This window comes from Emydura macquarii, unplaced genomic scaffold, assembly GCF_026122565.2.
Source record: "Emydura macquarii macquarii isolate MOO-44397 ecotype Brisbane River unplaced genomic scaffold, CSIRO-AGI_Emac_v2 contig_1551, whole genome shotgun sequence".
Taxonomy (NCBI): Eukaryota; Metazoa; Chordata; order Testudines; family Chelidae; genus Emydura; species Emydura macquarii.
Window position 1 is genome coordinate 20751159 of NW_027131688.1, and position 144179 is coordinate 20895337.

The 144179-nt window shown below is 40.8% G+C and overlaps 1 protein-coding gene across 1 annotated transcript; it reads right to left on the bottom strand.

Moving 5' to 3' along the window:
* Nucleotides 1–7630: 7630 nt before the first annotated feature.
* On the bottom strand, nucleotides 7631–108919 carry TRAF3 (TNF receptor associated factor 3). The gene is made up of 16 exons (XM_067555024.1): nucleotides 108284–108919; nucleotides 107718–107783; nucleotides 90544–90652; nucleotides 88453–88596; nucleotides 84811–84852; nucleotides 66102–66216; nucleotides 59679–59937; nucleotides 50588–50639; nucleotides 46937–47041; nucleotides 45680–45847; nucleotides 39565–39645; nucleotides 35873–35947; nucleotides 33706–33798; nucleotides 29079–29219; nucleotides 17390–17564; nucleotides 7631–15399 (listed from the first exon to the last, which is right to left on the bottom strand). Exons 7-16 carry the CDS (start codon nucleotides 59918–59920, stop codon nucleotides 14828–14830), a joined length of 1704 nt encoding a protein of 567 aa, XP_067411125.1. The 5' UTR covers nucleotides 59921–59937; nucleotides 66102–66216; nucleotides 84811–84852; nucleotides 88453–88596; nucleotides 90544–90652; nucleotides 107718–107783; nucleotides 108284–108919; the 3' UTR covers nucleotides 7631–14827.
* Between the last annotated feature and the right edge of the window lie 35260 nt (nucleotides 108920–144179).

The window sequence follows — 144179 nt, forward strand, 5'->3', positions numbered from 1 at the left end:
TCATGTCATCTCCAAATTTGGCCCTTGGTCAGCTCCTACGAAAAAAAATGTATGTTGAGCTATAACAGCACATATGGTTTGGGCCAGACACACCCAGACTACAGAGATTAGCTGAGGCAGTGGAGTTAACTGGCCCAAGACTCTGCTGGCCGCCTTGAAGGAAAAAAATACCAAACTGGCTAGTTTCACTCAGTCCCTCTTCAGGGCTGTGCCAGAACACACTGCAGCCTCAGCAAGTCCCAAGACCACCAAACAAGCATTTAAGCGTCCGCCTCATATTTTTGCAGTGGCTTGCGAGCATTTCTCAAACATCTCAAAGCAGGCAATAGACACTGCAGCTGGAGAGGGCGATGGAGTAGTAGACGCTGGTTATTGTTAGGGACACTCTTCAGATACAGCAGCTCTTACGATCTTTGCTGTTTCACATCGCTCCAGTAGAACCAATAGGCTTTGGGGGCACTAGCAGGGCGACGTTTACAGTGGGGCTAGCCTTCTTGAGAAAGGGGATTTGTAAACCTGCCAAACTGCTCTGGTTCTTGTTTTAAAAAGTAACTGGCAGGATATCATTCAAAACAGCAAATTGTATTGAACGTGTCTCCAAAATATTCTGGATTGTGCAATCAAAGCAAGCTTTTCAAAGACCAGAAAAGGGAAAAAGTGGGATTTCCCCCATATGCCAGTTGTCCCCAGACTTTTTACCTCCCACCCTCTTATTCCTGTCTGCGCCCCCTGCAACCCCCCAGCAGCTGGGTTTGGGAGTGGGGCCACAGTCAGGGCTGGGGGTTTCCTGCTTTCACCCCTTCAGCGGGGGCATCCCTGCCCTCAGCTCCAGGGTGGCAGGGGCTCCTATGTCCACCACAACATTCCTCTGTGAGCCCCCCCCCCCCCGCCCAGGGGGGGCACGCCCCACACTTTGAAGATCTCTGTTGTAGGCTGTCTTATCTTATTCAGTCCAATAGACAAAGTTTCACTAATGTGCAAGAATGGACTGGACGCTGCTGTGGTCAGTGCAGCCATCAGAGCACCACCCAGTGGGGTAGAACTGAAATGCACAATGAACTCAAGTTGAAAACAAACATTGTTTGAAAAACCAGTGGTGTATTGCGTCTCTTTCTCTTGTGACCACCAGATATAAACCCTGGCTCAGGGGTTATAAATGCTCTGAGCCTTCATCATAGGTAAAGGGGACTGATGGTGCGGTGAGGTGATTTTTGAATTTTTAAAAACCATTTGAAATGCCCTGGGAACTAACGGTACGTCTACACGAAGGGGTTGAGCTGAAGCTTTTTGAAGCATGTCAGGTATTCTCCCATTACGTGTCTCACTCCAATAGTGTGCACATGGCCCATCTGCTTCATGTGCATTGTGTGACCACATGGCACCGGTTAGCTGTGAACTGATGGAGGAGCATGCTCGGGGGGCGGAGGGGTATCCTACGGTCTTTTGTTTTGCTGTTGAACAGGTGCATCCTGGGTTTATTTTTGCTGTGATTGTGAGAAGCCAGGTTGCTTCAATTTTTTTTTTTTTTAAATCCTAGGCTTCCACTGTCTCCGCTCCATACATCTGTCTGAGGGGGGGCTCACGCCATTTTCAACTTGTTGTCAGCTGGCATGAACCCAGCAATGCCCTACACAGGTATGGCGATGAGCACAAATACACGCATGCGGCTTGGGCTGTACTACAGCAATCAAAGCTGGCCGCATTTGGCATTGGCCTTTGCCCATTGCACTACCGAGCAGATGATGTGGGAGCAGGAGAATAGGCTACAGCTGCAGCCGCTCCAGCAGCAGGCGAACATGTGGTGGCAGCAGGATGATGATGAGCTGGTGGAATTAGAGGACCAGATCCTGTCTCAGCTGTGTAGCATTCAGGGCTATTTCTGGGCCTGGGAAACCAGTGTGAATTGGTGGTAGAGGATTGTTCTGCAGCTGTGGGACAACTGTGGTAGCACGAGGATTTCAGGATGGGGAGGGCTACTGTTCTTGAGATCTGTGCAGAAGCGGCCCCAGCGCTTCAGCAACAACATACCAATCCATGGAGAAATGCGTCACCGTTACCATCTGGAAGCTGGCCACCCCAGCACATTACTGGGCTGTAGCCAAACAATTTGGCATGGTGAGATCAGCTGTTAGGGCCATTCTCATTCAGATCGGCAAGGGCATTGAAGAGGTACTCTCTAACCAGGTCCTGGAGCTGTGTAATGCTCAGGAGATAATTGATGGCTTTGCCCGCAAAGGGTTTCCAAACTGAATTGAGGCAACTGGTGGAACCCATGTGCCTATATTCTGTGCTCCCTCAGCAGGATGAAGAATTTATAAAACAGAAAACGGGTATTTCTTGCTGATGCTTCAAGGACTGATTGACCACTGCAGCAGGTTTACAGACATAAATGCAGGGTGGTCTGGAAGTGTCTATGATGCTAGGATCGTTCAGAACGTAGCTCTGTTTAAATTAATGGAGGCAGGACTTTTTGTCCCAGGTCCACGGTGAACATTAATGATGTGGCGGTTGGCCCAGTTATTCTGGGTGACTCAGCTTCTCCTCTGATAACCTGGTTAATGAAGCCAGACACAGGCTGCTTGGGTAGAAAGAACATTTGAACTGGTGCCTGAGTAGCTGCAGAGTGGGAGCTGAACGTGTGTTTGGTTGTTTGAAAGGCAGATGGCACTGCTTACAGACGAGGTTGGTTGGAAGTAGCAGGGGGAGAACCATTTAGAGCATTATAACTGCACATTGTGTTCCACACGATGTTTGTGAGAACAAGGGAAAAGCCTAAACAATGGGTAGGAAGCTGAGATACAGAGACGTCTGTGGTTCAAGCAGCCAGCAAGGCAATCCATAGAAAATGCTAACACCTGGGGAAATATTGTCAGGGGTGCCTATAGCGAGTCTCATGTCTGAACACGTGCAGCAATTAGCCTATGGAATAGGGGTTGGGACAGACACATTTGCAAGCACTAGGGTTCGTGCCTGGATGGTGGCATGGTCCCGCTGTAATTTTGTAAATTATTTCAGATTTAGGTAAAGGAGTTTCGGAGTTAAATGCAATGGTGACGCATAATGGAGGGCTTTTAAATGGTTTTTATTATGAATGAACAATAAGAAAAATGAAAATAATTGTAAATGGAAAAATACTATTTTTGTACTTGAAAGTACATTGCACTAAGCAATCTAGCCTGATCGACTATAAACACACCTCTCTTTAAAACTGTGCAAACGCAATTGAAAGTGCAACAATACTAACAGTGCAAACAGAACAATTTTTTTTTTGGGTGGTGGGGGGGTGCGGCAAGGGGAATTTACAGTGATAGGCAAGTATGCATCTTCCCTCCACCTTCTCTTGTGCACACCGGCTCTGGGCTTGAGTGGCACAGCTCAAAATTGTCAGAGGTGCTGCAGGACTCGAAACTGCTGGGTTCTCAGGATCCTGTGTTCTTGGTGCTGAGGGTGGTTCTGAGAGGGGAATGGATGCTCACAGCACTGCTGCAGGGGTATGGCAGAGAGGAGCAGCTGCTGGTCCAGTAGCCAGGGTTTGTCCAGGGACAGAAGAACATGGCTGAGTCCTAAATTATGGGCCTGCTGGACCTGCCGGCCTAGCAGTAGTGTGTTTTGGAGAAGAGCATTCTGGCTCAGGATAGCATCCACGAGTTGCCTCCACAACTTTTTTCATGCTCTCCTTGGCCATGGGAACACTGTCCTTGGCCACTGTCACAAGCTCCTGGGAGAGCTGCATTTCTTTCTCCCTTGTGGTTGTTAGGTTCTGCCTCCACCTCTCAACCACTCTGGTTTTCCTCAGCAAATATCTCACCCCTGAATCTTTTTTTTTTAACCCCTCAGGTTAACTGGCCTTTCAGCAGTAGATAGAAACCATCCTTAATGCTCTGGCCATTACAGGTGCTATGGCAGTATGGGAAAAAATAGTCACTTATTGTTCATATTCCAGACAGGCCACCATAGCATTTTTTATGATGTATATGTGACTTTACCTGCTTGAGACTCTTCCCACGTTGGTGGCACCTCATCGCTAGTAAGTAGTCTGCGTGTGAGAAGCATGCTGGAGGCTTTTTCTTATATAGGTGCCTATTACCCTCCCACCCTGTCCCAATTTTTCACACTTGCTATCTGGGCACCCTGGGGGGAGGGGTTGGAATTATGTTCCAAGTTTGTTTTGTATGTGTGCTGGAGGCGTTTCTGTGGTGTCAGGGAGGTGAGGCGAGTTGCGGGGGGCCAAGGGGAGAGGAGAGGAGAGGCTGGATAATAATCCCCTTTAGGATGTTCTGACTCTTGCTGACACGACGTTGAGGTTGAGTGACTAGGAGGCAGAGAACGGTCTTATTAAAAAAAGTCGAAGGACAGCTCCCCGAGATAAGTTATTCACCAGGATGGTTTTCCAGAAATGCTGCAGAAGTGGAAGGGGTTTGCAAGCGAGAGCCGGGGGGTGTGGAAGGGCCCGTTGTTATTCTTTGTAATGTCAGAAACAAAATCAAGAGATTTCTCAGCCTTAAATTCTGCTGTATCTCCCCCGCAGACATACAGAAAGTGCAGAGAAAAATATATAGGGTCCTGTAGTGACTGTGAACTACAACGTGTGTTACAGGGCACCTGTACCTCAGCAGAGACCACTACTGTCTATGCCTTCATGGGACATGCAGCGTACTTTTATACCTCATATAAACTGTGAACACTAACCACACTTTTTTGCCTGCAAGCCTTGTGCAAAATTCAACAGTTTATTGCACCAAGTGAATGCTTTTGTTATTGGGAGCTGCTGCGGGGGGCAGCAGGGGGGAGACCAGGTTGGGCAGCAGAGAGACTGAAGCTGCACCACGGGGGTGGTTGCCCTTCTGAGAGAGCAAAAGGAGTGGGTGGGTGGGTCTGCCAGTCAGGAGAGATGAGAGAAGGGGAAAGGAAAACAAGCAGATAGACAACGACCCTCCAGGCCATGGTCCTGAAAGCAGTCAGGTGTTGTGGCTTTAGCAGGTCGCAGAGGTAGATTGCCTGGTAGAGCTGCCACTGTTTTGGAAACTCGTTTGAGGGGACAAAATGGACAGTGTAGGCTGAGGTGGGGGCTGGACACTTAGAAGGGCTCCTCACTCACATCCACCTACAAGGGCTGAGGCCCTGGGGCACCTAGCACTGACGCTAGGGCCGCGCAGTGCAGCACTATAGTCGTCATCCTAAATTGTAAGTCTAGGTACATACTGAAGTCTCCAGGGGATCTGCACATCAGTCCCAGCCTGTGTTTCTGTCCAGGATTCAGGATCAGCTGATGCAGAGCAGGACTGCAGCTGGCTTTCCAGATGGCCGGTGTCAGGATCCTCAATCCCAAAACGATCCTGGCTCTCAGGGGACAGTTCCTCTGAGGCATCTTCCTGCTTATCTTCCAACAGATCTTACCAATCATCCTCAGTGGGTTGGAGGGGAGAGTGGGCAGCAGGATCCCAATGGCGTCTGGGGCAGGCAGTACCGTAACTGGGTAGGAGCTGATCTGGTTCATCAAAATATGGGCGGGGCCCATGTCCCCTGCCAGACTGTCTCCTTTTCATCCCTCATTTCAATGTACTTTCTTTTGAGTTGCTTGCTCTTTATCTGGCCCTGCTCTGTGTTCCTCACAAACATCTGCTTTGTGATGTCCACAAGGACTTTATTCTGGAGGCTGGCCAAAAGAGCTTCTTGCACGGACACTTCGCCCCAGATGGTGACGAGATCCAGGGTCTCAGCACAACTCCCAGAGGCTGCACAATGTATGTTGTGTAGCTTCTAGAGTGCTATTGTGCTCTTATCATGCAAAAATGCTGCACAGTGATCCAAGCGCAAATGGGCAAAATCTGGCTCTGTGCCAGCTTTTAAAGAGGGAGGGTCATCTTGGGAACTTGACACCAGAACATGGGAGGGCAAACATATAAATGGAGAGGTCATTAATAGTCAACCTCCAAAACACTATAGGCTAGCCCTTGAAAGCATGCAAAAAGTGGTGTGCATCAACTGCATCCACACCAATAGATCAGACTCATTCAATTGGAAGCAAACGTAGTCCACTTTGCAAGAGGACTCGAGTTCATGATAAATGTGGAATTAATGCGCAGTAATGGATTTGTGCTGTGTACACGTTTTCAAACTGGATTAACTCAATTTGATAAGGTTTAAAACCCCACATAGTCAAGTCCCACTGAAAGTCAATGAGACGTAGGGAGTTAAGTGCTTTTGAAAATGTTGCCCAAGATCTTTTGGATAAAATCATTGACCAGCCATCTATTAAAAATTCCCCTGCAACTCTTACAAGAGAAAGGCATGGGATCCTGCCCCATTCCAAGTGGAGTAACTACAAAGTGCATGCTGTGCACAAAAATGGGTAAGGTTATCTTCATTTCCTGTTCTCAACTGTAGTGTTTAACATTTAACAGTTGCTATGTTCTCTCTGAGGGAGGACTGTATTTCTGTCAGGTGAAACCATCTATACTGTTCTGGGGGGAAGAAACCATATATAAATGTAAGTTACCTCCAGTGACCTGTCTTGCAGAAAGTACCTTGTATAAAAACTCATTCTCACCTGGAATAGCATAATGCATCGTTCCCAATTGGATTCACTGTGGGTAGGTGGATGTGGGGGGTAGGGAATTCAATGTTAAGGGGTCATGTTTAAAGTGATTTTTCTTTTCTCCACCCACACCAACAATATTTGGAAAGTGTCTTCTAAGCTGTACTAAAGAGAAAACATGGAGAAAGGGTCAGTTCTAGATAGAGCACAGAGGGTTTGAGAACAACCCTTAATTGATGAGGACTCAACTGCAGAGGGATCTGCTCCATCAGTGGACAAGAAACAAAAGATAAGCCTTCATTTGCTTCACACTTGCTAGAAGGGCTTGATCCCGTGCAGCACACGCACAGAGCCCTGGGAGTATAAGTTCAAGGGGAAAATATGATGTGCAGGACAAGGATTGTCAGAGTACCCAAAGAGGCTTTATCAAGTGCACATGCCACATGAGGCTTTACCAACAGTGTGTGAGGTATAATCACCATCATTCCCTTTATCACTAAACTGAAACCCAAATGTGAATAAGCAACAATGTAACTTACATGATTTTGAGAGAGCATGCAACTTTGTGCGGACTATCTCAATGTGTTGCAGTACTTACGACATGCCTGTAGGGTATCACTCAGTTTTTCTTTTGGTTTCAAGTTAGAACACAAAAATGCAGTAAATTTGTTGGAGGGAAAAATAATTTACATTTTTTGGAAATTCAATCCACACTCTCTCCCTTCAGTATCCTCCTGGGGAGGCAGTTTCATGTGAATGCATGACAACCCTTCTTAATTACTTCTACTCTATCTGCCTGGGGACTATGCTATTGTTTTGATGTCAGACTGAACACTAATTTTCTACTTTATTCTACTTGTGACTCATCACGTGGAAGTTGGGATTTGATTAAAATCCAAAGCAACCATCTTGTGTGAGAGGAAGGTAAATGTTGTAACAATAATGGGATACAGGTCTATCAGCTGCATGTCTGCATACAGCCCTATGTAGTCCTCATAAAAATGAATACAAAAGGAGGTGAAAGGTTACATTTTTACTCTATAAGTAAACTCCAACCATTCAAATTCCAATACACCATCACTTTTTAAAAAATATGATTTCCTACTTAGATTTATTTTTCCTTTAATAACAGACACTTTAGCATTTCAAAGTTTTGCATTCTACACTCTTACACACATTGTCCTTGTATTAGCATTAAAACACAAAAGACATAGCAAGACCTCCAAACACAAATAAATACCAAAAAACACAGTATACAATAAACTGAAGTACAACATATAATATAATGCTATTGGAAAATTAAGACATGTTGCTTTTTTATTATTAACAACAACATGGTTATTGCTGAGCAATAAATTACACATTTTTAAAGTCTGTCCCCCCCCCCTTAAAAAAAACAAAACAAAACAAAAACTACGAATACCACTGGTTACCAGATCACTTGCACTGTATCCTTACAGCTATTGATAATTAAGACAGGCAGAATATACACAATCAAATGAGGTTGGCCTTCTTTGGTCTTTGTTTTGGATCATAAAACTGAACATAACAGGTGTACCATTCATTGAAGAGTATGAGATAAAATGTAAGTTATACAAGTTTTATAAACATTAATTTGTACACTATTCTTGATTATTCATGTATTTTCTACAGATATTTCTTAAGAGAATTTCTTGGAAATGTCAGCTTTTAGCTTTTCCAATTTGTATGTTGTTTCGTGTGTTTTAAAGGTTATCCTACTTGTCTGAGAGGAATGGACCTACCTATAGCCCATCGCTTCTGAATGGGATATTAACATCCCTTAGTCACCACTAAATTACTGGAGTTTTATATCTCATAAGAAATCCTGAATTTTCCCCTTTATTCCCCTACAAAACTCAAAAGTTATATAACCCATACACAACAACTACAAGGAAAATAAACGTGTGGATCATATGGTGCATCAGCAATGATGGAAGCCTGAACTTTCCCATTCCACAAGTGCAGATTATACAACTCTCTGCCAGTGAGACAGGTCATAGTTGGAAAATGTGTCCTTTCAAAAATGAGCTACAACTGAATTTAAAGCTCAGAACACTCTATGCAGGAGAATGACCTTTACGTATGGTAATGCTGGTTTATCTCAGTAACCCTTAGACAGGGTCAAATTTTCTCACTACACATCCCACTGCTAGCAATGGTGCGAGTGGACACTGGCATTGCTAAGAAGTTAAAAAGTCCTCGTGGAACTGGCAACCAAATTAACTGTTTAGTTCCAAAGGACCAAAAGGTAAAAAAATACCACGAACAACAAACCGTTGCTTAAGTGGTTGATGAACCAAAACCACAGAGTTGGGATCCAGAACTGAATTTACATAAATCCTGGGATGTTTTGATCTGGGATTTTGGATCAGGTGCATCTCTGTAAAACTTAGATGTTATCTGAACCCTAAGGAACTAATCCTAACTTGGAGGAAATGTGGCCTAATATAGACACTAAGATCATGAAATGGAAGACAAAAGCTACAGTCTGGCCAATAAATTAGACGAGAAATAGGATTAAACAGATCCCTTGTGTGCTGTATCTCTCAACTCTTCCAGATTTTAAAGGATGCCTCTGAATTTGCACCCAAAATTTCTCTTTGACCCCCCTCCATTTGGCACTGTCTTGCAGACTCTGATTAAAAGGCAGGAAGCAACAGCTAAGTCCTTGATGTTGTTATTCAGCTAAACTGATTAAGAAAGGGTCACAGTAAAGGTTGATGGAACCAAAATTAATCCACAAACTGTTTTTGGTCCCCCTGCCTGCTTGAGCCCTTAAAATATATTCCCCAAAATGAGGGCACCATAAAAAGAACAATTTAAAAGTATGTTGTTTGGTGACATGTGGTGTCACATGCATGCCCCCAAATCATAACAGCTCATATGTTTAACTCTAGCCCTTACAGTCTTAACTGTGGGTCTTTCAAATATATCACCTCGTTTGTATTTCAGTTCCTGTACGGGATAAGCATGTGAAAAGGTTGAGGTCTAGTGGTCTGAACATAGTACTAGGAGACAGGAACCTCTTCTCTAACCTGGTCCAACACAGGTTTGTTTCGTGGCTGTGGGCGAAGCCATTTAACCTCTCTACCTCAGTTTTCCTGTCTATAAAATGAATACTTATTTGTGAGGATTAGTTTGTAAAATGCTTTATAAATGAAAAGCATTATGTACTATACAGTAAGAATCACTATCAAATAGCCTGAAGTCCAGGGTAGATTGGGTTTTTTTGTTTTGTTCTTGAAGTTACCATGATTTCTAGGTCAACAGAAGTTGAGAGGTATTTGATTGAAGTAAACTATATGAATCCCAGAAAGAGGTGGGCAGAGGTGTTTTTCCATTTTCTTACCTTTTCCAAATTAAAAAAAACAACCAAAAAAACCCCCAAAAAACAATCTCTTGCCTCACCTCTTCATTCTGAGCTGCCCAGCACCAACTTTAAAAAAAAAAAAAAAAAAAAAACCCTGAATCTCCTTATTAGCTGAGTGAAAGGAAGGACGTGTGAACTAGACGCCACTCCATGGAACATCCATATAAAGTTTTCAAAAGGATCCAGCAAGCTACCCACTTCCCATGAGACAAAGCAGTTTGTGTGTGCAGTGTGCTGAGTCTTCATACCTGGAGTGTGGGAATCAGCACTTGCTATTATCCCATAAGTCTCCCTTAAAAGCAGCAAAAAACGTTTGCACCAGTCGACCAAGACTAATTTGGGGGCTAGGGTTATTTTAACAACTTCTACATGATCACACAATTCTTTGCCTGATGACAAACCCAGAAAATATATATATTATTGTAACAGTGAAAACTAAGATACTAGGTTTGTAACTAAAATTCATTAGCTAAGATTATTTTTCTTCCTCCACCTATTAATATATTTGCATAGTTAAACATCAAGGCATCAAGACTGCAGTAACTTTTGATATAGTCAGAAGGTGCAGAATACTTCTCTTACTATTGCCTACAGGCTTTTCTGTCTTGCACCACAGAGCACCAATGTTTTTAGAAACTGCACTGTTGGTGAAATGCCTATTCAGCATGATGGACTATAGATACAAATAGGTGGTTTTTAAACTCAGTCGGAACATGCCGTAATCAGGGCAAGTTGGTAGCAACTTGAGCAGTACAATCATAACATTCATGGGTTCAGTAATTTAAAACTACAGCTAACACAGATTTCCATTACCTTACATTTGAGAGCTTCATCAGGCACATTTCGTATCTTAAACTTTCCTTTCCAAGTAGGAAAACCAATTTGGAATAGGAATTAAACTACATTTTATTTTATTTTTAAGATAACTAGCATGTTACCCCTTAAATTTCTTCATCACTGAAGTTGAGCTACCCTTTTCTGTTTTCCTATTGCACATTCTCTTTGAGAAGAACAACAAATGTACAGTAAAAGGCTGAAATCAACATTGCATATAAAAAAGTCAGCATTTGACTTAAGTTGTGAAGGCGTACATGTAGACAATAGCTGAACAAGATCGCTTTCAGATTAACGGAGAAGTAATGCAGACGCGGTCATGCATAAGGATCACAGATTGGTCTTTAAACGCTAAAATAGTTTCATCCTGTTTGGAATTTGAGACTTTTTCAAAACAACAAATGCATATGTACTGTCTGTGTAGTGTACATCAGACAACATCCAACTTCTGGTAGATTGGAATCTTTTTGCTAGATGTACAAAAGGAAGTGGGAGATGCATATACATAAGTTAGAGCATCACTACCATGAAACAAACAGCAAGAACATCTGACTGTGCACTGCTAATGAGTACCAAACAGCAGACAAGAGTCCATTTTGAAGAAATTCTGTTTATGGTAATAATTAGCAGTGTAACTCAACTACCATGGGCCCTCCACTGCATTTATGCAACTCCACTGAGGTTCATGGGGTTTCCTGGGTGGGATCGGAGGGCAGAATATAGCCCTATGAGTCATTTTTATAGCTAGTCCCCAGAAAAGTTCAGAAATACCTGGGAGGAAAAAAAAATAAAGAGAATGTTAGGTAAAATTATTAAACATATTTCCAGACTCTCAGGACAGGAAAGCATAAGGCATCTTTCCCCTAAATTTGGATGATATTTCATGGCCTTATTCCTCTAAATGGTACACACTTTCATTGCTGGGAAGATGAGGGAACCTATGTCCAGGGATATTTGGAGAATTCTGCAGACACGGGTATATTATAATGGAGGCCTCATGTACGCCACAGCAGGATTATAGTTAATGTTTGCATAAGATTCCTGGATTCTGCAGAATTCAGGGGAGCAAACTGGAAATTCTGTGGCAGCTTCACATTATTTTTTAATTTAAACTACAGTCAGAATCAGCTCCTATGTTGGTTATTTTGATATTAAAATCCATGTATATGCCAAAAGATTTTTGTATTGACAACACATTACTGCTTTACAGAAGCTGTCAGAACGAAGCTGGAGGTTTTGGCAGCTGGGACTTCTGGCATCTGAGGTAGCATGGAGTGCAGTTTGGGGAACTGTGGATTAAATACATTAGCTGATGTTTCTAGTAAAATAACCAGCAAACAATTATTGTTGACATTTACATTTTCATCAAGAAGTTTCAGAGTTAACACCAACTGAGATGAATTGGGGATGCAGACATCCCACAGTTATTAAGTAGTAGGCAGACTGAAGAATACTACACTATAAATTTATACTTGTTCTTGTTTCAATTTTTGTTTAAGAGATTGGATTCAGGAGTATGCCACTATAAAACTGCAGAACACTCAGGGCCCTCATTATAATACAACTTTCACCTAAACCAGTCCCAGATTCAAACAGGATAGAAACTGTTCTTATATGACCAGACATTTTCATTTAAATTTCGCAATACATACATTAGCAATGGGAGTAGAGCCCTTTGGACATTTCCACTTGGGAATCCTGTTTTCAGTAAAATTCTGTGATGCACGTACACAAAAGCTCAGCTGCCTACATTCATGACTATTAGAATGGTATGCAAGTTGAGTGAACCTTTGCTCTAAAGCTTAAGTGATGGGTTTATGTGGCTGCCTGCATAAAACTGCAAGTGCCGAATATATCTTCTGCAGGAAATCTTCCTTCTGTGCCAGAAGTGAAACATTAGCACATGCCTCCTTACAATAGCTTGCACCTGTTGTCACCTATGTACCATAAAAGAGAATAGTACCTAGACAGTGGAAGGCAAGAACAGGAAGACTGATTGCTATGGAATGTTTTGGCTGCCAACAGCAGGCAGTATTCTAGCAGGTGCCTGAAAAACCCATGAAGACCACTTAGCATGCACTGTATATTTGTAACAGGAAAGTACTTTTTGCAGGCACAGTATGTGAAGGCACAGCCATAAAAGACAACGGCAACAGAGACATACTGAACTACAAAGGCATGAATTCAACTGAGCCCTAGGTAAAAATTGTGGCTATGCCCCCAAAAGAGGAAAAAACTGAATGGGTACTACCTGACAGTCAAGAACAGAGGCACAATTCCCTCTCAGGTGCACAAAGGTGTACTGATTAGCTTCTCCCATTAGCTCTGTCTAGCCACCACTCGGATTTTAAGTAGCACCCAGATGGCTGGTGTATAGTTGGACTCACTACTTCTAGACTACCAAGCAGAAGCAGATAAACACAGTAAGTTGCAATCAGCATGATTCAGTGCTGGGAAATGCTTTCCGCTAAAGCTCAGGCAGTTACACGAAGAAACCTGTGCATTTCCGTGTTAGAACGCTAGTCACTTTGCCATGAAAAGACACCAATGAACATACACATTGCTATCCTCTCAGCTTAGTCAATTTAAAATGCTGCCACCTTCCATACACAGGATTGGGAGGAAGCATGATTTCTTCCTTCAGGTTAGCCTAGGGGCACTATCGAAGTTCACGCTCCATAGGAGCGGTGTGTATACAATTTGGGCATCTGAACACGATAGATTCCATGATAACCAAGCCATAGACACTCCAGGAGCCAAAACTGGACTTTGGCTTCTATTCTACATGTTGCAAATTATCAAAGGGCTCTGAAGAAAAGGCTACACATTATGCCTGAAGTCAGTTAAACTACCATTTCGGGTACTATAATTAATCTGAATACAAAGCTATGGTTTATAAGCAGCACGTCACATTTAAGGCACATGTATGCATGCAGGCCACCATCATCTTTCCATTGCTTTCTGATCAGTAAGATGTAATGATCACTAGTACAGAATGAACTTACAGGATCATGAATGGCTGTTTTTCAGCACTAATCCTCCTCCCCCCACGCTGAAAATATTAGGTGTTGCACATTTATGCTGTCAGCAATATATATATATAGCTTGATTGGAAAGCATGAGGCAGAACTTTAAAAGTGTACAGGATTCCGTTTAGAACTCCAAAGTTCAACAAATGCCCTATTTTAGGGTGAAAACAATTATAAATCTGATAATGATGCACAGCATCCATGAGTGATTTTTCCTTAATTTTGAAATAGTGTCATTAACTACGACATATATTGTAGGTTTACATTTCTAAAGAGAAATAACATCAATAGTTGAATAATTTCTTTTTTTATCACAAGTGATAACCAGTGTTTGATATCTTCTATTTTTCTTCCAAGAAATATCAGTCTATCAACGATTTTAAAATAAAATGTTTTCTGTAACAATTATTAATAGAACTTTAAATAAAAATATGATTCTGATTTAGATACTTTCAAGAAGACCTCGATATTTTTCAAGATCTTCTGACAAAGTAATTATTAAAACAGAGACCAGATGAGGCCTTAAAAAGACAATATACTGTATTTCAGACACGATTGCACTTAGTTTTTCAAAGTAATTATATCATAGTTGCAACATTACTTTATCATTTCTTCTTTTACTTAACATGCTGACAGTTTCCAGCTAACCCACATGTGAACTTTTTTGTATTCTAGTTTAAATGAAGAAAAGTCAGGTAATTATGTAGCACATACTTTACACATCTTTTCACCTCCGACTGACTAGATCATTAATAAGTTAAAAAAAGCCTCTCTGACTGTAATCATTATCCTCATGAGGGATAAATAATTCTTCAGAGTTTAAGTGTTACTAGTTCTGTTAGAAAATATACCATGGTATGATTTCTTAATGTGTTGCTACTTTCGCCATTGGACCCTATGAAGTTATGCCTTCAAACTCTTCCTTCTGTTCCACAAGATGGTCCTTTGTGCTTTAGGACCTCTGATTGAAGACAAACTAATATAAAAACCCCAAATGGAGTTGTCTTCTCTTTAATCTGCCTTCCCATTTATATGTCAGGGGTCTGGTAGATCCGATGTATCCACTATGACTTTAATAAAAATAGTATCATCTTTAATATACGTTCCATTTTCTAGAACAGTTTGAGCCACAAAGACTGGGCAGCCAGATGCAATGTTCATTTCTCCAGTAGGCTTCTTGAAACTACTGCTGTTTGGGTCTGGCTTGAAAGCATCTCCTAAGTGACGTCGAGAAGATCCCTGATCCATTAGCATGAGAGTCACTTTCTGTTTAAATGGCCAAGGGAGTAAGGCATCATATTCTCCACGCATTATGACGAAAAACAATGACAAGTGCGTCCCTTTTCCCATTCCATCTCCATTAAGGTAAACTCTGGCACACATCTTATAGCCAAAGTATCCAGTATAAAAGGGCTGGCTGTACAAGGACAGAGTTTTCCCCATGACGGCCTCTTGTTTCCGACGTTTATAATCTCGAATTTTCCAAATTAATACTCCATTGTAACTGGCAGTTTCTAATACCTGGAATCGGAGGTCCATGTCAGCCAGCCGAATATCATGAACACTCAGCATTTGATCGTGTCTACTTAGCTGTGTCTCTAGTATGGCTAATAAAAATGGAGAGGGGATTTGTGAGAAAACAGAATAATTTAACTTTTTAAAAATATACAGAGTTAATAATCAACAGCACAAAATAAATACATATCACAATTCTCTATACTGTTATAGTAAAATTCTGTGTGAAGAACCAACTCACATTTAGCCACATTCAACAATTTCCACTGCCAGCCAGTAGTGATATTAATTGGGTCTTTTATAAAGCTGGTATTTTACTGTATTATAGACGAAGTTGGGAATCATACAGCACTTGATAGAAATATCAAGCACCCAAAAATCCAACATAAGTATTGTTTAAATCACAATGCGATACAGCAATAGTTAAAAAACAAACAAAATCTGATGTTTTTGCCTAATCGGCTGTTTGCCAAGGATCTAATAGTATTAACTATAGATTTATCATTGTGGAAGCCCTTAAAAAGTGATGACTGAACCCATGTGATCCCATTTAAATATAGAAGCACCTTGAGTTAGCCATCAGGAAGGTTAGACTTGAAATTAGACTAAGGTTTCTAACTATCAGAGGAGTGAAGTTCTGGAACAGACTTCCAAGGGGAGCAGTGGGGGCAAAAAACCTAGCTGGCTTTAAGAGTGAGCTTGATAAATTTATGGAGGGGATGGTATGATGGGACAGCCTAATTTGGCAATTAGCTGATCTTTGACTGCTAGCAGGAAATATGCCCAATGGCCTGAGATGGTATGTTAGATGTGGTGGGTTCTAAGTTACTACCAAGAATTCTTTCTGGTTGTCTGGCTGGTGAGTCTTGCCCATGTGCTCAGGGTTTAGCTGATCACCATATTTGGGGTTGGGAAGGAATTTTCCCCCAGGGCAGATTGGCAGAGATCCTGGAGGTTTTTTGCCTTCCTCTGCAGCATGGGGCACTAGTCACTTGCTGGTGGATTCTCTGTACCTTTAAGTCTTTAAACTATTATTTGAGGACTTCAGTAACTCAGTCATAGGTTAGGGTCTATTACAGGAGTAGGTGGGTGACGTTTGTGGCCTGCGTTGTGCAGGAAGTTAGACTAGATTATAATGGTCCCTTCTGACCTTAAAATCTAGGAGAACTTTCATCTTTTGCTGCTGATCCCTGATGAAGAATCAGGCAATGAATGTATTATGAGTAAAAGTTGAAAATTCAGTTATGTCCTATTACGGACCAACAGTCTTCTGAACTATTTAGTACTAAGTACTACCCCCACCCTCCAATGTTTTGTTATTTGTTTTTAATGATTCCCTTTTTCCCCTCTCATGGAAGGTAACAGTCATCACTTTATTCCTTTACATTTTCTGAATTTTGTATTTTCCACTCTGGCAATGATGAAAAAAAGTAGGCAGTGTGGAGTAGTAGAGGTACTTACATGAGGCAGTTTTCTGCTAAAATTATATTTACATAGTAATTTGCCTTTGAACCAAACAATATTTCCTGAACCCTTAAGAATGATTTACACTGTACTGCTAACTTGTGATTTTCATCACATTGTTCAATGTGCAAGGCAATGACCTTATTACTCAAATGGATCTCATTGTGTTCTTCACCTCACACATTCCTCTGTACTAGACATAAAAGACTATAACCAACATCTGGAAACACATTTTCAAGTGAATAAAAATAATTGATCTGTTCACTGGCACATTATTTCCCAAAAAAGACTTGTCAATACACTGAAAATATTTTATAAAGAAGCTACTGGAATTTATTAGCTTTCTGAGACCAGTTGAGAAAATATTTGCAATTAACTTTCATTGTAATCAATATTATGTTCAAGAGAAGTAAGATACGAATCAAGTCTAAGGGAGGTGATGTGTCATGGCATTAACAAAAAGATCACACACCTAATTTCCTTTTCAAGAAACTGAAGGGTCAGTGTTACTGATATTTTCAAAGGAAAATCGCAATGGGAGTTATACTCAAAATAGCTAATTTGACTTTTCTGCGGAAGTTGCTGGGCAGTACTTTACTCCACTGTGCTTACACTCACCTGTAGTTCGACCTCCTTGCCCTGCAGTTTTATCAATGCTTTCCAGCTCAGTCACTCTATTCTGGAGGGACTCCACACTGCTCTTCACGATGTCTGCCTCCTCCCAATTCTGTCGGAAGGGGCGGATCTCTTTGTCCAGTTCTTTCAATTTCTCTGCTTGATTGTCTATTACTCGCTTTATGAAACAGCAAAATATAGTTAAAAGAAAAAAGACAACCACCAGAAAAAGCTGGAAATAATGAAGGTTATACAAGGATTAGTGTGTCCCTGACAAAAGCCATTTAAAATAAACTCACATCACTTAGGTCAAGCATTTTAAAATCCTAAATGACCCTTAGTGGGTAGCATAATCTAGAAGAATGAGGATGGAAATAAACCAGGAACTCTTCAGTTTTACTACTGGTTCTGCCCCATTGACCTCCTGGGTGGCTTTGGGCATAATACTTAATCTCTCAGTTTCCCCTAAGCGTGAAACAGAGAACTATTTCACAAGGGTGTTGTGACAAATGAATGTTTGAACAGCACCCTGAAATGAGACAGTTGCCTGTATATACTAGGTATTATTATTAGAGCACTGTCAGGATTTCCAGTAAAAATAAGATTTAAGAAAAAATTGTATTTTGGCCTCTGGTTACTTGCTTCAATATGAGTACAAAATGCATCAATCTTAATACAAAGTCTTATAATGAAGACTTTATTCATTTGTTGAGTTTAATTTGGGTGGGATTTTCTAAAGCATCCAAGTGATTTTAGAGCCAAAAGTCAGTAGAACTCATGCTTCTGGGAACTCAAGCACCCTTTGCTCCTGAATTTAAGCAGGCCATGCATCCTGAAGGTGCTCCCTGGTTCAGCTTTATTTTTTACAGTTATTCATCATTTTAAAAAGCTATGAGGTCTCGTATTCAAGAGAAGTATAGAAAATCTATTCTCTGAAGCAGGCACAATCATGCCATTTCTCACTTCTCTATTTTAATAAAAAAGTTAAGTTAGAAAAGAAGAGCACACCCACCAGATTGCTTCAAACCTAATACAAAAAATATGGAACGTTTTATACTGTCACAGCTAATTTAGAACAGCAGGAATTTTAGCCAGAACCATGTATTCAAATGATAGCGAAAGCATTAGAGACAAGAAACTACTTTGGCTACCAGCTACAGTTAAATTCCAGATTTGACTTTACAGTTTCATATAATCTATCAGAGTTTATTAAACAACCCAGCAAATTTCAAAAGTTTCATTTCTAAAAAAAATTTGCATTTTAATACAAAAAGACAAGCTCAATTTATTTTCTGTTTTCCTTCTGGGCAAATGAACCAAGCGTTCAATGTTCTTTGTAGGGATCATCCAAATGACCCACACTGCATTCACTTCCCCTTTTAGATGTTTATTTTAATCGTTCAGTTTCAGTACATACTGGAAATCTGTAATGATTAAATGAAGGCTTCAAATTTGTCTGCTGGTAGAATCATCATATATTATAGGTGTGTTTTATCCTGCTCTATCTAAGAAATACTAAGTACCAGTCTGCTGGTAGAATCATCATATATTATAGGTGTGTTTTATCCTGCTCTATCTAAGAAATACTAAGTAATGTGGTAAGTTTCAAGAATAACGGTTTTTTTTTTTTTTTTTTAAACATTGATGCTTCAAAATAAGTATGTATGATTACTTGAAATAATGACTATGTGACGCAAAGCTCTGTACTAAATCAAATGTGTGGATTTGTGCTCCCGTCAAATAGATTAATGTCATTATGCACTGTGATGCTAATCACCAACTACCAATACAAAAAACTTTATTTCACCCTCTATTCTGGGGAAAAGACCAAAGACAGGAATAAAACAGAACAGTCCTGAGCTGTATGTATAAAAGGAAGCACACCATGAGATGACCTAAACCAACTGTGTAAGAGTATATCAACACATTTAGACCAAGAGTTCATAGATACAGATGTACATAAATTTAAAGTATACCCATAAGCTGACTCTTAACTTGTATTCATGGCACTATAGACAGACAGCAAGTTCACTGGGGCAGCGACCATCTTTTTGTTATAGGTTGTATAGTGCCTCACAATGAAGCAGTGATCTCTGATTGATGCCAATAGAAACAACATAAAGAAAAATAATTTTCAGATGAACCAGGAACTGCCAACATGGGAAAAATACAGAAGTAAAGGCAAGGTTTTTCCTGGGAACAACGGTGCCAATATGGGAGAAAATTATTTGACTTGTCGTTTTAACAACAACTTTTTCTCCACCAACCCATATTTAATATGCTACCTTTGACCACAATACATACAAATTTTACAAAGAGAGTTTTGTTTGTTACCAGAGAGTGGTATCCCTCAAAATTGTTCATGATAATTCCAGATACACAGAAATAGGTCTTTAATCTATTGAAAAGGAGGCACTGGTATCTTAAACCTCTTCCCCTACAGGCAATCAGAGGACTTTCTCACTGGGAATACTGACGAACTAAATCTGAATTTAATGCAGCAGTAGAGAATTATATTTTCTCTAATTATGCCATTAGATAGAATACAGATGTCTCATGTTGTACTCAAATTTTCAAGAATATACAAATTTTCTATATATGACTTTGTATTTCAGCCACGGACTTCTCCAGATTATTAGCACACACAGCTGTGCATGCATTAAGCTATACATGCCTTTTCTGAATGCTGAATTTGATGGTTTTTAATTTTGCTGTAGGTAGACACTCATTTGTTACAGATATTTTATCCATTTATAATCATCTCATACATTATTTCTGGACCAGTCCCGGCTACTAAAACTAAGCATTCTCCGGGACTTGGACACTAGGATTCCAAAAGGATCTTAACAGATTACATGAAGGAGGAAAGACACACGTTTTCAGTCAGACAAGATGGGTGAGGTAATATATTTTATTAGACTAACTTCTGTTGGCAAGAGAGACAAGCTTTTGAGCTACACAGAGCTCTCTCCAGGTCTGGGAAACGTACTGAGAGTGTCAGAGATAAATAGAAGGTGGAACAGATAATTTAGCATAAGTAGTTAGCATGTATTTTAAGGGACCATTCAAGGTGAAGTGGCCTGTTAACACCCCAGTAATAATAGGACAAAAAGGAGGGTTAGTGGGTTACAGATTATTGTAATAAGCCATAAACCCAGTGTCTTTAATTAAAAGCATGATTTTTAGCATCTAGCAAAGTTATGAATTTAAGCTCCCAGTCAATCATACCAAGAAGTGACAACTGGCTCCTTCATGATAATTGTTCTTTTCCTTCTCAGCTCTACCATACCTCATGCTAAAAGATACAACAGCAATTTCCTTGTAGAAGGAAGGTGTAAATCAGTAAAGTGGTGTGGTCTGTGTACTGACCGAGTAGGATTGAATGGTTCCTAAAAATATTTCAGGAGGCCAGTGAAATTGTCCAACATCTCTCATGAAGATTTTTCTTGTTCTCTGGCTATTGCAATCTAGACATATTTATATGGGATGCCTCTCCAATATGCCTGGAGTTATAAATTTCAGATTCTTTTCCTTTAAAGAAAGGTGTTGTCTGCTAAAGGACTCAACATATGAACAAGTGCATTTAAAAAAAACCCATTTGTACCAGTAATATTGTGAAATGCAACTAAGAGGAAGTTACTCACCTTGTGCAATAACACTGGTTCTTTGAGATGTGTCCCCCTTTGGGTGCTCCACTATAGGTGTGTCTGCATCCCTGTGCCTCTGATTGGAGACTTTAGATAGCAGTGTCCATTCGGACTGCACATGCACTCTCCTTCTCTCATGCTCTGCACCAAGGCTAATTAGCACTGCGCATGAAAATCACCCTCACTTCCTTCTCTACCACGGAGTCCCTATTGAGAATTCAGAAGTAGAGGGGAGAAGGACAGGTTGTGGAGCACCCACGGGAACACACAGCTCAAAAAATCATCATTATTACACAAGGTGAGTAACTTCCTCTTCTTTGAGTAGTGTCCCTATAGGTCCGCCACTGAGACTCCTGAGCAGTATCCCCGATGGAGGGTTAGGGCTTCAGAGTCAAGTCTGCTATGGAAGACAATGTGAATCTGAAGATGGCATAGGAAGCTGAGTCTCTAGTAATTGCATAGTGTTCTGCGAAAATACGACCAGATGCCCAAGTTGCTGCCCTGCAGATTTGTGAGATGGGAACATTCTTAAGGAAGGCCACAGAGGCGGAAAGAGATCTCGCAGAATGTTTATGGATTCTAGATGAAGGTATCAAATTATGAACATGATAGCAATAGCTAATATAGTTCAAGACTCATCTGGAAAGTCTCTGAGCTGATATCACTGTGCCTTTTGACCTGTCTGCAATTGAGAGGAAGAGCTTAGGAGATTTCCTAAAGGCCTTCATCTTGTCCAAATAAAAGGCCCAGGCTCTCTTAACATTAAGCATATGTAGTGTAGTCTCCCTGTGGTCACGGTGAGGCTTTGGGTAAAAGATGGAAAGGTGAATGAACTGGCTTATATAGGAAGATGGTCACCTTTGGGAGGAACTTTGGGTGTGGCCTCAGAGGGACACAAGGGGTGTGTGCCATTAATGCTACTATTTCCCCTATTCTCCATGCTAAGGTGATGGCTACTAGGAATGCTGTTTTCATTGATAGATGTGTAAGAGAACAAATGGTCATATGTGCGAAGGGCAGTCTACTTGGGCTCTTCAGAACTAGATTTAGGTCCCATGTTGCAGTGTGGTGCCTGGTTTATGGGAAGAGGTTTCCTATGCCCCTGAGAAATTTGTCACTGGATGGGTGAAAATACAGTACCCATCTATCTGCTGGTGGAAGGAGTTATGGCCACCAGATATACCTTGAGGAAGCTAAGAGATAGCCCTGTCCTCTTTAGGACTAGGATGGAGAGTTTGTCTGTTGCTATGGGAGAGAAAGTGAGGAATGGGCTGAAGAGGGATTGGTGGACACATCATTAGCTGTGCCAGCTATGAGTACAACATCTGTCTCAGCCAGGTAGGAGCAATCAGTAGAACTTGCTTTCTCTCTCTGGGTTCTTATCAAGACTTTCACAGCATCAAAGGGAACAGAGGAAAGGCATATAGAAGGCCTCTGTCTCATGGGAGAAAGACCATTTCTTAATGAGTGTTTTCCGAGACCAGATTTGGAGCAACAGAGCGGGCATTTCCTGTTCAGGTAAGTGGCAAACAAGTCTATTGTTAGGGTTCTACAGTGAAAAAATATGCGGTGGAGTACAGTTGGGTTCATTTCCCACTCATGGTCATATGAGAACTTGTGGCTGAGATGGTCTGCTATTATATTCTGTACTCCAGGCAGGTAAGTGGCTGATATGAGAACATTCTGGTGAATGCATCAATTCTATAGCCTTAGTGCTTCCATGCACAAGAAGAACAATCTGGCACCCTCTTGTCAATTTATATAAAAGATGCATGCTATGCTGTGTCACAGTTTTCGTGTGAGTGTCCTTTATTAGCGGAAGAAAGTGTGCACAAGCATTTCGGACTGCTCTTAGTTCTAAGAGGTTGATTTGAAGAGTCTATTCCATGGTGGACCATTTGCCCTGAACCTTGTGGTTTGTTCAGATGGGTTCCCCAGCCTATTAACAATGCATCTGTTGTCAGAAGCAATGTTGGCGGTTGGGGGAGGGCTGCGTGAGTGGGACCCCTGCATGGAAGTTCATTGGGTCTTTTCACCATTCCAGTGAGTTTGACCCTGGAGGGCATCGACAGTGGTTTGTCTAGTCCGTCTGTTTGGTGTGTAGATGGACCTGAGCCGGGCCTGTAGGCATCTCATGTGTAGTCTGGCTGAGATATCACGAATGTGCATACCACCATGTGCCCAAGAAGATGGATGAAATGTCTGGCTAGTGTCTGTGGGCTGGTTTGAATTGTCTATTACAATGATCAGGGTGTGAAATCTGTGTCACAGAGGAATGCTCTCATTTGTATGACTTTGAGATTGGCCCCTATAAACTCCAAGCACTGTACTAGAATCGAGGTCAATTTTGGGGAGTTGATTTGCAAACCCAATTCTATGAATATGTCCATAGTCTATTGGGTGGCCTGTTGGGCATCGTCGAAGGAACAGGCTCTGAGGAGACAGTTGTCCAAGTAAGAGTAAATCATGATCTCCCAGGTGTGTAGATAAGTTGCTACTCTAGAGAGGATCTTGGACGATACTCTGGGTGTGGATGAGAGGCCGAAGGGAAGTACTCTGTACTGGAAATGGTCTTGACTGAAGATAAACCTGAAGAATCGGCTGTGGGATGGCCGGATCGATATATGGAAGCAGGCGTCCTAGAGGTCAGGACTAATAATCAATGTCCCTGCTCTAGAGATGGAATAATTGCTGCTACTGTGACCATCTTGAATGTTTGTGTCTTCACATAATTTTTTTATTGCTCTTAGATCTAATATGGGTCTCCAACTTCCTTTTTTCTTGGGGATCAGGAAATATTGGGAATAAAAGTCTTTGCTGCTTGAGGTGTACAGGAACGGGTTCAATGGCTCCTAGGCACAGGAGGTGATCTACTTACACTTAACAGTTGTTTCTGAGAAAAGTCCCTGAAGAGGGATGGGGAGGGATAGTGATGAAGTGGATGGAATAACCTTTGGAAATGATCTCTTAGACCCATCTGTTGGAAGTTAAGTATTCCCTGTTTCAGAGGAAAAGAATGAGGGGACATCCAAAGGGATGTGAACGGTCTGCAGGTTGCAGCTGGTGTTGAGGGGATTGGTCTCTTGGTGCTTCGACCATGGTGTCAAAACTGGTGTTTTGAGGATTGAGTGGCAGATGGTTTATGTCTTTGAATTCTAGGCCTCTTTTGCTGTGGCTCATAGTAATGCTGTGGTGGTGGGTATTGGGGTGCTCGGGATCTGTGGGAAGGCTGAGAACTGAATTTCCATTTTTGTCCTTGTGTCCTTCTGTCCTAGCAAGTGCAGTGTGACAGAATATGGAATGATGTGTTGGTCTTTTCTGCAAAATGTTTGGAACCCTCGAAAGGGAGGTCCTGAACCATTGTTTGGACCTCCTGAGAGGTGTAACCATGACACCTGTCACATGAGCACCACCATTGACACTGAGCGGGCTGCTGTATCTGCACCATCTAGTGTGGTCTGGAATGCTGTTTTCACGGTTAATTGACTTTTGTGTATGATTGCTTGAAACTATTCCCATTGTGCTTCTGGCAAATGGTCAATAAATGTATTAAATTTAGCATAGTTCCTGTGATTATACTTCCCCCATTAAGGCTTGATAATTTGCAATCCTGAATTGCAAAGTTGCTGAGGAGTATGCCTTCCTACCAAATAAATCAAGTATTTTTCAGTCGCTATCATAAGGGGTGGATTTAGCATGATGCTGTCAGCCACGGGAATTCGCAGCATCCACAACGATGGAGTTGGTGAAGGGTGAAAAAAAAGGAATTCAGCGACCTTGGAGGATACATAGTATTTTTTATTGGCTCTTTGTAATGTTGATGCAATAGAGGCTGATGTTTGCCAAATGACCTTAGCAGGATCTAGAAGCACCCTCATTGACCGGGAGGGCAAATCCTGAGAAGGATTGTAGTATATCCAGTAACTTGTGGTGGGTATATTTCACCTCCCTCAAGGGGAATTTGTATGCGTCTGCCACACTTTTTGTGAAATCCTGAAATAGTTTAAAATCATCCACAATGGATGGCGGAGGGGCCATCACCACCTCGTCTGGGGAGGAGGAGTAGATATTGGTTGGTAGTGTAACATCCTCCTCTCGTCTGGCCTCCAGTTCCTCAAAAGTTTCCTCTTGGGGTTCTGGGGCTCTAGATACATAGACTGAAGGAGACCGTTTTATGGATTCTCGGTAGGAGACACTAAGTGCTCAAGAAGTATGATACCTGTAGGCTGCCCCTGGGTCCCAGTATGGCCACTGCAGTGGGGGAAATGGCACGGGTGCCAGTACTCACAGGTGGTCATACCTGGAGGGCTGAGACTCAGACCGAGGATGTAACTGGGAGGGCCCTGGTTGATGTAGAGACAGGCCATGGTGTGAGGGCAGTGACAGGATATCATCCTGGTCACAATCTGAGTCCTCGCTGGATAGCAGCGGAACCAACAAGGGGACTGGAGACGAATGCCCTGGTGCCAGTGATGATTCTGGGGATCAAGCTGTGCTCGGTAATGGGGCCCCGTACCGAGCAGTGGGGATTCTGGAGTCTCAGCCACCATGAGATCTCTAGAAAAACGAAAGTCTTGTGACACCGTGGTGCTCAGTACTGACAGGGCTTGTTGGTGCTGACTCACTGGTACAGATGAAATCAGCAAAGATCTTGCACGAGATGATCTGTCTGATGGGGGTTGTGTGGAAGTAGTCGGTACCATATGTTTCCACATCAGTACCATCTTCGCAATAAGGGTATGGTCTTTGTTCTTGCCTTTGGCAAGTGGTACCGCTACTTCAGTAAGCCTGCGCCCTTCAGGTCTTTAGGCTTATAGGTGTGTGGTGTCTACACTAGAGGACCCATGTATTCTATGGGAACCATGTTTCGGAGCTGTCGGTGCCACTGGGGATTTCCTCTGACTGGTCAGGAGCTCAGTTTGAGGGGTTGGAGCCCTCTTTTTGGAGACTCTGCTACGGGAGTCCTAAGATTTCCTTCTCAGCTCTCCCTCCTTAGAAGTTGAAGGCTCCAGGGACAATCTTCACCACAGAGAAAATTCAAGACTGGGGTCAGATGTCAGTTTAACTTTAATTCCAAGACGAGTTTCAACTTTAATTCCCAGTTCTTTCAGGATATAGCCTTCAACTGCCGGTGGAAAGTGCATTTCTGTGGAATGTGAGCCTCTCCAAAGCACCAGACATAGCGGGAACGTCCGTTCGTAACTGGTATTGCCTCCCTGCAGGAGAGGCACCCTTTAAACCCAGGGGAGCCACATATGCCCCTTAGTGGAGTGATCCCCAGACAGGGGAAAAAATCAGGGGGTAAGGAATTTTTTTTTTTTAAATGGGAGAGGGGGGGGGTGAAGGAGGAGGTGGTGGTGAAGGAGGAATTAACAGAAACCCTAAAAGCTTAAAAAAATCCACCCCAAAATGGAAATTCTAGTAGGAGCTAAGAAAGTGAACTCAAACTCTGAAGTAGAGAGAAAGCAGATTGCTTTGTGTTCTGTCTCAGGCCGGGGTGGCTGAGAAGGACTGAGGGTGGTTTGCCTCAGCGCTAGTTAGCCTCGAGGCACAGCATGAGGGAGGAAGAGCGCATGTGTGGGCCGCCGGACAGTGCTATCTAAAATCTCCAATCAGAGGCGCAGGGATGTCTCTAAAGTGGAGCACTCATAGAGACAACACTCAAAGAAGACAATTGAAGTTCTAGAAAGACTGCTTTTCTACAGCATTACCACCCATTGATAACGTAGATTTAACACCACATGCACAGGCTGCTTCCATGAGATGGTGGCTGAGAAAATACTCGGACGTCCTTTTCAAGCTGATGAAACTGAACCAAAGAAAGTATTAAAATTTACCTTGGAGACCAGTACAGAGAACATTAGTTTGAACCCAAAGATCTTAAGTGCTGAGATTCCTGCCAGTGCCTTGATGCCTTTTGATGCTTTTATGTTCAGCAGCACTGTTAAGATTGCTGTTGCCAAAATGTCTCACAGAGCAGACGACGATACTAATTGTAATAAATGAAACAGCTGTTGCCAACACTAAGGAAGGTTGTATGGCAACTAATATTGAAATCATACTGGAAGTTATCACTACACATAGAACTCACATGCTGAACAATTAATGCCTGTCCAGATGAGATTGTCTAGCACTATACTAGAAGTATTTGTGGCTTTGGTACTTCAATGGCTGCTTAACACGGTCTGGAAAAAGAACAGCTTACAGCTCACAGTTTATAGCTCCTGTTGGATGACAAAGGCTGGCTGAAGAGTTCATAGGAGACTGAACTAGGATAAATTCAAGGACTGCCCTTGCCGATCTGATGGAGATAGGGATTTCAGCAAGTGGGAGAAATCAGACTGACGTGGCGTTAAGGTACTATTTGGCTTGGAATAATGTATGTATGAGGTGGACAAGTAAAGAGGGAAAGAAACTCTTCAATCCTCATCTACCTCCAAAGGGCCACTTATCTGATTCAGATTAAAATGGATCTCTTTAAAACACAAACTCCTTCTAAATAGAACCAGACTAGTGCCATGGTTTAAGCAAGTTTGAAAAATTACAAGAAGTTGCCAAGACCTCATTAAACATTGCATACCTTTTCCTATAGATCCTTTCCCATCATTACCCATTAAAAGAAAGAACTGCATGTAAAAAGACGACTTTCAAGTTAACTTACCTCATGCTAAATTCATTCAGCAATGAATACAGAGGCACACACAAATTTAAAGCATACCAATAAAATGACTCTTCACTTTTATGCAGAGATTAGAATTAGATTGCAAGATTGTTGGGAGCAAGCATCATCTTTTTGTTATATGTTTGCACACCATTTCACACACCGCGGCCCTGATCTCTGACAGGGCTCCATATACAATACAAAGCAAAATAATAATTTTCAGATGAATAAGAAAGTGCCAAGATAGGAAAAATACAGAAAAATTATGCCAGTCCCCTGAATTGCTTCCACGATATTGGAATGCCATATTGCAAGCATGCAGCCATATCTTAGACCACCGCCTACGCAGGGTTAGGTGGCATCATTACTTCAACAGGAAAGGTCAAGACACCGGTGCTGTGGGAGGTGATGCTGATGTTTCAAATAGATGGGACATCTAGATGGTGCTGAAGCAATGGCCCCAGCATGGTGGTTTGGGGACATTGTCCTGTTGGACACACCTACTTTTGGAAGAGATATAAAACTGAACCCCAATCATATTCTAGTATTTACATTCTACCTATAATACCTACTTCTCTCCTGCAACATCAGCTGGATATGATACTTTTACCTACATCCTTTTTAGAACTGGTATATACTACTGCAGTGTGCTGTTAAAGCTGCTATGTTCCACTCTAGAGGTGGATGTGTCTGAATGATGTTTGCAATGGTGCCTTTAGCAAAATGGATTCTCGGGGGTGAAAAGTGCTATTTAAGCATAACACACTATTTTCTCTGAAAGGATCAGGGACGAAGTTACTAGATATATGGAAGAAAAAATATCTGTTCAAATGCAGTGCAGAGACTTGTGCTGTCTCTCTGTACAGATGGTGAATTTCTCCCGTGATAAATACTTTCTTAAGTACCGATAAGGAGAAAGGAAATACAGAGAGTGCGTATTGGACTGTTTAAATGGGATTTAACTGGCCTTTGCTTTCAGTTTGGCAGATTTTTTATTTACATAGTAGCAAAAAGTAATTACATTCTTCGAATAACAAGTGCTTCTCTGGCCAAGTGTAATTTTTCTTTAAACTCTTTTTTAAAATATTAGACTTTTCAGGCAATGCAGGGTTTTTTTTTTTTTTTTTTTTTTTTTTTTTTTTTTTTTAAATGTGGGGTAGTTTTAGTGATAACTTTTTAAAACCATCAAGAGATTTTCATATGAAGAACCAGCTATTGAGGAGGAAAAAAGGCATATTTCAAAACTTTATTTTATTGTAAACTCCTCCATTTGAGTGAAATAGATTTTTTTTTTTAAATTAGAACACCTCACTTTGCAAGGTAAAGGCACAGAACAGAATCTACTATAATTTTTCTTTTAACGGGGAGAGTCTAAAATTCTTACCTGTAAATGAAGTATTTTAGATTCATTATTCCGCAGCATTTCCTTCTGTCTTTCAATTTCTATTTCAAAGCTACAAATCTGATTATGTAAAGTTTGTATACTCTTGTTCTTTTCCAAGCTTTCATTCTGGAGCATGGCCACCTGGAAAAAATTCTACAATTACTCCTGCCAAAATTTATGAAAGATACCTGCAACTTCATTTTTTAAAAGCTGTCCTAGATATTTCCCATAAGCATAAAAGAGAAATCCTAGCAAAATCTCTCTCCATGTCAAGAATATACCAGAAAAATCTGAAATTTCTAATAGTTTTTTCCACTCTCACAGTGCTGTATTGATACAAATTGGCCTAATAATTACTGCATCTGAAGAGAGCTAAGTCTCTCGAAAGCTTATGTCTACAAATATTAAATTTGTTAGTCTTTAAAGTGCCACAGAACTCTCGTTGTCTTTAATAAATGAGAAAATGGGATATACAAAAGCAGCAATAAATCTTAATTCTAAACACAGCTGTTTATTTGAGAAGCTATTTAACAGGTCAGTATCCAGGCTTTAGACTCACTCCCTGACATGGAGGTGGTTAGATGTTCAGAGGAAGCAGCCTATTTAGTTCCAGATTGGGGTTAGCGGTGCTAGTATTACTTAAAGAGAAATGCCAGAGAAAAGTAGCAATGAAAAGGCCTATGCAGGAAACAGGAAGATTAGTAAATACTACTCCCCCAATCTAAGCCCTATTTTAAATGAGCTCACCAAGTATGGTATTTGTGTGGGATTGGGACAGCTGTACACTAAAGAAAGGTGGTCAAAGCAGCTCAACTAATATTACTGTAGATGAAATCTGTACAATACAGAGTGAATCCAGAAGAGTCTACTAGCACCCAAGAGACAGAGGATGCACTGAGTATTAGTGATGATATTCTTTGTCTGTATGGGCACACCTTTTTATAAATATTATTCCTCTGTGACTGGTTTTGATTTTAAACCACCAGCCATGTTATTGGAATACCATGTGGAACATTTATCAGGAGTCACAAGGAGCGTATAAAAGAGTGCAAGCCATCTATTCATCACTAGTTTTCTTCCTTGCATGTGTCACATTCTACACTATTTCGGTCTGGCAAGAAGCGTGCATTATCTATATGAGAGAAGGTGGGTGAGGGTAATTAGGTGAGGTAATCCTGGGACTGAAACGGCTACAACTACACTGCGTACATTATCTATATGTCATTCAACAATAACACTGAAAGCATCTTACATCTCGACAGTGTTTTTGACTCATTACATCTCAGCATTGCTTCTGATAGACATTACAAAACACCATTTTTGATCCAATTAAACAAATGTGACAGTTCCTCATCAGACAAATGATTTTACATCACATTCAAACAATAAAACTAAACAACCCCAAGACAACCGTTAGTGCTTATTAAGTTAAGCTTGATTTATATCATAAGGTGGGCACTCCCCTCGGTGCACCACCACGTCTGCTGTTTTATAACCTTGTTTCGGTATTTTCTGCTTTTGTCACATCACTGCCTGGCCCAGAGTCAAGAACAAGATCTTCACAAGGCAAGAGAAGAAAAACTATTTCCATAAAAGTGCCAGTCACTGAAGGAAAGCTTGCCTAGTGTATTAGAGGTATTTTTCCAAGAACAGGTTAACCATATGAAAGTTTCATACCTGCCTTGCCTCCCACATAAATCAGACTTTCTGGGTAGTTACTCTTAATTTGTGCATCCAGTTTTTCCTTAATGAATCAGAGTTCTTTACTTAATTGTGACATTTACATTCCCTTTCTCTCATTATTTCCTCTCCATACCTCCTGATCGCAAACCAGTTGCACTGTGTGTTGTTGGTATTATATTTCCATTTTTATGTAAGCTACAGTATATGATCTGTCTTGTATTGAGATTTTTCCATGCAGTTTACAGGGCCATATCCTAAAGTCCTTAGCCAAACCTCTCATTGTTCTCACACCAAATGTAATCTGAAAGCAATTCATGCAGGAATAGAGCTAAATAAATATACAGGATTCAAATTTAATTTGGTTTGTGCCTTTTGAATGAATACATCCACTTTAAAATGAGGGAGGACAAAAAGAAATAAAACTATTATCAGTATTTTACATACTGCACCTGGATCAAGAATCATACATTTCTTCACTTACTAGTCATATTTCAATGTTACAGCGCATGCTATTTTGCTGTCTTCCAAAAGCATTTAATCAATTAAAGTATTATTTTACTATTTCAGAATTCTATTATATGAAACCAATTCACACTCCAAAATAAGGAATGAAAACCTCTCGTATCACCTATAAGATCTATTAAATAGTCATCTCCACATTTAAATCACATGACATGACTTGGGTTTTTTTATCATCAAACATAGCAGGATTTATTACAGATGTCACTCAGCTACGAAATGTTGATTGAGTCACGATTTCCAGCATCCCAAAAATCCCAGGGTATTCTGATTCAGTCTTCTAGTTTGACCCATTATAGAGAGTGACTCAAATCATGAAAGTCACATTCCCCACCATCCAAAGTTTTGATTTGATTTAAATGTATTTAATCTTTCTACTTTTTGTCAACAACATCATTTAGCAAATGCTTTGGAAAGGACAATATACAGCAAGCCTGAAGATTTTCAGTTTGTACACCCTTTATGTGTTCTGTGTCATCAAAGATTCATCCTGATTGGGAGCAGTTAACTTCTTTTATTTCCTTCCAAGAAAATCAATTTTAGTACATAGGAGGAAAGTCTGGCCTCACTGAAGTCAATGGCTAAACTCCTACTGGCTTCAGTTAGGCCAAGATTTCACCTCTATTCCTCAGCAGAAGTTATTTCTCTACCCTAACCCATTCAGTGCCATGAGTTACTTTAACTGAAAGAAGAGGGCACTAAGTCACAATCCATTTTATTGCACCTCTCTAGAATAAAATCACTGACATGTGATATGTGGTTAGCTATTCTGGTAACTTGGGATTTCCAGTGATTCAACTCAATTATAATAAATAGGAAGAAGTTTACAAAGCAGGAAGTGCAAAAAGACAACAGTGATAAGCAATTACATCCTAAGACTGAAAAAAAATTGCACTGAGGTGTTTATTTTCTTACCATTAAAAAAGAGAAAGATTTAGAATTGCTCAATAGTTTTACAACGATACAGCACATATTAGGGCAATTACAATTCTTCTTAAGTGCAGTATGGAAAATAAGAAAATAAAAATGTAATGGAAGTCACAGGGAAGAGGCTCTCTTTCATTATGTAAAATAGATTTTATAGTTTGACTCAAATTAGCAAAAAAGGAAATAAGAATTTGAACTTGTATTTGCATAAGCTGAAACATGTACATCACCTATACTAACACTAAATTACGGGAATTTCTTCTTAGATTTGAAGGTGAGGGTAAACTATGATGCTGTTCTCCTCTACGGTGAAACTAAAATTTACATAAAGAAATACATCTGAATAAAAACATACTAGAATTCTCCCGCACTAAAGGAATTGTTTTCTTGTAGGCCTCTGAAGAAAAATGCTAGTGGAACAGGGAACTTGCTCTCCACATAGTTCAGGGAACTCTGGCAAATAAGCTCTTGTAGGATGACAAATTATAGGCTTACTTCTCCATTTGCCAGTGACTTCACAACTGGATTGCTTTACCTTGCTCCTACTTTAATATATGCCTTCACTTGTTCCCCCCCACCTCCCCCTCCACTCCAAGACAGGCTAAAGAGGCTCCTGACTTTTCTACTTTTTGATTTCGGAGAATTTGTTCAGAAACACTGGATTAAAAGTAATTCAGTATTTGGTTAAGCTATCAAAATAATGCTTTTATTTAAAAACACTGAATCTCTTAAGACTGTTATTTTAAAATATGTTAACTTATTTCTCTACTGATTGGTGCAGCATTGATGCATATTTTAAAGTCAAAGCTTATGAAAGGTCTGCTTTCTAAACAAAACCTAAGCGCTCTAAATTAAATCATTATTCAAAGGATTTGAAGCTGTTAGTGAGGTGATCTGCAGCATCTGGCCTTGGAATAAATTCCACAAAGGTTACTTTTCAAAGACAAGAGCTTCGAGGGAGCACTGTATAATGTGAACTTCAGTTAGATCCAGCATCAGAACAAAAACCAGCCTGCCTGAGAGTAACAGCATGTCAATTAATAAAAGTCTCTTCAGGCCAAGAAGCTTGGAGAGCTCTTGATAAATTTAAAATAAAAATGAAGCCGGTTCAGTATGTGGAGCTTTCCAGGATCTGATCTCCAAAAAAATGCACAAGTAGATGCAGCTCCTAACATTGCAGTACTTTTCCTAATGATTTCTTTCATAAGAAAAAGGGATTGAAGGAGAAATTTACTGTTAGCTGGTTTGGTAACAAATATTAAAATACTAAATTCACAGCAACAAGTGAATAAAAATTACGTATTTACTTGTGAAGCCAATTTTCTTATTTTATTTTATTGTAATAAAAGTGAGATTACACTGATGGGTTTAACAGCTTTTTGAGCCTTATGGTGCTTTAGCTGTAATTCTAAACAGCTTCTGAACAAAAGTGTTTTCCTCTATTTTTTTTATAGAATTTCAGGAAATTAATGAAAATTAAAGTGAGTAGAAGATATACCTTATTTTCTAGAGAATTACTCCACTCTTTCAATAAGTTAACATGCTGCACTGCTGAGCTGGCTTCATGTGCTTTTATTTGCTGATTTGTTCCCTGTGACAACAAAGAATTTATACATTTTAGCGCCAATTTCACTTTTTTTAAAAACCAAGAATATAACACAAAAATATAAAACCAGCACTACATATATTTTGGCACATGGACGTAGGTTACAAAAATATAGATAGAGGGGAAATCTGCTTGGGAACTTACAAAGAAGTCAGAAATACATTTAAAATCAAGTGTTTTATCCAATTGTTGTATATTTCCAATGTACTTATTTATCAGACGAAACAAAAATGGAGAAAAGATTTACAAAATGAATTGTGTTTTAGAACCAGCTCTATAACCTTTATAATAAAGAAAGCAAAATAAAACTCATGTAACTCAAACATCTGATTCCATAAAAAACAGTTTAACCATTTTATAAGTTACTGTAAAGTTTCCATTGATGTGCATATGAAAGAAAATAGTCAAGGTACATTTATCACTGGAAACTGCCAACTTTGTAGAATCTGTTAACTAAAATACCAGAGGGGTAGCCGTGTTAGTCTGTATACAGCAAAATCAATGAAAGTCCTGTAGCACCTTAAAGACTAACCAATTTCTGCAGGCATAAGCTTTCGTCGGTTGCAGCCCACGAAAGCTTATGCCTGCAGAAACTGGTTAGTCTTTAAGGTGCTATAGGACTCTCATTGTTTTAACTAAAATAGTTTACAGTGGCTAATTTGCCATTATAGAAAATTAGCAAGACACATCCACGGTTGCTTTATGATGTTCAGATTTCCTGCCCCTGCACAATCTGAAAATGTTGGTACAAATAACCACTGTAAGTTTACAAAACACACATAGATACTATACAGAGTACATAAGATGCAGACCATGTTACCTTCTACTTTACACTATATTTCAGCAAATGTTTTGCAAGCAGTTTGTATTTGTTTTGATGCTAGATATGTTGCAAAAGATCTGGAAAAGTTTCAATGGTCTTCAATGTATATACTCTATATAGAATATTCAAAAATATATATGTGGATATATGTACATATATACACACATATACATACATAAAAAAATGAACAGTGATACATAAGACATAACAGTGGGCAGAGTTACATTATTAATTATTTCAACAGTTGAGAGAGCAATTGTACTTTTTGTGTTTAAATTGTTGAATGCTTTCTTTTTGTCACTGGCGGAATATTAAGGACTTGATCCAAAGTCCTTTGACATTAAAGGGAATACTGTCATTGACTTCAAGGGGACTTAGAACAGGCCTTAAGGTATCAAAGGAAAAAAGTTTATTTAGGAATGTTGCTACACATAGACCTAGCTTCCGAGGTCACCGTACACTTCAATATTATGGCATTTAATTTGATAAAAACTTTTTTCCTGTCAGCATCTTTTGAATTTTTCTGAGGTGTCCCTTTACTGTAAAACTGTCAGAATTCACTGACACTCTCAGATGCAGTGTATAAAAAGTAAGATATTGCAAATATAGAAATAGTGTTGAAACTACACTCAAGTGTTTTCTTACTTTGTGGTGACTTCTAGGATTTAATCTGCAATTTTTATTAATTCTATGCTGTGGTTTGACTATGCACCTATATGCGCACGCGCACACACACACACACGCGCACACACACACGAATGTACATAAAATATACATTCTAAGTGGGCCAACCTATTTTTAATCATATTGTATATATTCACACACACAAACAGAAGGAATTAAACAAATTTAATTCAGGAAAATAAATAAATACTTTCATACAACAGCTGAAATTACTAGACAGCTTTGTGGAGAACAAAAATAACTATTTTTCTCTTATTTCAAAGAAGAGAACAGTTAAAGTCTTAATATAATAATATCCTCTGATCTCAGACATCTGTATTTGGCTAACTGAAATTCCAAGACATCGCCAGTGTGTGTATGTGCTTTTTATAATTTTGCATATTTTTATATATATAAAAACAAACACCCCTGCTGCACAGTCTTAATCACTCATGCAACTGGATGAATGTTTCTTAACCAAGAGTAGAGAAGTCCAGAACTTTCATGTCAAAATGTTAAATTTTCTTATTGCAGACTTTCATCAATTGGGAAGTATAATGGTTATATACTGACCTGAAAAGTGCAGCCATAACGCTTAAAACTACAGGTACTTGGGGCATTAATACATTCTGACAAATGTGCATTCAACTGCAATAGGAAAAAAATGTGAGTTTTGGCAGAAAACTTTTGCATGATAATGCTCAGAACATATAAAGGGCACAGATTATCAGATTTGTATAGTGTGTCATTTGTAAAACATACAGTACATGTGTGTATATTATCACCACTCTGACTCAGAGTGCATATACTGTATATACACATGTAACCACACACACGCCAATACAATATACAGAGAGACATTTAATATACAGTGAAACCTCCACTGAAGGCTATTCCCAGAGGCAACCCCATTTAAAAAAGCCACTTTAAAGAAACCCAAGGCTTTCCATTCATGTTTGTTTGACTTTTAATTAAAGGTCAATCTTTTCTTGGCAAATGATTTTTGCTGGTCTGTTGCTGTTTCACTGTAACAACATACACCTTTTCTAACTCTAGTTTCATTAAGAACAGATTTGTCTAAAAGGTGACATGCAATTTCTAGAATTTAAAATAAAACAAACTAAACAATGAAGACTGTAAACAAATACTTCATGAAACAGACAAATAGTTTATACCAGGGTGCAGTTAAGTCACATTTATAATGCAGTACACAGGATTTAATGTTTTTAAGTAGGAAAAGGCCTGTATTTTGTACAGATCCAATATTCTGAATTATGATAATCACAGAAAATAATTTGTCCTTTAAAATAAAATCTCAGAAGTACGTACATAGAGCCCTACTGAAAGGCAGCCGTTTTTAGGGGACAGGGCAGAAGATAGATGCAAACTGCCTAAGAGCTGGAATGAAGGGCTATTTTGGAAAGGACACCATGACAAACCTCACTTCTTCTGACAAGTGCCTTTAGTGACTTTATTTCCATATAGAGCAGAGAGGACATAGGGGCCAGATCCTCACCTGGTGTAAGCTGTCATATCTCCACTGAGTTCAAGATATTTAAGGTCTCATCTGAAAGACCCACACACAGTAAGCCCCATTGTACTCAATTCATCTACCTCCAAAAATAGGCCTGAACTGATCTTGCCTGCATATGAAATTGTGGCTCTAAAGCAGTGGTTCTCAACCTGTGGCCCATGGCCCGCTTGCGGCCCAATCACCACACAACTGCAGCCCATGTGACATCCTAAGGGCCACACAGGTAGTATTGGATGTGGCCCACAATGGTAAATAGGTTGAGAACCGTTGCCCTAAAGAAACAAGGTATTTCAAATCTAATCTTGAGACGCTTAAGTCATCATCCTCTGGCATATACAATATCTACTTTGTTTTAAACACTTACCGTAGAAATTCACAATGCAAGTTCAAAAGAAACATTTTATTCCGAAAAAAATTAAAATTAAATAAGAAAAAGTACATGTGCTATACAATACTTCAACGGGGCACCGCCTTTTCCACTTTCTGAAAACTAAGGACTGTGCCAACCAGTAACCATTTACACATAGTCAGAGCTGCTATTATACTACAATAAAATATCATGTTCTCTTTTGTAGATCATCAAGGATGGCACACTACACAATTTTCTCAAACTGTTATGCATGCATTTTCCTATATCACATTAGAAATACTGTCCCTAACTATCCAGCTGTGCTTCAGATTCATTTTCCCAACATCAGAAAAAAAATTAAACATCAACAAAGTAATGCAGGACAAGGTGGCAGTTGGTTAAAGTCCAACCCTACCAACAATTTTAGAATCCACTTCAGCTAATCCTTATCATCAAGCCTAGTGCTTATTAATGTGAGTTGACCTATTGTCATTAATGGGACAATTCACAGTAGTAAGAAATAAGCACTTTATTCTTAAATCCATCACTACTCAGAAAAGCATTTAAGCATTTCTTATTGACGTCAGTGAGATTTAAGAACATGCATAGGTGTTGTTCTGAAAAGGAGTGCACTGGAAGAATTGAGTAAGCACTGGCAGAATTGAGCCCCAAATGTGGCCCTTCACTTATGTTAATAGACAGATGCCTAGATCATCGTCTTAAAAACATGTCTACTAATATGTACAAGGTCTATTATGAACGTTAGATTGCACATTCCTTGGGGCAGAGACCATTGGAAAGTGCCTGGTACACTTCAGGCATTAAACGTGATTATTAATTTATTCCTATATCAAGAGAACACAACCCAAAAAATCTAATCATCAGTGAAAACGGATACCTCAAAATAATTAATTTTAAAAAAATGACAATATTTTAAGGAGTGCTGGAGACAAATATTTGCTCCCCGTCTTAGATAATACAAAAGGATTTATTTTTAGGAAAATATACACATCAGCCTTTACAGATACTAACATTGGCATAAATAAGGGAATACATTCAAACACTACAAGATACAAAAGAAGCTTATCAACTCAAAATACTAACTGAATTTCCTACATACCGTATTTCCCCATGTATAAGATGCTCCCATGTATAAGATGCACCTTAATTTTGGGGCCTGAAATTTGAAAATAAATGTATTACGGTACATCACCGGAAAGTACCACTGTATAAGACGCACCCAGTTTTTAGACCCCAAATTTTTCGAAAAAAGGTGCGTCTTATACATTGGGGAAATACGGTATGTTAGAAGCTTTAGTAGCTTTTTGCATTTGATCACAGCAAATGCCATACTGGAACAGACCAATGATCCAGCTACACCAGTATCCATTCTCTGACAATGACCTATGCTGGATGCTTCAGGGGAAGGTTCCAACATCCCATGATGCAACTAGCAAACATCAAGAGGAAATTCCTTCTTTATCTCAGTTGCAGATAAGTTTTACCATAAAGCAGTCATTTAAATCTAAAAGTGTGTAATACTGGCGCTAAACGTTAAATCCTTTCTTAAATAAGATTAAGCTATTTACTTAACATTTATCCTGTGGCAGTGAGTTTCACAGTGTTTCTTTTTAGCCAGTTTAAACTTGCTGCCTATTAACTTCATTAGAAGTGCCCTCTTGCCCTTGTATTTCTAAAGCATCTACACCACCGCAATATCAAGTGCCAGGCCTTTTATTCTCTCTCTTTCCAAATTGAATAGGCACAATAATATTTTTAATTTCTTGCATGGACATCCACAGAGCAGCTATTCATTTAGATACTTCTCTGAACATTTTCAGTGTCTGCTATGATCTTTTCTGAGATGAGGAGACCAAAATCAAAACAGAATTTAAGGTCAGGATGTACCATTGATTTATATACCATATGAGATAGCTCTAATGTCAGTATATGCTACTAATATTTTAGATTTCTCATTCTATTTGAATACTGAGACTTCAAGAATACATGCTGCCTAATGCTATCCAAAGATTCCACTCTACTGGCCTCGATAAGTACTTCTAACTCAGTTTTCATGAGAGAGAAAGCAGGGAAGATATAAGCTAATCTTTTTTTGACACACCATGTGTAAGAAATACAGAAAATTAAGAAAGTAATTTCTGAAAGATAATTTCCTAAGAAATCACTAAAAAAATTATTAAAAAATTATCACACTTAACTGTAGTGGTAGATAAGCCTTTTCTTTAGATCTCACATGGTAATAAGGAAATGGCTTCTGGCAAAATTCTTGCGAGATCTTTCTAATAACAAAGTTCTAAGCTGAACGCCATTTAATAGAAATTTACTTAATTTTTCAGCACACCTCTGGGCCTGACTTCTTACCTCCCTCCTCAAGAGTGATGTAACACTGCATTTATGAGGACATGAAACCGTGACAGAGGGGCAGTCTGTGTCTTCATGTTTCTAAAGGGGAAAAAGAAAAGCAAAATTAGAATTTATACTTTATCGACATTTTAAAATTGCAAACCTTTTTATAACAGGACTTGACTGAAAAAAATAATAACCTATCATGCTATAATTAAATAGACATATTGACATGGTGCTATACAATGAGCAGTGCAGTTAACATCGCAACTTTGTGTTTGTACAATGTCTGGAAGGAACAAACTCAGATGTTACACTTTCAGTGGATATGTATTTTTCAAATTTTTTAATCCAGAAAAATAAAAGATTTATCATATTTTCCTGGGCAAAGATCAGCTTACATCACTCTTTATTAATAAAACCTCAATAAAATCAAAGTTCTTTACCCCATCAATCATTTGGAAGAGAGGATAATTACCAAGACAATATTCCTTCCAGTGCTGCCATACAGTGCATTGGAAAGCTCTTCAGATATCTGTGCTTCTGAATGCCAAACCCTGCAAATCCATATGCTGGTATTCACTCTTTTGAATATCCTTTAATTTTGAATTTCTTTACCATTTGAAACTGAATTCTTGCACTATACATCAGAACACTTCAAAAGGAGCTTTAAATAAGTTTATCAAATCACAGTGCATTTTTTGTGTGTTCATCTCCTAATTTGCATTAATTTCTCACTATATCAGATAGAAAGACTAGGGGATAGGTTGAAAGTTCACTCTTAGCCCACAGTAAAGGGCATCATGTAAATCACTGACAATTCTTTCTTTGGTTCCCTTCTTACTCCAGAAGGTGAGTAATCTGCTATTGGTATATGGCCAAATCTATGCTTCTTAAAATCAATGGGAGTCTTTCCAATGACTTCAATACACATCGGATTTTGGTCCCTATTCCAGTAGCAGAATACTATTTCCATTTTGACCAGAAGAACTCATTCCTCACACCCCTGGACACCCACTCTCCATGGAGAGTGCGCTCAACCCGTCCATATGAGCTGAGATGCAGGTTGCACATAATTTTGTCTTAAATTAGGCTAGGATAACAAGGTGTTCATAATAGCAAAAGCAGCATGCAGACCCATTTTATGGCAATTTTAACAATTTTTTTTCTGTATGATACTTTGATTCTTTAATAATAAAATAAAATTTTCACTTCTATTTTTGCTTTGAAGAATGCAGCAATTTTGTCTGCCAGAAAGACACAGTGGATAATGGAATGTGTTGTACTGTACCAAAAGCTTTATGTTTGCTTCAAATAAAATGAAATAAAATTGTGTTTAGAAATGAACTGACCTAGTGAGACAAAGCTTTGCACAGTACAAACGAGACAAATACTTGTGCTTTTAAAAAAATGTTAATTGCAAGTCCACATCACTATCTAAATAGTCTGCCAGCCACAAAGGGGATTTCCTATATTGCAGGGCAGGCAGATACTATGAAGACCTGAACTGTACATGAAACAAGAACAATTATTTTTGTTTCTATTTGCATACCTTTGGTTTTTTCTTTGTACAGTCTAGAAAAACGTTTGTACTGCTTTTCATTTTCTGTTCAAGTCCCTGAAATGCCTGCCTGAATTATTAATGTGCTAAAAAACCTCATGGTCTGCACAGGCCAACAGAAATGAACTTGAGCTCAGGGTGAGCAGATGGATTGCACAAAGCAAATCTCTCTGTCATCTGACTGAGTGGTCTGGTTACAACCAGACTAAATCTTGGTACTCAAGTATAGTCAGGTAATATTTACCAAAACAAACCCAAACTTATTAGCATTTGTATAATCTCACAAACTACATTCTTCCCAGCTTTTAAAACAATGTAGGCACAAAGGCATTTACTGCTTGATCAGTGCCTGTTCTCTGCTCCTTCAGGATTTTAACTCTGTGGATATTGTTGTGCCCCTGAAATACCAAAACTATCATGATTGGGAGCTGGTCCTACAGGGCAAGCTACAAGTTTCATTAATATTTTGAATATAGGAACACTCTTGATTTGCTTAACTCCTACAACAAGCAGGCATGGCTCTATCTGTAAAGAGGTTCCTGCTCTCCCCTTTTTATGCTTTAGTGCTTCATTTTAATCACACTTTTCAACAGAACTGAGAACATTTTTCATTCCCCTCCACTAGTCACAGGCATTTGCTTGCCATCTATAACACCACTTGGTACTTCGAAACACTCTTGTCACTCTTCTTTAACCTTACAGAGTCTTTTAACTCTGCAGAATAAGCTATTACAGTTTTCGTCTGGGATCTATATGTTGTTAAAATAAATGTTGGATGAAAGGCCAGGGAAGGCTTTTCCTATCTGTACAATCAACCTGCCTCTACCATCTGTGATCAGACCAAACTGGAAACTAATCCTTAGTGACCATAAGGGCAGACGGGTACAAGATATTCTGTGATACCCCAATGTCCAGGTCAGAAGCATCTGATATAGGTACAGGAAGGACTGGACTTACAAACTTGCTCTTGTTTAGAAGTTTATAAAGAAGCAAAATATGGAAAGACTGGTTAATATCTCAGATTTTTACTACATGTGAAATTACTGACATGTCAGTATACAACTCAGTTTAGTATGAAGTCCCATCTCTTTGTGGATCGAGAGTATATTCTGTTGTGTCTGATGAAGTTATGCTTTTTAGAATGCTCCCATTTTATCAAGTTTTGAAGAAAATATATTCTCAAGCTTTCTTTTTTTACTACAGAAAATGGTAAGTGTAAATAAAAAATAACTGTTAGTCTTGTTAAATATATGAATTAAGGATTAAGATGTAAAATTTAACTCTTCAAAGATTAAAGTCTAATAACAGACAAAAACATAACTAAGCTGTTTCAGGAAATGAAGCAAGAGAAGCTGAGAAACTTCTGCTTCTGTTATTCAAATCTCACTTTCATAAGACTAGACCTTTTAATTTTTCTGCTCCTTGAATAAAAACAGATATTCAGGAACCTCGTCTGAATTCAATATGAACATGTAAAGAATTACTAAGATTTCTCTACTGACACTATATTTAACCCCTAAAATCAGACAACAGACTTTCAAGTTTTCCTTTAACAGACAGTGTAGAAATTCTGAGTGAACAGAAGGAATGATCAGCTGTATAAAAAATAAATATAACCAAAACTATAGCACTGTCCTAACCTCTCTTCCTAGTTACAATGATGTACTTATCTTTTCCTTTTATTAAAAAAAAGTTAACAATCCAATCAGTATAAAATGAATAAAAGGAGAGATGTTCTAAAATAGAACTCAACGAGTAGTGATCAATGGCTCCATGTCTAGCTGGCAACCGGTCACAAGCAGAGTGCCCCAGGAGTCGGTCCTGGGGCCAGTTTTGTTCAACATCTTTATTAATGATCTGGAGGATGGGGTAGATTGCACCCTCAGCAAGTTTGCGGACGACACTAAGCTGGGGGGAGTGGTAGATACCCTGCAAGGTAGGGATAGGATACAGAGTGACCTAAACAAACTGGAGGATTGGGCCAAAAGAAATCTAATGAGGTTCAACAAAGAAAAGTACAGAGTCCTCCTCTTAGGATAGAAGAATCCCATGCACAGCTATAGACTGGGGACCGACGAGCTGGGCAGCAGCTCTGCAGAAAAGGACCTAGGGGTAACAGTGGATAAAAAGCTGGATATGAGTCAGCAGTGTGCCCTGGTTGTCAAGAAGGCTAATAGCATATTGGGCTGCATTAGTAGGAGCATTGCCAGCAGGTCACAGGAAGTGATTATTCCCCTCTATTCGGCATTGGTGAGGCCGCATTTAGAATATTGTGTCCAGTTTTAGGCCCCCCACTACAAAAAGGATGTGGACAAGTTGGAGAGAGTCCAGCGGAGGGCAACAAAAATGATAAGGGGGCTGGAGCACAGGACTTATGAGGAGAGGCTGAGGGAACTGGGCTTGTTTAGTCTGCAAAAAAGAAGAATGAGGGGGGATTTGATAGCGGCCTTTAACTACCTAAAAGGGGGTTCCAGGGAGGATGGGGCTAGGCTGTTCTCGGTGGTGGCAGATGACAGAACAAGGAGAAACAGTCTGAAGTTGCAGGGCGGGAGGTCTAGGTTGGACATTAGGAAAAAGTTTTTCACTAGGAGGGTGGTGAAGCACTGGAATGGGTTACCTAGGGAGGTGGTGGAATCTCCATCTTTAGAGGTTTTTAAGCTGAGGCTTGACAAAGCCCTGGCTGGGATGATATAGCTGAGGTTAGTCCTGCTTTGAGCAGGGGGTTGGACTAGATGACCTCCTGAGGTCCCTTCCAACTCTAATATTCTATGATTCTAAGATGAAACACTGTGTACTCAAAAAGTAAGAGTTTATCCCCTTCCAGATTTGCAATTCAATCACAGCACTGCCACAGCTTACAGGAACCCCTTAACTGTATGGGGCAGATATGGAAATATAGCTGCACCAAAGATGTACCTAGCGCTCAGTCACCATGAGGTAGGCCCCTGTGTATTTTAGAAAGTCATCCACTGGCTCATATCACTTACTAAATCTGGACTAAAATATGGGAGAAGGGCAGATATTTTACACACACACACACACACACACACACCCACCCACACCCACACCCACACCCACACCCACACCCACACACACCAGAGAGACATTCTGATTCCTTTCTCCCATATTTTATTTACAGTAGAACCTCAAAGTTATGAACATCAGAGTTATGAACTGATCAGTCAACCAGGCACCTTATTTGGAACCAGAAGTATGAATCAGGCAGCAGCAGAGACCCACCAAAAAGGAAAAATACAGTACTGTGTTAAACTTCTAAAAAAAATAAAGGGAAAGCAGCATTTTTCTTCTGCATAGCAAAGTTTCAAAACTGTATTAAGTCCATGTTCAGCTGTAAACTTTTGAAAGAACAACCACAACGTTTTGTTCAGAGTTACGAACATTTCAGAGTTATAAACAACCTCCATTCCCAAGGTATTCGCAACTTTAAGGTTCTACTGCATATATTTGCCTCTGTATAGTTATGCCTACAAGGTTAGAGGTTAATATGCCTATATACAAATCATATTTAAAAAATCACCAATGCCTCCTGTTAAACATATTTGCCTTGTATTTTCACAAATACACCTTTGTGATTTTTATCATCATCTAATAATAATAATAGCTCAGAACATAATTACTAGAAAGTTCTAGCCATTCTTAGGGTTAACAAGCAACTTCAAGAGGTCCAGGAAGTTATAAACATAGAAACACTACACAAATATATTAAAAATAAATATAGTGAATGTATATCAGAATGGGTTCAATATCTTAAGACGCAGAGTGGGATAATCAACAAACCAAAGCCACAGAACCTCCACAAATTCTGGCACAAATGACTAGAATGGCAGCTCCAATCTCTATCCTATCCCAATTATAACACGCTATTTACCAAATACCCTACTCTTGGGCTAAAAATAACAATGCTTTCTAAATATGATCACATATGGTACATGACATGCAGAGGTAGTTGGTATTACTAAATATCATGTTATATTCATTTTCCTCCTTCTTCCTTGCCAGCTTGTACAAGAGAATCTAATTCCATGTCACAACTACAGAAATGATGTAAAGATGTTTTGGATGACACAGACAACCAAAAAAAGAAAAATGGTAATATGCTATTCCTCGGAAACACATACGCCTGCTTGATGTTATACTGTTAGGATGGTAGATTTGCACAATATACCAATTTAAATAGGATGGAATAGAAAAATGTACACCAAAAATTACTTTAGTATTACAGTAATTTCCTGCATCATGTGAAAATTGTACTTAAAAAAAAAAAAAAAAAAATCCAAAAAACAGTTCTTTGTATTTTTGGCATTCAAATGTTTCCTGTTCAACAGAATTTACACTTGGGTGGTGACAGCTTCCTTGACAGCAAGTATGTCTTGACAGTTAACATATTTTCCTTTTGAATTTAAAAGTGCTGAAGCAAATTTTGCCTTCCATAAGACTGGAAGCCCAATACCTCTGATACTTTTGATAGCTGCTGAAACAGAAGCATGTGAAAAGCTATCATTCTACGTTACATGTAAGATCTGATTTTATTGATAGAAGAAAACACTGCACCTGTAATGTAATCATTGGGACTTGGTTTTTACAGTATTTACATGTAGTCTCCCGATATTTACAGGTCTTTTCTACATGGTCTGGCAAGTCTTTCCGCAGTATTTTTTCTTTGCAATCAGCACGGGGGCATGAAAGTTCTTCAAACTGACAGTCATTTTTCAAATGTATCTGTAACATAAACAACCAAGTTAACTACGTTTTATGTTTCTTCTCATCATACCGATGAAAGATAATTCTCAAAAGTAAATTCAGGACCAGAGTCTAATCTTAGATGTGCACTGTGTTGTATCTCAGAACATCTGCTAATGCTGTTGTGCATGACTATACAGTAATGCATTTACTGAGGCTTGGTCTACACTTCCCTCCGCGATTCGGCAGCAGTCGACGGGAGTTACGCAAAGTATGCTGTGCTGCTCTTCTGCGCGCCGTCTTCTCTGCCCTGCGCCAACGGAAACCATGTTCCCATTGACGCAGCGTTACGCCACTTGCGGGGGTGGATTAACATCGACTTCTAGATTGACTGAGCCGGTCTTCACTGACCGCTCAGTTGATCCAGATAAGTCGATCTGACGGTGGCGACTTTGCTGCCGTCAGTATAGACATAGCCTGAGATATGTATTTCTGAAATTATAATCAGACCCCTAGATGACATCAAAATGTCTTGAATGCTTGAAGAGCCAAGATTTCAGATTTTCTTAGATATTCAGAGGTCCCAGAAACGTCACATTTTCAAGTATAAGTGGAATAACCTTTATATTAGAAGTCCAAAACCGGTAAAAACGAAATACCAAAAAATAAGTCAAAGAAAATATGTGAAATAGCAAAAAACAGCACAGTGAAAAACCACATACATATCAGACTTCCGGACCTGGAAAGCAGCTGCATATTACAGGTTTTCCAAATAAGCATCTCAGATTTGCTTTTATAAAGTCTGAACGTTATAGCCAGACTTTTCCAAATGGAATGCCTGAAGTTAGGCACCTAAATAAGTGGCCTGATTTTCACAGTTACTAAGAACACAGGACTCTGACTGAAGGGTTTTTAGGCACCCCAAATTGAAAATTTTGGCCTATGACTAAGATTCTTTACCGATCAATTAAAAGTAGAGTTTAAAAAACACTATGATAACATCTACAAACAGTCAAATTAATCAGTGGTATGAGCTAAATCAGGAAGTAGGTAGATTACAACTGAATTCTGTAGATTTTTCCATTCTTTAATTTGAAAGAAAGCTTGTGATGGCATCACAGTACTTACTAGTAATTGTGCCAGTGTTAGTAGTTCGTTGCAGCCTTTGTTTTCATTTCTGCAGTATATCTGAAGGGCAAGCAGCTCTCTCCTACAGCAGTTATCCTTAAATACCTGAAATTCGAAGCCACTTTGTTTTAGAGATTTAAAAACGGTATAAAAACAACTTCAAATAAAGCAGAAATACCTTTTAATACAATCCTACAATAGCAATAGTAGGTCATTCAGGCTTTTAGTTCAGCGAGCTAACTGACTCTGTGAACCAGAAAATAAAAAAACACACGATTTTTGTTGATTGTTCATTCACAGTAAGGAGATGCTTCTGGCAATCTAACAAAGGAAAAACAAACAGGGCTTGTCCCCACCTTTTTTAAAAAAATAATTTTTCTGGTATATAAAGAGGACTGAAATCTTTGCCCCCCTCACTTTTTGAGTTTTAAATATTTTTCCAATTGTTTCTCACATTGGACCAACTTCTGTTGGAGAGAGAGACAAAAGCACTGCATAAGCTCAAAAGCATGTCTCTCATTTATAGAAGCTGTCTTTTTAATGGGAAATTAAGTCATTTATGGGTAGGTGGAAAGATTTGGGTAAAACGAATTTTCACAAAAGAGCAAAGAACAGAGCGATTAACACAGAATAAGAGAAAGCATCCTGTGTGTAGTAACAAAGCACACAACAGAACACAAAACACCCAGCAATAAGAATTGATATGTCAAGACAGCGATCAAATAGGTCCCAGGTAGAAAGACCACAAATGATTGAACTAATTTGTAGAAAACTGAACAGCGAGAACAGCAATAAACAGACAATTGTGATGCAAAGTCTAAACTCTCTGGCAAGTACTTATCTATTTAGATACTTATGTCCCTAACACCATAGTATCCAAATTAACACTTTTTCTTCCTTCCTAACCTATTGAAGATATAGATTCATTAGTGTGTCCATATTGTGGCAAGGCACCTCCGCATTCCTGTCGGGTTAGGGCTCCCTCTTCTGGCAAAAGGGGCCTGGGGTAAATCTGCTCCCCCCCGCCCTGGACAAGTCTTTTAGCTTCTCCCTTGAGCTCTCCTGGCTTAGAGTGTTCAGGGTTGGGCCTTGGTTCAGGCCTGAGAAATGCCCCTCTGACACACAGATGGTGGGGGGGCGGGGAGGGGAGTAAGCCTATAAAACCCAGACCCAGCAGGGAATACCTTTCCCTGGCCCTTTCGGTGGGGTTGCAGTCATGGTGGTGCGTCTCTGGAGGGGGAGTGTCTCAGTCCTTTCCCCCAAGCTGATGCTCGGTTTTGGCTGTTTCCCCTGCAGGGAGAAGCACAGTCTCCTGGATTAGAGAGGTCTACCTCCCTGCTCTCACAAGCCTTCTAACAGGTTGTCTCTTCTTCCCTCTCTACCAGAGGCAGAGTTTGAATAGACCTGAAGCTGCCTTTGAGCTAACCTCCTCCCAGCTTGTAGGGAAAAGGGCCTTTAACATTCTGGGCCTGACATACTGACCTTCTAGCACCCTCTTATAGCCACCTGGCCTGACTTTGTCACAATACATAATAGATGAATGCACGGACCTTACTGACGTTAAAGAGATAATTTTCGCATTTAGCTCTAAGCATAACCATGTCAGTCATCTTTCCTATATTTTACAGGTATGAGTTCCTGTGGAAGATCAGTATAGTGCAACTGCGAGCCTCTATTTATTGGGCAACAGTTTCATATTCCCAGTGGAACATAGTAGTTGTAGGGGGTCATAGAATGAGAGGCAACATCTCAGGTAGCAGGGACAATTCCATCAAGGGCTTTGAACATCAATTCAGAGACTGAAGTGAACTCTGTATTTACTAGGAAGACAGTGCACAAAGAAAGCAACAGAGTAATATGCTCACAGCAATCTGCATCAAAAAGAAGAGAGGTTGCTGCGCTGTGTGCCAAGGAGATTTTTTTTTTTTTAAAATAAACTGTGTGGCTTCATTCCTAGATACAAGTTACAATAAGAAGGTCTGGATATCATGATTACATGGATAATTATGGCAAGTTCTGAGTCCAATAGAAAAGAGTACAACCTTTTAGTCAATTTCAGTTTGCCAACATGACTATTTGGTTATCCAATACTGCTGAAGAATCCAAAAGGACTTTCTAAGCCATCTTTGGCTACTTAACATTTTAAGCTTGCTTTCCCAGTAAACATCACAGCAGAGATAACATAGTTGCAGGAGAACTAGTCTGCTCACTGCAACATTAATAAAATTAAAGCAAAATTCTCATCACAGAATCTTCACTGTTGTATTTAGATGAAGCAGAAAGTTTTGAATGTTTTTTGGACACCAGGTTAACTTTGATGAGCAGGCACTTGCTCCTCACACAAATAATCTATTTAATATAGATTTTGGTAAAAAGATGTCAAAATAATTTATAAACAATTTAAAGAGGCTGCAGTTTTGTATATCACAGTAAAAATAAAGAAATGAGATTTCTGAAACATTTTACAAGGCATTTCTGCAGTTCTGTACGGCTTTTGGGCTGCTCCATTTTGTGAGAAGCAGAAGTTAGTGTGCAATTTCAGTTTTATAGAAAATAGTCAACTGACTTGCACAGTCAGTCTAGAATGTATTTGATAATCCACGTTGTCCTTAGTTTCCTCCTTCTGTGTTGGTAGGAAAAGTTGAAGGCTTTTGAGGTTTTCCAGCATATATATAGTCAGCTGTCCTTCTGTTTGGGTTTTTTAGGTGGGAGAGGGTAATGGGGAATGTTACATTAAGGTGATGGACCTGGCTGGACATTTTTATTATTAATTATCTGTCTTATAGCAGCACCTAGGAAGTCCAGCACAGCAACCACATCAGGACCCCACTGTGCTTGACACAGTTTGGAGAAGTAAGAAAAGACGACAATCCCTACTGCAAACACCTCACAATATGCATAGTACACAAAACAGAATGACTGGAGGGATGAGGTAACAAAATGAACAGAGTCTGGCACAAAAGCTACTTTTATTATAAGTTAAATCAGATTTTTAAAAAACAGAGGAAATTGGATAGAGATGCCATTAAATGGAGGAAAGCCATTGCAGAAGGCCTAAACACAGTGCAACAGATGTGGTTTTACTAAGGGGTGGCAGTGGTAGGAAGAGATCCTGTATAGAAAGCTGCACTCAATACACACACAGTACTCTGCAGGGCTCTCTGCATGCCAGGAAGAGGATAATTTTGTGAAAAAAAGATACAGAGAGATTGGTATATCCAACAGCTCTCTTTTGCAAATATGTGCACTCAAAACAATTAATTGAGAGAGCAGGGAATACCTGGCATTAGTATGGAATTCATTCAAAACTTTTGATAGTCAATGTAGCAGAATTAAGTAAATGATACTATTCAAAAAAGAATTTTCTTTACACTGATGAATTATTATATAGGCAACACCAGGTTTAACGTTTTGGTGAAAAATGGAAAAAAAGAGGATGTCAATTAACCTTAACTGTGCATGTAAAGGCTTCCAATCCTGTATGGTTACATGCTGTAAGACATACTAGGTTTAAGCTGTACAATAAAATTGTCCTCCCAAGAAAGAGTATTACAGAGCTTTAAAAAAAGATTTCTGCAAAGCAGAAAAACACATTTGAAATAATCATAACAATTGAATATTAGGAATAAAAGACTATTTTAATAACAATACCTTATCTTGAACTATATTTTCTTGACATGCTGTACATTTTGGACTAGAGGAACTGGAAAGAAAAAATAGATAAATTATTTTCTATCCCCCTTTGAATTTTCTGTATTGATCAGATTTTAGATTGGTTCTAGTAAGTCAAAGCACCTTCTTTAGTTATAATTATTCAAAGTATTTTAAAAGATTAATGATTAAGAAAGTATGGTTCATTACAGTGAAAGTTAATATAGAATTAAATGGAATAAACACTGCTAACATTAAAGAAAACAAAATATAAAGTAATCTTTCAAATAAATTTGAAAACTGAGTAAATAGTTGAATTCAACTTCCACTTACTATAGAAAATTCATTTTTAACCATTAAAAAATCATTTAATAGCAGCATAAAATGGAGTATAGACTTCCTTGGCCAGCATTTTTCATCTTTAAAATGCATCACAATAATACTTTCTTGTTGTGATGGTCTTGAATGTAGTCATCTACTTATTTCTTCATAAGATACAAAGACCAATTTAGATTTGTTTATACCCCATAAATTAAGAAAACAGCCAGAATGGATGAAACCATTGGTCCATTTAGCCTGGTGGACTCTACCTGACATTCTAGAGGAAGGAAAAAACAAACAAACAAACAAAAAAAACATACCATAACGCTTCCAACCAATTGTTTAATGGAAAAAATAATACCCATTCTTAACTTCTACAACATGCCCTGATTCAGCAGCTCTAGTTACCTCTCAATATTTCAGCATGCATAGACAAAGATTATTAATGTCTATTAAATATCTAGCACTGTTCAAAAAGCCAAGCATAATTTGATTTGACCTCCTAGGACAGTGAATTCTACAACATGATTATACAGGGCATAAAATATTATTTAAAAAGAAAAAAAAAAAAGTGTTTTACTCAACTTGTGCAGTAACTGAGGTTCTTTGAGATGTGTTCCCCCATGTGTGCTCCAGTGTAGGTTCAGTAGAGCCTTTGCATCTGAAGTTGGAGATCTTCAATGGCAGTGCCCATCGGACTGCAAATACGCACCTCCCCTGCCTCGCGCAGGAAGTGTATATATAGCACTGTACACACCGACCGCCCTCAGTTCCTTCTCTGCCACACAGCCCATATGTAATGCTCTAAAGCAGAAGGGAGGAAGCCAGGTAGAGGACTACCCATGGGGAAACATCTTGAAGAACCTCAGTTACTGCACAAGGTCAGTAACCCTCTCTTCTTCTATGAGTGGTGTCCCTATGGGGGCTCCACTATAGGTGACTACAAAGCGGTGCCCCTAGCTGGAAGATTGGGGCTTCAGAGTAGCTTGTATAGCTGAGGAAAGGACTGTACGTCCAAGGATGGTGTCTGCAGAGGAATCCTGCACAATGGCATAGCACTGGTCGAATGTATCTGAGGATGCTCATGTGGCCGCTTTGCATATATCAATAACTGGAACATTGTTAAGAAATGCAATGGAGGTCAACAGTGCTCATGTGGAGTGTGTTATTGAGGTAGGAGCTTATTCATTATGGAGTTCATATGAGAGGCGTATGCACTGGGAAATCCATTTAGAGAGGTGTTGTTTTGATAGAGCATCGCCATTGGACCTCTGGGTGGTGGACATGAACAGACGTGGTGATTTTTCTGAATGATCTCGTTCTAGCCAAGTAGAACGATAATGCATGCCTTACATCCAGTGTATGGAGAGCTGCGTCTCGTTGTTTACTACATGGTTAGAGAAGAAAGGTAGGGAGTTGTATCGGTTGGTTCAAATGAAAAGAGGTTACGACTTTGTGTAAAAATTTGGGATGTGGACCAAGTGTCACTTTGTCTCAATGAAACACACTATATGGGGGGTATGTCATGAGGGCCAAGATTTCTCCCACCTGTTGGGCTGAGATGATGGCAACAAGAAAGGCAGTTTTCATAGCTAGGTGTAAATGTGAGCGTGTTGCTATTTGTTCAAATGGGGGCCTTGTCAGAAATCATAAGACTAGGTTTGGGTCGAGACTCATATCTGTGGGTATAGATTTTAAATGCCCTTTATGGAACACTTAACAAGGGGGTGTGTGAATACACCATCAATAGGATGGTGAAAAGTAGTGATGGCAGCCAGGTATACTCTAACCGAGCTGTTAGCTAGTCCACTCTGCTTGAATTGGAGGAGATAGTCCAGAAAAAGTGGTAACCGTGTGTTAGCTGCCTTGATATGTCTCGGGGTGCACCAACGCTGGAATCTATTCCATTTGTGTGTGTACGTGCGTCTAGTGGTGTCACATCTGCTATGTAATAAGATGTGTTTTATACAGTCAGAGCAGGCTACTTCCGGACCCCTGAACCAAGAAGGAGCCATGCTTTCAGAGAATGTTTGGGAGTTGAGGGTGACTAACACATTCAGTGTCCTGTGAAAGGAGCCATGATGCTAGAAGAAGGTTGATAGACTGGCATAGCATCATACGAAGCTGGTAGGTGTACCATATTTGTCGAGGCCATGTTGAGGCTATTAGTATGATGCGAGATCGGTCTTCCGAATCTTGTGCAAAATACAGGAGCAGGAGGGGAAAGGGGGGGAATGCATACAGTAATGGTCCTTTCCAAGTCATGAGGAAAACCTCTCCCATTGATCCTTGTCTCAGACTTGCTCTGGAGCAAAACTGGGGGCAATGGGTGTTCTGTTGGGTGGCAAACAGATCTATGGTAGGATGACCCCACTGATGGAATATGGGTCGGAGTGCTGTCATGCTTACTTCCCATTCATATTCATGAGAAAAGGTCCTGCTCAGGGTGTCTACCATTATGTTCTGATGCCCGGGGAGTTATGCAGGAGATGTTGTTTTGGATACAAAAGTTCCATAAACTGATTGCTTCCAAACATAGAGAATGGGATATCATTCCTCTTTGTCTGTTGATATAGTACATGCAGGCAAGATCATCTGTCATCACTCGTATCATCTGATGTCTGAGGAGTGATAAATGTCAACAGGCATGCGAACCACTCTTTGTTCTGAAAGGTTGATATGAAGAGTGGATTCAGTAGGTGTCCATCTGCCTTATATCTTGTATTCGAGCAAATGTGCTCCCCAGTAGATGAGGGAGGCATCGGTGGTTAAAATCATGGTAGGTGAGGGTTGGAGAAGTGGGCCCCGACACAAACGTTGTTGGGATGTGTACACCAGAGCAGAGAGTTCTTGACTTGTCTCGGCATGGACAATAGTTTCTGCATGCTGTGTTTGTGATGAAGGTACACAGTGTGGAGCCAGTCCTGAAGACATTGCCTATGTAACCTCACATATCTGACAATGAAAGTGGCTGCTGCCATATGTCCCAGGAGCTGGAGGCATGTGTGTGTTGTAATCTGGGGGCACACTTGTGCACTGGAGATCAGGTCTGTTATGGCTGTAAACCTGTGAGGTGGCAGAAATGTTCTTGCTTGTATGGCATCGAGTTGAGTGTCAATGAATTCCAATTTTTGCACCAGCCTCAAGGTGGATTTTTCCAGGTTGATAAGGCGATCTAAGCTTTTGAAAACATTCATCGCTGTGTGAACTGCTCTGAGTGCTTTGGCTTTGGCTGGAGCTTTGAGGAGGCAATCTTCCAAGTACGTGAAGATCATAATTCCTCTCTTTCTTAAGTGGGCCACAACCACTGCAAGTATTTTGGAAAAATCCAATACTTTGTACTGGACGTGGTTGTTGCTGACTGTGAATCATAGGAAGCATTTGTGAGAGGCATGTATGGTGACATAGAAGTACACACCCGTAGGTCAAAGGCCAAGAACCAGTCCCCCTGTTCCAGTGCTAGTATGATGGTGGAAAGGGTGACCATCTTGAATCATTGTCGTTTGACAAACTTGTGTAACTTCTGAAGGTCCAGAAAGGGACACCAACCACCGGATTTCTTCTGACCCAGGAAGTAGTGGGAGTAGAATCCTCGTCCCTTGTGTTGTACAGGAACGGGTTCTATGGCTCCCAGTTGCAGAAGATGGTTTACTCCCTCCCTGACAATGGGCTTGTGAAAGGGGTCCCTGAAGAGGGACAGGGAGGACATGTGGCAGGATGGCATACTTAGGAAGGGGATGGAATATCCTTCCTTGATTATTTCCAGGACCCATTTGTCCAAAGTGATAAGCATCCAAGATGGTAGGAATGGAGCTAATTGGCTGCCAAACTGGTGGTCTGTTTATGATGTCATAGATAGCGAGGATAGGTGGAACAGAGGGGGTGTTCTCAGGCTCTCGACCACACCTTCAAAATCATTGTTTGTTGGAAGGTGTACAAAACATTGCCCCTTGTGCAGCGGGCTGTCTGCAATTGTTGTGATTATTGGAAGGGCGTTGACAGCACGTTGGTTGTTGAACTGCTGCTGTGGGTAATAAGGTTGAAGTTGGGATCTTTGGGGAGTTAGTATTTCCCTGATCTCCTCTTTGGCTGCAGAGTGTACATACCCAAAGTTCAGGACTCCTTTAGCGAGTGTAGTGCATTGTTAGTACGCTCAGAGAACAATTCTTGTCCTTCAAATGGTCGGTCTTCAACCGTTGTTTATACCTTCTTGGGGAGGCTCGACGCAATACTACCACAGTAGTAATGGATCAGGCTGCTGTGTCAGCTGAGTCCAAGGTGGTTTGGAGAGCTGTGCGGGCTATAAGATGGTTTTCTGCTATTAAGGGCAAGAATTGCTCCTTTTTGGAGTCCGGAAGGTCTTGACATAACACTTTCCATTTGGAATAGTTAATATAATTGTATTTTGCCATGAGGGCCTCGTAGTTCAAAATTCTAAACTGGAGGGCAGCAGAGGAGTAAGATTTTCTCCCAAATAAATCTAATAGTTTCCAACCCTAGTCAAGATGGCCAGATCAGGATTGGTACAGGCGGTTCTGCTTTTGTACCATATTAACAATGAGCAGGGTGTGAAAATAAGAACTCTACATTTTTTTGCTGGTACGTAGTATTTTCTATCTGCCTATTTGTATGTAGGCAGGATAAAGGATGGGATCTGAAATAAAAGATTGGCTGTTTCGAGTAATGAACTATTGATAGGTAGTGCAAGTTTTGCTATTGAGGAGGTATGGAGAATGTCAGTCAGCTCATGTTACTTTTCCTAAACCTCCTCCAGTCAGATGTGTACAGCAGCGGTTCCCAAACTTTTTAAATGGAGTCCCCCTACCCCCCATGGACTTTTGTGTAACAATTGCACCCCCACACTTCCTCCAACCCACCCCCAACTTTCAGAAAAAAACACGGCCTACATTTCATAGGCAGAGTTTGACTGCTTCATTGGGGGGCGAAGGGGGGGGGGGGTAGCAAGGGGTAGCAGCAGCTCCCTCGCAGACCTGGAGCCCGATGTGACCCACCAGAGAAAATGGCTGCAGCAGAGAATTGCACCTTGTCATTGGAATTATCCTCGGGCAGCAGTGGGGGGACTGATGTGCTGCAAGAAGCGGGTGGTGGCGGTGGCTGCAGGGAGCAGCGCTCCGACTGGAGACAGAAGCAGCTGTGCAAAATGTGGAGCTGAACTGGCTCTGTTCCCCCGCTCCACCAGCAGTGCTGGGCCTGCCACCCGCAGCAGCCTCTCACCACCTCCACTCCCCTCCTAAGTGCCTCCCATCCCCAACACCTGCCAGGGGCTGCCCATGTGAAGCACCAAGGTCCCCACCACTGCCTGGCCCTGCTCTCAGCCTGGTATCCAATACCCAGCAGGGGGAGATGGCTCCATCATAACTTTGAGGGGGTACTGAACCCCTTAAACTCCACCCATGGCACCCCCCCCCCACAATCCATCTTGTGCCCTCCTTAGGGGACCCTGCCCCACCCCAGTTTGAGAACCGCTGGTGTAGAGTGCCTGCCGCTCTGGAACAAGTCTTGAAAAATGTCTAAAATCATCAGCTGCAGTACGAGGTGCTGACATGATGGCCTCATCAGATAATGGTGATGAGAAGTGCAGAGCAAATGGTGCCTCCTCTTCTTGATTGTCCTCATTTTTCTTCATGCTCCTGCATTGGTTTTTCCTCCTGTGCTTGTGGAGGCTGTACATCCAGAGGCCATGAGATTGTTGAAGAAGGGACAGATGGAGGATATTGTATCTAGTGTGCCGGTGGGTTACAAAATTGAGCTCTATACATGGCCCAAGAGTCTCAGTATGGCCAGTTAGGTGGAAGGGGAATGTGTGGTGGCATCCAGCGAGGACCTCGCCAGGACTGGATACCCTGAGATGTTGAAAGCCAGCACTATTTGCTTCAATGTTGCTTGGGCAACAGATTCAACATACTCCTCCTCTTCTTCCTCTGTATCACTCAGGAAGGGGAGAGCAATTCTCGTTGAAGAGAGTGAAGCATGGCTTGACTCAGGTGAATGTGGGACTTGAGGTAAGTGTCATTTAAAGAGTGGAAACACTGGAGTATCAGATATTCTTAAATCTGATATGGATCTGTACTCCTATCATGCATATGGCATCAACAGTGCCACTGTCATACACAGCGCCGTGGTGTGTTTTTTAGCATGGTCAGCAAGTGGCACCAAAAACTTTTTTGGAGCCGATGGCATAGCAGTGGTTGAGGTTGGTGTCAAAGACTTGGTTGGTGCCAAGATCGGTGCCGTCGGCTGTTTCAGAGCCACAAAGGGTCTCTGAGCCACAGATGAGGTCAAGGGCTCACTTCGATCACTGCAAATAGAGGGTGGTGCCAATAGCTCATGATGTGCCCTAGTATGGTCTTCTGACCTTGTCTTAGGGCCTGAATAACTCAGTTTCTTTGCAGCGCCCTGCCCCCTATCAGAAGCTGTTGATGCCACAGATCTAGCCAGGGATGGCATTCTTGGGGTTTGCGCCTCAGGAGTTGAAGAGGGGGCCACTCTCTTCTTAGCGTTGGTCTGGTTAGAGGAGGTTTTTCCTCTTACTCAGGTGTGGAGAGTGAGGATTGATAGTCAATCTTGACAATCATGAGGGTCTCTCTGGGTAGGAACGGGAGCCGGGGTCAGAGGCTGGATGAAGGGACTTCTCCATCAGGAGAAATTTAAGTCTGATGTCTCTGTCCTTTCTTGTTCTGGGTTTCAAATCCAGGCAGTGGGAGCACTTCTGAGAAATGTGTTCCTCTCCCAAACAACGAATGCACTCTGCATGGCCATTCATTACCGGGAAGGTGGCCCCGCAAGAGATGTGCCTCTTAAATCTGGGGGAACCGGGCATAAGGGTGAGGTATAACAGCTTCCCAATCAGGAAGGAAGGGAAGTGGGAAAAATTGAAACTTACACTATGCTAAAGACTAAAGGGTCATAGGAATTGAAATAGTAGGAAAGATTAGTATGTTTTTTGATGCAAGAAAGAGGAAAACAAAAAGAAAAAACTAAGAATTAACTATCTAAGGGAGAGAAACTATCTGAGAAGCCAAAAAAGGGCTCTGCTAAGGGTTCTGTTCCAGACCACAGATGGTAGAGAAGGAACTGAGGGCAGTCAGACCGCACAGCTCTATATATACTTTTTGCGCATTGCACGAGGCACGGGACGTACGCGTGCAGTCTGACAGGCACTTCTATTGAAGATCTCCAACTCCAGACGCAAAGGCGCTGCTGCACCTACAGTGGAGTATCCATGGTGACGCCACTCCAAGAAGAACCTAAATTTACCTCATATCCCTTCTCTCAGTTCTCCCAGAAATCTTCCCTTGGTTATCAATCCTTACTCCCTCATTTGAACGGTGGCCCTTACTTTTGTTTGGATTGTAATCTCTTTTATAGCAGGAAAAATTATTCTATTTTTATAATGCGACTTGTACAGTATAAATAAGTTATTGCTACTAATAATATTATGGGCAATAACCTTTATGAGTATAGGAATGACTGATCAATTGTTGCTGTCATTCATAGTTTGAACATTCCAATCAAATCCCACCCTACCCCAATTAATTGAGCCTTGTAATTGCACATTGTATGTAAATCTCAACATGCTTTTGAATATCTTCACTGCCTAATTGCTTCAATATCTTCAATATTTTTCTTAAGATGAGGTGAACAAAATTGGAGATGGTATTCCATGTGAGGGCATATACTGTATGCTACAATGTCATTTTCTAGCTTTTACTGAATGCACTCAGGCATCCTATTTGCTCTTTTAAACTACTGCTGCATACTGAGCAGATATCTTCTCTGAGGTTTGTCCTCAGATGACCCTGAGAGTGTACAACTTTTTAGCATAAAATCAGTGTATACTTAAGTGTATGTTGATAGTGGATGTGAAATATTTGTAACTAATACTGGTTATTAATCACATAGACAACTGCTTCCCAAAAATATTCAGAAAAATTACTAGATTTCTTAGCACAAACAGCACTTTATCAGAAAATAATATACATATCACAACTCTATTTTTTCCTATTATAAATTTGATGCATTGAATAGGAGAAAAGTAATTGTTACTTCAATGTATCTAACTCCACTAGCCCTGCACTCTCAACCTCTGAAACAATGCTATATTCCCAGAATGAAATATAGTCTATTGCATACACAGAGCCCGAATGGTTATGGGAAATAAGTAGAGGGAAGGAAACTCCCAAATTCTATCTCAGCTCTGTCCCTGATGCACAATGTGGCCTGGGCAAGTCACTTCTTTCCTGTGCCACAGCTTCCCCGTCAATAAAAAGGAGGATATTACTACTTAATATCTACCGCACAGATGTGCTGTTCGGATTAAAGTTTGTGCAATATTTTGAACATGCTAAATGCTATGCATTTAGTGTTATTTCAAAACTTGAGCTAACGTGTACTGAATACCAGCAGCAGCAGCAATATATCAGAGGTGAGATGCAAATGAAACATATTTAAGTTACAGGTATTACTAAGAAGCTAGTTTTTTAACTTTTTAAATATAGCTGCATTTTTATTCTCATCTCTTTTACCATAAATAGTTAGATAACTCATAGCATTCTTATGAAAAATAAATCTAGACCGTTACTTAGTTATCTTGCACTCTGTATCTCAGGATCTATACTCTTCAAACTGCTAATTTTTTTTTTTTTTTACATGAAGTTGGAAAAATAGACATTTGTTTAAGCTGTTTCCAGTTTTCTTAGGTCAGAATTTCTCAATCATTAACATGTTTAACATAGTAAGAAACACACACCTTAACAACGCATTAATGCAGGTCTCACAGAATCTGTGTCCACATTCCGTCTGTTTAGGATTGCACAATATGAGACGACACTTTTCACATTTATACTTGTCTTCCACTGTGTTTACAAATTTCTCTCTGTAACCGCCTTGTTCTGGAACATAAATTGATGCTCCAGCAGTGTGATCAGGGTTTGCCCTTTGTTGTACCATTTCCACAGACACAAGGGGTTCCGTCTTTTTACTGGTGTCCATGTTGTAATAGATAATTTCTATGAAAGAAAAAAGCATAAGACATAGCTCTATAGCTCTAACAATAACTCATCAATGCATATATGCATACACACACACTTTCATCTGTCTACAAACACATTTGTAATAGCTGTCAGAAAGGGATTCCTTTCTCTATACACAAATATAAAAACACACGTGCACATGTGAACAGAGATAAGCAAAGTTAGCATAATAAATGTGGTAAATTTTAGAAGTATCATTCTTTTTTCAAGGGCTCTAAAAGGCCGAGAGCCAAATACTGGTCCTGCGAGCAAAACCTTAATTCCCCATGGGAAACATGCTGGGGGGTTTGGGGAGAGGGAGTGGTGAAAGACACATTCCTCCTTTCAATCTGCAAGAAAGATCACTGGTACCTGCACAGCTAGGCCACAAGCACCACTACTGGCAATGGCAAGAAGCAGCAGTCCACAGTCCTACACTGCTGCTGCCATCAGTGTAGGAGCTTAGGGACAGTGGAGACACAATGTATGAAGAACTGCTTGGCCAGACCCTCGGCCCACAAACACTACCCCTCTGTAGTGAGCACCACCAGATAACAGCAGAGCTCTGCACCACGCAACACAGGGAATGTGGAGTCTGGTTGACTCCTCCACTGTTCTGGCTTTTCTGTGGCGCTTTAGACCTGGTGCACTGTCACAGTGCAAGCCAGAATTTGTCTAACTACAGCTGAAAACCCGTGGTTTTATCATCTTGGACACCTGCCAAGCTTTTCAACCTGCATTTCCAAGAGAAAAAGATGAGGTGGTACAAGTCCGCTCCCCTAAGGAAACAGGTCCACATAACATGACTGCCCTGTTAATGCAGCAGAACTCAGTACAATTGGCAGCCTGTTCAGGAAAGAATTAACACAGCTGAAGACTGAGTTACAGTACCTGTTATGTCAAACAGACTGTACAAAGCATAGGCAGAACCACAGAAGGGAGAATACATTAATTTAATTAAAAATGCTTTAAATAGTTTCCCTACCCATCCTGTGCACCAAAAAAAATCAAGAGTTCTTAATGGGAAACATAGGCAAATACAGGAAACATCATAGCTGTGAGTTAGACTTAAATATGTACCCAAGAGGGAGCACCTGCTTACTTATAGGAATGATGTATACAGAGTTATCAATATGGAATCTTTCTTCCATGCAGAATCAGCGAGTAACTAGTATCTGAAATATAAATGAGCTTTTGGAAAAGGTACATGGGTACCTCCTAACTACTGCTGTTGAAAATGAACCCTTGTGGTTATCATGTGTGTCACCTTCTTTAAACTCATAGGGGCCCAATTTTCCTCTGTTTTACTCTAGCGTATCTCCATCAACTACAATGGCAATAATATACCTTCAATTCCAAATATACCACACTAAAAATAAACCCCATAAAAACAAATTTACTTTATACCTGCCCATGCTTTTTATAACGTCCTAGTTCCTTTTGTTAAATCTGATATTTATACTTGTGAATAAACAAAAGTTCCTTGTTATCAATCTTTGAATTTACAACCTCACAATTCACCTGCCAACAGTGGAGCATCACATACCCACATATAACTTCACTGCATAATTAAGCAGGAGATTGCATCTTATGAAAGCAAGAGCTCTTATTTAAACAGTAGTTTCTATAATAACTGGAAGGGAAGTTATAAATAAACCAGACTAAGTCTGCTGCACTGACGTGTTCTTCAGAGATCAGAGCGCCCGGCGTCTTGGCGGAACTTAATTTAGAAGAAGAGGTCTAAGGGGGGGGAGGGGAGAGAGAGAGTGCATGTTGGATGAGAACTAGAAGACTTGCACCAGAACTCTGCAGACAGCAAGCCTGGATTGTCCAACACAGTGAATAGGGCTGTAATCAAGCCAAGAGCTCAACAAGGCTGGACAAGTCTTTCAGCAGCAGGCATAATGAAGAATGAGCAGACGGTGGTAATACTGAAAAGGAAACTGCCAGGATTCCATGATGATGGTTATGGGTGTGAGAATAAGAAAGACTTTTTTGATAAGTGAGTAGTACAGCTGAAGATGCGCTGCTGGACAGAGGGGGTAATAGTGTGAATTTAGGACCTACCTGTCTGGAGGTAGCTGTTGAAACCATGCGAGAGGATGAGATCATTAAGAGATAAAAAGAGGAGAGGGCTGAACCCTGAAGAGTGTCCAAAGAAAGACCTGAATGAGGGAAGGAGTTGGGAAAAGGAGCCACTAACAAGAATGCTGAAGGAGCAGTCCTCCAGTTAGGAGGCCCAGGAGAACACAGCGCTCCATAAACGGAAGGTGAAATTTAGCAGTGGAATGGTAAAGAAAAACAATGGAGGACAGGCATTCAGGGTTTAATGGACAAAAATGGCATCCCAATGAGGGGAAGAAATAAAATTACTTATTACTTTTGCTTCACCAAGAGTTGAGCAATTAGCCATAACAAGGGGGGAAAATAAAGTAATACTCAAGATTCAACTGGGAAAGCATACTGAATATAGAATAAGCAGCAGGTAACAGTTACATATATATATGAATCTGGTAGAAGGCTGGATTATCAGCTGGCAAATGAGATTTCATACTGATATATCTACACAAGGCTCCACAGGACTCTGCTTTGTGAAATAACATATATTCAACATCTAATCATCTATTCTAAGAAAATTATTGGTAATATACTGCTAAATAGTATCTTACTAGGTAACTTTCTTGAGAGAAAGAGCTTTTTTTTTTTTTTGGGGGGGGGGGGGGGTGTGTTTTGTTGTCGTCCAAGAAAGTTTGTCAGACATGAAAAGCTAAAAATGTACAACATATGGTAGCCAGCTGGTGAAGAATTCTCTTCTAACATACTAAACTAGAAATTTCTTACAAAGCAAAAAAGTTGAAACCATCCACAAAGCAATACTAATAAACAATGGATTTAAAAGCACATTGACAAGCACTTTATTACACAATTCAAAAGGGCAGGGAATTCTGTACATCTGAATATTTCAAACTGTGTGCTCGAACTGACTAATTGCATGCATGGGGCTATTTTCACCTGCGTACGCATTAACAATGTGTATGTGCAACTAGAGGTAAACACAGACATGGGTAATACACAGATCTCAGCTTTTGAAAATTTGGCGCTACATTTTTGTTTATACACCATGATGGATCATGGTGCCTTTTTTCATTTGGGCAAACTAACAGAAGGACTCAGGTTACACCACCAAAGTAAATGTCAAATTCACAATGAGATGTAATTTTAAGGCACAAGGTTCCATTTAGGTAAGTTACTATTGCGCACCAACAGTACAAACAAAGATGCAAAGTCCCAGAAAACAGAACTTCTGAAGCTAAAGCAACCATGAATTATTTTAATTTATTTCAATTTTCCTGTACACTTCCTAACTCAAATAAAGGGACAGCTGTTTCAGAAACAAACTCTTAAGGACTCAAAAGCAGATCTCTATTAGAAAACACAAACTGGAGTCTTGTGGCATATGTCCATGGACAAACAGAACAGCATTTTTCAGAAATTAAAACACAGCCCTAGTCACTCCTTGGCTAATCCTAGTTTGCTCACTAGAGATCTGGTGCAAGTTCCATACTATACTGATTCTCTTTTTCGTTCAGAGGCTTCAGAGACTTTACATTTTGCAGATACTTGCAGCTATCACGAGAGTATCAGCTAAATTAATATGAAAAGATGATGTACAAGTAAAACCTTTAGGAGTGGGAGGCTCTTTCTTAACTCACAAAGGCAAAAATAATGTTAAATCAGACGCAAAGATCTGGGCAGACACGGACTCCATCATTTGAGCAACTGGGCTTAAACAATAAATCCAGGATATTAAACTAGATTTTCAAATTTGTATGTGCATGTAGCTTGTACCAAGATCTATTAGTTAGTGACTAGGACAACAGTGGAGAACGACCTGGAACTTCAACTCATGCTATTCATCGTGAGGTCAAATCATTAACACCACCACCATGCCGGACGAGGTATCTCCATCTGGCATATACAGCTGAGCTTGGCTGTATGACTCAGATGGCTCGGTTTTGGAGGAGATAATTAGAGTCTCCGAAAGGGAGGGCAAACTGCCAACAAAACCTCAAAGATCCAGTGCTATGGTTCTTGTTCAATAAACCATCTCTTAACACAAGTGTCATCATTATCTATTACCCAGTCTCTAACGTCCCTTCTCTGGAAAAAATAATTAAGATGATAAGTAGGGGAGAAACTGTCAATTCTTTTAACACCATTCAGGTTTCAGACCAGGACAAGTATGGAAATAGCAACAGTCTCAGAGATCAGATGTCTCTACTAGTGCTGTTACATTTTTCAGTAATCTCAGCATCAACTACAAGGTGCTACTACAACTCTATTGATTTGGCACAGATGGAAGTAACCTTAGAATAGATCTGCTTTTTCCTCTCAGAGCACGAGAGACTGCTCTTCCTCTTTGAGAGCTCTACTTTGTGGCATTCCACAGGTCTCTATCTTGTCACTCCTCTTGTTCAGCATGTAGATGAAGCCTTTGGAGGAAGACAATCAAACATGCGCTAGAGTGTCTTCAATGTGCTGAAAAATTAGTCTCTGTTCTTGCTTGGACTTAAGACATTTAGTGTTGTTTAACCTTAAGTTTTAAAAAGCATGGAGACAAACTGTAAAGGCTCACTTTGTATAACAAAGTTAGGCACGTTCTATAAGGCACTCTGACTCCTATTGTATAAATCCACAACTATAGTGCTCTCCAAAAAAAATGGAGTGTAGAGCTTTCGAACAGTAACTTTTAATCATTTAATACTCTAATTTGGGAGCTTCTACCCGAAAGCTAATTGCCACACAATATAATTTTATTTCTCTAACTATACTGTGTATCACAGGGCCAGCTTCAGAGTCCTGAATTTGAACCTGCTCCTGCAAACATCTAACACAGACTTTACTGTTTATTTGTGTCAGGGTTGAGCTGCAGCTTACTGAAATAAAAAATAAGAACATGAGTGGAGAGAACAAACAACTATCCTCCTGAAAGTACAAAAGAAATATAGTTTCATAATTTAATTCAAGCCTATATTAGCACCAGTGGTTAGAAACTGGAAGCATAAGTGAATCTGCTGACACAAGAGTGTTCCAAGAGCTGGAAAGCCCGGGGATTCCCAAACAAGGAACAAATCGGTAAATAAGGAAAAGAGTTCTCACCCATAAACCAAAAGATTTATAAACTGTTAATATAAGTAATATCTGTTTAAAAGATCAGAGGAGACAATCAACGTGGAGGTGGAGTTATTTAAGTAACACAAATAAATTTATCCTCAATCTCTGTGTAAACAATTTCTATGGGCAAATTCTTTAATCCTCACTTGAGCTAAGACACCCACACACAGAATAACGTCCCAGTAACGACTAAGACTGCAGGATTTGGCTCCCACCCACAAAAGCTCTTCATGAGGATCAAGCGGAGGATAGGATACTTCAGTTGCAAAGAAGACAGGTAGATTTTGAACAGAAATCTTTCTATGCACCAGTATTCCATACAAAAATGTTTTTCTGCATCAACCACTAGCAATATTTAAAATATCCATTCAGCACATCAACAGTGTTTTAAATTTCTTTATCCTTCATATACAGAGCTTCTTAATCCTAAAATATTGAAGAAACATGTAGTGTACACCTATGACAATCTCTCTAAAAATATTATCCTATTACAGTACCTCTGGAAGGCCTCAATAAAGATTGGGGCTCCAGTGTCAGACATTGTATAAGAACAATGTTATGTGCAGAATGCGGTGATAAACAGAAGTATTACAGATACATGTAGATCTAAAAGTCCTGATCTTACTACACATGTCCTTTTAAACTGCAAAACGAGGTTCATGTAATGCCCAAAAATCTTACTAAACTGTGTAAGGAAACCATGATTAGTTGACTAAATATGAATAGTTATATTTCCCATATTTAAAGGAAGTGTGAATGTTTTTTTCTTCTATCAGTTGTAAATGGTTAATTACAAAAGTAGAAGGAAAACAATAAAAAACCCATTAGTTCCAATTAAATAATTTTGCTAAAAACTACCAAAGCAGAGGATGAATGTGAAGATGTTGACTTTTCTTTTTTTTTTTTTTTCCCCTAAACAATAACAAAATAGGAAGATTTGTACTTGGAACAGAATATAATTTCTCTATCAGAATACTGTAGCATACCTGTATATCAGAACAGGAAAAGGACATCTAAGCTTCAACAGGGAGTAAAAGACTACAACAGAAAAATGAGCAGTGAAGCAGTATCCTTTCAACCAAATGATGTGGATCCCTTCATCTACAAAATAAGCAGAACACACAACAGCTTAACTTCAAATCAAAATTGGTTGTTTACTGTGTTATTTTATAGAATGGTCTCAGATAATCAAATAATCAGATTGCTAGATGTTTCTAGCCTTTAATTTTGTAGATAGATGTCAGTCATATCAGTCTTCTCTAAGAATTACTCTTAATTGTTTCAGTATAAGGTTACCATGAGCAAGCGAAGACACTTCCAACTTAAAATTTAATAATTCATTTTATCAGTTATTTTTTTGTTTCATATTTCATTGTTATACAATGCTTTAATAGCATCTCATTCACACTTTTTATTAAATAGAACCACACATTTTTTTCACCTTTAATCTCAGAAGCATAACTAAATAGGAGACTACATATTTTATAAACAGAGGTATTTTCAGGGCAGAATATACATTATAATCAATGACAACTGATTATAGTGACAAGGGACAGGAACATTTCATTCAGAAGAATCCTTCCACCATCTTCGTTCAATACATACAGCAGAATATATATTTCTGCATAGTGTTTTCCTTCTAGAATCCTCAATCATAAGTGAAGAATTTTTTTATTATGAAGATTTCTTACTGTAGATGACCTTTACTATGATATCCTGCCACCATGACAAAACATACACAATAAAAGAGTCTGCTATGCACCCTTCCTACCCAACAATCAAATGACATTCAACTAGAAATCCCACAATTTAGTGGTAGAAGGCAAAGAAAATATATAAGTATCTTCCACTGTAGCACAAATATGTTTAGATGATGATTGATGGATGCATCAGAGGAAGAGAGTTCCAAAGCCAAAGGATCTTCCACTGAGGTTGCCCTCTTCTTTTTAAAAAAAAGCCTTTAAGCAAACACCATACACAAATTAGAATCAGGAATTAAATCCAGGGACAACAGTAAAATTATTCAAGTTGCAGCAAACAACTGCCATGATATGGCATATGGTCTCCTAAACAATCTGAGGTCATTGTTCTATCTTGATATAATATTTATAGAACCTCAAATATTTTCCACCAAGTGGACCAGAATCTCATACTGTATCACTAACCAGACATTTATGAAAGTGTATGTCCTTTTCATAGCTATTGTCCCAACTGACAAAGCCAATGCAATTGTGCTAATGTATTTACACATTAACTAATAACTACATATAAATAAGTGAAAAAGGGCATTTTCTCTACCATTGCATTCTGAGTATTAGTGGGGAAGAGACAGAAGTTCAGTTTTTAAGACAAATATACTGATAGTTGTTTTTTTAAACCCCATGATTTTGATTGGAGAATTTTCCTAGTATATATATTTTTTTCTTTTTAATTGAAGTTTTGGGAAACTATCTGCCATGTTTGAAATACCATTTTTTAAATACTATTTTTGTATTATATTTATAGGATCAAGCACTAAAACATGAGAAATCTGCAGCAACTAATACAACTAGAATAAGGAGCTGTTGGGGAAAATGCTATTTTTCCTCTGGTTTCCAAACGTTGGTGCTGGATATTAATTCATTTTATATTAAAAATAATTCTATCTTCCTCTGTCTAATATATGAACTCAAATTCCTACACACAGAGGAAAAGAGGGCCTACATTCAGCACAGATTTTTCTTCTTTGTTTTGGGGAATCCTCCTAATTTAATGATTTAGAGTGAGATTTTGAAATGTGCCTAAACATTGACAGGCATTCAACACCCACTCAAATCCCACTAAGTGTTAGAACAAAAAACCCAAAAAACAAAACAAAAAAAAGACCTGACAATTTCTGAAAAAAATACAAAAATGAAGATCAATAGGCAAATGTAACATTTAGCTATAAACTACACAGGAAGGTCAGATTATATGATACAATGAATTAGCTAATAGTATTTTGTTAGAAAAACTCCTTCTGTGGGCAGGATATTTCATAATTGTCAATTATAGTAATTCTTGCACGATTTTCTGGTGCTGATCACTGTTTGAAAGAGGATACTGGGCTAAATGGATCTCTGGTTTGATCCAATATAGCATTTGCTGTGTTCTCAAATGGCCCGGCTATGTTTTACCATGATGTTTAAGGGCCCAATTTGGCACCCATTAAAGTCAATGACAAAATTCCTATTTCCCTTGAATGGTGTAGGATCAGGCCCCAACAACCTGTTCCTCATCTTCATGTATGACTTGAAAAACAAAAGAATAACTAAGCAACTCTGACACCTCAATGCTCTTGCAAGGGAACACCCACAATGAAACAGAATCGCCAACACTGCAACTTTGCATCATTCACATATTTCAGATTACAAACTGATTTAAATGCAGATTTATTTAAATAAACTTTGACAGAGAATCATTTTATGTTTATAACATTTTTTTCATTTTCTTGGCTAACAAGAGATTCTTTATTGCCTAATAAATCTGCATGTGGATTGGCTGAATGATTTGAAATGATTTATGAACAGTATTAAATAAAACAGTATCACACTGTGAAGAGCTGTTCTTGGCAAGCCTATTAAACTGGGTTTTGTGTTGTCCATGAAAGATGTCATTTCCAGTATACTTACAGCCATCTTAAGCAAGACTGATCATTTTGATACCGTTTAGGAAAAGAAAACATAACACTGACGTGCTCAATAATTACATGAATAAGAAGGGGTAGGAATATGAATATTTATAAATAATTTTTGTATTAATTCTAGCTGAACTATTCAGTAACCCAGAAACTGTATACAAGAGCTTTACTGAACATAAGACTGGACAACTCTCAAAAATGAAAGTGCAATCCTGGTCAACTGAATTTTTTTTCTTGTTTCTTTCTTAATTTAAGAATTGAAGAAAATAATGGTAGATGGACAAGCAATTTAATGTGATTTAGGAAAGCTCACTTTAAAACAATGTTCAAGCGTCACTTTTTGAAAACTGTCTTTTTCGTATAAATGGTGGCATATTGCAATGCGAGAATATCTTAATATATTAAGATTCTGCCTGGGGCAATGGTAAAAAGAAAAATTTTATATTTCAAGCAAACTACAGATCTTTCTTAATCGTTATTTCATAAATACATAATCTCAATGGGCCAAGTTTTTTTTGAAATGCAAGAAATCAAAAACATTGTTTAAAAAAAAAAAATCAGACAAAGATCACTCACGCTTTGCTTGTATGGGTCATGGTATAAATAAATAAATCATGGATAAAAAACATCCTGTCCTAGCTGGCAGACATTGCCTTCCTCAGTGTTCTGAATTCCAACTTGTGTTCTTGTTTGTAAAGGAGATAAAGACTGAGAGGCAACTTCACTCCACCTAAGAAATTAACCCATCAGTGGAATTCAGAATACGGTAGAAGACAGATAGTTAGCTGAAATGTTTGTCTAAAGAGTTGGAGAAATTAAATCTGATCAGATGATCACAGGACTAGATGGACTTTAATCTCCACCCCTAATCCCCAAGGGAAAGTCCATGATTGAGTCATGTCTGAGGAAGTGGATGAACGCACTTTGCTGTTTAATCTCCTAGTATTGCATTTTAAGGAAATACTTAGCCATTGTGAAACAAAAAGAATATCGTTATACATATTTATAAAAGCATTCCTTATGTTTCTGGGCATCATAATAGTGTAATGATCAGTTCAAAAGAAAAGTTTCCTATTACTGATCTAACAATCATCAATTTAGAAAAAAAATTAGCAATTTCCCTGAGTTCTAAACAATCTATTGCAGTTCATATTGCCTCAATTCTCTGCCAGATCCCATAAATCTATTCTTAAAGCAAGCTAAACTTTTTCACTGTCTTCATTGTGTAGCATACAAATCATTAATTGGTGTGCCACAAAGGACAGGCTTAACGTGAGGTACAATGTTTAACATGGACAGGTATGTATGGTTTTGTGTGTACTCGTGCATACTGTGACAGGAAGACAGTAGTAAAATTTAAACCATTCATGAAGTGAGCTGTCTAGTCTCAATAGCATCAGACTTTGATGGGCTCAGCAAAAGAATTTTCTTTCTAGGAGATCCAGAAAGGAATAAAAGACTCAGACAAAAGTGACGTGGCACCTCAAGTGTGTCTCTGTTTCAATGGTCCTAGACAAGGAAGCATCATCTAAGTGCTTGGAAGAAAATCTGGTTCTCCTCCTCCTTAGATGAGCTTCCAAGACATTTGGGCCTGGATTTATAGGAAATCTTTGCCTGTAGAACCAGATTAACCTATAATACCAAAATCAATGGAGCTACAGCTTCATACTGCCATGAAATCTCCATGCAGCAGAGCATTCCTAAAGTTCCTGCCCAGTTTTGATGTTCTTAGTCTGATTATCTTTTTCACTGACACTCAGTGACTGCAATTATTTTTCTGCTCAGCAAACTGGCTTTTAAGTTATCATTCTTTAAAACAAAAATTTAATTATCTTCTCATTCTGCCTAGCAGAACAGTAATTGATATATTATTTATTATTATTATTATTATTATTATTATTAATTCTTTGAACAATGTCTTGCTTTTTATATTGCCTGGTGGTATACATAGGGAGCTACCCCTGCACTGTCAATTTCTTTGAAGGACGCAGAAGCTGAGCAGATCTAGACTTAAAATCCAGTATGTACTATCTTAGAATTCTTTTTTCAATTTAGAGATATTTTAAAAATACAAATACCAGACATAGTATTTGAAACAGCACTACCATAGACCATACAGCAATATCATAGAAAAACACAAGAACAATACATAGCACGTGACTTATGAGGAGAGGCTGAGGGAACTAGGCTTGTTTAGTCTGCAGAAGAGAAGAATAAGGGTGTATTTGATAGTAGCCTTTAACTACATGAAAAGGGGTTCCAGGGAGGATGGAGCTAAGCTGTTCTCAGTGGTAGTAAATGACGGACCTAGGAGCAATGGTCTCAAGTTGCAGTGGGGGAGGTCTAAGTTGGGTATTAGGAAAAAGTTTTTCACTAGGAGGGTGGTGAAGCACTGGAATGGGTTACCTAGGGAGGTGATGGAATCTCCATCCTTAGAGGTTTTTAAGGTGCCCTGGCTGGGATAATTTAGTTGGGGTTGGCCCTGCTTTGAGCAGGGGGTTGGACTAGATGACCTCCTGTGGTCCTTTCCAACCCTAATCGTCTATGATTTTAATACTGTAAAGATATAACAGATTCATTGCTGAGATTAAAAATTACAGGAAAATTGCCTCCTCTAATGTTCACAGAAGCATTAATAAATCTAATTTTAAAATGCAGGTGAGGTTTAACAGAATTGTCCTCCTATGAAATTTTAATATTGCACTTGTAGAGAAAGCTAATAAGTGAGCCAAATATTACTTCAACTGCATATCTGCATCTTTAAATTTAAAGTTTAGATGAAAGTACAAGAAACGTATTAGAAATAACTATGTTAAAACCTACATTGATGTATCCACTGACTTACAGAAGAAGTTACTTCTTGGTCTATCAAGGGTACAAGCAAAGGCTTTTAAAACCTACATCCAGAGCTCAGAACCCAATGCATTATAGTCACCCTCAGGAAGAATGACTGACCTCCTCTCCCCCAAGGAACATTATCTAAGATGTCTCTATTCTTCCATTTGAAAGAATTGTTACTGAATACGATAAACAGATGATCAGCAAAAAGAAAGAAAAATTAAAATAAATCATTTGTTAAGCCAACACTACACACATTGGCAAGCACAGCAAAAGAGAGTTAGCACATTAAGATTTTCCACATGATCTTTCAGGTACGATTTTGCATGGTTTTAAGAGGTCTTCAATTTGGCCCAAAATAATTATTTCCACTTTCTCTGGTGTCCTACATTTGTAAATACGTCCAACATGATATAGTCTCAGTCCTGACAGAAAAAAAGGATAGGTAAGGCAATTTTCCATTGAACTGATTGTTTGCAAAACAGTGGTAAAAAAACTTTTTATTCATTAATCTAGCAATACGGTCTGAAAAATCTCCAGTCTCAGCTCCACTATATTCAAGTTTATCTTTTGACTGTGCTGCTTTCAAAAATTCAGTTTTGAGACACTGCTGCCCACTGTTTTAGGATTAAGGGAAGTTCTGTCTTCTTTCGTGGATATTCTTCTAGCAGAATCCAATTGAAATATATAAAAAACCCTATTTTCCTAACACTGGCAGTGTTCATTGCCCAGGTTCTCTCTGGGTCTTGAAGAGGACAAAGCTTTGATAATATTGCCTCCACATCCACCAAAATGGGGTTGCCTATGTAAGACTTGATAATTCCAGGATCACCTCAACTGTCATTCTACAGGTTTTAGATCAGTAGATATTGCTGGTGTTCCCCCAGACGCAGCAGTGCTTATAGCATCAGTTTTGGACCAGATTAGGACCAAAAGGATTAGTATCTCCGACGATTTGTCTCTAACATTGTATTTTGAGAGTTAACAACAAAACAACACCACTCCTATAGAATCATAGACATGTAAGACTGGGAAAGACCTTGAGAAGTCTTCAAGTCCCATCCGCTGCACTGTGGCAGGACCAAGTAAACCTACACCACACTTGTCCATCCCAGACAGATCTTTGTCCAACCTGTTTTTAAAAACTTCCAATGATGGGGATTCCACAACTTCCCTTGGAAGCCTATTCCAGAACTTAACTACCCTTAGAGTTAGAAAAAACAGGTTACTTACCAGTGACTGCTGTTCTTCGAGATGTGTTGCTCACGTCCATTCCATTTTAGGTGAGTGCACGCCCACAGTGCACGGTTCCTGGAACTTTTTTCCCCTTAGCCGATCCCGTAGGGTCAGCTCTGATGCCACCTGGAGTCCCGTGCACATGCCACAGTATATGAGGCACTGCCGGCCCTACGCCCCCCTCAATCCCTTCTTTCTGCCAACTCCAGCAGCGGGGATGGGGGGTGGGATGTGGAATGGACATGAGCAACACATCTTGAAGAACATCAGTTACTGGTAAGTAACCTTGTTTTCTTCTTCAAGTGATTGCTCATGTCCATTCCATTATAGGTGACTAACAAGCAAAACCTTGGAGGTGAGAAGGAGTTACCAGTGAGCTGCCCTCAGCACAGCTCTGCCGAATCCCACGTTCTCCGTCACCTGCTGGGCAATGACACTTGAGCTCTGGTTGAATGCATTGTGATGGTTCCCGGAAAGGACACCCTCGCCTGCTGGTTGCAGAACTTGATGCATGATGTAATCCGCAAGGAGATACCATCTCCTCTAGTCCTTCGAACCGTGCAGTTTGGGAAAAACACGGAGAGAAAATTATCTTGGTTACAATGAAATTGGGAAACCACCTGGGGCAGGAAGGCTGGATGCAGCCTCAACTGCACCTTACCCTTATAGAATACTGTATAAGGGGGCTCCGAGGTCAAGGCCCTAATCTTGGAGACCCTCCCAGTGGAGGTAATGGCCACCAGGAAGGCTACCTTCCCTGAACGCATGAGCAGGGGGCATGAAGCCATGGGTTCAAAGGGGGGCCCTGTGCGTATCGAGAGGACCTGGTTGAGATCCCAGGGAGGCCCTGGGTCACAGACCTGCGGGTAAAGCCTCTCCACCCCCTTGAGGAACCTGACCGACATGGGGTGGGAGAACAGCAGTCTACCCACTAGCTGCTGATGGAAGGCCGAAATGGCTGCCAGGTGAACCTTCAGCGAGGCCAGCACCAGATCCTGGAGCTTTAACTGGAGCAGGTACTCCAGGGTCACCTGTTAAGGCAATAGGCTGGGCAGACTGCCCCAGACTCCGCCTAAGAGGTAAACTGTTTCCACTTAGCCCAATACACAACCTGTGTAGAAGGTTTCCTGCTGCCAAGCAGAAGTTGTTGGGCCTGTACCCAGCAGGCTCTCTCCCCCTCCGCCAGCCACAGGGCCTCCAGCCTGTGGGGTGCAGGAGGTCCAGGTCTGGGTGCAATCGTTCATGAGGAACGCGTCGGAAATCGACCCAGTCACGCGACCCCGGAGCAAACAGAACCTCGGATACTTTGCGTTCCAGGCCAATGCGAATAGGTCCAGTTGGGGAACGCCCCCATTCTGGAAGATCATCGCCACCACCTCCGGGTGCAACAGCCAATCATGGCAGGGTAGGAACGACTTGCTGAGGCTATTTGCCTCATCGTTCCTCACTCCCAGGAGTCCTTGCAAAGGGCCGAGGGGCGCTCTCCTCCCTTCCTGTCTATGTAAACCATGGTTGTGGTGCTGTCCGTCAGCACCTGCACCACTCTGGCTGTTGGGAATCGGAGGAACACCTCATACACTAGGCAAATGGCTCTCAGCTCCTTCACACTGCTGTGCAGGAGCTTCTCCTCCTCTGACCAGAGCCCCTGATTGTCTGGGTTGGCACTGATGCGGGCTCCCCATCCTATATTGGAAGCGTCAGAAATTAGGGTGACTGACTGGACCAGTTCCTCGAACGGAACACCTTTCATCATTGCCTGAGGAGTCCGCCACCAGAGGGTAGGCCAAAGGGCAGGGCTGTGAACTGGTAATGGGAGCCAGTCACCGTGAGACGGAGAAATGCCGGTGGCTGGGGAGGATAGACACCTGAAATGAGGGGTCCCTGAAGAGGGATGTAGAGAGCGGATTGTTGGGTGGGGCAGGTGTAAACTATTTCATTGTTGTCCAACCCCCTGGGGGGCCCTGTTGGGGGGCTAAGGACAAGCTGCGGGGTTGATTTCTACTTCTGAATCCCCTATTCCTGTCCCTATTTCTATAGGGTTAAAAGGACCTAGATGGAGGCCATGGCTGCTGCTGCGCCTGGGGCCATGCCTGCCGCCTGGAAGCCTGGGGCGTGTACAGGCCCAGGGAGAAAAGTGTGGCTCTGGAGTCCTTCAGACTGTGCAGCTTTGCATTGGTCTGATCGGAGAATAGGGCCGATCCCTCAAAGGGAAGGCCCTGAACTGATTGCTGCACCTCCTGGGACAGGACCAAGGATTGCAGCCACGAGCACCTTCTCATGGCAGTGGCGGAGGCTATGGCCCTACCCGCCAAGTCAGCAGCGTCACTGGATGTCTGGAGCGCTGCCCTAGCCACCATGATTCCTTCATCCAGGGTGGTGGTAAGGTCTGTGGCCTGGTCCTGGGGCAGGGCCTCAGCAAACTGCCTGAGGGAGTCCCACAAGTTAAAATTGTATCTCCCCAGGAGGGCCTGATGGTTGGCAATCCTGAACTGCAGGGCTGCTGTTGAATACATTTTTCTCCCAAACAAATCCAGCTTTTTGTTGTCTTTTTTTTTGGGAGTGGAACCTGGTTGACTTTGCCTGTCCCGCTGGTTGACTGCATCTATCTCCAGGGTTCCTGGGGCTGGGTGAGTGAACAAATACTCGAACCCTTTGGCTGGGACATAATACTTTTTCTCGGCCACATTTGACGTAGGGGCGACCGAGGAAGGGGTTTGCCACAGGGCCTTTACAATTTTGAGGACCCTATTGTGGACTGGTAAGGCCACCCTCGCTGGGGCACCCACCACAAGCACATTGAAGAGGGTATCATCGGCCTCCTCTAACTCCTTCACCACCAGCCCCAAGTTAGAGGCCACCATCTTGAGCAGCTCCTGGTGCGCCCTGAAGTCCTCCAGTGGCGCCATATGGTCCCGAGAGACTGCCTCGTCTGGGGAGGAGGAAGAGGACTGCCGAGGCACGTCCTGCGGGCATTCCCTCACCTGACGAAGGGATGCACCCGTAGAGGGTCCCTCCATGTGGTCTGACTCCTCGTCCAAAGAGTGGTGTCTATGGGCCTTCTCCTGAGCCAGAGGCATGGACTGAACCCCTGCTGACAGGATGGATTGTGGCCCATCTGGATGCCTTATGGGGCCCAATAAGGCCATTGCTGCAGCCATTGACCCTGGGGCCAACCTGGGACTGACCGTGCCACCGGCTGTGGCACCTTGTGGGGGTGTCGGCTGTCCCGACGACTTTCCCCCCGTGGGACCCCGAGCCACTAGACCTGCGGTGCCGTGCACGGCCTCGGTCCTAGGTGCTGGGGACCATCCTCTCGATGCCTCTGACCTGGAGGACGACGAGGACCGCCTCCGTCGCTGCGAACGGTGCCTGCGAGTAGAGGTGCGCTCGAAGGAGCTCGAGGAACCGGAGCATTGTCTCGGCACCAATGACGTGCAGTGCCGCTTACCCTTTGGTGATTGAGACCGGCGCTGCTCTGAACTCCACTGTGCCGAGCCTGACTCTGGCGACTGGGTTCCGCGTCAGGGACTGCACGATGCAGGGTGTTCGTGTGGCGACCGGGTTCCATGCCGCCTCGGTGTGGGCGAACTTGTCAGTACCGGGGATGTGGAGCAGGAGCTGTCTGAGCGCCACCTGGTGGACCTCGCTCAGTGCCGCCTCTTGGCCTGAGCTGCCTCCAGTGCCGGGGACCAACGTCAGCGCCGAGAGGGAGAGACTGCATCCTGAGCTGAAGCAGACTGGCTCGATGACGCCGACATGGAGTGACTTCTGGGGGAGCATCCCTGCTCTACCCCTGGTGGCCGTCTGGCAGGAAATCATCCTCCCCATACCAGGGATCTCCACCGCCCTTCAGGGGGACCCAACACAGGCTTGCCCTGGGACACCAGCCCCTTCTCCCTCAACGGAGGGGGGGGGAGGGGGGAGGTGATGGAAGCAAGGCCAACAAGGCTCTAGCCACCTGAAAAGCCTCTAGCGTTGACAGGGGCACTCTCCCACTTCCAGAAGTCGGGGGAGGCTCCCTGCTCAGAGATGCGGGCACTGGAGAAGACTTGATGGGCCGTGGCTGGTGCATCTCCGCACTCGACTCTACCCATACTGATGGCACAGGGAGTGTCCGCACTCCACATGCTGTCTCTTCTTTTTCGGCACCAGGGATGTTGCTCAGTGCCAAGTCAAGCCCGGTGCCGGCAGTACACTCTGCACCGTGGAGACGCTTGGTGCCAAGATGGAGCGGGACGGCTCGGACACCGGGCAGAGCACTGCCTCCATAAGCAGGGCTTTTAACCAGATCTCTCGGTCCTTCTGAGTCCGCGATTTAAAAGCCCTGCATATCTTACACTTGTCTTTCCTGTGCTCTTCCCCCAAGCACTTGAGGCACCTATCGTGGGGGTTGCTGAGCGGGAAAGCCTTCCCGCAGGAGAAACACTGCTTAAATCCAGGTGACCGGGACATGGCCCGGCCGTTCTAAGTCCCCCAGGGACTTCTTATCTAACTACACTTAACAACTACTTAAAACTAACTAAAGTACTTCAAATAACAAAAAGTTCAAAGAAGGGGAATTGTACTTGCAGAAAGCAAGGCTAGTTCCAGCAACCGTCACGGGCGGAAAGAAAGAACTGAGGGGCCGTAGGGCCGGCAGTGCCTCATATACTGTGGCATGCGCGCGGAACTTCAGGGGGCACCAGAGCCGGCCCTACGAGATCTGCTAAGGGGAAAAAGTTCTGGGAACCGTGCATGGTGGCGTGCACTCACCTATAATGGAATGGACATGAGCAATCACTCGAAGAAGAAGTTTTCCTTAGTATCTAACCTAAATCTCCCTTGCTCCAGATTAAGCCCATTACTTTCTTGTTGTACCTTCAGTGGCCAAGGAGACAATTGATCACCATCCTCTTTATATCAGCCCTTAACATATCTGAAGACTGTTATCAGGTCTCCTTCCCCCCCCTCCCAGTCTTCTTTTCTCAAGAAGAAACATGGTCAGTTTTTTAACCTTTCCTCATAGGCGTCTGTTGCACTTTTTGAAAATCTCAAAAGTGCTTTATAAATATTAGTTACAACATCCCTCTGAGGTAAATATTATCCCTACTTTACAGGTAAGAAAACTAAACCACAGAAAGGGTAAATTACTTGTATATGATCACACAGTCACAGGCAAAATCTTTGATTCCTGGATCCCAGTTCTTTGCCATAACCACAAGACCATTCTTACTCCACTCCCCTAGTCTTGTAACTATCCATGATGATAGAGTAAAAAAGAAGTCTCGTGCACCTATCTAACTTTCTTCTTCAGCTATCACAAGGAGCTGAGTAAAACACTGCTCTTATCCTCAGGAACATGTGTGCTGTTTCCTGAGGGATTTTGGTTCTTATAAGACAGCTAAAGGATTAAACAAATATAAGCATAATGGTGGTGGTAGCGGCAGTCATAGAAGGGAAGTATGAGACAGCTGTATAGTCCAAAAGAAAAGAACAGTTTTAAGAGTAAGTGACCCAAGGCAAATCTGAGAAATCTCTGTTTATATATTCAGATAGTCACAAGTCATCAAACATTACGTAGTCTACAGAGGCTAACTAGTCCACTTGGCTGATGTCAGCTTGGGTAAAAATTCATCCACATATGATAAAGTTCTTCCATTTCCAGACCCAGAGGAGAACATATTGGTAATGGTGGAGGTTAAGCATGATTGCTGGATTTCCAACAGAGATGCTCAGCAGAATTGTGCTAGCAACAGACATATTGGAAAATGGTTTCCAAGTATGTTTCTGGGATAAATGTATGTGACAACCATTTCTGAATAGTTGTGAAAAGCAAGCTATTCTGTCAACAAAGCCCCAGAAAAATCATTTGTCCCTAATTAGAAGACAACTTTTAGAAGGCACAACATTTTATTTATGCCTAACGCCACAGGGCTCTTCTACTAAAACTAATGAGATCATGGTATTTTCTGTCAAAGGAATACTGAATGGAGCAATTTTGTTTAATACATTAATGGCAATCTGGCATTTAATAATGCATTTTTATTTTTAAAGCACTCAAACCTGAAGGTCTCCAAGCACAGCAGTAACGATTTAGTCAGACTGCTTTGAAATTCCTTGAGGATTTATGTTGCCAGGCATTTGTCCGCCTGTATTAGAGAGATCCCTACAAGGATACTTCAGATATGCAGGATGCATATAGACAGTAGTTTGGGCAAATGCCAGATTAAAAGGTATTCAATGGACTCCCATCATTTTATGCCTTTCAAGTCCTTAAGGCAAGACAATAAAGTCTGTAGGAACGGAGGAGAATTCACTTCATGTTGCCTCAGCTATGTTTATTCTGACAGTAGCTAACCATGATTCTAAAGCTTTGCCAAATAACCTGTATCATTAGTCTGGGCAACAGCGCTGTCTAGTGTTAGAGCAGGGGACTAGGGTGTTGTTGCCAATTCGATTGATTGGCTATATGATCTCAGAACCTCTGTACTTCTGCTTTCCCCATCTGTAAAACAGGAATAATATTATTAATCTTTTACAATATCCTCATATGAAATGTGCTATACAAGTGCGAAGTATTAGAATTATTTCTGGCATGTTTTCCTATTGAGACTTCAGCATGAGGAGTTGCCTAGCCTAAATCCACAATCTTCTTGAACTGAAGGCTGGATAAAGAGGGATTTTTTCCAATCCCATTCAGTCAAGAAAAATAGGTAATTTTCTGTACATGACACCGCATCTTGCAGCTCAGCAACATACGTTAAGTAACTCCAGTCCTCTGGCAATAGTTAGTGGGTTGAACCTAGCAGATAAGAGCAAATGTATCACTCTCCTTTTTTGGACAGCGGAGGAAATAGAGTTGGGGGGGGGGGGGGGGGGGGGGGGGGGGGGGGGGGGGGGTCACAAGTGATCATTTTTGCTTGTTGACCCCCCTCTGGCCTTCCTGGGTTCAGAAGCAGCCCATTTCAGTATCTGAAAGGCTATCACATAGCCTCCAAATAAAGAGCATTTGATTAAAATGGATTCTCTGCCAGCAGTCTGGAGTCCGTTTCCCTCTTGAATTCATACATACACATTGTTATATACTAGGGACACTTACGGCTCAGTATTTCCTTTGGTTTTTAAATTTGTTGCTTTTCAAATTGTATGTCTCCCTGCTTTTGAAGTATGTTAATTGGTTAAACAGAAGCCCCTGCTTCATCTTCTCTATATAACAATGTCAGTTCTTCTACCCCAACATATGTCCAACAACCACCATCACTGTCCAACCTCCGTCAGGCAAAGCTGCTATTTGCACAAGTGAAGGTTATCCCTGTTTGAAACTAGAGAAAGCCCCACCAGTGTAAAGAGTGCTCTTGCCTGTCTACAGCAGAGACTTGCACCAGTGCAACTATATGTGGTAGATGGCCATCTATGGCTGAAATCAAGGCAATTTCACAGTGAAGAGAAGAACTTATTCAACTCCACCTTAAACTACTCTAATCTTTTCAATCTCTCTTCATATGACAGTTGTTTCTTGATACTAAGAATTTCCATCACTCATCTCTAGGCCGCTATTTCCTCTATAAATCTGAGAGGCAGTGGCCAGAACTGAACACAATATACAAGTGAGGACACCTTATTTATATAAATGCATTCTAATTGTTTCAGTACTTACTATACCATTATTTATACATCCTAACATTTGTTTGCTTTTTTTGAAACCACTAGGCCATGACCAGATGTTTTCATTAGCTGACCACACTGACGCACAGGTCTCATCTTAAACTTCTGACAAAAAGCACAACATAACGCAACCACCCCTGGGGTGAAAAGGGCAGTCAAAAAATTGACACTGCAAAATTTTGCATTAGAGGGGAAATTTTGGTCAGACACCAAAGTAAATCCTTACTTTTGCAGAAAAGTGCATTAGATCTTTAATGGTAAAAAAACTCTCACTGCAAGGGAACTTCCCATTGCATTTGTCTGACTAGTAGCTAATGAGACAGCAATACATTTAGAGAGGAGACTTTCAACAGGAGTTAGGAAACCGGAGATCAGAGGTAGTACCAGGTTAGAACTGAGATGCAGGAAGCAGGGTCAGAGTCAGGCTGGAGTCAGAGACTAGAAATCAGGAGACAAGGTGAAGTCTGGCATTGCAGCAGAACAAAGTCTGTGTGGTTGCCCCAACAATTTCCAGGGGCAACCCCTGGAGTTAAGTAGTGGCACTTGGCCAACCAGAGGGCCGCAAGGTACTGTCACTCTGGATCTCTGGGGCAGTACTTCCTGCAGCACTTCCTCTCCACTTTGCTCCCTGCCTGTGTCTCTGCATGGCCTCCCAGTGGCAGTATGGGAATATCAAACTGTCCCAGGCTCTGCAGACTTGGGTTCTAACCCTCAGGTCCTTACACACTCAGCAACTGACATCTTCTATCTCCTCACCAGGAGCAGGCAAGCACAGGTCTGTCCTGGGTGAAGCAGTATCCGCTTCAGACACTCTCTTTTATAAACGAAAAGGCAACATGTACTCACCCAAAGGGCAGGTAGAATGATGCACAATTCCCACGTATAACACACTGTAAATACATATCCAACTTCAGCACCAGGGGGCCTCTCCAGTAATCAAGAAATTAAGACACAAAGACACAATATTGACAGAGAACTCCACCCCATTACAGCCACACAAAGCAGAGAACCTATCATTTTTTAAAAATGTGTTATCTCTAAGAACCCCATTGAGCAAACTGCAGAGAACTCATCGACTTGGAAAGACAAAAGGCAGATTCATCCTACTGGGATTTGAAACCATAGTCATAGGGAATCTGCATATTTGCTTGGAGTAATAAGTCTTCTCTTCAGCATAGGTTCCCTTGAGCAGTGGGCTACAGGAAAAAGTTTTTTTAAACCATTTACCCTTCAATACCACTTTAGTGGCAATTTGAAGGCTGCTGTCAAATTAAAGTGTTACTGTGGTCTTCTCAGCATTGCAGTCTTTTACATAACTTGTCCTTTCACAGCCCATCTTTCATGCCACCTTCCAATTCTTACATCTGGACTTGTTTTTTAACTCCTCCTCCATTTCTTATTCTCCCAGCTCCTTCCGCAGTCATCCTCTCCCTCTGAAACGACCACATACCCTGCTGGAATCTTCCACTTCAATTTTTTTTAAATAAAGCAATTGCAAGACAAGGAGTTAAAGATCCCTTCCCAAGAAACCCTGTTCTTATATAAAGATGACAAAAAATGGCTAGTTTTACTAAAACCTAATTCTAGACTTAATGGTTACTAGTTTTATGGACTTCTATGGTGCTTATACTTATACTGTACTGGTCTTAGTTAAATTTGTACCCTTCTCTCCCTCCAGCCTCTAGCATCTAATCCAAACAGAAATGAGTTTTCTTTTTGACTGCTCACATTTTCCTACCTTTAGTTTCATTTCAATAGATTTAGGGGTTTTCCCACCTTTAAGTGCTTCCTTTGAATTCCCAGAGTTTGTCCATTCAACACTGAAAAAAGAGAAACTGATAACACTGCCTTGGTTCAGAGGACTTTAAATAAGCTTTTCCACAACTTTAGAGTAGGCTAATGGAACTAAGGAAATATCAGACATCAAAATATTTTTACTTGATTAATTAAAAAACCCACTTTCAGATAAAGCACCTTTTAAATAGTATGTGCAGAATATTTTTTTTAAAACTATTTTTCTGCTCCCCTGTTCATATTCATAAGGGTCTTTTCAACAAGGCAGAAAGTGATTACTACAGAGGAAACTGTGAAACTGAGTATTCACAAAAGTGCTGTCATGCACACAAAGTAAAAATATTGGTAATTTTTCTCTGCTAACTCTTTTCGTTTATAATAACCTGAAATGTTAGTTGTTACTATCAATGGTACAAAATGGTACAAAATGTGATTTTCATGTTGACAGTCTCTCAAGTGTTTGGGAACTTTAGCTATTGATTCCCGGAACCAGGATAATTGTTCTTATAGCATATTCATACACGAGTCTCTACAAGAAATCTTGGCCAAAACGTTCAGATAAAGCATCCAAATTTTGGAAGCTCATCTGATAGAGATCTTCACATAGTCACTCATCACTGTGAATTACTGCACTCACACTGAGTGTGGGTGTGAGAACCTACAGGAAAGCTTGTGGGAAATTGCAAGTCTCTCACTGAGTTTTCATTTTCCACATACATTCCCACAAGTCACTGGTCATGTTTAGACCTCACAACGGGTTGCAAAATTAACCAAGTCCGGTAAGTCCTATCTACACTTTAAGGACAACCATGTCACGGTAACCCCATCTGATCTGGTAACACATCCATGGTCAAACTGTGTCCTTGCAACAGCTTTTGTTTCCCCCAATGCACACTGTATATCAACTGTGTTTGTGTCCACCTACCACAAGGCCTAAATGTGACAGTGTATTCTGAAAATCTGAGCAGCTATTCCAAACTGCCACAGCAGCGAGACTCCCAAAGGACACACACAGGCAGACTGGTGCCAAGAGCGTACCAGACAGCGCATTTTAGGAGGTAATCCTGCACAGAGTGCTGTGAAGACAGACCAACCAAACTGGGCAAGGGATTCCAGGCACACTGTAAAATAGCAGCATTATGAGTTGTTACAGGAAGACAACCATGTGCAGCCTAGGCTGCTGTTAACAACCAGGCATGATTAGCTGCCAATATACCACCTCAGATGTCCCTCACTTCAAGGTATATCAGTCATTTTAGTCCCAAAATTACCCACGTTCCACTAAACTTTGGTGTACCCTTACTTTTATTGTTTTATTGATTTATATCAAATAATTATGAAACTGAGGTTATATAAAGACTTACTCTAAATGAATTAACAGCACAGAATTTTAAACGTCTTAAATGAATTACTTTTTGTATCCTTCATAACTTGAGTTTTTGTCACGTCACACCTTATACTTGGGTCTTATTCAGGCTGAGAGGTATGGCTACCACTAAGAGTATCAGTGATGCAGTGTGTGGACCAGAACCAGGTTTAAAACAAATCATGCCAGTAACGGATTACAAACTCAGGCTATGTCTATACTAGCACTTTTGTCGATAAACTTTTTGTCAGTCAGGGGTGTGGAGAAAAAAAAAAAAAAAAAAGCATCCTGGACGGACATAAGTTTAACTGACACAAGCACTGGTATGGACTGCACTATCTCAGCAGATACTCTCCTGCTATTGAAGGTGGTTTAATTATGCTGACAGGAGAGGTCTCTTCTGTCAGCATAAAGTAGCTACACAGGAGACCTTACAGCTGTGCCACTGTAAGGTCTCTAATGTAGACAGCCTCAGTTAAATATAATACTGTAGTCGGAGACATATTAATGCAAGCAAATTACCAGTTTCATATTGGGAACAAGATATTTTTTAAAAATGACAGATAAACCAGCTTGCTGTCTCAGACTGAAAACAGTTATGTAAAGTTAAGAGAACTTGTGTTTCCAGAAACCTTTTTCTAACACACAGTAACATGCAAAAAAACTCCACTAACTTTATGAATGTCTCACCCAGAGTAGAATTTTCCTGCATTAAACACTAATGTAGGATCTCAGCAGGAAATCTAAATTCCAAAGTGTTTAAGCCCAGGGACCAGCTCTGAGTCGTACATGTTCACTGTGGGAAGTATAACTTTGAATTTCCTGAATGTTGTGAATTTAAATTCTCAGCTATCTCACTGGATTTAATTCAGGGTTTTGTTTGGGTTTCCCCTCCTCCTTGAGTCACAGAAAACTGGACCCTCCAGGTTTTGATTCTGGCTATAATCACTGTACTTTGACAGGTAAATAGCTGGAGTTTGTGGCAATGTTGTATCCTTAATATGCATATAAACACATTAACCTAAACCAAAACTCTAGCTAGAAAAAAAAAATCAATAAGATCATTGGCTATAAAGATTAACAGTAAGAAAACGTATTGTTTCCAAACCAATTCTTCATCAAGAACAATTCTTTATCAAGTTTTTATTAAATGACAAACCTGAATATTACAGATCAATTCAAATGTGGCGTTCTGGTGCACCTAGATAATTAAAAAAAATTGACTCAAATAAAATATATTTGGTGTATATTTGAGACAAATGGCTATATTTGTCAAAGCTGAAATTCACTCTACTAAGTTCCCTAAACCAATATTTTAATTGGTTACTAGCAACAAAATAGATAACATAAAACTTTGGATAGTAATTAGAAAACAACTGAAGGTAAGTTATTTTAGCATGTTAGAAGATATTGAAAGTTGCTTTCATTACCATTATAAACTGTACACAACAACAAAAAATACCTTACCTTATTCTCCACTGTCTGGGCACAGAGAATTAAAAATAAAATATTATTAGGCACAAATTGCAAAAGTTTTCATATCAAGGGAATATCCTCGCACCAATAGATATGCTGAATCACATGCACACACTAGCAACAGTTTATAGACAACTATTTAGGTTCTTTTTGGTAAGGAGCCAAACCTCAAAACTTTGAATCTGGAGGCATCACTTCATTATCTCCTTCTCTAAAATGCAGACCTCAGTCAACAATTGCGTAAATGGTGGGGGGAAAAATTGCCACAGCTTGGTTTTCCCTGCTAATAACAGCTCTTACCAATTACTGCATTGCAGTCTTTCTGAAGACTATACAACAAAGAGAGTAAGTGAAAGAGCTTAAGAAACAAACACAAAGTTACAGTAAACTTTCTGTTCAAGACACATCTAAAGAGAAATGACTTAATGGAATGCTGCATATAATTCAGTAGAATCTCCATGATTCTGCCTCCTCCTCTTCCTCCCAGGACTCAATGTCTCCACCCCCATGTTTCAGAGTGGTTTTTTATGGGGGCGGAAGGGAGGGGAAATATTGATTGAATTCAAAATAGTTGATTTTGGTTTTTTTGTTTGTTAACAAAGTATTTATTTTAAAATAAATATGAAATCGGCACATTTGTTTATAGCATTTTTTTTTTGTTTTTACAAAACTTTTTTTTTTTTTTTTTTTTTTTGGCTAAAAGCATGGTGAAACTTCACATAAGCAATTCTTACCACACAAATGTCAAAATCTAGTTTATAAAATAATTTTTAATTACAGTCAGCAGCACTATGTGGTACGCTGCAAAGAAACATTAGCACCACAAATAGCATAGGGCTAAATTTCAAAGATTAGTTATCTGTATTAAACATGAAAACAAGCAATAATCAGAACAAAAGCTTTAAAAATTAGACACAAGTTAAAAGTCTTTAAATATACATGTCCTTGTTACTACTAATATTTAGATTATTAAAACAAAGACTTTTAAGTCAAATCTACTTTTCATTAGTCATGCTTTGTTTATTTTGTCTGAATCAGGGGATGCAAAAAAGAGTAACTGGTTTCATAACTATTTCTTTAGTATAGGTGAGGATCTAATCATGCTTAAATGTGAGCGTGAAGCATGGCTGTGGCAAATTCATATTCTAATATTACAATAAAATATGTAACTTGACTGTGTACATAGGGGAAAATGAACTAACAGCACATGTTAAAGCAACGTTAGATAACTAGGTTTCAGCATAGGTATCTACCAGCCTTCTTTCTTCAGATTCCACAATGGTGTACCCGTGGCAGCAACAATGGGAGCACTAATGTAAAAAAGTCAGTTGGCAGCTAATCAATACCCCTGTATCTCACTACTGCTACAGTAACTCCTCTGTCCCTACCTCATAATTCATCAGGGGGGATCGAAACCAGGACATCTGGCACTACAACATAGACTTCTACCCAACTGAGCAAAAAGAATAACCCAACCCCTTTAGTTGGCAGAACCAGTAGGCTATTATCCTCCAATTAAACAGAGAGAGATGTGATCCATACTTTGCCAGTGTATTACACTAACATCAAAAAGACTTTTTGGTTTGGTTTCGTTTTCGGGAGGGGCGGCGGGGAGAGAAAAGCTAACATTGACATAAGCTCAGAGTTAAAAGATGGTTTTCTAACATGATCATAACTTGTTTTTTGCTACCCACCCACACAAGCAAGAAAAGTGGTAACAGATTACTCAAACATGTTATACAGCCATGTGTGATGGGGTGTCCTCCCCACACAGGACAGAGCAAGTTGAGTGAGGACAAGTAACCTGATAGGCTGCACCTGGGAGAGGGCCAGGGCTTGAAAGGCTGGTTGATGATGGAACCCAGCTAAGAAGGAACAGGCAGAGCTGGTATAAAGGCAGGACGTGAGCAGCAGAAAGGGGCTACAGGGCAAGTAGCCTGTGGTCACTCCCTGGGAGAAGGTAGGCATGTTTAGGGCTACAGAGTTAAGTAGTTTGCAGTTACTCCTTGGGAGGGGGAAGTTGGGCTGATAAACCCAGAAAGTGGAGGAGCCAGAAGATAGAGCAGAGAAGTAGGAAGGAGTCCAGGTAAATAGTAACAGGTTCTGGGAGCAAGCAGACCATAGCTGATGGACAAAGAGTCCCTGGACAGGAACCTAGAGTAGTGGGTGGGCCTGGATTCCCCTACCAGCTGCTGGGAAAATGACACAGGACCTAGCCTTAGATTGGAAGATCACCTGAAGCAGATGAGGATAGCTGATTCAGTGGGACTTTGATAACCAAGAAGGGGAGAACTACACTGACCCAGCTGGAGAGTCAAGCCACAAAGTGGGAGCCCCCTAAGTGACAAAGAGGGAATAATCTGACTCCAGAGAGAGTGAGAGACCATGGGGTAAGAAACAGAAGGGGGGGCAGCAGAGTGGTTCTGAGCTAACCCAGATGGGCCATAAGGAGGTGCCATAGAGGCGATTAGCAAAACCCAGGACAGAATGTCAAAAGGCTGGGTTTTTTTGTTTTTCTTTTTAACATGGTCCCTCAGTTCTCATGCACCACCACAGTATTGCAGTGTTTACACCAGAGTAAAATGGAGTCTGAATCTTCACAGGAGTTACAGGCCTGATGCATGTGACCAAAAAGAATGAGATCATGAGAAGCCATTGTTTGTGTTAAACTTGTAGTGACCCTGGAATTACCCATGCTTAAAGGCTAGGGCTAAAAAATAGAAATAAAGAAATCATGTTAATTAGGTAGCAGGTGCAGTAAATAACTTGTTAGAAATGCTTAGTCCAGTAGCTAGGGAAAAACAGTGCAAACTGAAACAAGGGGAAAAACCTTGAAAAACGCAAAGTGCAGCCCTAACCCATTTCCTAAGGTTCAATGACAAGCAATGACATCACTTGATTGTTTTAGTGTATAAAAAGTAAGGTTTTCTAGGATTTGTTCATCAGAGCTTTTCTTTACCCGACTGGACTCATGCCATGATGGGGAGGTGTCTCCTGGGCCAGATCTGGTTGCAAGTATTAGGACATTGCTTACAACTGTAATATTGTTAGGGTATACAATGTAAAGGTGTATATGCTTATATTGATGTTTTGGATGTAAGCAACATAAAGTGGCCTTTGGACTAATAAAGAAACACTTGTGTGGAAACTGAGTCATGGTAAACCTTAATAAACTTATTAGGAAAATTATTTCCAACAATGCAGAAGTAAAACTGTATCTAAGTAGAAGACTGATACAAAAAAAGCATGGGATACCTGTTATGAGGTTCCTAAATATACACAACACGAAAACATCATGCAAGCTGAGAGGTCTGTTGGTACCTACCTACATGAAACACACTGTTCACAACACAAACCACAAAGTGATATGCGAGACTCCACTCTGTGCTTCCAATGGATTAATACATTATCTCCCACTGTTGAAAGCTGGTCTTGATTCTGCGAAAGCCTAAGCACTCCAGTCCCCCTGCTGGGAAACAAACAAATGAAGCTGGTTTTAAGTGTCTTCTATTAATAAACTGAAACAATTCTAACAAGCCTAGAGGCAGAAAGGATAAATAGGAAACTGAGATTGCACTAAATCATGTCAACGTTCCAATACAACAGGCTACATGAAGATTTACTAATTCACTAAAAACTGCAGTGTAAAAAAATATATGTACTTCATGCAAGAAGAGACTCCTGCCTGCCACCACTTAGTGAGTCAAGCCAATCTGTAAGATGTTTTACATAATGGGAAAATTTGTATTGGCCAAAAGGTTCAGAATGTTCTCAAGTTTCCAGAAACGGCAGATGTAGAGATACATAATGTTAACCTGAACCAAAACCAAGAAAAGAAACTATTTGTGATATAGGCTCTGTTTCACAGTAAGGCAAATCTAATTTTATACTATCTACTATACTTCACCCTACTCACAGTAGGAAAGATTTACACTTTAATGCCAAAGGGAGGAAATGTTAATTTTAAAAATACAGGTAACATTAATAGTGTTTTTGAAATGGCATTAGCACATACTGGCCAGCACAATGGGGACAATGTTGCAATCTGAAGCAGCTGAATTATCATTTCTGATTTTTATAAAATATTAGTTTGAGTGAAACATATGGATGGGTTTTTCAATAGTACCAGAAAGTAGAGTGATACCATCTTAATTCTTGCCTTTTCACTTTACTGTGAAAGTCACGGCAAACAGAGCCATGAATCCCTACAGACAACTGGTAAGAGATTGAATGTGGTATTTCTTTCCTTCAGCCGGAAAAAAAAAATGTAATAAATAGTTATAGAAAAAAACAGTTAGCTCAAACTAAATAAGTCTGCATTTCTTTTATGGAGTTAGTCCGCATTTCTTTTAGAGGGTTGACTATCACCATAGAATTATAGTTAGAAGTAGACAACTGAAAAAATGAAACCTAATGGAAGATAGCACTGAAATAAGAACCTCACATGTAACCTCATTATGTGGGAATCCTGCCCAGATGAAATATGTCTCATGTCACCGTCTTTTGCTACAAATATGGGGGATTTAGGAATATTGATGGTTAAGAATACAGTGTATATTTTAATGATTCCTTTAAAACAAATACTTATTTTTACTGTGCAGGGAGATCATTTGAACTTTTAAAAAAATAGCAGCTCTTATAAAGCTAGAAAATGAAGCTCCATTTTGTCTCAATGTTGAGAGTCACTAATTCTGAAGCAGTGAATCTTAAATCACACCAACTTTAAAATTAAACCTAAAAAAATTTGAATCAGATCAAGTTTCAACATGAATCTACACTCTATTATGAACAGTTTCAAAAGAACACAGACCAACATTATTTTAATACTGAAGAACGGAATACAATGCTGCCACCATTTTAGGGCTATTTGAGGTTCCTAGAATTTCGTAAAGCATTAGAATGCACATACACAGAAGGTTCCATTCACAATTTCAAGGAAACAGAGTTAAGCCTATCCTGTCGTCCTAATCTCCATCTATATGGACTATATTCTGCAGCACACGTGGTACTGTAGGGCCTAGTGAAATTCAAGCTGCCCCTTACTTCTTCCTTTATAAAAGCTCAGTTACCCTAACATTCTTACCTAACCCTCTTGCGTGTAAACACAGCTCCATACAAGAATTTTTTTACCTCTGTGGTTAAGCTATTTCACACTTTTCTCAATGAAAACCAATATTCATGTGTACATGAATTACATTTGGGATTACATTACATTAAGAATTACTGCCACACCACATATAAAGGACATCTTTGGCTCAATTTCTTCAATGGTCACTGTTGCTTTCTGATAAAAATCTCAAATCAATTAACAGATTCTCAAATGAGATCCTCCTCCACCCTGGAAGAGCATAGATCTGGCCATTTGTAAAACTGTCTATGCCCATAAAAGAAAACAAAAAAAACCCCAACCACTAACCTGCTTTTGCAGCTGGAAGTAGTCCAAAAATGCTTACAGTCACCACCTTCATGGAAGCATCAGCATTCTATCCCAGCAGTGAGGTTTACGACTGGAACCAGGAACACTCCTGATTAAGCAATCACAGTGGCATCACCAGAATGTAACATCCCTCTAGTATCGGGGCCAAGAAAGCCTCTTTTGTAACCATTCTATGTCCACTGACACCCCAACATGACTGACAGTTATAAAACATTCAGGTTATAGCAGAGCTTCCCTCAATCCTCTGGGGATAGCAGTTAGCATCTCTCTCCATCCCATCTAGATTACCATCTTCGATAAAGCATACTTCCTCTTAGTTCTAAAATGTCTCACTGTGCCTCCATTTGCTCATTGAACATAGTGCCTCTTCATCAACCAAAGGAGCTAATGGCCTATTCTTTTCTTTGAACCAGCAGGTTGCATGCCTTTTGAAATACTGTAGCAAGTACGATACCGGATTTGTGGGCTACCTTGGATTTTCCACTTGCCACTGGCAAGAACTGCACCTCAACTCACATGGATGAGCACAGATCTTCCCTGGTCAGTGTCAGAAATCGTACATGTACAGTTCATTCAGCCATTTGGCAAGACGGTCTTGCAAATATCTGAACCATCTCAGACACTGCAGTAAAGCATGATCAATCCTTATAAGTAACTTTCACTCAAACAAGCAGGGTTTAAGTGTTTCACAGATTTCATGACTGCCAGTATCTCTTGCCTGATAACATAGTATTTCCACTAAGTCCATGACAGTGTCTCAGTGAAGCAATAATCCACCACAAACAGCAAATAGTAGAAAACAAAAAAGAGAAAAGAATTCTAGAAAAAAAAAGTAGGTCTATGATAAAATGGAAGAGATTCATGCAGAGTCAAAAATGGCTGGAATACTAAGCTCTATTTTAAATTAGTCTTCAAAAAGAAAAATTAAGCAGTTCAGGCAATTGGTGCTATTAATATAAAAGCAGGTAAAGTAATATTTGAAAATTAGCACACCAATCTGATCAGTTCTCACTGATGCTTAGAGTTTGCAAATCTCAGATATCCAGGAACCATATTTGCAGATCACAGATTGGATGCGGATACAAATTTTGTATCCATGCAGGGCTCTACAGAAGCTATTCAGAAGCCTGGGCAGCAGTGAAACTGACAAGGACTAGATCAGCTTCCCTTGGCTTCTGATTGCTTTCCCAAGCATCAGAAAACTGGTGTAGACCAGACCAAACTAGAGGCTAAGGAAGGAGCAGAATAGCAAAAACACCTACACCCACTCTCAATCTAATTCTCTGGGGAGAGGGTGCAAGAAGGTAGAGGAGAAAGAAAAATTCCCTTTTCTTCTAGCTTCTCCCCCCCCCCCTTTCAGCATCCAAATGTATGCTGTGCTTATGGATAGAATAAGATCATGGGAAAAAGCCTCCATGCTACAAATGAGAACCTGGAGCTACCTACTAGCTTATCATAATTCCCAGATAGCACCCCTCTATTCCTATATTCAAGACAGGTCTACACTACAGCTTAAGTTGATCTGACTTATGTCGCTCAGGGGTATGAAAAAGATTCCCCTCTGAATGACAAGTTATAGCGACCTAAGTGCTACCCACACTGGTGCTATGTTGGCAGGAGACGCTCTCCTGCTGACATAGCTTCCACCTCTCGTGGAGGTGGAAGTAATTATGCCTCGGCATACGGCACCTTCAGCAGATGCACTACAAACATCACAGCTCTTTGTGTAATGGAGCTGGAGGCAGTCTTGCAGCCTTTGGAACTTAAATAAGCACCAGAATGTGTTGCATTTGGATGAATTCTTCCTTTTTACCTCCAAGAATCACTTCAATGGGCATATCTGAGGCCAGAGCGGGGCACTATAATTTCTGACTGACAAATTTCCACCATTGTATTTCCACCATGTATCACAAATTCCAGGGTCTGCTCTGCTCTCAATGCACCAAGCATTAACTTTTCATTATCTGTAGCATGTGACAGCCTTACAAATGGACATAAATCCAAATGGGTGATCGATCTGATGTATATTTTCTCTCCCATCAATTTCCAAAAACAAAAGAGAAGTGGTTTTGATTTGTTTTTTAATTCACAATTGTTACCATTATGGCAAACTATGACAGATGGATCTTTCACCAAGGCTTATGTTCATTCTGACCTTTGATAGAAGGGTGTTTTGACAGCCTGGGCCAACCACTGAAATGTCTGTCTCCAGCTCAAAGTAATTTTACTCTAGTTATTGAAAACTCCATCATTCCTGAGGATCTTAGTGTGATGGAAGTGGAGCTGCTCTATAGTAATTTGAATATAATATGCTGACCTGGTTATTGCAATGTTTACTGTACGAACATACTGATTTAGCATAACAGAGGCTACAAGGAAATCAAGCAGGAAGGAAACAGAATGTTTCAAGATAAACCAGTTCTGCGCAACCACTTGAGGGTTGTAAAGAGACAATGGCATTGCAGGAAAAGGCCTGGAAATCAGAAGATCAAAAAGAACTATAGCAGTTTAAAAAGAGTCTCTCAAGAGGAGACTAGGCTGCTCAGGAGAGGCCAGACAAACAGGCACCCACTGGAAAACGTATAAAGGTGAATGAATGAATTAGGTCTGCCTAACTTACCACTGGGCATGGTAAACCTAAGGGGAGATAGACATACGTCAATTGTGTCATTTTAAGATCCTTTTCTCGAAATGCTTTGTTCAAATAGGTAATACTTCGGTTTTAAGAAGGCTGTATACACCACTGGTCACAGACTCTCTAAAAGAAGCACAGGTGCCATATGGACCTGCTGGGTAAGCACAGTTGATATACAGGGTACTGTAACCCAGGGCCCAGTCTAAGAGGAGAGAATTGCAGAAGTCTACCCCAGTATAGGTAAAGTCACAACACCTTACACTTGAAAGGGGTACACGGAAAGAGACCAGAAAAGGGACAGAAGTACAGCTTGCCTTGCAATTGTGACACAGAGGTATTATTGCTGGTCTTCATTTTGGAGCAAAGGGATGCCTTGAAGATAGCCCAGAGCTCAACAAACTGAGAGCTCAGAAGTCCAAGGTCAGCATTTGACAGATGGCCAGTGAGCTAAGGCACCAGAACAATGTGCTTTCATTGCCATTTTGATTAGAGGATTGAACTGTTGAACACTTGGAAAGATGCTGAAGAAACTCCACGTCCAATTAAATGCACTGATAAATCCTACAGGCTACAAATGCACAAATGATATAGCCAAGCATCAGTCTGTCAGGATGGGGAGTAGTCAGTGCTTAAGTTGTTATGAAAGAAGTACTGGAGCTCAAAGGGTGGGTTTTGCTACTGTTATTATTTGGGTATCTAGAAACAACAGGGAGTCCAGCTGCACTACCTCCTGCCATCTCACCACCACCACCACGAGAACATTAGGATCAATGCTCGCTACTTAAGCTGATAAGCTGCTGGCTATTTCCAAGGCTGTCTTCACAAGAAGCACTGCCGCTTCGCTGCTGCAGCATGGACACTCACTACAGAGACAGGAGGCATTCTCCCATCACTGTAGTTAACACATCTCCATGAGAAGCAGGAGATTGGAAGCATTCTTCATCGAGCCAGAATTACCTACAATGGGGGTTAGGCTGATTTAACTACTCAGAAGTGTGGATTTTTCGTACTCCTGAGCGACATAGCTGGGTTGACTTAACTTTTTCATATAGACCTGGCCTAAATATTTCCCTCCTCCCACTAGCATCACTTCCATCTTGCTGTTGCCCAAGAACTGGCCTCACTAAGGAATTCAAACTCAGATAGCTGAAGAATGGCAAATTTACAGACAGCTGGATTTTGTCAGCATATTGTTAGTGTTTAATCCCCTCAGGGAGGTTGACATAGATATGAATAGGATGAGGGAGATTCAACACCTGTGAAATATCATAGGCAATACCTGAAAGCATCAGGCAACAGCATTTCCACAGTCCTTTGGACACAAGTTTGTGAGGAAGGAAAAGAACAATCCCAGTGCCTTGCCAATGCTCAGTCTGCTAGGTCTCAAAGGAGAACCTGCAGCACCTCATAATCAAGGATGAGGATGAACGAACAACTGTCCATGTCTGGAAGATGGTCCTTCACCAGGGCTACTGCTGTTTCCATGCCATATCCCCACTCCAAAGCAGATTGGGGAGGGTATAGGATACTGGAAGTCAGATGTACATGGTTTTTTGCTAGCTTCTCATTTTGTCTACTCAAGAATGGAAAATTAGACATCAGTTGGTAGTGTAAGAAATTGGTCGCATCCTTTTATGAATATTTGCTGGACAACTGTGGCTCTAGGAGTGTGAGGTAACTCTCGCTGGAGAAATTTGACAAATCAGTAACTTCACTGGTTTTACCTGCATAAATTCCCTCTACCTCCTACCCAATAGCCATAACAAAAAATCCACCCCCGAGAGTGGGAGCCGATAATTTTACTTACTGCATATATTGTGCGCCATACCAATACAGAAGGGGGAAAAAATCTTCCACAAGGATAGCCTCTCAATAATTCTTAGTCTGATTATTCTGCAAGCAACATTTCTTTGTGAAATCAAAGATAAAACCAGTTCTGCAGCAAATTTTGGTGAGTTCTTCTAACCAATGTGTCACCTGAGAGTTCCAGTTAAAAGTAGTGAAACTGCCCCACTTCATTGCTGGTAAATTCAGTAGAATTGAGAAGAGCTGAGAGATTTCCAGCTAGGCAGAAAGTTTTATCAGCTAATGCCCATTGGTTAAACTGTACAATAAACACAGAGTGTAGCAGGCCAGCCAACTGATGTGGCCTCTGGATTTGGCTTCCAAGGTGATGTCCTCATTTGGTGCTGAATCCAGGGTTCTAACTATCATATTCCCAGCTCACTTTCACAAGATGTCTCTTCAAACACGCTACATGGCCACAAACCAATTAAAGTCTGCCTATGGGGAAAGGTGCTTTTTAAAAACAGTTAGATAATATGATTTTAAACAACTTTTCTCTTTCACAACTTCACCCAAATTTAACTGAAGTCATTGAAACCTTTGGTTTAACAAAAAACAGGGGGGGTTGGTAAGCCATTTACCAACAGAAAAATTGTGCAACTGTTTCAATGATTATTTCAAGTTACCATAATGCCGTTGTCTATCCCTGACTTAACCTCATCCTTTCTTTCTAGGAAAATACCTTTAAAAAAACACCTTTGCCCCCCTCTTCTAACCAGGACCTCTATGGTTTAGGAATACAGTAGAACCTCAGAATTACAAACTGACCAGTCAACCACACACCTCATTTGGAACCAGAAGCATGCAATCAGGCAGCAGCAGACAAAAAATTTTTAAAAGTACATACAGTACAGTACTGTGTTAAACGTAAACTACTATAAAAATAAAGAAAAAGCAGCATTTTTCTTCTGCATGGTAGTGTTTCAAAACTAAATCAATGTAAACTTTGAAAGAGCAACTGTAACGTTTTGTTCAGAGTTATGAACAACCTCCATTCCCAATGTGTTTATAACTCTGAGGTTCTACTGTATTCAAGGATGCTACTAGTCAGACACTCGCTAGACAGACACTAATCACTCACTCCCAGAGAGAGGCTCACGTCTAGACTTGGAAAATCAAGTGTGTTTAGCAAACATATTAGCTTACACATATTAATACATTTTTGAGCACTACTTAACACCTAGCATAATCAAAGAGCATTTTAAAAAGTATAGTTTTCCATGGTCCACTCTAGGGGACAGTTTAGGCCAGTTATATGTTTTTAAATGTGTTAAACACTGCCTACACTAGATGTTAAGTGGTATGTAAAAAACGCAAGTTAAAACAAATGAGGCAACACATTTTTTAAAATATGCCTTTTTTCCCTAGTTTAGGCAGGGGCTCACTGATGGGGCATTAAGTATCTAGATGAATTAGATTGACCATTACCTAAGGACCTTTAATCATGGATTTCTCCACAGCTGACTCTTCCAATTTTGCAGTACTTCTTCCAAGTTCATGGTAACATTGTATCCAAGTAACACACACAATCATTATTTAGATAAGAACTACTACTGCTAAGACCTAAGATCACCTGCATGTGGAATAGCTGATTTAGGATTTCTCCTAAATGCTGTTTAATATCTGATCTATTTGTTTGTTAAACATTTTCTCCAAATGTAACACAAAAATCCTTGCAAGTCTGCCTACCTCTGAAAACTATTTATTAAGTAAAAGTACTTCATAAAAATACCATAGTCTATAAATACATACCAATAAAGTCACAGGAAGTAGCCCATTTCCAGTTGCTTGTACAAATATTTTAATCCCAGCAGCACCATCTAATGGAGAGCTCACCAATTTTTTTTCCTGTACATGACAATGTATTATTGCAGAGGCACCAGCAACTGATAACATTCTATGTAACTGACTCAATACACCATGTCTCGCAGCTAATCTTTCTTTAATACAAGGCAGGCTATTTCTACATAAAGAAATGCAGAATATAATCTACCATTTATATTTTGTGAACATTACATTCATGTGTGGATTTACTTGCACGAAAGATAAATAATAAGACTCTAGCTGCAACTGCCTTCTAAAGTTTTAAATGTAGAATAGCCAAATTTAAAAAGACAGTAAACTTAAGTTGCTTGAAGTGTGCTTATTCCTTCCTCCATGCGCAACCAGAGATGAGTATTCACACCTCCAACTGAAGTCCAACTATCTCTAAATGTAGCAAACAGGAACAGAAGATCCTGGAGCCTGAATCTTATCCAGGGCAATACAGGTCACTAACAACAGTTTTGTTTTCACTTAAAACAAAAGGTTAACAAAACAACTTAAATTTGCTTATCTGGTACATATTGTAGCAGAAGAGCAAATTTAAGATAAGTAGCAGTACACAAGATCTTAAGATCAGCAATGCAACATGTGGCAAGATAGCGTGACTTCCAATATTTATCTTCTTTATGTGTTTTTATCTTATAAAAACAAACAAGCCTGATTTGAAACCATATAGTTGTGTAACTGACCTACATACACACATTTTCCTCATTGCTTTTCCCCCTTATCCTACCTCCCCTGCTCCTTCCTATTGTTTTACATCTATTGTTGTGACAAATTTAAGCATGATCCTGCAGACATTTTATTAAGCGCATGCTTATTTCAATTACAAGTCCTGTCCCACTGAACACACTCATGTGAGTGAAGTCACACCCAAGCGTAAGGACTAGCACTTGAGATAGTAAGATCTTTGTCCTGTTATTTTGTATACAGCACCTAGCACAATGGTAATCAAGCCCGATTACTGCGACCGTAACATAAATAGTGTATTTGCCTGGTTAGCTGTCAATATAGTCATCCAATACACTTTGGAGTGCTTATAAAAATTAGACCATATATAGTCCTGCAAATGACTACAGAATAACTTCAGGTTATGTACTCGTATAGTTGTGCGCATAAGTGCATACATACCCCAGAGTACCTATCCCTCTTCTTCCTAATCATTTTAGAGAACCCTCCTCAGGGAAACCAGCAAGAATGTGATACGTGTATTTAGAAAAACAAAATTTTTGGACATTCAAGGGCCACTGAATGAATTAAAGCTCACAAACTACCAGAAACATCCTCATGTAAAGTACTGGAAGCTAAATACATACATTCCATAGTACTTTTCAAAATGAAAGTGAAGGTTTCATGCATTTGGGAAAAAGGAAAAGTCCAGACAGAGGCAGCTTATGGTCCCAGATATAAAAAAACAGCTGACCTAAATCCCAATATATGATTTACTAAAGAAGCTGATTAGGGGGGAAAAAGAGAGTTTATCATAGAAATTGCTGAGGGTATTTTTCTACATATGTTCCAAAAGAAAAATTCAAAATACCTCAATGTGTCCCTCCAGCACAGATAAGGGAACTGCTAAATGATAAAAGGCAGCAATACAGCAACATCCACTAGCAGAATTACAGAAAAGGATCTCTTGGCATTTCCATTATAAATTCACACCATCAGGGAAAAAATGGGCATTTTTATCATTCACATTGCACTCTGCTGAAATTTAGCACAACTATATTCTACATAGCTACACAGGAGGGGCATGATCCAACTCACACTGAAGCCAACCAAAAGACTACTCCTAACATTTATGCGAATCACTGTGGATATTCTCTGGCTATTTTGCAGCAGTAGTTCCAAAACCACTAGTGAGACAGATGCAAATTATAAGATACCATAGCCTTCACCTAGTTAAGCAACTGACCACATCTTTCCACTCCCAAATTAACACCCAAATGCTAGAAGCTTGAGAATATGAGTATTTTGCAACCCTCAAACTCTTTATTCTTGGGGAGGGGCAAATATAGACTTTCGATTCAATGGGTATGGACACAGGAAGTGGAGGAGATGATGGGAGGAGGGGGTCAGAGAGGGCCCAGGCCCGTGGGGTCACTGCCCTTCCTGCAGGGATGGGGGCTGGCCAGGGCCCAGGCCCGTGAGGTTACTGCCCTTCCTGTGGAGGTTCTGCCCTGCATGTGTCCAGGGGGCCATTCCTAGTCCCACCTCTCCCTGAGCTCCAGCCCCATTGCAGGGGGGAGCGGGATCCCCAGCCCTGATCCAGCCTCTGGGCTCTTGGCCTAACAGTTGGATCTACACTATCAATGGCAGATGTAAAACCTGAATGTCACTGCAACCTTGAGCACCAGGCCACAATACCACTCACTCAATTTTGGCCTGACCATCACTCCATCCTGAACCACCTCCCCTCCCTTGCACCTCATGGCAGAGAGATGGCCAGGCCAGATCTGAGTGAGTGACATTGTGACCCTGTACGCCTTTTGGAGTGCCACTCAAGTTTGCCCTGACTTGGCCAATTGCACCAATTTCAGTGGGTGCAATTCCATCCAAGGATCCAAAGTAAAGCCACCCCTGCTCTTGGCACCTAGTGAGACTAGTGCTGGCAACCCTAAGCAAGCATAATAAAGGCACAGTGTTCCTCCATTAAGAATGCTGGGATAAGCACAGAAGAAGTGAAAGAGAGACAAGAAAGGGTGTGTGAGAGAGACATCCAAGGAGTGAGTAGGGACTGATGTTGAATTCAGACTGTAGTCAAATATTTAATGAACTAGAAGAGAAGAGTATGTTAATTAACTTGGAAAATGATAATAAATAAGTAGCCACTGTGAATATCAGTGAGGTCAGAGAAAAATGGATTTAAAGGTTAGAAATACCGGCATGTAGTACATAAATGAGTATAATCCTGGAAAAGCAAGCATATCTGAGGAAAAAATAAGCCAATATACAGAAATTAAATGGAAGGGAGACACTTGGAGAGCAAAGAGGCCAAGAGACACCAAATGGGTAATGTTGGATAAGAACAGCTAATTAGATATCCATGCAATGAGACAGAAAAGAATGATCCAAGGAAATACAGTCCTCTTCTAGGCAGCAAAGGTGAGACCGACTACATCACATTCAACTCTTAACTACTCAAAACCAAAGAAATGTCGACTGATTGGTGCAAATTCAGAGAATAGCTGCAAAAATTGCTTTAAAAGGTGTAGGAACCAACATGAAAAATTAGAAGTATTTATATTGCTTGGCCAAATTACAATTAAGGGAGGTGAAGGAGATGCAATGACATTTTTCTGACAAGCATGAACACCAGAAAGAAGTTATTTAGGATGGTCCAAGAGAGATTAATAATGCCTGAATGAAATATAACAAAGAAAAAAGAGTGGAGGGGAAAGGAGGGGGGGAGAAGGATGAGGTCTATTAGGCTGTAGAACACTAAGTTTTAGAAGCCCCTTCATAAAAGAAACTACACAGAAACTCCTGCAAAGGCAGGGGACAGAAAATATTCTGCAGGACTAAATTTTCAAATTTGGTATACTATTTGGTACAGGTGCACCCAATTTCTATTATTAAAATACTCATTATCTCATATATAATTGTATTCTTAACTACCCATTTCCTCATGCAAATGACTGCATATACAAAGCCCTACATGCAGCCAACTTTTGAGGGAAGGGAGGGCGGTGTGAAAATTGATTTTAACAAAACTGGTTTTGTTATGGATGATGGAAATGTATTATCACTCTAGAAGTCCCAAACAGAAAAGTTGAAAAATCACAGTTTAAAAACCAAAACAGCTAGATTTTGACAGATTATGCAAGCAGTTACACATTGTTTATATAGCACTACATATGCACTGTACAGAACAATAGAAGAACTGTAACAAACAACAGATTTCCTGCCCCAAAGGGCTTACCATTTAAAGGCACAGACTGGCACAGTACCACCACCAAAGTGTGGTAGAAGGTTACTATAAACCGAATGAATAACAAAGCAGCTCTATTTATGTCTCTATCTAAAGCACTTTGGTACTAAGGCAACCAGGTGAGCACCTCACTCATCTTCAATGCATTTATCCTCACAGCACCCTTGTGAAGTAGAGGTTCTATGATCCCCATTTTACAGATGGCAAACTGAAACACAGACACTCAGGCCACATCTATACTATGGGGACGACAGAGACATAGTTATGGCATGGTAAATATCCCGTAATGTGGACACAAGTTACAGTGACAGAAGAAGTTTTTCCACCGATGTAAGAACACCTCCTCCCCGAGCAACAGAAGCTAGGTCGACAGAAACATTCTTCTGACAATCTAGCTGAGTCTACACCGGGGTTAGATCAGCATTACTATGGCTCTCAGGCATGTGGATTTTTTACATCGCATGGTGCCGGAATTATATTGACCTAAATTTTAAGTGTAGTTTAGGCCTAAATGACTTGCCGAAGGTCACACAGAAATCTGACTGAGCAGGAAATTGAATCCTGGTCTCCCCGGTTTTAGACTAGTGCCCTAACAACTTAACCCTCCTTTCCCTCATGATGGATTATCAAGGAGTTCTGCATATGTTAACTAGGAAATCGTTGTAGGCATAAAGTGTTAACGTGGAAGAATATATTTGTATTATGGTAGTGCCCACAAAATGTTAGTTAAGACAGAACAAAGCAAATAAACTATTTTGTTAAATGCCTAAGAACACTATTGAGAACAACAATGTTAAGTCTGAAACACATCCACTGGGCATGTCCTACTTTTCCTATAGTATTCATTATGTTTTGCTTTCCATATTAATGAAGATACTATGAAGATATAAGTTCAGTATGATTCTGAATGCTGAACTGGTATGTTTGAGACAAGAAGCCTCAGTACAGCCATCACTATGGCAGATTGTAGGTCAATCGATCCATTCACTTTAGAACACAAACTATATCACAGGGGTCAAAGCTTGGTTCTCATTGCACAGGGTCTAAAGGATCTGTTATTCCAATATATGGCAAAGAAATCTGTTTTTTAAATGACCTTATGTTAACACTAAAAACTACAAAAACATTACAATAAAGTTAGGATTTTAACTTAAATACGAGCACCATTAATTACTTGGATAATGGAGTAGAGAGTACATTTATAAAATTTGAGGATGACACCAGGCTGGAGGAGATTGCAAGCACTGTGGAGGACAGGATTAGAATTCAAAACAACTCTGATAAACTGGAGAACTGGTATGACATAGATAAGATGAAATTCAATAAAGAGAAGTGCAAAGTATTATACTTAAGGAAAAAATGAAATGCACAAATACAAACTGGTTAGGCAGCAGTACTGCTGAAAAGGATCTGGGGGTTATCTCAAATTGAATATGGTTAATATCATTCTGGGGTGTACTAACAGGAGTGTTGTATGTAAGACACAGGAGGTAATTGTACTGCTACACTCAGCACTGTTGAGGCCTCAGCTAGAGTACTGCATCCAGTTCTGGGCACCGCACTTTAAGATGTAGACAAATTAGAGCCCAGAGGAGAGCAACAAAAATGATAAAAAATAAATATTAGGAATCCTGACCTATGAAGAAATGTTAAAAAACTGGGACTGTTTAGTCTTAAGAAAAGAAGAAGGGGCAGGTGGAGGTGGATAATAGTCTTCAAATATGTTAAGAGCTGTTATAAAGAGAATGGTGATCAATTCACTCTATATCCACTGAACGTAGGACAAGAAATAATCAGCAGCATGGGAGAATTAGGTTAGATATGAGGAAAAACTTTCTAACCATCCAGGTAGTTAAGCTCTGGAACACGCTTCCAAGGGAGGTTGTGCAATTCCTGTCAGTGGAGGTTTTTAAGAACTGGTTGAACATACACCTGTCAAGGATGGTCTAGGTTTACTTGGTCCTGCATCAGCACAAGAGGCTGGACTTGACGACCTCTCGACATTCCTCCTAGCCCTACATTTCTATGATTTTAAGCCTGGTGCAGTTCTTGTGATAGGGTGGTCTATAAAATGAATGTTATAGAATAAAGCATGAGAGATATCCCTGGGACACAGTATAAGGGAGCAAAGTAATTATACACCTCCCATATAAAATGTTCATCTCCAGAAAAAGGTTTTGCTTTTCCTTTCCTGCCACTCACTATACTTCTTCCCATATTACTATTTCCCTCCAATCCTTATGCTTCAGAGCACAGGATCCTAGTAAATGTACCCTTTTTACTGATAACCTAGTTACAAATCCAACAGTAAGCAGCAATTCAACCCAAGTCACAAGAGCACAAATATTCTACCATCAGTGCTCTTCTTCACATCTGTACAAGTTGACAGTACAATGGAATGCATTCCAAGAAAAATACAAAATCATGAAGGAACTTAGAAAAAAAACTAAGACTAAATAATCAGATGTCTTTTCTTGCTCTTGTTTTCCCTTTTCCATTTTCTTGTCTCCCTCCGCATTCTGTCTACACTCTCTTCCATTTGGGTTTTCCTCTCCCTTCTGTTTTTTCTACTTTTCCTCTTTTCCCCAGATTCTTCCTTTCCTCCCGCCCCCCGCCCCCCGCGTCAACAGGCCAGCACAACACCGTCCTCCTGTTTTGTGTGTCCCCTCCATCATTACTTGTGGTCAGTTTCTTTCTGCTGCTCTTTCTCCTCTCTTCCTTTGTTTCCACCTTTCTTTCTACCCCTTTTACTTTTCCTTATTAGTTTTCCCTCTTAGCTTCCCTCTCACCCTCCAATTTGTATGTTTTCTCTCTCTCCTCTTGATACCCCATTTTCCCCTCTTCCTTCTTGGTATTCTTTATCCATATTCACTGACAAAAAGCTTCAGAGTTAACAATGAGTTTTGCTGAACTCAACATTCTAGAAGGGCAACCGTAACTCCGCATTAATAAGTTTTTTGTCAGTGAATTTCTTAGTTATCTGAACTGAAATGTTTTTGGTAGGAGCTAGTGATCATGTAGGCAATGATAGTTAGGTAGGGTTGCAGCTGAGATACTACTGTAGCCAAGTAATGAAAATACCTAGCGCTTTTCATCAGCAGATCTCAAAAGCACTGTACTAAGGAAAGAGGCATCATTATTCCCACTGTACAGATGGGAAAACTGAGGCACAGAGCCACATGAAATTGCCTATTCATCTCAGTGTGATGGTCTCAATTGAATGAAAACACCCCAAGGAGATGTACACAGCCTGAAACAATAATTCTAAGACATCAGAACTGCTCCGTTCATCTGAGTCAGTGTTCTCATCCCCCGACCCCGCACCAGAGCCAGTGACCGACAGTCTTTGCTCAACTTTTCACTCCAGTCTCAGCAGTGCATTCTTAGTTCATATTACCAGCATGCTTGTTCTCAACTCCCCACCCAAAAGGGCAGAGCTTCCCCAGATCCCAGCTCATATGAGGAAGCAGGGAGAGGCGCTCAGTCCTCCAGATGCCAGCTGTCACATAGGAGAGAGAAAAAGAGAGGGGCTCAGAAATCCCTGGAGGCAAGGCCTGCCAAAATCTGAGTTCCCACATGGGGGACAGGGAGAGAGGTTGAGATACCTGCCAGAATGTCAGTGCCCCACCACGGGATGGAAGGAAATTGGACAGGCACCCCTGCACCTAATCCTCCTCACTCGCCCTGCACCCACCTCCATGTCATGCCTCAGTGTCCCACCCCTCCCCTCCTACTCTCCCTAATCCTCACCCCATCTCAGACGTGAGCCCCCAAACCTTTTCCCCATCCCACCACCCATTTCCATTTATGCCGCTCTCCTTATTGCAACCCCGAATTCCTCTCCCCCAGCCCTCCCACCATGCATTTGCACGTGTAATTTATCTTCTTTCCAAAAATAAGTTGACCACCTTCTGAATTTTTTCTGCCACACTTAGATTCCATTTCTCCAAAATAAAAAAGGCTTTGAGAGAGGCAGACTGCAGCAACATCCATGTGTTTCACTTCCAAATTTCTGCCAAGGGTTGGATTGAAACCTACATTTCCCAGGGGTTGCTCAGACATGTTCAATGATCTTAACACGTCCTCTTGAGCCCCACAAGTTCTGTTGATCATGGCAGACTAGCAACCCCCTTGGACATGTATCCTCATGAATCACACCAAATTTCAAAAGCAATATGAGCAAACATGGATTTTAGAATATTTAGAAGAATCAACCTTTAAAATAAAAAACCATAGAAGAGATGGTGCTATAATTTAGAGGCCAAAAATAACAGGGGGGTTTCAAACATAAGTACTCAGCTCAAAAAATACCCATCCTTAGGCATGAAAAAGAATTTCAAACCCTTGCAATTCTTAAGGAGTGTCCAGAGAGATATTGACATCTGAAATTGATGAGCAGTCTTCAGACATCATAACACTCAAGACTTTGCATTAAGAAGCTCTAATAAAACAACAAAACTCTGAGAAATTCAGCTATTGCATCACATAGGATGCATGAGATCACAATGTTCCGATATCCCCGCAATGTCTATTCACAAAAGGGCAAATAAGGACAGTGGATCAGCTTCTCTCATTCCTCCGTTTTATTGGTTAATTCACATTTCTAAAACCTGGGGAGGAGGAGGTCGTATTTTCTCTGGTAATTTAACAATAATGTAAGTGAAATAAAGATTTTTGGCTTTCAGTATTTTAATCACAATTTTCACATCCATTAGTAGAAGATCTAAAATTCCCTATCTAAAAAGGTGCTCCTCTTTTCTCATTTAAACTTGTTACTACAGATGAAAATAAAGAAAATATAATGCAGCAGGATGTCAAAGCCATTTTGAAGGCTAAAGCACTATTTCTATCTATGGAATCGCAAAAGTCATGCTAAAGGATATAGTATTAGCAATAGGAACTGAATTAGTGACATTTTATACATTACTTCAAGATATTAACAACAGTAGAGATGCTTAGAAGACTGTTATGAAGATAACACAAATTATTGGTCTATTCCACTATCTATTTGCATTGGAATTCTGTCTATCAAACCAGTATGAACACCAAACTGAATTTCAGGTCTTCAAAAATGCACAGGTACTGAGACCTTTGAAACCCACTTTTAATTAGGATTAACGGCTTTGCTGTTGCATATATGGTTGCTTTTCTATGTTCTAAATCCAGTACCAACTAAAGCTTCCAACCAGGTTGCATTTCAGTAATGCACCTTACATTTTAAAGTCTGAACAAGACACCATTTATAACATAGTGGTGTCTGCTTGTGCTGCCCAAGCTCATGATATGTCAGTGTCTCCATTATCAGACTGTATTATAAGGGGTTTCCCAACCTGACCATAAAAACTCAGATTCAGGCTGAAACACAGAATATTTCGTCTCAAGCTGGGAACCTTCTTTTTGTAACCACAATTAATGTGTTATGCAGAGTATCCTTTTTACATTACAAACTGTAAATAGAACTGTACATAAATTGTCATGCTTGAACACTTTTAGACTCCTAGAAGTTAAAAATGGCTCATTTTATAAAATAAAATTTATGTTGTTCCAAACACATACTGTAGTTTGAAAAAAATTGGTTTGACAATCTATATGATAATTAAAATGCAGCATCTGTGTACGGACAGTAGCTATTTTAATATGGATTTTTATTAAATTTGCAGCATTATGATACATGATATGCCCAGATTTAGAATTGCTCATATGCATTCACAGCATACACTGAAAAACAAACATCTTTTTCTGGTGTATGAATGTGAATTAAGATTAGTAAAAAATAATGCTGAATACATTCTCTATATAACAAATCTAAAATACAAAATGCATCACAATATATTCAGTAAGCGCCTATTGATTAAAGTGTACAATACATAGAAGATTCAGATAAATCTTGACAATCTAGGGAGACAACTAATCTGAAGAGATCTCACATTTCAAAGCATATCCTTGGCACTACCCACATTTTACTACTATAGAAACACAGGAGATAACACTACAGTGTTCAAACAGATGCTGAGCTGCCAGATATAGGAGTCTATACAGTCTTTCAAACCACATATGAGCAATAGTTTGGCAAGCACAACATGATGGCCCACTAGAAATGGTAGCTATAACTATAATTTTTTTATTGCTTTTCTGAAGTTTATTTACACCCTGGATATTCTCTGAAGATACAAATAAATCAAAGATGTAAACGTCTTGCCTTCCTATCTTACAAGCCACTGCAGTTCTCCGATTATGAGTCAGTCATAGGTTCAACTGCAGAAGAATGACTCAGTATAAACTTTAAAACAATAGTTATTTTTCTTCTAAACTATAAAATGAAATCAATTAAATTAAAACACCATGCAGTAAAAAGTGCATGTTTACTAAATATTAAAATCATGTAAAATTAATGCAGTTTTTGCTCATGCTAGAAAGATCATTTTATAAAACAAGGCTTTGGTATATATGCATTACAAAAACACAGCTCCTTTCACACTAGTATGGATAGCTATTCCTACCGAAATACTGAGAGAGGATATTCCCCAATAGGGACAGATGAAACCTATATTAAATTGAATTTATTTTACATCCCTCATTGGGGATGGCCTGCAACACACACACACACACATCCATCCAACATGGTAATGGTTTGCTAAAAGCCAGCTCAACACAGATACTACACGGTTAGCAAAGCAAAGCAGCCTTGGGGGGCGCAAAGTTAGCAAAATAAGCGTTTGCCACAAGTGAAAAGAACAGCTCAAAACACACAGACGCTGCCCCTTTAAAAGCCTATGGCCCGCCTACACTGCCTATGAGAGAGCCAGCAATCGAGAGCCCTTTCTGCATTCAAACAACACACCAAATGCATGCAAGAATCCGTAAGCACATCGCCCAGCAGAGCGGCGAGAGGCAGGGGGGTTCGCACGGAACACTTACTAGTCGGCTCCTCTCCGCCCAGAGAGCTGTCGGGCGGGCGGGCGGGCTTCAGCACGTCTCCCCCACCTCGGAAAACAAAACGGAACGGAATGAAAATAAAGCCACAACCCGGAGGGTGCCTGTGTCTGGGCAGGGTCTGAGCAGCAGCCCTGAGTGCGAGGCTGAGCCCCCGGCGGCAGCAGACGCAGCAGCCTGAAGCTGAATCAATCCCCGAGCAGCAGCAGCAGCCAGAGCCTGGGCAACAGGCTGAGTCTGATGTGTCTGTCTGTCCGTCCGTCCCTAGGCTGCTGGCTGCCGCCGCGTCCCCGCACACTGAGCTGGGCAGCGGGCACCAGCCGCCGCCTGAGCCTGTCCCAGTCCCTCGGCAGCCGCCGCCGCCGCCGCCTTCTTGCCCCGGGCTGCCAGATCAGGAGCCGAGCCGCGGTGTGCCCCTGGGTGGGCAGGGGGGGCAGCAGCGCGGGTGCCCGGAGCCCTGCACACGAGCCTGAGCCCGGGCAGCAGCCGCCGGGCTCGCGCCAGTCCCTTCCCGTGCGGGAACGCAGAGCAGAGCCCCTCACCGCCCCTACCTGCCAGCGTGTGCGGGGGACCCACTGCAGCCCGGCGGAGGCGGCCGCTACCCGGCTGGAAAGTCCCTGGTGCTCTGCCCCGGCTCCCCCCGCCCCGCACTTCCTCTCCCGCCCGCCCAGGCTGGAAATCCCCGGCGCGGCGCGGCGCGCTGCTCTCGCTGCCTCTTGTCTTCGCACACCGAGGGGCGGCTCCCGTCCCTCCAGCCGGGCGCCTCAGCGCGCAGGCGAGAGGGGGCCGGGCCAGGCCTGCGGCCCGCCCCGCCTGCACCTGATGCCACCACCCCCCGGGGAAAGGGAGGGGGACGGAGGCAGGGGTCTGACAGTGCCAGCGGGGGGAGCGGGCTCGGCTCGGCTTTGGGGGCAGCCCGTCCCTCGCCAACCCTCGCCTCAGCAGCCCGCCGCCCGGGCGGGAAGACTGGGTGCCCCCCCCCGCTCAGGAGCAGCGATGGAGCCGAGCAATGTGGCCGCTGCCGCTAACACGGCTCAGACCCTGGTCCCGTGAGCCGTGGACGGCTCTGAGGAGCTGTAACGCCTGGCGCTGCTGCGGGGCCCCGGCCCATACAAACGCACAGGCGGCACCAGTGGAGCTGAAGTAGATGGGCGGGGAGAGCCGTGGCTGAAGGAGGCCGGGGCAAGCCAAGCAGGGCTGAGGGGCAAGAGGAGCAGTTGCCTCCACCCCCACAGCTGGCTTTGCCCCTGCCCCTACCTTTTCCTAGGTCTACATGCTCCATTATCCTTCTAAGTTTTTGCTCCCCCCACAACCCTGACTTTGAAGGCTCGAGTATAATCACATAAAGTTGTGTAGGCCAGCACGTTTTTCCCGCCCCTGGGAATTTTTCAGAAACCATGCCCCTGAAAAAAGAGGAGAAAAGGGAGGGAAAGAGGAGATGGAATAGGAAGGAAGGCAATGGATTATCACCCATGAAAATATCCATTTTTACATAAAATCACTTCACCCTCAGCTGCACTAAACTAACCGTTGGGGACCAAAGAACCCCTCCCAAAAACTGAATGATCTTCAAGAGAGAGTGTCTAGACCAAACCCTAAAATACCACTATACAAATCACTGGGACAAATTATAAAAACAACAAACTACACTGCTAGTTCTTTGCACAGAACTAGCACACTAGCAAACTGTTTCAGTGAAGTAGAAAGTGCAAAACTAAGGCCTGCTCTCACCAAAAACAGTCAGTAAACAATAAACTAGAGGTGGCAACATAGAGTCACAGAAAGTGTGCAACCACCGTGATAGAGAAGAGATTGAAAGAGAAAGATATTTTCTACTCCAGTGTCCAAAAGAAAAGGAAGTATGAGAAATGTATTTACTCAATTATCAGAAATAAGAGACTTCACATTAAACAGCAAGAAGGGGGGGAAATGGTACGTAACTCTCAGAGAAGAAAGATACGGCAGCAATAACATCACGTTATTTAGAGTAAATGGCTACTGAATCAGCAGTGAATAATAATGTTACCTAAACGCATTCGGTTTAACTCCCAATATATTGTTAAACCCCTCCTGAATCTACAGTTGACAGATAGAATATTCTCTTTTATATATTGGCAACTTTCGTATAGTTTGTCACGTCAGTAAAATACAGCATTGAACTGAGAGGAAGTGAAAGAGGAGGGTGGTGGAGGAACAGAGAGTTGGGGCCCAGTGCAGGTTTTTATTGTGAACCCCCTCCCACTGCAGCACCACCTGTAGCAGCACCCTCAGCATCTCACCCCTAATCCCGGCCTGGTGCAGAGGGAACTGGAGAATGAGCCTGCCCCGTGCTTACCTTGCTGCAGTGGCTCTGGCAGCTCTGGTGTCCTGCGCAGCTGAGCCCAGCACCCTGCACACCCTGCAGTGGCGGCTGCCATGGTTCCTGTCCCTGGATGCCTTTGAGGAGCAGTGGGTGCTGTCCAGAGTTCTCTGCTCGGTGTCCCCTTCTGGCTCCCAGCTTTTGACCCTATGACCTCATTCCCATTTTTGTTTTCTCATTTGTTGCTCCCCGTATTTATTTGAGACCTGTGTCCAGTAGCTCTTCCCCTTAGGCTGGGGGGTGGGAGACCTTCAGATGAGCATAGGCTTGTGCCCACCTGCCCCCAAGAACTCAATAGGTGCCATGGTCTTGGGTCCACGGGGCCAGGCCTAGAACCCTGCTCCATGTGTTGCAACCTGGCGTGCAGATCGCATTGCCACTCAAGTTAGGTCAGCCCAATCTCATATGATAGGAGGTCAGGTGGACCAAACCTTGTGACCCTATGCCCTAGGTTGCAACACATGGAGCAGGACACCAGGCCCAGCCCCTCAGGACACAGGAGCCATCCCCGCAGGGTTGAGTCATGGACACAGAAAGAAGTCACAGATAAATGTTATCCGTTTCTTTTCAGGTGATAACAAACCTGCAGCCTTAATAATGATACAAATTTGCATGCCTCCCAGGGCCTTCTAAGATGTTTTGCCCCTTGTGCATCTTCACCAGCTATTCCTCTGGCTGTGGAGAAGAGGTTCTGTGGCCTTTTTGTACACTTGACTTTTCTGAGAACTCTCTCACTGTTTCACTACCAACAATGCAGCCCTTCCAGCAAGAGGAATGGTGGGAGTATTGCTGTAAGCTAGCCACCAATGTTTTTGACACGTTGTTTAGACCTGCTCAACATTAATTAGATGATACAGTTATAAAAATACCAGCTGCCTACCTACATTAGCATTCCCATGATCAGTGCTGTTTGTGGAGCTGCTGTTGTGAAAAGGAGTGTAATCTAAATTGTGCAAGGTAACAGAAGTCCGACTCAGTCTATTACATAGAATTGTTCAGCAAAAGTTGGAGACAAATAGACTGGTACAAACTGGCTTGGTAAAGGAACTGTGCTAAGGGACCTTCAAGGTCATAAGCTGATAAGGTCATAAGTTGACTTGACAATAAATTGAAAGATTCTCGAAAGGGGAGAAAATGTTTATAGTTGAAATCACTGAAATGTGTTTGATTGGTTAATGTTAAGAAGATGAGATTGCCATCTCCACTTGGACATTGTTTGTTTATTTGGGGGGCGGGGGTCACTAGATGGGAGCAGCAGGATAAGTGGACCAAAAGCAGCAAGTTTTATCATCATGGCTGCCACCCCCTCTGTCTTCTGGGACCACAGAATTCACCATGACACCATTGGGCCTTCATGATTCAGATCCTGAGTGACATCCTGACCAGACCAGGCCAGAGAGATAGAACCAGATGCCATCACCACCTCAAACAGGCTCAGGTAGATCCTGCACACCACCTGTGATATGAGACTGTTTTCATTGTGATTACTTTTCTCATGTGTTGTTATTCTTCCCCAACATACTTCTCATCTTTCCTACTTCTCTGTCTAAGAAGAGTCTGGCCTATCTGCCTAGACCAGTGTTTCTCAATTGGTGTTCCGCGGAACCCCAGGGTTCCACGGGAACACTGTTAGGGTTCCGTGAGAAAGTGACATCGCGCCACCGAGAGCAGCTGTTCTCCGCGCCGCCGAAAAAGGGAAGATGTCCCGGATTTTTCGGCAGAGGGTATCGAGTATGAGTGTAATTTCCCCACGGAGCCTAAAGGGTTCCATGGGGAAATTTAATTGAGAAACGCTGGCCTAGACAATACACCTTGTTCAATAGTACTGTGAGCCTGTACCCAGAAAGGCAAGCAAAAAGCAAAACTTTAAACAGCCCCTATGCTGGTACAAGTTTGCCAGATATCAGAACAGCTAAGACTGTATGCTGGGCCTGTTTCTCTCCAGCAGCAAGGTTGTAAATAAAAGGCAGCACCTGCTTTTGCTTTTTCTGCAATTTTTGTCTTCCTTTTTGTGCATCTTTTGTCTTAAAGAAAATAGATTTGGACTCCCATAAAATAGCTCCATACCAGCTAAGCTAACTTTTTTCTTTTCCCCAAAAAAGGGAGTTAATACCATCTTAAAGATTGTTTGCAGGGTTGTAGCCCAGATCTAAAGAAGAGCGCTTTGTAAGTTCGAAGCTTGTCTCTTTCACCAACAGAAGTTGGCCCAATAAAGGATATTACCTCTCCCACTTTGTCTATCTAAAGACTGTCAAACAAAGAGTTTCCCTATTAAAAAAACTATATACAGCTAAATGGAAATGAAATGAAATGATTATTCACATGAAAGCCAACCTTACTTAATACTTTACATTTCAAATGCTTTAACTCTTGTTCCTTCTTTTTCTATATGTTTATAATAAAAAATTACAAATATTTTTAGTGGTGGTTGATATAATGGGAACAAGCCAGTGATAACTTACATAAGACTCCAAACCCTATTTAACTGTTTAATGTGATAAGTTAAATATTTAATGTAATGAACGAACAAGGGTTTTGTTAATATCTTCTCCCTTGCTGGGGACATGACACCTTTTACCAACATAGTGCACAACTGCAACAACAGTGCATGATTTTTTTCTGAAGCTTAAGATAGGCTATTGAGTGTAAGAAAGGTAAGGAAGCAGAGAATCCTTGTCTCTAGTGCAGTGGCTCCCAACCTGTGGTCCGTGGACGCCTGGTGGTCCACGAGGCTACTACAGGGGGTCTGAGGAAAAGAAAAATAACATCCTCACCAAGAAAATTATTACTGAGTGTATATTATTTCTTTGTTATGTTAGATTTCCATAAAAAAAAAAAGGAGTGTTAAAAACAACTAGTAGCATATGTGGTCCGCAAAATGTTTGGACACTGAAAAGGAGTCCCCACACTCAAAAAGGTTGAGAACCGCTGCTCTAGTACAGATGGGATTGTTGCAATGTATGTGAACTGTTAAAACTTCAAAGTGCAGTATGTCCAGCCTTAGTCCTTCTATTTGGGGTGCATCCTTGCCTTGCTCATGTACATGGCACTCCCTCCATCCGCTGCAGTGCCAGTGATTTCTGCATGTCTATCCCACAGTTTCTAGCACATATTCCCAAAGAAGATGCTTGAGTTTTCTTCTTAACTGACCTATTGGTTATTTGTATGGGACTTAACTGATAGAAGCCAGTTCCTGCATTTTTTTATTACCAAGTCTTCAGGCGCGTTGCCTGTTTGCCTTGAGTTTATGGTACTACATGCATATTGACATTATAGATTATGGATTTCTCTCCAGTTCAATAATTTGAGTTAAGATAATGTTTCCAAACTCCAAGGTTAGAACATGTATACAGCATAGTTTCTCACGTACTTGTCTTTATGAGCTTTGGTGACTTTCTGTTTCACCTTCCTGATGTTTTCTGAGAAACGACTCCCATTGAAAACAGCATATTCTTCAGATTCACATTATGAGACTGCTGCTTACTCCCCTTCTTTATTGCTGTGGTACAGCCTGGCAGAACTGCTGTTTTCCCTGCATCTTGGGAATATGCATTTGTTTATTGCATCCCAGGAATGGTATGAGGATTTCTGTGGGCTCATTTCAGCTGCTGCTACAGAATAATCTTTAGTGTAATAGCCTTCTTGCTTGAGAAAAGAAGTTCTCCTCATTTTTGTGTCTTTCTAGTTTGAAATTCCTGGAAAGTGGGGGCTTCCTAAGTTGCAAGAGTATCTGAAGTGAAACTTTCATCAAGTCATCTGGAGTTTATTTATTGAAGTAGCATAAGAGGTATGTTAGGTGAGGTTCCCTTTTTTTAAAGCTAATTTAACTCCTGAGTCATCTTACATGTCTCTTTCACAAATGGCAGTTACCATCCTGCTAAAGATACTTAGCACTGCACATCAAGACTCGGTGATCTTGAGGCCTCTTTTTAATACATTAACTAGCTAACTAATCATGGCAGATTCTGTATCATCTTGAGATTATTGAGAGAGGTAATGGGCCAGATCCCCAGCTCTCCCAACCCCACAGCTGTTGGTCTGTGCTCAGCCCCCAGCATAACTTACTACCTGATCCAAAGCCCGTTGAAGTCCAAATAGATTTTTCCATTTACTTCAATGGACTTTGGACTGGCCCTTAGAGATGGTCTAAATTATGCCTGGCTGCAGTGGCCCCAAGAGGCTCTTCCACAGCAGGGAAATCAATGGAGCACAGCAATGCTTCAGCCAAACCTCTTCTCCCTCAGCCTATCCCCTAAGCAGGAGAGTGGTAAAGAACCAGCAACGCTTTCTCTGTTCCAGCAGGAGAGACCCCTATGACAGATGAATCAGCATATAGCTGACAAAAGCATTTTTAAGGCTGCCTTGTGACTGGAGCAGCGCAAAACACCCTTATCAGGAACCTAATTTTGGCCCCAGGTATAACATGCCTGTTGTACGGAACTAACTGCAATGACTCTGCTAAACACCTGGCAGAGGAGAAAGGCTGGACTGAGTGTAACAGACCATCTCTGTGGCCCTAATTATCGATACTGATTTGCTCATTTTATGGGTAATAAACCCATCCCTGAACAAATCCTTAAGATCTGCTGTCCATCAGGTATCACAAGGCCTTAACTAAAAGCAAAAGAACTCACTTAGCATTGGCAGAAAGCTCAGAGGTATTAACTGGGTAGATACTCAACATTGAGAATTGTCCATTCAAATATTACAGGAGAACCTCAGAATTATGAGGTTGTTCATAACTCTGAAATGTTCGTAATTCTGAACAAAACGGCATGGTTGTTCTTTCAAAAGTTTACAACTGAACATTGACTTAATATAGCTTTAAAACTTCACTATGCAGAAGAAAAATGCTGTTTTAACCATCTTAATTTACAAGAAACAAGCACAGAATAGTTTCCTTACCCTGTCAATTTTTTTTTTAAACTTCCCCCCCCCCCCTTTTTTAGCAGTTTATGTTTAACAAAATACTGTACTGTACAGTATTTGGTTGGGGGTTTTTTTTTGTCTCTGCTGCTGCCTGATTGCATACTTCTGGTACCAAATGAGGTGTTTGGTTGACTGGACAGTTCGTAACTTTGAGCTTCTAATGTATTATGAATAGGATTGGATCAATAGCAACACTCATCCACTGAAGAGTTTTTCTAGAAACCTGTGGGAAAGTAATCTTTACCTCCTGCCTTTCAACATAATGCCCTGTGCGTGACAAAGCCTTTTTCACAATGGAACCTAGGTTCCCTTTGTTGAATTGTGCAGAACTTGACTTATAAACTAGAGAGAGGTCGTGATCCTACTGGGGGATCTTCTGCTCCCAAGTTAACTTCTCAGACAGGCTGTCTAGGACTTCTTTATTAAGATGGCCCTTCCCTGCCAGCTTTTAAGAGCTCTGCGTAGCTTGAAAGCTTGTCTTTTTCACCAACAGAAATTAATCCAATAAAAGCTTCTATGGCATCTAGTATAGTCAAGGCTTCTGGACCATTTCACAAGTATCTTATCGAAAACTTGAATCTGTGCTAATACTAAGTAATACATTTCTTTCTGTATATCTGCCTCGTAGTACAAGTCTTGTATTGTCCTCTATTTGTGGCCTCATGCCCCTGCCTCTGATAGTTCACCAGGATTTCAATAATCCCATCCAGGCACCCACCTCCTGTGGTGGGTTGCAATTCACAAAGTCTCCGTGTTCTTTTGGGTACAGTTTATCCTGTCTTGTACAGTTTTATGATCTGGTTAAGGTTAGGATTTGGAGAGACTTACCGTCAGACTTTTAGCCTCCAAGCAATATAAGCACTTTAGAGGAGGGATAATTACACACCAGCAGTTCTTCTCTGAAGGTATGTTTTGACTGGATTCTACTGACCCCCAGAATTTGAGGGAAAACATTTTCACCGACTGATTTTTTTATTCCAGATGATCTCACCCTAGCATAATAAATGTTCCATAACAGTTTGGGGAGTTCTCTGCAGATCTTCCTGCAGATAACTCAAGGAATTGAAACAGAATGCTAGAGGACACTGAGGCATCTGGCCCCAGAATGAGATAAACATACCTGTGCATCAAAGAGCTAAAGGTCTTGGAGAGCTATAGCTCCAATCTTTCCAACATTTGGAGGTGAGACCCAACAATGGGAATCCACTCAAATTATACCTTCAGAGAAACAGGGTAAGAGGTCATCATCCCTTGTTGGGTTTCGATTATCTCTATATTAAATGTACTCAGCTTACAAGTAAAGATTTTTTTAAACCTAACTGCTAGGCCTACCAATTCAATCTGAAGTCTGACAATCAAGTGGGTTTCTTTCCTTCTCACGAATGATCACCAGTTAAAAGACATTCTGCAGGCCAAATGATACCCTCATGGGCATCTGTGCAATCCCTGCTATCTCCAATTTACAGACCTCACTGATACCTGTGCTGCCCCACAAGCCACCAGCAGGGTGCACAAGTGTAATTGAGGGCATTTCAAACAAAAAGGTCCAAAAGGTCAAATTCTTCTCTTTTGTCCTCCAGTGTACGTCCAGAATGTCAGATTAAATCAGTCTAGTCAGTTGACTTCAGTGAAGTTACTCTAAATTTAAACCAGTGTAATGGAGAACAAAATTGGGCCTCAAAACTGGACCAACATGTAGCAGATAGTAGAAAGTCTTATAGAAACCACAAACAGGGTCCCCAAGTTTCTCTTAGACATTAGGGCAGATTCTGATTTCAATTACATAGTAGAAATTTGGAGTAACTCCACTGTCATCCATGGGACTCCAAATTTATATTGGGATAAATGAGATCAGCATCTCAGCTGAGATTAGTATCTGTTTCCATTAGCTGGGCTTCCCATCACAGTGGCTGCAGACAGTGTCTTTCACTCAATGAAAATGAATTATTTCCACTATTATTGTTATGGAAGGATATCTCCCTTTTTATCTTTCACACATTTAAAGACCTGTTGTCTTTGTAACAAGAAGGACAGATCTTAGAATGGAGCAACCAGGAGCATGCACAAGGGCAGGCAAGCAAGCTCACAGGGCTCCCCAGTAATCATTGGGGTCACAGAACTCCTCCAGTCCTAGGTCACAGTGGAGGGGGGAGTGAGCTCCTTCCGGGGTCGAGGAAAGTGACACAGAAGTTTCCCTCCCAAAGGGGTCAAAGTTACATTTCTGGGCATGCTCCTGTTGCCAGCTCTCACAATTTTATCATGCTTCTTGCAACATTGAGTGTTTTGTTCAAGGTACCAGTTTCTAGAGTGATGTGATTATGTGAAAAGCTCTCTTTCTCTCACTCTCTCTTTCTTTAAAGTAATTTCTAGCCCTCATGGTTGCAGAGAAAAGCTGGAAAATGTGAGCTGAGCATTCACCAAAGGCTCAGGAACAAAAAGACAAAGAAAAAGAACCCAGAACATATTGTTTTATATTTCATAATTTTTAAGTCAATCTTAATATTTTTTCAATACTTCCAGTACGGTGGAGATTATCTTTACTGTTGGATAAAACTCTTTGCCACATTAAAAAACTGAATCAAGCCAAAAGTAAATTCACTAAAAATGAATCGCACATATTGTACACTCTTGGCTGCATTCAAATATCATTTACTGTGTACTAAATTTTTACAGTACAGTCAGGACTAATGGAAAATCATAACTTTCATCCTGCAGAGACCCAATATGTGACAACTATAACAGGTGAGAGGCATAACAAACATAGAAGCTAACGACACTTGAAATAGATGGGATTTATTTCTTTAGCATATAACTTTTCTAGACCCATGGAGCCTTATTTTTCTTTCAGTTACACTAGTATAAATCCACCAAGTCATTTGACTCCATTGATTTCAATGGATATATATTAGAATAAATTCATACCAGTTTTAGTGAGCAATTTTGTTCCTCAGTTTCAAGAGTCAGCATACTTCTTAAGTCAAAATCTAGTAATTCAATATGAGGTGTTAAAAAACATCAGTACAACAGTTCAGATTGCCAACTCTTTAAGGCAAGGAATGTGTCTTGTCTTTATTCTTTACAGAACCATGTTAAATTAAGGAGCTAAGTAAGTGTTCTAAAATAACAAATGCCCTCATATTTGTTCAAATATAATCATTTGTGTGTGTTTACGCTGCTAAAAGAACATCAAAGTTGCCAAGTCAAGCACTCAAAAGATAGGAAATGCCAGAATTAAGATTGCCTATGTATATGCATTATGATGCAGTCTTTAATCATACAACCACACTATTTTTCCACAAGACCCCTGCCTCATTCTTTTAACAAAGAGTTGTTTGTGTGTGTGTGTGTTTTATATATATAAAAGGAAACTAAAAAAAAAAAAAAATCCACCATACGGAATCATTTTGACACTCACATGGTTCATCATCTGGGTTGCAACCTTTACATCCACCACACATAACTGGCACATCAGCTAATGGAATAATTGATAGAGGATGACAACCTACCTTTGCTATGTGGACCAGCACTAGAGAGATAAGACACACACTTTGCCAGTGGGTTTCATAGATATTTGCTCACAGGTGAGGGAGGGTAAGACTCAACAATCTTGGGTTACATTCTGGGCTCTGGAGGAGAGTGTTCTCTAGTGGTCAGACTCTTCTGACCATTCCCTCCAAACTTGACGCCTTCAGCCCCATTCTCTCCAACCTGTATGTCCCAGTCCTAGCTCTTCTCCACTCCTGGCTCACCTCGTCCAAGCCCTTTTCTTCACTCTTCATCCCAACCCCAATCTCCTTACTCAGTCATAAGGTCAGCCATACTGGGTCAGACTAGTGATCCATCTAACTCAATATCCTGTCTTCTGACAGTGGCCAATGCCAGGAGCGTCAGAGGGAATGAGCAGATCAGGCATTATCAAGTGATCCATCACGTCATCCACTTCCAGCTTCTGGCAGAGGCTAGGGACATCCAGAGTATGTTGTTCCACCTCTGACCATCTTGGCTAATAACCATTGATGGACCTTCCCTCCATGAACTTATCTAATTCTTTTTTTAATCCTTTTATACTTTTGGCCTTTACAACATCCCCTGGCAGCCAGTTCCACAGGTTGACTGTGAATTGTGTGAAGAAGTACTTCCTTTTTTTTTTGTTATAAAGTGCTGCCTATTAATGTCATTGGGTGACCCCTGGTTCTTGTGTTATGTAAAGACATAACACTTCCTTATTCACTTTCTCCACACAATTTGCAATTTTATAGACCTCTATTATATCCTGTCTTAATCATCTCTTTTCCAAGCTGAAAAGTCCCAGTCTTTTTAATCTCTCCTCATTCAGAAATTGTTCCATACACTTAATCATTTTTGTTGCCCTTCTCTGTGCCTTTTCCAATTCTAATATACTTTTTTTGAGCTGGGTCAACCAAAACGTCAAGTGGTATTCAAAGTATGGGCGTACCATGGATTTATATAGAGGCATTGTGATATTTTCTGTCTTATTATCTATCCCTTTCCTAACGGGTTCCTAACATTGTTAGCTTTTTTTGACTGCCACTGCAGATTGAGCGGATGTTTTCAGAGAAGCATCCACAGTAACTCCAACGTCTCTTTCTTGAGCGGTTAACAGCTCACTTAGACCTCATCATTTTGTACGTATAGTTGGGATTATATTTTCTAATGTTCATTTCATTACATTTATCAACATTGAATTTCATCTGCCATTTTGTTGCCCAGTCACCCAGCTTTGTGAGATCCCTTTGTAGCCCTTCATAGTCTACTTTGGACTTAACTATCTTGAGTAATTTTGTATTGTCTGCAAATTTTGCCATCTCACTTTACCCTTTTTCTAGTAGAGATCCCTGCGGGACACCACTATTTATCTCTCTCCATTTTGAAAACTGACCATTTATTTCTAATCTTTTCCCCCCTGTCTTTTAACCAGTAACTGATCCATAAGAGGATCTTCCCTCTTATCCCATGACTGCTTCCTTTGCTTAAGAGCCTTTGGTGAGGGACCTTGTCAAAGACTTTCTGGACGTCCAGGTACACTCTATCCACTGGATCACCCTTATCCACATGTTTGTTGACCCCCCTCAAATAATTCTAAAAGATTGGTGATGCATGATTTCCCTTTACAAAAGCCATATTGACTCTTCCCCAACAAATTGTGTTCATCTATGTGTCTCATAATTCTGTTCTTTACTATAGTTTCAATCAAGTTTCCTGGTACTGAAGTTAGTCTTACCGGCCTGTAATTGCCAGGATCACCTCTGATCAGACTAGTTAGTCCTAGTCTCTCCCTGTCCAAGTCCTAGTCTCCCATCCCCACTCCCAGCCACTCTGCCAGCTCCCACACTTCCAGTCTCTTTGCTCAGTCAGTCCCTGTTCTCCCCCTCCTCCCGCACCTTGTCTAATCTGTCTCTGCCCTCCCCTTGACCTCCAGGTGCCTCTCTGCCTTTCCCTCAGTGTCCCACCCTCTCCAATCTCAGTTTTCCCCAGCCCCTTGTCTCAGTCACCTTGCCCAGCCAATCACAGCCACCCCTCTACTCCTTTCCCGGTCCCCATCTCTTTGCCCAACCAATCCCAGCCTTCCAACCAATTTTCCTGGGCACCAGCATGGGATCACTGACAGCACAAGAGAAACAGGCTCCGTGCTCTCCATTCTAGTCCCCAGCCCCACCCTGAAGCAACAGAGCATGCACTGTCATTCTGAGGGGATGGTGTATGTCAGCACAAGCAACTGTGAAGGGGTGGAAATTGCTTAGTGAGGATGGAATCTTTGGAGAGGTTACCTGGAAAACCCTTAGAAGGCTCTATTGAACATGTGTAAACTGAGATTTTTCAAAGGCTTATCACTTGGTCAGAATTGGGTGGGTTTTTACAGAAAGCGCAAAAGGCACATCCCCCTAACACAAATGTCACCCTCTGCCAAATTCAAGTCCCTGCTCTAAAGCATGCTAGAGTGTCTCAAAAAAAAGTTTGCCCCTGCATTTTTTTAACATTGCAAAACAACGTATTTTTTCCCCAACTTCATTCTCAGAAACATTTGAACCATTTTGGCTGAAACTTTGTAAAAACGTGAAGCAGACCCTACATGGAAAATTTCAGCACAAATGGTTAATGGGCACCTATAATGCATGCCTTAGCATGTATGTGCAACTTCGCCAAGTTACAGTTACCAGAGGAACCATAACTTTGACTTCATTAACATTTTAATTTAAATTCTAATTAATGTTTGATAGTGTATCTAGCTGGTAAAGTAATAGACTGGGCGTCAGGACACCTGGGCTCTATTCCATAATATGGCACTAGAGAGAGACCAAGTGGGTGAGGTAATATCTTTTATTGGACCAATTTCCATTGGTGGGAGACACAAGCTTTTGAGTTTACACAGAGCTCTTCAGGTCTGAGAAACATACTCAAAGTGTCACAGGTAAATACAAGGTGGAACAGATTATTTAGCATAAATGGTTAACGAATATTTCAAGGGAGCAGTCAAGGTGAAGTAGTCTGTTAACACGTCTCCAGTCATGGGGGGAAAAGGAGAGGGGGGGAAAAAGGCAGCTTGACGGGGGGGAGGTTGTTAAGATTATAGATTGTTGTAATAAGCCATAAATCCAATGTCTTTGTTCAGTCCATCATTTTTAGTATCTTGCAAAGTTATGAATTTAAGCTTGCAGGCTCGTCTTCTGTAGGTGTTGTGCTGATTTCTTTTAAGAATGAGGATTGAGTGGTCAGATATAGAGTGATTATATGGCATTGATAATGTGACTTTGTCTCTTTTTTTTATTTGTTCAGTGAGGTTATGTGGAAAAAAGGGGGCAAAAAAAGATTGCTATACTACTTCTAATATCTCAATGTAATGTTGTGAGACTTAATTAATTTTGAGATCCTCTGGTGAAAGACTCTATGTAGTGCAAAATAGTGAGGTATTATTAAAAATATCCAAAGAGTAAGACTGTGATTCACTTCAGATTTCATGCACTCTGCTCATATGTGGTTCAGAGTGCTTCAAGCTCTACGCGCCCTACAGATCATGTGACCTTTTCAATGGCCACAGGAGGATGTGGGGCATCAGAAAGGCAGCCAGGGCTGCAGCCACCCCATTGCAAAAGCCATTATAAAGCTGAAGACAAGAAATAAGAATCAACACCCGGTCCCATCCTCATTAAGACCTCATCAGAAGGGGCTCAACAAGTTTGGCATTCTTTCTTCTGCCCCCACCCAGCTGTCACTTTCATATTTCATCCATTCTAAAGGGATGAGGCCCCATGAGAAGCAAAATCAGACTTGAACATGCAACTGCACAGTCAAAAACAGAAGAGGAATGATTGGGTCAGGGTATGTATGAAGAGTCCAGCATGGTGAAGGCTGAGAATGGAGTAGTTTAGCAAAGTCCAATATTCTGCATATATCTAGAAGATAACTCTCCTGCCCTGATAAAGAATTAGGCAAAAATCACTACATTTCTTGAAACATATCTGAAGTTCTTTCCTCATTGAGAAGAATGTCCGTAGCAAATTTGGAGTTCTAAATTTAGTCCACGGGGGTTATGCAGATGCAAAACAAATCTGTTTATTTTTCCTGAAACATTAAAAACACATACACGTGCTACTGAATAATTCAGAATAAATATACTTTATATAATGGAGGCCTTCAAAGTTATGAAAGCCAAATAAATTGAATAACCCATTTACTATACTAGTATCAAACTCATATCTTTGGTGTATTTCCAATAATAATAATCTGGACCAAGTTTCTTAAAACTGATTTTTTGTCTCTTAGTTCCTAATCACTTTTTCCCTGTTTCAGAGAAACCAAACCTGTTTCCTCTAATTTTCCTCCACTGGTGGTAGTGACAGTTCTACCTCCAAAGAATGGTATTGCCAACCCCAAATGTCCAAAACTCATGTTTCAGGCTCACAAAAAATCATGAGATTGGCTTTAAAATCATGGGATTATGTAAAAAAAAAAAAAAAAAAAAAAATAGATTTGGTGTTCTTTTTATTTGCCTTCTGCTTTTTGAGCCTTTAGAGTGTATTGAAATCATATTTTGAAGCTCTCTCCACAGTCACAAGGGCTAGAAGCTTACTTTTTCTTTAAGAATCAAAACTGAAATCATCACATATCCACTTGATTCAAGGAGCTGGGGCTTTAAGGAAAACAATTATCATGAGACTCATGACAAAATGATAGAGTTTGGCAACATGTTTAAGTACATCACAACTAGCTGCAGGCAATAATGCTTTTAAGTAATATATTGAGGGCACTTTGACCTTAGTTGTCAGCCAGTATTTGGAGCTTTGTCTGGTTGTTTCTGTTAGGAAGAGAAATTGATGATACAGGTCAGATATTTCTTTGATTCAATCATGTTTATTTACAAAGAACATGCAAAAAGTCCTGTTTCTTTGCCTTCCTTTTCTCTCCCGCTCTGTTCCTGTTTCCTACCATTCCCCCTAACTGGCTTCTTAAATAAGCAAGGAAAAAAAAGAAATAATGTAACAAGAAGTGTAGTCACAATCATCCTGTTCAGCTTGCTGTACCCTTTTCCCAGGCTTTTTAGATTTCAAGCTCTTCAGCCTGGGCATGTCTTCCTGTGTGTCTGTAGAGCACCTAGCATAATAGCGATAGAAAGTAAGGATGATCCCTTAGTTACAGCACATCCTTCGGATGTGGAAGGCCTGGATTTAATTCCTTGCTCTGCCACAGACTTCCTGTGTGACATTGGGCAAGTAACACTGTCTCTCTGTGCCTCAGTTCCCCATCTCTCAAATGGGGATAATAGTACTTCAAACATTGCCTTACCCCCCATGCGCTTTTCCTGCTGAGCCATAAATAAGCCATGGAAATATAGTATTTCAGAATCTTTTCATTCTATTATGACAGGTTGAGTATCTTGAAAGACCTAAACTCCTAATTTTTTTATCTAGGCATTTTAATGCACCCATGACTGTTACGTCACAGCACCAAAAATGGACATTTTCAAGTCTAAAAAAGAGGAAAACTGAGAAGTTAAAATGTTGTATTTCATAAACCGAGAGATGCTGAGGAAAGCTGACCTGAGTGTATAGTCCGGACATGAGAACTCAGATACACAAGAGGAAGTTCCTGATGCCGCCAGTAACTTTGCACTAGAGCAGATAACCCCAGTGAAAGTCAGTGCGGTTTCACATGGGTACAGGGGCTCACCCACAAAGAGTCACCTGCAGGATTGGAGCTTTAGAATTTAGTTTTCCCTGAAGCACTATACACCTTGTTTCATGCTAAGAAAATTGAAAAGCAGCTGAACAGATTTTTCCCTCTTAAATTCGGGAGGGAGGAGGGGAGTGGAAAGGATCCCTGGCAGTAAAACAGAATTGAAAATTATGCTGATCAGAATATACGGAATTCTGCTTAACAATTCATGATTTGCAGATGCCACTGTAAAAATACAGTCAGTGTAAACGGTAAATAGTTATACTAAAAAGCTTCTGAAATGTGGCTTCGACAAGAGAACTGTTTCAGTAACACTGAACCTGTGATGTGCTTTTTAAACAGCACGTTGTCACCCTAAGGGAAAATCAATGTCCTTGCAGGCAGCTGAAAGACTGGCCTGTTAACAGAGTTGAGGGTCATAGTTAGCAGAAGAACAGACATAACCAAGAACAGGATAAGTGATCCTGGAAAAAAATTAGTGCAATTGGAGCAGATGTTCTCACAGGTAAATATGATAGTTTTGAATGAGTTTCTCTTATGTATACAGCTCCAGATGTAAGTGAATGTTATTTGGTAGCTATGGCTTTCCACCTTCTTTAGGGTTTCCCCAAATTAGCACAGAAAATAATCTATGATCTTGGGATTTTAACTGTAAGGGCTCACAAAAAGATACCAGTTTATCCTTATATTTCATCCAGCAAGGAGAGTTCTTGCCTCAGAGGGCATGGTTTTTGTCCTCATGTGGAAATTTAATTTTAAGTATCTTCTGCTTCTTTCCCTATAACTATTCCCGACACCCAAGGAGAAAGAACAAATTATCTTTTTGAAGAACATAGTAAAGAGACATAAACCTTCCCTTAGAAATGCCCAACAATGCGGAGGACTCTCTGTTGTCAACCTTGCATGAATGGGCTGCAAAGAAGCCATTAAGTCACCCTGGAAAATAACCCCAGTTTAGGGAACCTCTCCCAAGAGGGGCAGAGCTACTGTAGCCAACTTTATGACAGCTCCTGGCATAAGGAGTGGAAATGGTACAGCTGGGACATTTCCAAACCCTGTTCCCCAGTTGTGACAATTCCCACAGGGGTCAAAGCGCCTAGGCTGCAATTTAGGGCAGCCCTTAAGACTACCCTAGCTTATGTTGGGTACTGAACGAGCCCCTCAGCAGCCCCAGACTGGGGGAAGTGCAAGGTGTTGTCCTTGTACCAGATTCTGCACCAGCACAGGAATGAATTGAGACCATCACCTCCAGGCTGACTCCACACAGTATGATAGACATGCACATAACAGGAGCTAGGAGACAACACAAATGAGAGTTAGCCAGTCTGTTCAATAGAACAAACAAACAAACATACATACATCAGGAGATTCCTTGAGCACATCAGTAGCATGGGGCACTGCTATAAAAAGCAGGAGCCTTAAAGTTCAGTTCTATTTTGAAAGATCGTATCTGTTTAAAAACTCAATAAGCCACATCTGGAGTCCCTGACACAAAATAAATGTGGACTGCCACAATGCCATTTTCACAGTGTAACTTTCCAAACTACCAGCACTATAAATACATTCTGAGATTGGAGAAGCAGGCTGGGTCTTACCTTCTTACACATCAATAGGCCAAATCCAGTCCTCAGTTACACTTGTTCAGCCTAATTAATTGATTGCATGGGTGGGAATTCAAGCAAGCAGTCATCTATTTTTTTCCTCTGATTTTAAGTAATGAAGATTTTATCACATTACCTGGTAGAGGCTGGATGTTGTAGTAAACATATATTGTCAGTACAGGCTCACTTTTTCCTCATGCTTTTCAAAAATCGATAAAATTATTTTTGAATTAGTGACAAAAAAAAATTCTCTCTACTTCGTCTATCCATTTTCTAAGTTCTAGGCAAAAATTTTGGGCATGACCATGCAGCCCTTACTTACAAGAGTATCCTCACTTACATGCTTAATGCCACTGAAATGCATGGAACTACTTGAATAATCAAGACCAAGCTCTTGAAAATGTCTGCCAATAGTATTCATTTGGTGAAGCAATGCCACTTGAAAATTTGAAAAAGGAACGTTTTGAAAGTTGAGATAGAGACATGAGTTTTGAGAAGAAAAACCATTCATAGGAGCTTTCTGGAGAAAGGTATTCTGTTCTGCCCCACCTGCTAAAAATAAAATTTATTCTACTCCACCGTGTTTGTTCCAGTAGGTGTGATATTTTAAAATTTGCTTTGAAAATACAATTGGTGAGTTAATTGAATTCTTGTAGAAGATCCATGCTACTGGCTGGAACAAAGACCCAGCAGGCACTGTGTAAAAATTTCAACACACAGCTCTGCCACTTAAAGTCAACTATGCTTTCCTATATCACTAATATGGCGCTTTAGCAATGCCCTTCAAGAGGAACTAGGATGAAACCACCATGGACATTCCATGGCAGAATTTGAACTCATGATTTAAATACTGTTGTTACACTGAGAACAAAAAGAACCTCCTCGTGAATTTCACCATATTGTTACAAACATTGTTGCAAACTATTTCCCACTTTTGATAGACACAAAGATCACTTGACAGTTTCCTTCTCTCCCCACATTTACAAAAACCATGGGGAGAAGTGCTGCAGTGTGAAATTATAATAGAAAATTATTTAAATGCAAGTCAATGGAGATTTCATTACAGAAAAGTTAAAATGTGAGATTTATATGGCAAAATAAATGTCAAGACCTCCTTTCAGGGGCATTAAAATACAATATTTCCAGTCTAACAGTGACTAATGATGTGATTACAATCCTAAAACACATATGAGAAAATGTGGAGATTAGTTTTGTAATACTAAAATAAGGGCAATGCAAATTAAATCATTGATAATGCAAATGAAATTAAACAAAAATAATGTTAAAGTAACAATATTAAGACATAAGTCCACAACAGTAAAGGCAATTCTGAGTTAAAACTTTATGCATTTTGGTGAAAATGTCATTGTGCAAAAGGAGTGGAAAAAGGTAACTTATTCTTTAGTATATTTGCTCTGTGTGTCATCAACTCATATCTACTTAAGAGTAAATAAGTGATTTGTAAGATTATTACACAGTTTATTTGGATGCTACACGTTTCACATCAATACATTAAATATGAAGAACTCAGTCATCAAGTACTTTGTACAGACTAGCATAGCCACGTAGAATTGCATTTATCAAGTATTTGCTCTCCTCCCATCATTCCTCCTTTCCCTTCCCACATTTAAAATAATTTCCTGCTGAGAAACAGAATCACAACTGTGCTTATGATGTTCCTACTCTTAATATTTCCCAAGTAGTAAGAGCAAAGAATGATGACTGACAGGCATTATGTCAAATTCAGTCTGCAGCTGCTCTTGTGGATAGATAGGATGGGCTGCTACTTTACACTGAGGGGCATTGGTTTGTCTTTCATCCCCCCATTCACGTTTTGCTTTGCAGCACACGCCCAATAGTAGCAACAGCAGAGGATCACACTTGAGCTGTTCCAATAGGAGTCCTTAACAGGAGTGTGAAACTGACAAGGATTTTGTCTGTCACTCTGGTGCTGCTGCTGGAATGCCTGTTTAAACATCATAGGCAGCAACAGCAGCAGGTGAGAACCTGCAGGGAGAAAAATCTTAAAGGATGAGGGGAGTGCTAAAGGAGTGATGGTCTGATGGCAGCACACACTACTTTGGGACGAGTTTAGTCATGCTCCTTGGGCCAGGAGGACTAGGAATACTGGGGAAAGCATCCTGCACCAGTCTCTAGTGACCCTATCTTGTTTCAGTGAAAGAACAATATGACAGGTGGAGGATGAGTGACCAGTTTTCAGCAGAAAGGAGGGTCACTGCTATACAGAGCCTTTCATAGATTCATCAGTTCCAAGGCCAGAAGGGACTGTTGTGATCATTTGGGTATGTCTCCACTACAGCCACTACAGCAACACAGCTATGGCACTGCAGCTGTGCCGCTGTAGCACCGTAGTGAAAGAATTCTTCCCTTGATCTCGCTGTGTCTACTCCTGGGGTCTAGGTCAACATAACCAAAGTACTCAGGATGCAAAATTCTTCACAACCCTGAGTGATGTTGCTAGATCAATCTAATTTTTAAGTATAGACTAGGCCACAGGTGGGTCACCTGTATAACAGAGGCCATAAAACCTCCCCAAAATAATTTCTTTTGAACTAGAGCTTACTTTTAAAAACTACAATTTTGATTTAAAAATTGCCAGTGATGGAGAATCCATCACAACCCTTGGTAAACTGTTCCCATAATCTTCACTGTTAAAAATGTATGCCTTGTTTCTGGTCTTCATTTGTCTAGCTTCAACTTCCAGCCATTGGATCTTGACATATCTTTGTCTGCTAGGTAGGTATTTATATATGGTGATCAAGTCAGCCCGTAATCTTCTTTGTGTTAAGCTTTGATGGTAAAGGAAATAAAAATGAGGATCCTGGAATTCAACCATTCTCCAGAAGGAGTGGGTGTCAAGGAGCTGGAGGAGAGGAAAGATGCAAAGATACAATGTGAGGTTAGAGGCATTACAAGAGATAAGTGGACTGAGGATTGAGAGAAACATGAAATCCAAGGGAATGGGTGTGGAGTGGAGGAGGGAAAGAGGGAGACTGTGAGGGCTGGAGAGGAGAGGAGAGAGAAAGGAGAACAGGAAAAACAGACAAAGAAAATGAATTGCTTAATTTTAGACAGGAGACTGGTGACCAAAAGAATCCCAGGTAGCCACAATGGGAAATGTACCCCTGATATGCATATTATTGGTAGAGTCCAACTGACCTGTCTGTCTCCCTTTCTGTCATTTCCCATCTTTTCATGGACTCAGTGGTGCTGACATCCTGAACTCACAGGACAAAGACATGGAAACACAGACATTAATATTTTCTAAGTGAGCTCTAATTTCAAGTATATTTATAAACTTAGTTTGCTAAAAAACTAGGTTTTTTTCTTCTATGAATATGAGGCCAATAGAGTGCCGCAGAAACACATATGGAGCCCAGCCTGACTGGGCAGTCCAAAAATAATGCCTTATATATATTCCGGGAATGCCTCTTAACTATACTTAGGATGTGGAATTTATCTTCATGGGATGAGTGTGACTTCATCATCTACAAAGAGCATCGTCGTGAGTGGATAATGCAGACACCCCTCTCAAGTGTGAAGTTCAAATCATCAGTATATTTCATGTATTTAAAGCGTTTATCTGGGACCCATTGCTGTGGTGTCTGGGTGCCCCACTGTCTGCCTAAAAATAAACAAAGATCAGTTACCCAAATGGGTGACTCATAATCATTCACAAACCCCCTTATAGCAAAGGTTGCTTGGTTGGTTGGTTAATTCAAGCCTGATTGAGCAGGTGATCCTTACACTGTGTGCTGTCATCATACTAGTATAATTATTACATGTTAAGGGCCAAAATCTTCAAAATTGGCATAAAAAGGTGTAATCTAAAATACTCTCCTCCTTCTGGCCTACTGAAAAGCCCATTACGTCACAGGAGGAATTTATCTCCCATGGCAACCAGCTTTTACAGTGCTCCCCTGCCTCAGATTTAAACTAGGGATGAAGGGGCAACTTTATGTTTCACCAGCACACTGGTGGAAATGCACTAGTGAGAGACTCTGCGCTGGTCCATCAAACCTGGTCTGCATATGCCCTCCTTGATGCCAGCACTACCTCTCTCTGATATTGTGCCAACCACTGAATACACCCTCCCCTCCTTCCTCATCTTCCCCCTCCCCCAAAGCAGATGCACAATCTATTAGGCCACTATTTTATAACCTTGTCCTTTTAGGAGGAATTTAAAAAAAATTAAGATGGCATATTTGAGGTGTGTTGGGATTCTTATTTGCTTGATTAATTTTAATAATAAAAAAAATTAGCAAGAACTGCAGTTGCTTGCTGCTGAAGCAGACTAGGCCCCAAGGCAGCTCTCATGCCAGGGATCTCTGCCACCCTTTGTGTCAGTATGAACCCTCCCCACTGCCAGTGATTTTAGCTCGGAATTAGAGCTGTTCAAAAATGCAGAAAAGTTTTCAGTCAGAATTTCCCCCAAAATTCAACACTCTGTAAGCTTGTCAAAAAAGAGAAAATGTGTTTCATTAATTGCTTCACAAAAGCAAAGTGAAACGTTTGTGCCAGCTCTCAGAATGCTTTGCATTCAAACCCACTTCTTTGTGTAGAAGCTGGGACTGCAACTCCCTAGCAGTAGAGATGATGCTAAATTGTTCAGACAAGAGCAACTCTTCTTTACAGGAAAGGGAAGGAGGCAGGATATCAAAAAAACTTCTCATCTTTAATCCCCATGTAACCTTTCTGCCAGACGGAGTCAGCAGCAACAAGGGCTGAGTTTAATATCCACAGGTCCCCCTTGTGACCCTTCCGTGCCTAGGGTAGCCACCTGAAAATGCCAAGGTCAGGGAAGGCTGTAAAAGGAGGGCAGATTCTCCAAGTGCTGGTGGGTGACACTGAAGTCAGGCTTCCCAACCAGCCACAAACTACAAACTGTGCTTCTGATTTCCCACACTGGTTATCAAGAAACTCAAAATACAAATACACACAGCCCCCTTTACTGCATTTCAGTCTCTGGCTCCCAATCAGCCACAAGGTCCAGTAAAGAGACCAGTTATTTAAACTCTATGCTCTTTACTAAAAAGGTTCCCCCTGACCCAAAGGGTCAGCCACAGTACCAGATAATAAAAGAGAAATGTTAAAGGATTAAAGCAATCAGATACATACAAATGATTTGAAAGTCCATATACATCAGGTTTCTAGAAAAATTGTGGAGTTTGCAGGCTTGTATAGTCCCTCTGGTATGCATCCAGTACTTGGATGGGTCTCAGTCCTTTGTTTCACAGCTTCAGTTCAGTTGTAGATGAGCTGATCCAGAGGTAGGTTGGTAGCTGAAGCTGAATCCCGATTGAAGAACAAATGGATTCCCAGGCCTCTGCCTTATATATCCTTTGGCCCCTGCCATGCTGTTTGTGGAATTTTACAGGAACCAAAATGGAGTTCAGAGTCACATGAGCAAGTCCTGGTGACTCATCAGGTATACCTTTGGCTATTCCCCTGGGCCCCTTGCATCTGTGAATGTCTCAATGGGCCATTAAGTAGGCTATTGTTCTGCCACCACCCTGTCTAGGATGTGTCTCAGACAGCGCAATTTGAAATACAGATGTGTGTAATGGAAGTTATGGATATATTTAATATAACACACGAACATAAGTATTATCATCTTACTTAGCATATTAGAGCCTTTCTAACAGTACCTGATATGGCATATCTTACATGAAGTATTATGGTTCTGACATACAGATGTCAAACAATATACTAAATGCTCTCCCCCCCCACCCAGCCAGCATGAAACCCCTTAACAATATAACATAGAACCAGCTCGATCTCCCACCCGGTAATCTAGGAAAATGAAACACTATCCTGGGAACCAAGAAGAAGCAATACTTTCCTAATCACAAGCAGTGAGTCTGTGTACAGCAGAGAAAACTTTTAATAAAAAGAGGAAAGGAACCTGGTATTAATTTGGGAAAACACCACAACCATGATTTGAACACATCTGACCACGAGCAGAGTACATTGGGCAGTATCCTTTGCCTTTGTTTCTCACCTTGCGGTGAAGTCCAACAAACGTCTCTTTAACACGCCACTCCCCTCTCCCTCCACCACACCCCACTTACAGCTGCTGTCCTCGGTCGATGGAGACCCAGTGTTCAGAGGTGCAGTCACATGATTTCACCTTCCACCTGGAGGGAGGAGAGGGTAGGGAAGAAACATTGGGCAATGCCTTCGCTGTGACTGCCACCCACAGTTGCCACCGTTCACTCTGCATTGCTGCCATGCCATTGTTCACGCCGCTGCTGTCATTCATCACACTACAGTTCACTCTTCTGTGCTGTTGTCTGCTCCATCGCCTTCTGCTGCCACCTGCTCTCTCCTGTGACCTCTGCAAGTCGGTCTCTTGGGGTTCCATCCAGCTTACAGTGATTTCAGTTCTCAGTGGGGGAACCTCACTGCTAGTGCAGGCTGGGCAGTCTCTTCCCCAGAAAGGCTGTCCCGCAGCAGGTCCAAGCACTTAAACCTGATTATCAGCGATTTCAGTTCTAGTGATCACTTAACAAAACAAAATACTCTCACTGGAGCCTAATCAGCTCTATCTTTAAACAAGGGAGAGGGGCAGGTCAAATGGTGCCTATGACCTTGAGGCAGATCCCACACCACCAGGCAGAAACACCTGTCCCCACCCTCTCTCCCCCCACACTGGAATCTGGCATCCAGAACCCCTGCTTAGCGAGTTCAGTTGAGTTGAGGGTGACCCCTTCAATCAGGACAGGCTAAGTGCAGTTCTGCTGCCCTTTGCCCATACAATAAGGATAACAACATATCACTACCCCTTCATTCACTACTAAAGTGACTGTAACCCAACACCAGCCAAAACTGATCACTTTGGCAACACAGCCTCTGCTGGATACCTAGGCAGAGTAAGTGTATTCATGTAAATACAGTCTGGTCCTGAAGCCTTCCGCCCCCCACCAGCTCACCACTAGCAGTCAGGAGAGAGCTCATTCAGACCTTGCTTACACACTTAAGGCTTGTCTATATGTACAATGCTGCAGCGGCGCAGCTCTACTAATATAGCTGCGCCACTGCTGTGTATAGTGAAGATGCTCTATGCCAATGGGGGAGCTTTCCTGTCAGCATAATAAAACCACCTCCGCGAACGGCAGAATTGTGTCAGCAGGAGAAGCTCACGAATGCCTATGTTGGCAAAACTTATGTTGCTCAGGATGGTGGAATATTCACACTCCTGAGTGACATAAGTTTTGCCGACATAGGCTGTAGCGTAGACATGGTCTTAGTTAGTTTCACTCACTGTAACATTCTGTGGGTCCAGTCCTACAGCTCACCTGGGAAGTCAATGAGAATCACTTTTGCAACATGTCTGAAGGCCTAGGCCGCGGAAGGTTTTTGACACACTGTAGCATACAGGCTTTGTGTGTATGAATGAGTGATGTTGTTTTCTAGTGGCTGACTCAGAGAAAATAAGGGAGCTAATTACTCTCATCAGTTACAGGAGCTCCCTTTTAGCTCAAGGGATAAAAGTGTGTGTTTTGGGGGTTGGAGGATGAGAGTTCTAGAGTAAAATCCTGGCTCCACTAAAATCAAAGGCAAAAGTCCCATTGACTTCATTGGTATCAGGATTTCACTCTCTAGTGCTTGTGCAATTGGATCTATTGTCTACATAGATTCTTTACAGTTCACATGCTGAATTTCCACATTCTTATTGCATGCATGATACTTCATTAATTTCAGTGGTATAATTACAGCACAAATCACATAAGTGGGATCTCATCTAAATGAAACCTTGCATTTCATTCAACATAAGTAAAAGCAGTCCCGCAGCATCACAAGAGTGAGAACAACATCTTATTCTCACCACAGTGTTCGCTCGTAACAATTATATGCATACACGACTTCTTTTTGCAGTACCACTTTGAGTTTTCCGTGGACATTCCAAAATGTCTGAAAACAAAGAGGATTCAAGTTTTCCCTTGCAGTTTATTTTCTGAATTTCAAAGTGATGCTCATCAGTGCTTACGTAATTATCTAAATGAGCTAACCCTACAGCGCAAAAGGTGCCCTTTATTGACCTATGGGCTTTGCACATTATTTGCATCATGAAAAATCCTATTAAAATAAATAGGACTCTAGTCTATGCCATACTTTTGAAAGTGACTATTGTAGAAGTTAAAGAATATGAAAACAAAAGGGAAAATGTGCTATATTATATGTTAGTCTAACACGGCTAAATCCATTTAAACAAAAAAGAGGGAAATTTTTAACATTGTTTTGCAAAGGATTTTTGTAGCAGGAAGAACAACATGCATACAGGACACATTTGCATGCCCAAACATTGCAGCCTTGCCCAGAGCAAGAAAAAATCCACACATTGCTTTTGTTCTCTTTTATTTGTAAACATTTTTAGATAGGGAATGTAATGGAACAGCATCAGTTTGAAATCAAGGCAACTTCAGAAAATTAGTTAAAAGTAATTTTATGTAATACACCTGCCCTTTTCCATGGCTGCCATTCCTATGGACTTACAATATTATATAAAAAATATTGTAAATAAAATTCTCTTTTGATCTGTGCAAGACCCACACAAAACAGGGAAACTGAATAATTGACTGCATATAAGGTAATTAAACTGATTATACACAAAATGCTGTCACACACACACGTAGTAAAAATACTGGAGAAAAATAGAATTTAAAAAAAACCCAAAAACCTACAAATCTCTCACTTATAGTTTGTTTGGGTTTTTTTTTAAGCCAAAGGTGTGATGTTGACGTTGATGGTGTCCTTTTTAACTGCCAGATTAACAGTGCCAGGGGCAAATGCCCTTTCTTTATCCATAAGTAAAGTACTTTTCTTATTTAATCAGAGCACACATTCCTCTGTTGTTCAGCTGATCTTTTTATACCTTTGTTAAGCAAAAAAGGAGATGAAATAAAGATACTCTGCTACAATAATTATGAGTTAATGTAAAAAGCCAGGAAATTCAGTGTACAAGTTGCAATTCTGTCAAATTCACGCTTTTGTAACTGTAGCAATATGGCATTACAGAACACGAACGTTAATTACAGCTACTAATATTAAGGTTGCAAAACAGTTTGTTGTAACTTCTAGTTTTCATATGTTCATGACTTTCCATAATATTCACCTTGGGGCTTATGTCTGTACTTCCTTCATCTTCGAATGAAAGGTTTTTGGGTTTTTTTTAATTTAAATTTTTAAAATTGTGAACAAACTTCCTTCAGCAAGGTTTTGAGTTAGGTGGAGAAAGATAAATTAATTATTCCCACTCTAAGAAAAGTTCTAACTACACTGTGTTTGAACAGGGCTGCTGCAAAAATGGCTGAAGTTTGAAATCTGAATTTGACATAACATAGATCTTGATCTCAAACACTTATGTACATGCTTAACTTTAAGCATGAGTAGACCCTTTGAAGTCAAGGAGTTCGCTTACATGCTTAAAGTGAAGCATATTAGTGTTTACAGACTCAAATCCATAATATCACTGAAAACTGGTGTATTTCCTTGCTTGAGAGAAAAACAAGATAAAAAAAAAAAAAGTCAAGCAATTGAAAACACTTCTAGGCATATTTAGGCCTCAAGCCTATATGAGGAACAGCTAGCTGCACCCATGCTGAGTTCTGTTGAGAAATGGGACTCCTCACATGTGCAGGGGTCCATGATAGTGGAACTCGTTGCAGAACTGGGTGATTAGTGAGCATGTGCTAAAATTTTAGAATTTCTTAATGCAGCCCCGTTCCTTTGTAACATCGTTTGATCTTGATCTTTTTGCAGCCTGACGGGCCCTGGTGCTCTTTTCCCCTATAGAAACAATCCCTGAAGCTGAGAAGACAATTTACATGGGGGGGGGGGAGGGGGAGGGAGAAATACACAGTAAAATCTTCCAAAATCCTTATCATTGAAGAAAACAGTCATTACACTTTGTATGTGATCTTGAGCAAGTCATTTAGGCCAGTTTTTTAAAGGTATTTTGGTGTTACTATGCTCAGCGTTGCTAGGCTTAAGTGACAGAGGTGGCTAAGTTCATTTTCAAAAGTGACAGGCACTTCGGTGCTTCAGCACCAAAGTCACCTTTGAAAAATGAGACTTAGCCGTCTCAGTCACCCAGGCCTTGCAGTGCTGAGCAGAGCGACAGCTAAATACTTTTACAAATGTGGGCCTTAGTCTCTCTGCACCTCTGCTCCCCTTCCCGGGGATAATACCACTTCCTTGAGCCCAACCTTTGTCTGTCTCGCATTCAGGACAGGGACTGCCGGTGTATGTGCAGCACACTACATGAGCATACATATATGCAGCGCCTAGTCCAAAGAGTACGGCTACACAAGGTTTTAACTAGAGATATACGGTGGTCAACTCATGGTAACTAACTGGTTTGTATATACTAATCTGGACCACCCACAAATTTCTGTTTTCAGGATGTAAATGTGTGAGGTTTACCCCTGAACTTTGTCTATATGAAAAAATAAGTAGTGGATTTTCCAATCAGTTAGCTCAACCAATATACCTTCACTCTGTTGGACCCTCCCCCACCTCCTTCAGGGTTAAGGTTGCCAGGTTTGTGACAGGAAAGTCTGGTCGAAAAGAGGACCGGACACTAAAAGTTCAGTTACCTGCAGTAACTAGCCTCTGCCACCGGGGGCTGGGAAGATCAGCAGCTGCTGCTGGAGCCTGCAGGAGCACTCAGAAATGGCTCAGGGAGAGAGAGGTACCTGCAGCTCCCTGTCCTGCCTCAGTCACCCCTCCACCCCCAGAGCGCAGCTCTCCCTCCTCTGCCCTGCCCCAGTCATTCATCCCCAGTGTGCAGTGTCTCTCCCTTGAACATCCTTCAGCAAGAGACAGTGGGGGGGAGGGCGAGGCCTCAAGGGAAGGGGCGGGACCTCAGGGGAAGAGGCAGAGCAAGGGGAGGTGGAGATTCCATCATTCAGTGTCCAGTTTTCACAAATTTAGAAAGTTGGCCACACTGTTCAGGGTGTATCTTCACTGGGGTAAAAGGTGCTTTCTTAACTTGAATTAACGCAAGGTAAAATCCTAACGAACATAATGGAATGTGTAGTTTTCATATGAGTTAGCAGGTCAAGGTAACCCTATGCTCCCCTATAATCTATAACTTGACCTACTAACTCCTGAGAGAACTACAAACTGCATGGTCTTTGCTAGGACTTTTCCTGAAGTTAGCTAACTTGAGTTAAGAGCATGCCTTTTTTCCTAGTGAAGACAAGGTCAAAAAGTCTAGTGTAAACAAATCCAAAGAAGCCCCAACTGATGAGATCAGGCCCCCAAGGTGCTACTGTATTAAATGATCATCATCACTCTTCCCACAACATTAGGGGTGCTCCACAATGTTTTCTGCAGTCTGAAAATACAAAGCTTTCATTTACAAATAAAATATTTGTATTTTATTTCTTATTGCAAAATGTACTGTTTATATTATAATGACAGGCATGCTGCTGTTTTATCCATGTAGCCTGCAGAAAGCAGTCTCCAGTCAAAAAAGCAACTGCAAAGAAAGGAACCCCCTCCTCCACCAACCTATTCGCTTTAATAATCTGGGAATATCATCAATTAATTGTGACCATTTAATCAATAACATTATTAACCAAAGCACAATTGTTCTCTCAATTTTTGTTTAAAAAAAAAAAAAAAGCAATGAAATGCCAAAATCTATGTTAATGCAATATCATGGTTACACTGTTAAAAAAATCACTGAAAGTAAAACCATGCAAATGTTAGGGATTCAACAGCAACATTATTCAAGCCACTTTGTAAATATTGGTGTATTAACATAGATGAGGGGGATTAAAAGGCCAGGTTGGATGCATTCTTACAGTACAAAAAGATCTATTTCAATATTTTGGCAGAAGTGGCGAGTGAAGGTTCACTGGACCCAGTCTTAGCTCTGCTTTCATTGCATCTGCAGACTCACACTTTGAATTTCATTTTAGCATACAATTTTACTGAAAAAAGGTTGTGCTGTAAATATCCTTGCATGCAAATACATTACACAGTTCAGGTATAAACAGAGAGTGTGCGGAGCCATCTTTCTGCAGACATTAAGCGAAGTCCCAAAGACAGGATCTGATTCCTTGTTAGCACATCCACATTTGTTGCTATGGTTTAGCAGGATTATGATATTGTGCACAAATAGCATCAGCAACATATGTGGTGGCAGGCTAAATAATGTTCCACAATCCTTGGCATGACTGAAAGCTTACAGACAAACAATGTAACATGTAATAATATTGTGTATTGATTTCATTAAATAACAGCTTTTAGAAAAATCATTCTGAACAACAGCTTTTAGGAAAATAGCTCTGTATTCCATAATATTCTAATCAACAAGGACTGATGGCAATCTAGATCAATGGGAGAAACAGCTGAATCGGAGGCCCTTGGAATGCAATCTCTGCTGCCAGGATGTGAGAATTCTGCAGCAAATTTTACTAATTCTCCTCCAGTCCTACAACAACATGTGGCTGCTTGCAATCCTGCAGCTTCAGAATCTGCCATCAGTACTGCATAACCAGGAAATGGGTTTAAAATCCTTAACCAGCCCTGAGATTTACTTAAGGATACAGCATAATTCCTAAAAATAGCACTTTTGCTACCCTTAGACATGTTACACAACCTGACGACACACTGCTGGGAAGGTTAGAAAGATTTGAGGCTGGGGTCAGATCTCTACCAGGATTGTTTTGCCAGTATAGCTATACAGGAATGCTATATTTGTAAAGCACTCCAACTGTGGACACAGCATATACTGACAAAAGTGCACTTCTGTTGGTATAGCTTATTCGAACCCTCCCTGAGAGAAACAAATAATGCCAGCAAAAGCGCAGTTTTGCTAGCATAAATGTGACTACACTAGGTCTTTTACCAGCATAGCTATGTTGGTCACAAATCACACCTTAGCTCTGTCAGCCAGCCATGTGATATGTGGATACCTGGCCTCAGGGAGCTAGCAAGGGATACAACTTTAGAAAGTACATTATCACTGCAAATTCAGGGCTGTTGGACGGCATTGACTAAGATAAAGTATAATATCAATTTAACATCTGCTTATGTTTTCCACCAGGGAATACTGTATATATTGGCCTTGATCTAACTGAACATAAGAATGGCCATTCTGGGTCAGACAAAGATCCATCTAGTCCAGTACCCTGTCTTCTGACAGTGGCCAATGCCAGGTGCTTCAGAGGGAATGAACAGAACAGGCAATTATTGAGTGATACATCCTCTGTTGTCCTCTGGCAGCTTCTGGCAAACAAATTCAGGACACTCAGAGCATGGTGTTCCATCCTGGCTAATAGCCATTGATGGACCTATCCTCCATGAATTTATCTAGTTTTTTTTTTTTTTTTTAAACCCTTTTATAGTTTTGGCCTTCACAATATTCCCTGACAATGAATTCCATAAGTTGATTGTGCATTGTGTGAAGAAGTACCTCCTTTTGTTTTAAATTGCTGCCTATTAATTTCATTCGGTGACCCCTGGTTCTTGTGTTATGTGAAGGAGTACATAACACTTCCTCATTCACTTTCTCCATACAATTCATAATTTTACAGACCGCTATCATATCCCCACTTAGTCATCTCTTTTCCAAGCTGAAAAGTCCCAGTCTTTTAAATCTCTCCTCACATGGAATCTGTTCCATACCCTTAATCATTTTTGTTGCCCTTCTCTGTACCTTTTCCAATTCTAATTTATCTTTTTAGAGCTGGGGCAACCAGAACAGCACACAGTATTCAAGGTGTGGGCGTCCTCTGGATTTATATAGTGGCACTGTGATATTTTCTGTCTTATTATCTATCCCTTTCCTAATGGTTCCTATTATTCTGTTAGCTTTTTTGACTGGCCCTGCACATTGAGCAGATGTTTTCAGAGAAGAATCCACAGTAATTCCTAGATCTCTTTCTTGATTGGTAATAGCTAATTTAGACCCCCATCATTTTATATGTGTAGTAGGGATTATGTTTTCTAATCTGCATTACTTTACATGTATTAACATTGCCATTCTGTTGCCAGTCACCCAGTTTAGTGACATCCTTTTGTAACTCTTCACAGTCAGCTTTGGACTTAACTATCTTGAGTAATTATGTATTGTCTGCAAATTTTGCCATCTCACTGTTTACCCCCTTTTCCAGATCATTTAGGAGTATGTTGAACAGCATTGGTCCCAGTACAGATCCCTGGGATCTGTTCACCTCTCTCTATGTTGAAAACTGACCATTTATTTCTACCCTTTATTTCCTTTCTTTTAACCATTCACTGAGCTATATGAAAAGATCTTCCTTCTTATTCCATAACTGCCTACATTACTTAAGAGCTTTGGTGAGGAACCTTGTCAAGACTTTCTGAAAGTCCAAGTATACTCTATCCACTGGATCACCTTTGTCCACATGTTTGTTGACCCCCTCAAAGAATTCTAATAGATTGGTGAGGCATGATTTCCCTTTACAAAAGGGATATTGACTCTTCCTCAACAAATCATGCTCATATATGTGTCTGATAATTCTGTTCTTGACTATAGTTTCAACCAATTTGCCTGGTATTGAAGTCATGTTTACTGGCCTATAACTGCCAGGGTCACCTCTGGAGCCTTTTTAAAAAAATCACCATTAGATTAGCTACCCACCCATCATCTGGAACAGAGGCTAATTTAAACAGTAGGTTACATACCACAATTAATATTTCTGCAATTTCACATTTGAGTTCTTCTGAACTCTTGGATGAATACCATCTGGTCCTGGGGATTTATTACTGTTTAATTTATCAAGTTGTTCCAAAACCTCCTGACACCCCAATTTGGGACAGTGCCCGAGATTTGTCACCTAAAAAGAATGACTCAAGTATGGGAATCTCCCTCACATCCTTTGTACAGAAAACTAAACTACTCTTCTTATCACTAACTTCTATGACCCTAAACCATTCAAAGAAGAAATTAAGAAGTACAAACACTACTAACTAAAGTGGTATTATTATTAGCTAGATGCTTTTAAAAAAAGCAGGTTCCTCAGTTGGTACTGTTGACTTGGCTGCAGTGCCTTGCTCAGGGTGGCAGACATCCAGTCACCAAACACAACTTCATTCTATTTGGCAACCAAATCTCGTTTTCAGAATAGTGCTGTATGACGAGTTTGTCATCTGCCAGCTTTTTTTTGACTGACTCCATGGGAAGTCCAGGCGAAAGGACTGCTGTCTGTACCCTTCCACTCTGCATGCCTAGCAAATAAAGCATCTCTATGGCTAGACTAGGATCAGTTACAGAGGCAAGCCAGTTACAAGGCACATTGCTGTAACCGAGTCCTGCATAGCTACAGGAAGTACCCGATTTGATGTACATAGTTGCTGGAGATGAGAGCCAAATGACTGTCAGTTCAGTGTGACTTGGGCCAGTGTGGTGACTTTGTACCATACCAAGGGGAAGAATGTTGGATAACCCATCAAAAAAACTGGATGATCCATAACAAAATTCTGTACTCACTGGATTAGACCCTCTTCCAATGCACTATGCATCCGATGGTTATTGAAAAATCCTTAGGGCAGCAACTACTTCATAGTCTATATTTGTACAGTCCCATGCATAATGACGGCATTCATATAGCCATAGGTCTCTTTCTCCTATTTCCTGGCCACTACAAACCGGAGTGACAATCTCAGCTCACAGAGAAAAGAGGAGCTGTCTGTTATGACTATTGATCTTGCTGGTGTCTCTGAATGTTTAATTAATCTTTGCAAGGGATTTAGAAAGTGCAAAGGGCTATTGTTTGTCATTGTCATTATTAGAGGTGCTTCTGAGCCACACAATTCAATTACAGATGCAACCTGAATCTGAACTTTCAACAAAGTTCAGGGGTGTTCAGGTATGGGTCTCCAGTTCAGGCCATTATATAGCTCAGTGTAGTTTGGACCAGGATCAAAATCTAGTTCAGCCCTATAGTTAATTGCTATTGTTTACAATAAGAAAGCTAAGTCTGTTATAGTGTACACTTATTAAAGGAGGCATGAGTATACTCCTGTTGGCAGCTTGGTGATATGCCATGTGAGCTCAGGCAGGAAGGAGCAATTTAGGTGGAAGACAAGACCTGGAGCAAAATGGCTGCCTCAGTGCGAAGGCCCTCATAAAAACTAAGCAAAAGGACCAATGGGCAGCTCAGTTGGGGCAGAACTGCAGAGGGAATAGGGAGGCAGAACTGCAGAGGGAGTAGGAATCTTGCCATACCAGCTAGGTGAATAAACCTGACTGGGGAGACCTGCTATGGGACAGGACCAGCGGATGTCTCTGAGGCATAGACCTTAGGAGTGGTCTGGTGGCAAGACCTGGTTTATATGTTTTGATTGACGTCAAAAACTGTCTTTGAACAATAACTGCATTTGTGGAGAAAGGGAAGGCGATTCAGTGGAAGCTTAATTGAAACAGCTAGCAGAGCTGCCAGCTTTCATGAATGAGGAAATTGAGGCAGGAAGTGTCCAATGCTAGGTGTGAGGAGACCCTGTGGCAGAGCGCTAAGCAGATGGCACTCGCAGGGACTGGAAACTAATACATGTAGAACAGAGGAGTTTCATAATAGAATGGAGGAGGGCCTCATCCCATTAGACTAAAAATGTTGTTATGGGCTTCAAGCCAAATCGAATGCTGAAGCTGCTGCACAGGGGAGATAAAGTAACATCAGCCTCTCTGCCAAGATTGGGTGCAGACCACGGTAACTAAATGCACAACAAACTGTAAATCCCACAAAGAAAGCATTTCACACTTTGCTCATTTAAAATTGTTTCATGCTTATTCACATGTATACAGTGTCCCATCAGATTACATATAGCCATACGAAAAAGGAGGGAAAGTTAGTGTAATTCAGTTTCATTAACTTACAAAATAGAGACAATAAATTAAATGGGTAGTCGTTATTCCACATTTTACTGTGATCCATTTGGTCTTCATTTTCCAATACCTTCTTTATTTTTCATGAAAATGAAATTAAAAGTATCATTTTCAGGAAGAGTTATTTCAGACATGTCTCTCTGAGCTGCATTAATGGCATTGCAAACACATTTAAATCAAGACCTACTCACATCTGGGTGTATTCTGAAGTTTTCTGGAAAGAAATGTAATATCTATTTTTAGGGAAGGGACCTTGAAAAGGAAAATATGCTGAGTGAGAGTTACACTCTGACGTGTGTGGAATATTTCCTTCATTTGATTGATCCACACATGCAGCAGACTAGATTGATGCATTGCAGGGGGCATGGTTTAAGAAAGAGTATCAGGGGGGTTAAATGCTTTCAGGTCCCAGCTTGTGCAGGAGCAAACAGTAAGAGGGAAACTGCGAAGCCTGTAACATGAGCATGGAAAACTCAAAGTACTAAGCAAAAGTGACAAAACAATTCACCCAAGCACGCATCATCTTGCATCCCAATAACTCAATATCCTTCTCTTTGGCCTTGACAAATACAGTTTTGCCTGGCTAATATCCATTCAGAATGCTGCTGCAAAGATCATTTTCTTAGCCCGTCACTTGACCATATAACCCCTTTCTTTGAATCCCCTCCCCCCCCACTCACTGGCTCTCCCGTCTCTATTATATCAAACAATACTTGTCTGTATTCATTTTCAAGGCCCTTTACAGTTAATCCCCACCTTACCTATTACTATTATCATCTCTCATTTACCATCAAGCTGTCAGTGCTGGCCTCCGATCAGCCCATGACGCCAGTCTCCACTGTCCACTTGTTAAGTCTTCAACCAAACACTTTCATGCTTTCTCTCATGCTGTGCCTCATGCTTTAGAGAGGTTCTCTGTAAGCCTCAAGAAAGCTACCTCATTATTCACCTTCAAAACCCTCCTCAAAGCTCTCCTTTGCTGTGATGCCTACAAAAACTTGACAACTGCTAATGGGTCGAGACCCCTGCCTATCATGCTGACCAATACTATCTCTTTGTTTCCTTGTACTCCCCAGTCTATCCATATTCATCGGTTGTCTCTTGTCTTTATACTTATGCAACCTTTCTGCCAGGTGGAGTCTGCAGCGACAATGGCCAGGTTCTATATCTAGGGGTTCCTTTTTAACAGTACAACACAGAACCGACTCAAGCTCCCCCCCCAGTAACTGGGAAAATTACACACCACCCTAAAGCACCCCTAAGAGGCAATACTTCCCCTCTTGCAAGCACTGAGTCTGCGTGTAGAAAATAAACTTGTAATGAAAAGGGGAAAGTAATCCGGCATTAATTTGGGAAACTGCCCAAGCAGGATACAGAAGCATATGATCATGAGCAAAACACCCACCCAGAATATGTTGGGCGGTGTCCTGTGCCTCAGGTTCTAACCTTGCAGCGAGAAAGTCCAACAAACAAAAGTTCCT

Coding starts and splice junctions, on each gene's coding strand:
- TRAF3 (XM_067555024.1), bottom strand. CDS start 59,920: ATGGACACCAGTAAAAAGACGGAACCCCTTGTGTCTGTGGAAATGGTA. Junction 50,640..59,678: donor TGCATTAATGCGTTGTTAAG/GTGTGTGTTTCT, acceptor TTTTCTTTCCAG/TTCCTCTAGTCCAAAATGTA. Junction 17,565..29,078: donor CTAAAATACTTCATTTACAG/GTAAGAATTTTA, acceptor TGTTTCATAAAG/CGAGTAATAGACAATCAAGC.